Source organism: Pelophylax lessonae (assembly GCF_965119305.1).
Source record: "Pelophylax lessonae genome assembly, chromosome: 2".
In the NCBI taxonomy this organism is placed as follows: Eukaryota; Metazoa; Chordata; class Amphibia; order Anura; family Ranidae; genus Pelophylax; species Pelophylax lessonae.
In genome coordinates, this window is record NC_138769.1 from 1,778,187 (window position 1) to 1,922,365 (window position 144,179).

At 48.7% G+C, this 144,179-nt stretch overlaps 1 protein-coding gene across 1 annotated transcript; it reads left to right on the forward strand.

Moving 5' to 3' along the window:
- Positions 1-12,970: 12,970 nt before the first annotated feature.
- Positions 12,971-106,786, forward strand: LOC309545803 (sodium/potassium-transporting ATPase subunit alpha-1-like). The gene is made up of 23 exons (XM_082245162.1): positions 12,971-13,086; positions 71,742-71,855; positions 90,457-90,516; positions 90,601-90,804; positions 90,890-91,003; positions 91,244-91,378; positions 91,460-91,577; positions 91,663-91,931; positions 92,025-92,223; positions 92,334-92,443; positions 96,586-96,720; positions 100,068-100,260; positions 100,356-100,531; positions 100,744-100,880; positions 102,576-102,726; positions 102,804-102,972; positions 103,051-103,205; positions 103,399-103,522; positions 104,673-104,818; positions 104,926-105,056; positions 105,148-105,249; positions 105,630-105,721; positions 106,453-106,786. Exons 1-23 carry the CDS (start codon positions 13,075-13,077, stop codon positions 106,479-106,481), a joined length of 3,075 nt encoding a protein of 1,024 aa, XP_082101288.1. The 5' UTR covers positions 12,971-13,074; the 3' UTR covers positions 106,482-106,786.
- Positions 106,787-144,179: the final 37,393 nt, after the last annotated feature.

Consider the following 144,179-nt stretch of genomic DNA (forward strand, 5'->3'; position numbering starts at 1 on the left):
GGTCTCTGTATACTGGGGGGTCTCTGTATACTGGGGGGGTCTCTGTATACTGGGGGATATGCGGTGTATACACAGTATAGGGGGTCTCTGTATACTGGGGGGATATGTGGTGTATACACAGTATAGGGGGTCTCTGTATACTGGGGGGATATGCGGTGTATACACAGTATAGGGGGTCTCTGTATACTGGGGGGATATGCGGTGTATACACAGTATAGGGGGTCTCTGTATACTGGGGGGATATGTGGTGTATACACAGTATAGGGGGTCTCTGTATACTGGGGGGATATGCGGTGTATACACAGTATAGGGGGGTCTCTGTATACTGGGGGGATATGTGGTGTATACACAGTATAGGGGGGTCTCTGTATACTGGGGGGATATGTGGTGTATATACAGTATAGGGGGGTCTCTGTATACTGGGGGATATGCGGTGTATACACAGTATATGGGGGTCTCTGTGTACTGGGGGAATATGCGGTGTATACACAGTAAAGGAGGGTCTCTGTATACTGGGGGGATATGCGGTGTATACACAGTATAGGGGGTCTCTGTATACTGGGGGGATATGTGGTGTATACACAGTATAGGGGGGGGTCTCTGTATACTGGGGGATATGCGGTGTATACACAGTATAGGGGGGTCTCTGTATACTGGGGGATATGCGGTGTATACACAGTATAGGGGGGTCTCTGTATACTGGGGGGATATGTGGTGTATACACAGTATAGGGGGGTCTCTGTATACTGGGGGATATGCGGTGTATACACAGTATAGGGGGGTCTCTGTATACTGGGGGATATGTGGTGTATACACAGTATAGAGGGGTCTCTGTATACTGGGGGGATATGTGGTGTATACACAGTATAGGGGGGTCTCTGTATACTGGGGGGATATGTGGTGTATACACAGTATAGGGGGGTCTCTGTATACTGGGGGATATGTGGTGTATACACAGTATAGGGGGGTCTCTGTATACTGGGGGGATATGCGGTGTATACACAGTATAGGGGGGTCTCTGTATACTGGGGGGATATGCGGTGTATACACAGTATAGGGGGGTCTCTGTATACTGGGGGGATATGTGGTGTATACACAGTATAGGGGGGTCTCTGTATACTGGGGGGATATGTGGTGTATACACAGTATAGGGGGGTCTCTGTATACTGGGGGATATGTGGTGTATACACAGTATAGGGGGGTCTCTGTATACTGGGGGGATATGAGGTGTATACACAGTATAGGGGGGTCTCTGTATACTGGGGGGATATGCGGTGTATACACAGTATAGGGGGTCTCTGTATACTGGGGGGATATGTGGTGTATACACAGTATAGGGGGGGGTCTCTGTATACTGGGGGATATGCGGTGTATACACAGTATAGGGGGGTCTCTGTATACTGGGGGGATATGCGGTGTATACACAGTATAGGGGGGTCTCTGTATACTGGGGGATATGCGGTGTATACACAGTATAGGGGGGTCTCTGTATACTGGGGGGATATGCGGTGTATACACAGTATAGGGGGGTCTCTGTATACTGGGGGGATATGTGGTGTATACACAGTATAGGGGGTCTCTGTATACTGGGGGGATATGTGGTGTATACACAGTATAGGGGGGTCTCTGTATACTGGGGGGATATTCGGTGTATACACAGTATAGGGGGTCTCTGTATAGTGGGGGATATGTGGTGTATACACAGTATAGGGGGTTCTCTGTATACTGGGGGGATATGTAGTGTATACACAGTATAGGGGGTTCTCTGTATACTGGGGGGATATGTAGTGTATACACAGTATAGGGGGGTCTCTGTATACTGGGGGGATATGTGGTGTATACACAGTATAGGGGGGTCTCTGTATACTGGGGGGATATGTGGTGTATACACAGTATAGAGGGTCTCTGTATACTGGGGGGATATGTGGTGTGTATACACAGTATAGGGGGGTCTCTGTATACTGGGGGGATATGCGGTGTATACACAGTATAGGGGGGTCTCTGTATACTGGGGGGATATGCGGTGTATACACAGTATAGGGGGGTCTCTGTATACTGGGGGGATATGTGGTGTATACACAGTATAGGGGGTCTCTGTATACTGGGGGGATATGTGGTGTATACACAGTATAGGGGGTCTCTGTATACTGGGGGGATATGTGGTGTGTATACACAGTATAGGGGGGTCTCTGTATACTGGGGGGATATGCGGTGTATACACAGTATAGGGGGGTCTCTGTATACTGGGGGGATATGCGGTGTATACACAGTATAGGGGGGTCTCTGTATACTGGGGGGATATGTGGTGTATACACAGTATAGGGGGTCTCTGTATACTGGGGGGATATGTGGTGTATACACAGTATAGGGGGTCTCTGTATACTGGGGGGATATGCGGTGTATACACAGTATAGGGGGTCTCTGTATACTGGGGGGATATGCGGTGTATACACAGTATAGGGGGGTCTCTGTATACTGGGGGGATATGCGGTGTATACACAGTATAGGGGGGTCTCTGTATACTGGGGGGATATGCGGTGTATACACAGTATAGGGGGGTCTCTGTATACTGGGGGGATGTGCGGTGTATACACAGTATAGGGGGGTCTCTGTATACTGGGGGGATATGTGGTGTATACACAGTATAGGGGGGTCTCTGTATACTGGGGGGATATGTGGTGTATACACAGTATAGGGGGTCTCTGTATACTGGGGGGTCTCTGTATACTGGGGGGGTCTCTGTATACTGGGGGGATATGCGGTGTATACACAGTATAGGGGGTCTCTGTATACTGGGGGGATATGTGGTGTATACACAGTATAGGGGGTCTCTGTATACTGGGGGGATATGCGGTGTATACACAGTATAGGGGGTCTCTGTATACTGGGGGGATATGCGGTGTATACACAGTATAGGGGGTCTCTGTATACTGGGGGGATATGTGGTGTATACACAGTATAGGGGGTCTCTGTATACTGGGGGGATATGCGGTGTATACACAGTATAGGGGGGTCTCTGTATACTGGGGGGATATGTGGTGTATACACAGTATAGGGGGGTCTCTGTATACTGGGGGGATATGTGGTGTATATACAGTATAGGGGGGTCTCTGTATACTGGGGGATATGCGGTGTATACACAGTATAGGGGGGTCTCTGTGTACTGGGGGGATATGCGGTGTATACACAGTATAGGAGGGTCTCTGTATACTGGGGGGATATGCGGTGTATACACAGTATAGGGGGTCTCTGTATACTGGGGGGATATGTGGTGTATACACAGTATAGGGGGGGGTCTCTGTATACTGGGGGATATGCGGTGTATACACAGTATAGGGGGGTCTCTGTATACTGGGGGATATGCGGTGTATACACAGTATCGGGGGGTCTCTGTATACTGGGGGGATATGTGGTGTATACACAGTATAGGGGGGTCTCTGTATACTGGGGGATATGCGGTGTATACACAGTATAGGGGGGTCTCTGTATACTGGGGGATATGTGGTGTATACACAGTATAGAGGGGTCTCTGTATACTGGGGGGATATGTGGTGTATACACAGTATAGGGGGGTCTCTGTATACTGGGGGGATATGTGGTGTATACACAGTATAGGGGGGTCTCTGTATACTGGGGGATATGTGGTGTATACACAGTATAGGGGGGTCTCTGTATACTGGGGGGATATGCGGTGTATACACAGTATAGGGGGGTCTCTGTATACTGGGGGGATATGCGGTGTATACACAGTATAGGGGGGTCTCTGTATACTGGGGGGATATGTGGTGTATACACAGTATAGGGGGGTCTCTGTATACTGGGGGGATATGCGGTGTATACACAGTATTGGGGGGTCTCTGTATACTGGGGGGATATGCGGTGTATACACAGTATAGGGGGGTCTCTGTATACTGGGGGGATATGTGGTGTATACACAGTATAGGGGGTCTCTGTATACTGGGGGGATATGTGGTGTATACACAGTATAGGGGGGTCTCTGTATACTGGGGGGATATGTGGTGTATACACAGTATAGGGGGGTCTCTGTATACTGGGGGGATATGCGGTGTATACACAGTATAGGGGGGTCTCTGTATACTGGGGTGATATGTGGTGTATACACAGTATAGGGGGGTCTCTGTATACTGGGGGGATATGTGGTGTATACACAGTATAGGGGGGTCTCTGTATACTGGGGGGATATGCGGTGTATACACAGTATAGGGGGGTCTCTGTATACTGGGGTGATATGTGGTGTATACACAGTATAGGGGGGTCTCTGTATACTGGGGGGATATGTGGTGTATACACAGTATAGGGGGGTCTCTGTATACTGGGGGGATATGTGGTGTATACACAGTATAGGGGGGTCTCTGTATACTGGGGGGATATGCGGTGTATACACAGTATAGGGGGGTCTCTGTATACTGGGGGGATATGCGGTGTATACACAGTATAGGGGGGTCTCTGTATACTGGGGGGATATGCGGTGTATACACAGTATAGGGGGGTCTCTGTATACTGGGGGGATATGTGGTGTATACACAGTATAGGGGGTCTCTGTATACTGGGGGGTCTCTGTATACTGGGGGGGTCTCTGTATACTGGGGGATATGCGGTGTATACACAGTATAGGGGGTCTCTGTATACTGGGGGGATATGTGGTGTATACACAGTATAGGGGGTCTCTGTATACTGGGGGGATATGCGGTGTATACACAGTATAGGGGGTCTCTGTATACTGGGGGGATATGCGGTGTATACACAGTATAGGGGGTCTCTGTATACTGGGGGGATATGTGGTGTATACACAGTATAGGGGGTCTCTGTATACTGGGGGGATATGCGGTGTATACACAGTATAGGGGGGTCTCTGTATACTGGGGGGATATGTGGTGTATACACAGTATAGGGGGGTCTCTGTATACTGGGGGGATATGTGGTGTATATACAGTATAGGGGGGTCTCTGTATACTGGGGGATATGCGGTGTATACACAGTATAGGGGGGTCTCTGTGTACTGGGGGGATATGCGGTGTATACACAGTATAGGAGGGTCTCTGTATACTGGGGGGATATGCGGTGTATACACAGTATAGGGGGTCTCTGTATACTGGGGGGATATGTGGTGTATACACAGTATAGGGGGGGGTCTCTGTATACTGGGGGATATGCGGTGTATACACAGTATAGGGGGGTCTCTGTATACTGGGGGATATGCGGTGTATACACAGTATAGGGGGGTCTCTGTATACTGGGGGGATATGTGGTGTATACACAGTATAGGGGGGTCTCTGTATACTGGGGGATATGCGGTGTATACACAGTATAGGGGGGTCTCTGTATACTGGGGGATATGTGGTGTATACACAGTATAGAGGGGTCTCTGTATACTGGGGGGATATGTGGTGTATACACAGTATAGGGGGGTCTCTGTATACTGGGGGGATATGTGGTGTATACACAGTATAGGGGGGTCTCTGTATACTGGGGGATATGTGGTGTATACACAGTATAGGGGGGTCTCTGTATACTGGGGGGATATGCGGTGTATACACAGTATAGGGGGGTCTCTGTATACTGGGGGGATATGCGGTGTATACACAGTATAGGGGGGTCTCTGTATACTGGGGGGATATGTGGTGTATACACAGTATAGGGGGGTCTCTGTATACTGGGGGGATATGTGGTGTATACACAGTATAGGGGGGTCTCTGTATACTGGGGGATATGTGGTGTATACACAGTATAGGGGGGTCTCTGTATACTGGGGGGATATGAGGTGTATACACAGTATAGGGGGGTCTCTGTATACTGGGGGGATATGCGGTGTATACACAGTATAGGGGGTCTCTGTATACTGGGGGGATATGTGGTGTATACACAGTATAGGGGGGGGTCTCTGTATACTGGGGGATATGCGGTGTATACACAGTATAGGGGGGTCTCTGTATACTGGGGGGATATGCGGTGTATACACAGTATAGGGGGGTCTCTGTATACTGGGGGATATGCGGTGTATACACAGTATAGGGGGGTCTCTGTATACTGGGGGGATATGCGGTGTATACACAGTATAGGGGGGTCTCTGTATACTGGGGGGATATGTGGTGTATACACAGTATAGGGGGTCTCTGTATACTGGGGGGATATGTGGTGTATACACAGTATAGGGGGGTCTCTGTATACTGGGGGGATATTCGGTGTATACACAGTATAGGGGGTCTCTGTATAGTGGGGGATATGTGGTGTATACACAGTATAGGGGGTTCTCTGTATACTGGGGGGATATGTAGTGTATACACAGTATAGGGGGTTCTCTGTATACTGGGGGGATATGTAGTGTATACACAGTATAGGGGGGTCTCTTTATACTGGGGGGATATGTGGTGTATACACAGTATAGGGGGGTCTCTGTATACTGGGGGGATATGTGGTGTATACACAGTATAGAGGGTCTCTGTATACTGGGGGGATATGTGGTGTATACACAGTATAGGGGGGTCTCTGTATACTGGGGGATATGTGGTGTATACACAGTATAGGGGGGTCTCTGTATACTGGGGGGATATGCGGTGTATACACAGTATAGGGGGGTCTCTGTATACTGGGGGGATATGCGGTGTATACACAGTATAGGGGGGTCTCTGTATACTGGGGGGATATGTGGTGTATACACAGTATAGGGGGTCTCTGTATACTGGGGGGATATGTGGTGTATACACAGTATAGGGGGTCTCTGTATACTGGGGGGATATGTGGTGTGTATACACAGTATAGGGGGGTCTCTGTATACTGGGGGGATATGCGGTGTATACACAGTATAGGGGGGTCTCTGTATACTGGGGGGATATGCGGTGTATACACAGTATAGGGGGGTCTCTGTATACTGGGGGGATATGTGGTGTATACACAGTATAGGGGGGTCTCTGTATACTGGGGGGATATGCGGTGTATACACAGTATAGGGGGTCTCTGTATACTGGGGGGATATGCGGTGTATACACAGTATAGGGGGGTCTCTGTATACTGGGGGGATATGCGGTGTATACACAGTATAGGGGGGTCTCTGTATACTGGGGGGATATGCGGTGTATACACAGTATAGGGGGGTCTCTGTATACTGGGGGGATATGCGGTGTATACACAGTATAGGGGGGTCTCTGTATACTGGGGGGATATGTGGTGTATACACAGTATAGGGGGGTCTCTGTATACTGGGGGGATATGTGGTGTATACACAGTATAGGGGGTCTCTGTATACTGGGGGGTCTCTGTATACTGGGGGGGTCTCTGTATACTGGGGGGATATGCGGTGTATACACAGTATAGGGGGTCTCTGTATACTGGGGGGATATGTGGTGTATACACAGTATAGGGGGTCTCTGTATACTGGGGGGATATGCGGTGTATACACAGTATAGGGGGTCTCTGTATACTGGGGGGATATGTGGTGTATACACAGTATAGGGGGGGTCTCTGTATACTGGGGGATATGCGGTGTATACACAGTATAGGGGGGTCTCTGTATACTGGGGGGATATGCGGTGTATACACAGTATAGGGGGGTCTCTGTATACTGGGGGATATGCGGTGTATACACAGTATAGGGGGGTCTCTGTATACTGGGGGGATATGCGGTGTATACACAGTATAGGGGGGTCTCTGTATACTGGGGGGATATGTGGTGTATACACAGTATAGGGGGTCTCTGTATACTGGGGGGATATGTGGTGTATACACAGTATAGGGGGGTCTCTGTATACTGGGGGGATATTCGGTGTATACACAGTATAGGGGGTCTCTGTATAGTGGGGGATATGTGGTGTATACACAGTATAGGGGGTTCTCTGTATACTGGGGGGATATGTAGTGTATACACAGTATAGGGGGTTCTCTGTATACTGGGGGGATATGTAGTGTATACACAGTATAGGGGGGTCTCTGTATACTGGGGGGATATGTGGTGTATACACAGTATAGGGGGGTCTCTGTATACTGGGGGGATATGTGGTGTATACACAGTATAGAGGGTCTCTGTATACTGGGGGGATATGTGGTGTGTATACACAGTATAGGGGGGTCTCTGTATACTGGGGGGATATGCGGTGTATACACAGTATAGGGGGGTCTCTGTATACTGGGGGGATATGCGGTGTATACACAGTATAGGGGGGTCTCTGTATACTGGGGGGATATGTGGTGTATACACAGTATAGGGGGTCTCTGTATACTGGGGGGATATGTGGTGTATACACAGTATAGGGGGTCTCTGTATACTGGGGGGATATGTGGTGTGTATACACAGTATAGGGGGGTCTCTGTATACTGGGGGGATATGCGGTGTATACACAGTATAGGGGGGTCTCTGTATACTGGGGGGATATGCGGTGTATACACAGTATAGGGGGGTCTCTGTATACTGGGGGGATATGTGGTGTATACACAGTATAGGGGGTCTCTGTATACTGGGGGGATATGTGGTGTATACACAGTATAGGGGGTCTCTGTATACTGGGGGGATATGCGGTGTATACACAGTATAGGGGGTCTCTGTATACTGGGGGGATATGCGGTGTATACACAGTATAGGGGGGTCTCTGTATACTGGGGGGATATGCGGTGTATACACAGTATAGGGGGGTCTCTGTATACTGGGGGGATATGCGGTGTATACACAGTATAGGGGGGTCTCTGTATACTGGGGGGATATGCGGTGTATACACAGTATAGGGGGGTCTCTGTATACTGGGGGGATATGTGGTGTATACACAGTATAGGGGGGTCTCTGTATACTGGGGGGATATGTGGTGTATACACAGTATAGGGGGTCTCTGTATACTGGGGGGTCTCTGTATACTGGGGGGGTCTCTGTATACTGGGGGGATATGCGGTGTATACACAGTATAGGGGGTCTCTGTATACTGGGGGGATATGTGGTGTATACACAGTATAGGGGGTCTCTGTATACTGGGGGGATATGCGGTGTATACACAGTATAGGGGGTCTCTGTATACTGGGGGGATATGCGGTGTATACACAGTATAGGGGGTCTCTGTATACTGGGGGGATATGTGGTGTATACACAGTATAGGGGGTCTCTGTATACTGGGGGGATATGCGGTGTATACACAGTATAGGGGGGTCTCTGTATACTGGGGGGATATGTGGTGTATACACAGTATAGGGGGGTCTCTGTATACTGGGGGGATATGTGGTGTATATACAGTATAGGGGGGTCTCTGTATACTGGGGGATATGCGGTGTATACACAGTATAGGGGGGTCTCTGTGTACTGGGGGGATATGCGGTGTATACACAGTATAGGAGGGTCTCTGTATACTGGGGGGATATGCGGTGTATACACAGTATAGGGGGTCTCTGTATACTGGGGGGATATGTGGTGTATACACAGTATAGGGGGGGGTCTCTGTATACTGGGGGATATGCGGTGTATACACAGTATAGGGGGGTCTCTGTATACTGGGGGATATGCGGTGTATACACAGTATAGGGGGGTCTCTGTATACTGGGGGGATATGCGGTGTATACACAGTATAGGGGGGTCTCTGTATACTGGGGGATATGTGGTGTATACACAGTATAGGGGGGTCTCTGTATACTGGGGGATATGTGGTGTATACACAGTATAGGGGGGTCTCTGTATACTGGGGGATATGCGGTGTATACACAGTATAGGGGGGTCTCTGTATACTGGGGGATATGTGGTGTATACACAGTATAGAGGGGTCTCTGTATACTGGGGGGATATGTGGTGTATACACAGTATAGGGGGGTCTCTGTATACTGGGGGGATATGTGGTGTATACACAGTATAGGGGGGTCTCTGTATACTGGGGGATATGTGGTGTATACACAGTATAGGGGGGTCTCTGTATACTGGGGGGATATGCGGTGTATACACAGTATAGGGGGGTCTCTGTATACTGGGGGGATATGCGGTGTATACACAGTATAGGGGGGTCTCTGTATACTGGGGGGATATGTGGTGTATACACAGTATAGGGGGGTCTCTGTATACTGGGGGGATATGCGGTGTATACACAGTATTGGGGGGTCTCTGTATACTGGGGGGATATGTGGTGTATACATAGTATAGGGGGTCTCTGTATACTGGGGGGATATGAGGTGTATACACAGTATAGGGGGGTCTCTGTATACTGGGGGGATATGTGGTGTATACACAGTATAGGGGGGTCTCTGTATACTGGGGGGATATGTGGTGTATACACAGTATAGGGGGTCTCTGTATACTGGGGGGATATGTGGTGTATACACAGTATAGGGGGGTCTCTGTATACTGGGGGGATATGTGGTGTATACACAGTATAGGGAGGTCTCTGTATACTGGGGGGATATGCGGTGTATACACAGTATAGGGGGGTCTCTGTATACTGGGGTGATATGTGGTGTATACACAGTATAGGGGGGTCTCTGTATACTGGGGGGATATGTGGTGTATACACAGTATAGGGGGTCTCTGTATACTGGGGGGATATGCGGTGTATACACAGTATAGGGGGGTCTCTGTATACTGGGGGGATATGTGGTGTATACACAGTATAGGGGGGTCTCTGTATACTGGGGGGATATGTGGTGTATACATAGTATAGGGGGGTCTCTGTATACTGGGGGGATATGTGGTGTATACACAGTATAGGGGGGTCTCTGTATACTGGGGGGATATGAGGTGTATACATAGTATAGGGGGTCTCTGTATACTGGGGGGATATGCGGTGTATACACAGTATAGGGGGGTCTCTGTATACTGGGGGGATATGTGGTGTATACACAGTATAGGGGGGTCTCTGTATACTGGGGGGATATGTGGTGTATACACAGTATAGGGGGGTCTCTGTATACTGGGGGGATATGCGGTGTATACACAGTATAGGGGGTCTCTGTATACTGGGGGGATATGTGGTGTATACATAGTATAGGGGGTCTCTGTATACTGGGGTGATATGTGGTGTATACACAGTATAGGGGGTCTCTGTATACTGGGGTGATATGTGGTGTATACACAGTATAGGGGGTCTCTGTATACTGGGGTGATATGTGGTGTATACACAGTATAGGGGGGTCTCTGTATACTGGGGGGATATGTGGTGTATACACAGTATAGGGGGGTCTCTGTATACTGGGGGATATGTGGTGTATACACAGTATAGGGGGGTCTCTGTATACTGGGGGGATATGCGGTGTATACACAGTATAGGGGGGTCTCTGTATACTGGGGGGATATGCGGTGTATACACAGTATAGGGGGGTCTCTGTATACTGGGGGGATATGTGGTGTATACACAGTATAGGGGGGTCTCTGTATACTGGGGGGATATGCGGTGTATACACAGTATTGGGGGGTCTCTGTATACTGGGGGGATATGTGGTGTATACATAGTATAGGGGGTCTCTGTATACTGGGGGGATATGAGGTGTATACACAGTATAGGGGGGTCTCTGTATACTGGGGGGATATGTGGTGTATACACAGTATAGGGGGGTCTCTGTATACTGGGGGGATATGTGGTGTATACACAGTATAGGGGGTCTCTGTATACTGGGGGGATATGTGGTGTATACACAGTATAGGGGGGTCTCTGTATACTGGGGGGATATGTGGTGTATACACAGTATAGGGGGGTCTCTGTATACTGGGGGGATATGTGGTGTATACACAGTATAGGGGGGTCTCTGTATACTGGGGGGATATGCGGTGTATACACAGTATAGGGGGGTCTCTGTATACTGGGGGGATATGTGGTGTATACACAGTATAGGGAGGTCTCTGTATACTGGGGGGATATGCGGTGTATACACAGTATAGGGGGGTCTCTGTATACTGGGGGGATATGCGGTGTATACACAGTATAGGGGGTCTCTGTATACTGGGGGGATATGTGGTGTATACACAGTATAGGGGGGTCTCTGTATACTGGGGGGATATGTGGTGTATACACAGTATAGGGGGTCTCTGTATACTGGGGGGATATGCGGTGTATACACAGTATAGGGGGGTCTCTGTATACTGGGGGGATATGTGGTGTATACACAGTATAGGGGGGTCTCTGTATACTGGGGGGATATGTGGTGTATACATAGTATAGGGGGGTCTCTGTATACTGGGGGGATATGTGGTGTATACACAGTATAGGGGGGTCTCTGTATACTGGGGGGATATGAGGTGTATACATAGTATAGGGGGTCTCTGTATACTGGGGTGATATGTGGTGTATACATAGTATAGGGGGGTCTCTGTATACTGGGGGGATATGTGGTGTATACACAGTATAGGGGGGTCTCTGTATACTGGGGGGATATGTGGTGTATACACAGTATAGGGGGGTCTCTGTATACTGGGTGGATATGCGGTGTATACACAGTATAGGGGGTCTCTGTATACTGGGGGGATATGTGGTGTATACACAGTATAGGGGGTCTCTGTATACTGGGGGGATATGTGGTGTATACACAGTATAGGGGGGTCTCTGTATACTGGGGGGATATGTGGTGTATACACAGTATAGGGGGTCTCTGTGTACTGGGGGGATATGTGGTGTATACATAGTATAGGGGGTCTCTGTATACTGGGGTGATATGTGGTGTATACACAGTATAGGGGGTCTCTGTATACTGGGGGGTCTCTGTATACTGGGGGGGTCTCTGTATACTGGGGGGGTCTCTGTATACTGGGGGGTCTCTGTATACTGGGGGGGTCTCTGTATACTGGGGGGGTCTCTGTATACTGGGGGGTCTCTGTATACTGGGGGGGTCTCCCCACACACAGACATTCCTCTTAGGTATGATCTGTGAGGTAAACGTGCACCCGCACACAGTTGTGAGGTGTAGCGGCCCGGGGACGCGCACGGCAGCGCACACTGAGGGAGGGGAGGGGTGAAAGGAAGGCGGAGGGAAGGGGCGGAGCCGGTATCCAGGAGACGGTGACGTCAGGCATAAGGCGGTCAGTATATAAGTGTGAGGGGGAAGCGGCTCGGTCAGTAGACGGAGGCGCAGTGCGGTCCCGGTACAGGAGAAGGCGGAACATTCAGCATCATGGGATACGGGGTGAGACTCCTACCGGGGCTTTCTTGTGTATGACAGCTGTTACAGAGGGGTAATAATGAGGTCAGGTGGACTGGTAAAGGGGTGTCATTGGGGGGAGGGGTAATAATGGGGTCAGGTGGAATGGGGGGGGGGTATTAGTAAAGGAAGGTGGAATGGGGGGGTATTAGTAAAGGAAGGTGGAATGGGGGGGGGGTATTAGTAAGGGAAGGTGGAATGGGGGGGGGGGGTATTAGTAAGGGAAGGTGGAATGGGGGGGGGGGTATTAGTAAGGGAAGGTGGAATGGCGGGGGGGTATTAGTAAGGGAAGGTGGAATGGGGGGGGGGGTATTAGTAAGGGAAGGTGGAATGGGGGGGGGGGTATTAGTAAGGGAAGGTGGAATGGGGGGGGGGTATTAGTAAGGGAAGGTGGAATGGGGGGGGGGGGTATTAGTAAAGGAAGGTGGAATGGGGGGGGTATTAGTAAGGGAAGGTGGAATGGGGGGGGTATTAGTAAGGGAAGGTGGAATGGGGGAGGGGTATTAGTAAGGGAAGGTGGAATGGGGGGGGGTATTGGTAAGGGAAGGTGGAATGGGGGGGGGTATTGGTAAGGGAAGGTGGAATGGGGGAGGGGTATTAGTAAGGGAAGGTGGAATGGGGGGGGTATTAGTAAGGGAAGGTGGAATGGGGGGGGGGTATTAGTAAGGGAAGGTGGAATGGGGGGGGGGTATTAGTAAGGGAAGGTGGAATGGCGGGGGGGTATTAGTAAGGGAAGGTGGAATGGGGGGGGGGGTATTAGTAAGGGAAGGTGGAATGGGGGGGGGGGTATTAGTAAGGGAAGGTGGAATGGGGGGGGGTATTAGTAAGGGAAGGTGGAATGGGGGGGGGGGGTATTAGTAAAGGAAGGTGGAATGGGGGGGGTATTAGTAAGGGAAGGTGGAATGGGGGGGGTATTAGTAAGGGAAGGTGGAATGGGGGAGGGGTATTAGTAAGGGAAGGTGGAATGGGGGGGGGTATTGGTAAGGGAAGGTGGAATGGGGGGGGGTATTGGTAAGGGAAGGTGGAATGGGGGAGGGGTATTAGTAAGGGAAGGTGGAATGGGGGGGGTATTAGTAAGGGAAGGTGGAATGGGGGGGGGTATTAGTAAGGGAAGGTGGAATGGGGGGGGGTATTAGTAAGGGAAGGTGGAGTGGGGGGGGGGTATTAGTAAGGGAAGGTGGAATGGGGGAGGGGTATTAGTAAGGGAAGGTGGAATGGGGGAGGGGTATTAGTAAGGGAAGGTGGAATGGGGGAGGGGTATTAGTAAGGGAAGGTGGAATGGGGGAGGGGTATTAGTAAGGGAAGGTGGAATGGGGGGGGTATTAGTAAGGGAAGGTGGAATGGGGGGGGTATTAGTAAGGGAAGGTGGAGTGGGGGGGGGGTATTAGTAAGGGAAGGTGGAATGGGGGGGGGGGTATTAGTAAGGGAAGGTGGAATGGGGGGGGGGGTATTAGTAAGTGATGGTGTAGCTCTTGTTATGAGGGGGGGGGGGGGTAGGTGATTAAGCAGCGAGAATAGTTCATTATTGGGGGGGGGGTGTCAGTGTGGAGCAGACCATTTGGTGGTGAAGGGGGGGCTCTGGTATTGAGGATAGGAGGTCCAGACAGTGGAAGAAGCAAATCCTAGGGGGGGGCATTGATTGGGGAAGGTACGGGGGTATTGGAAGGTACCGTAGATAGGCAGGTGTGCGGTGGAGGGGGGGGGGGTTATTATGATGTTGCCCTATAGTGTCTGGGTATCTGTTGATCCTGGGATGTGATGGGTGGAGGGGGTATTGAGGACCAGATATTGTCTTAGTGGAGGGGGTCGTAGTGTAGTACGGGGGGGGGGGTATAATTTAGAAAGGACAGTGAGCTGGGTGCAGTGCAGTTCCTGTATGGGGGTTTCCTTGTATTGCAGTAAATGAGGTGTCCGGTTTTGGCAGTGCGGTAGGGAAGGTGGGGGGGGGGGGGTCTTTAGTGTAGTATGGAGGGATTGATGGATTTGAGATGGGTCCATTCTAGAGGGTTGGGGAATCTAGGTCGTGCCATATTGGGGGCAGGAGAGCCTGGGTACAGTATTTGGGGGGGGGGGGGGTCTCTCGCAGTATAACATTTGGACTCCTGGCCTTAGTGAAGTATTGGGGTTCTCAGGGGTGCAGTATTGGGGACGAAGGTTCTCAGGGGTGCAGTATTGGGGACTGATAGGACTGCTGGCTTTAGGTAATGTGCCATTGGGGGCTTGGAGGACGGTGGCTCTCAGGGGGGCAGTATTGGTGGGGCACTGGGTAAAATGTGTGGAGGACATAGAAGTGTTCTGCTGGATGCCTCTGTTGGGGAAGATTCCTCATGGAAGTCTCTCCAGGTTTATACTGGTCTATTATTGGGGTTCAGTGAAGGTGGGGGCGCTCTCGGTGATTTGGTGAGGAATGCTCATGATGTCTCCAGAAAGTTCTTCTGCTGTTTTCTCGATCTCATGAAAGTTTGTCCACCTTAGTGGGTTGGCTCCAGTGTGATGGATATAATGAGGTGTACTGGGGAGGGGATGGATATGATATTGAGGTGTATGGGGGGGGCATGGATAGAACATTGGGGTGTGTGGAGGATGGCTATGATATTGGGATGTTATGGATATATTGGGGTTGCTAATAAGGTTTATGGGTGGGTATGGCTATAATGTTGAGGTGTATGGGGGGGGGGGCGGGGATAGATATGGTATTGGGGTGTATGGCTATATAGCAGGCTTGGGGATGGCTTTAATGTGTATGGGGGGGGGGGATGGCTATGATGTTGAGGAGTATGGGGGGGGATGACTATGATGTTGAGGAGTATGGGGGGGATGACTATGATATTGGGGGTGTATGGATGTGATATTGGGGTGCTATGACGTTGAGGTTTGATGAGGAGTAGATGCGGCATGGAGCTTTGCCGGGCCGGTAGCTGATAGGTGAAGCCTTGTCTCCTCCGGTGACGGTCTTGGCTCTCCTCCATTTTGCTGCGTTGATTGGTGTCTGTTCTCTGGCATCCTGCGATTAATCTTCCTCCTCCATGTGTCTGCTGCATTCTGGGTAACTGTTGGACAGACTCCATCACTGCAGTGGAGCTTCCTGGCAGGGATGGGTTAAGCGTCAGCTTTGCCGGCAGCAGAGACCCTGCAATGCAGCGTGCCGGTCCCGGCGGCTCTGGCAGAGTCTCAGGAGGGTGCGTGGCAGCCTCCTTCCCTGCCAGCTGTCGTGCCAGGGGTCTGCAACTTGTGCCCCTGAAGCCTGCCGGATACGCCGCCCTTTCACTTGTAAATTGGTGTCTGCCGCCCAGCTTCTTCTTGCCAGCTGTCTGCTGCACGAGCCCCTTCCGGAAATTCTTGGCTGTCCTCGTTCTTCTCCATTCATTGCTCTTGGCTCTATTGTGCCTCTGAATATGGGTCTTGTTCCCCCGGCTGCAGTGCTGGTCATTAGTCTGGGGGGGGGGGGGGGTTGTCATCTCTGCAGGTGCTGTGCCAGGTTCCTGTGGAGCTGACCTGTCGAGGGGGAGGGGGGGCAGAGGGATTGTCTTCTCATGGGATGTTCCTCAGGTTGTGGAAAGATTATCTGGGTAATGTGAGCCGGGGACAGGCATGCCAAGTGATTGTTATTTGTACAGCTGACATATCCGGTTGTTACCAGCCTTTGTGTGGCCCCTGGTCTGCACACAGTGGTTACCATCGGGTCTTGCATGGAAGAGTTAACGTGATGAGGGCTCATAGTCTTCCGTCTTCTACCTCAGGGCCAGTTTAACCCTTTGAGTGGGTCTGTACAGATAGGGGAGGTGGTGGGGCTAATCCTGTTCCTGAACGGGTTAATGAGGCTGCCATGTGCTGTTCTTCTGGTAGGGGAGCTCTATTTTTAGTCCTCAGGGAGGCTTCACACTTCTGCAAAATATTGGCAAGGGCAGAGAGCCGTCTTAGACGGGATCCTGCGGGAATGCCGTTTTCCAGGCCTCTCTGACCTTGTAGTTCCACAGAAAGGTCATTCATGGCTGCCGGAGACGCAGCTGCAGAGAGACGCAGCTGCGGATGCTGAGCTCTGGTCTGCGGTGGGACGCCGTGCTATTCCTACAGCTGAATTATTATTCCACCTGGCTGCAGTCTGCAGTGACACCACCCTGGATATTGCAGGGAACAGAAGTGGGACAGCGGCCCGGATCAACCAATCAGAAAATGAATCTGGTTGTGCCGGGCAGGTGGCCCACTTTTCGTGCTCGATTTCTTCCTGTCGGAAACAGGACCCGTTGTCTAAATGGTGACCATCATCCTGGGCCCCTTGCAGCTAATGGTGTCCTATCATTTATTATCTGAATTCCCAACAGTGGCAGCAGAGGAGTCGGTATTCAGTCATCCTCCATAGCCTCTCTATTCGTATCATTGCTGCAAATACCCCTCACACTGGGGATCTCCGACCACAACAAGAACTTCTACTTCATTTGGCCATCTTTGTTCTGCATAATGTGGCCCTATAGGGAATTTGCATTTTCCGGGTCCACTCTCTGGTGTCTACTTCTGTTTTGGCCTGTCAGTACCTTGTTTGTGCCCAGTCCACTGCTTCTTATTGGGGTCTCCACCTCTACTAAGACCCAACTGTAGCCTCTTGTTTTGTCACCTCGTCTAAGGCCCAGCAGTAGCTTCATAATGTTTGTGCCATCTCCATTACTTCTCATTGGCATCTCCACCTCTACTAAGGCCCATCCATAGCTTCTTGTTTGTGCCCTCTCCACTGCTTGTCATTGGTGTCTCCACCTCTACTAAGACCCAACTGTAACTTCTTTTGTGTCACCTCCTACTAAAGCCTGGCAGTAGCTTCATGTTTGTACCATCTCCATTACCTCTCATTGGTGTCTCCACCTCTACTAATGGCATCTCCACCTCTACGAAGACCCAACTGGAACTTCTTTTGTGTCACCTCCCACTAAAGCCTGGCAGTAGCTTCATGTTTGTACCATCTCCATTACCTCTCATTGGTGTCTCCACCTCTACTAAGGCTCATCCATAGCTTCTTGTTTGTGCCCTCTCCACTGCTTGTCATTGGTGTCTCCACCTCTACTAAGGCCCATCCATAGCTTCTTGTTTGTGCCCTCTACACTGCTTGTCATTGGTGTCTCCACCTCTACTAATGGCATCTCCACCTCTACGAAGACCCAACTGTAACTTCTTTTGTGTCACCTCTACTAAAGCCCGGCAGTAGCTTCATGTTTGTACCATCTCCATTACTTCTCATTGGTGTCTCCACCTCTACTAAGGTCCAGCAGTAGCTTCATAATGTTTGTGCCATCTCCCATTACCCATTATCTAAGGCCCATCCATAGCTTTGTTTGCCATCTTCACTGCTTGTCATTGTCTCCACCTCTACTAAGGCCCACCTGTGCCATCACCACTGCTTCTCCTTGGCATCTCCTCCACCATCTACTAAGACCCAACTGTAGCCTCTTGTTTTGTCACCTCGTCTAAGGCCCAGTAGTAGCTTCATATGGTTTGTGCCATCTCCATTTCTTCTCATTGGTGTCTACTCTTCACCATCTTCTAAGACCCAGCTGTAGCATGTTGTTTTGTCACCTCTAAGGCCTGCCAGTAGTTTCATATTTTTGTGCATCTCTGCTTCTCGTTTTTTTGTTTCCACCTCTGAGGTCCAGCAGTGTTCTCATTGTATGTGGCATCTCCGTACTTATTGGCGTCTATACCTCTACTAATGCCCATCCATAGCTTCTTGTTTGTGCAATCTCCAGTGCTTCTCATTGGTGTCTCCACCTATATGAAGGCCCAGCAGTAGGTTCATATTTGTGCCATCTCTAGTACTTTACCTCTCTGCTGTACTGCCCCTTTGTATGATCTTCCATTACCTTACCTTCTTTTCTATCAGAGATAGGGATGCACCAAAATGAAAATTCTGTGCCGAAACCGAAAATGCAGGATGCCCTTGACCGAAAACGACTTTTTTCCCCCAAATAATTCTAAAATGTATAGAACAGGGGCATACACCAAAAACAAGCAGGCGTACGCTTGTATCTGCCACCCTGTCACAGTATAGTGGTTAATTTAATTACCAATGGTATTTGTATTATGCAGCATGAGGGGGTTAATGTATTGCCACTGCTGGTCACTGATGAATTAGTGACCGACCAGTGGAAGTTAATTAACCCCTTTGTGCTGCATTAGTGCAACCAGTATCAGTGTTAATTAACACTGGTTGCACTGCTACTGGTTGCACTAATGCAGCACAAAGGGGTTAACTGCCACTGGTTGGTCACTAATTCATCAGTGACCAGCAGTGGCAATTAACCCCCTCATGCTGCATAATACTAATACCATTGGTAAGCTTGCCTCAGCGCTCCCCCCCCCCGCCTCAGCGTCCCTCCCCCCCCCCCCCCCTGCCTCAGCGTCCCTCACAATCCCAATGCAATCTCCTTACTCTCAGCTCCTGTGTCCTGTCCTTCCTTTCAAAAGACCCACCTCTGGCCGGCGGCCCGCCTCCCGGCGATGTCACTACTACTACGATCTGTGCATTAATGAACGAACACACTGGGCGGGCGAGCGGCCGCTAATAGCTATAACTATGTGAGCGCTTCACTTCCCTGTCAGCGGGAGATACATGCCTGACAGGGAAGTGAAGCGCTCACATAGTTACAGCTATTAGCGGCCGCTCGCCCGCCCGGTGTTAATTCATTCATGCACAGATTACAGTAGTAGTGACATCACCGGGAGGCGGGCCGCCGGCCAGAGGCGGGGTTTTTTAAACCTGCGCTGCGGCCATCTTTAGTATCGGCATATTTAACCCATTTTCGGCCGAAAATTTCAGTGTATCACTAATCAGAGATACCACCACCACCATTGATAAACCTTCTGTTCCCTCGCCCATACCTGTTGTACATTGGCATATTGTATTCTTATGATCTTGGATGTCTTTTGATCCTTGGGACGTGGTCCATCCCTCTCCTTAGTGGCCTACTTTGTCTCAGATGTAGGCCTACTTGTTCAACAGGGCTGAACGAATGCCTCAAGCTAGTTGGCCAAGATTCCTATATTACTTATGAGGTGGCAAAGATGGCTAATTAAGACAAGATGGTTGCAAAGCATTAATCTCTTGTCTGTCTTGATTTCTTTCATGTTTTATGCAACTTTTAAAAGCAAAGAATATATCATATGGCTGAAAATGTTCTGCAACAATGGAAATCCCCAATCTCTCAGAATTCAAACCCTGTCTGGATATCTTGACCACAGGATGCCTTATCTCGTAGTAGCCTTATCTCGTAGTAGCCTTATCTCGTAGTAGCCTTATCTCGTAGTAGCCTTATCTCGTAGTAGCCTTATCTCGTAGTAGCCTTATCTCGTAGTAGCCTTATCTCGTAGTAGCCTTATCTCGTAGTAGCCTTATCTCGTAGTAGCCTTATCTCGTAGTAGCCTTATCTCGTAGTAGCCTTATCTCGTAGTAGCCTTATCTCGTAGTAGCCTTATCTCGTAGTAGCCTTATCTCGTAGTAGCCTTATCTCGTAGTAGCCTTATCTCTATCTATATCTCTTACAAAGGTCCCTTGGAAATTCCCAGATGAAAATCAGACCTCGCAATAGACTTTTAACCCTATGCTTACTATAACAAATTACTAATCCTGATTGGACAATAATATCTTAATACAACCTACTTTTCATATGTCATATGGTATATTTATTCTCAGACATGGAAGAATAAAAATTTGATCACTTTGATGCAGCCATTTTGAGTCTTCTCTGATCTCTATGTAGCTACATATTTCTGATTTGGTATCCCTGACTAACAGGTATTTGTACCTGAGAGGAAAAGATTCCACGACATCTTGGCGAGCCAGCCAGGAGAGGTAGACGTCATCTGAAACGGAGTGAGACACCTGGACTGCGTTGAGAACGCTGGAAAGAAACTGGCCAGGTAAGCCCATTGTCTGCATACAATGTTTTCTCAAGTCGTCTTCCAGGACAGCCCATGAGACCTAGGGCTCCTCCTACCAGGACAGGAAACGCATTAAATCAGGACAGGAAACACATTAAATCTAATCAGATAAAAGGCAGCCCTCTGGTCCTCACCTTCAGTATTGGTGTTTCTTCCGGACAGGGGGGTAACATGTTCCTGGAACTGATCTCCTGGTCTCATGGACTGTCCTTTGAAGACTTGGAAAATGAAGTGTTTGCATCTCTCCTGCCCAAGTGCGGTACCCATACTTACTGGCATAGGGGTGACCGCTTTGTCTCCTGTCTCTCGAGGTCCAGGGAGGACAGGACCATGGGTGTCCGTCTTGGAAAGGCAGGGGAGTCCTTTCTGTTCCTGGCGGCGTCCGTGGAGCAGCGGGGAGCTATGTACCCGTGACGCCGCCGATTCAAAGCAGGGAGAGCGGCCTGCATATTTGAATCTGGTGCCACGAACGGAGAGGGCGGAACTCCTGCATTCCACCCTGGCCTTAGGAGGTGACGGGCTGACGACATCCACGGGCGCTGGATACAGCGGTTCCAATTTCCATGGCGCGAACAGGAGACTCTGGGTGTGAGGTGAAGACCCAGCACAGGCTGCGGACCACCAGACGGAGCAAGATGGATTCCACGGCAGCATCCGCTCAAGCGGCAGAAGCAGGCTCTGGCAACGGCACCTCCCAGGTAAGCGATGGGAGTCTTCCCAATCTGCAGTTACCTGTTTGGGGGTCTTTTTTCTTTCTTTTCCCTTTTAGCTACTAAAGGGTTGGTGAAGGGGGCACTATACTTCTACCCTATACACTGTTGGTTTGGGGAGGTATTATTTTGGGAGTCATAACTCAATGGTTAATCTTTTTTTTTTTTTTTTTTTTTTTTTTGTTATAGACCAAGGCTCAGGACAAGGTCCAAGGGCAGCCCCCCAAAAAGAAATGTGCCGTTTTTGGGACTAAGCGAAGTTCCACATCGAGCAAAACAGTGTGCCGCACATGTATTGATAATTTAGTTAGAGGACCCTACTGTGTCCACCCAAAGGATGCTGACTTCGGTCAGAGATGAGCTAACTTAAATTTTTAGCTCTTTTTAGGATCCTCATTGAAAAATTGCAGGTCCCTGTACAATCCCAGACCCCTATACCTGTTTCTAATCTAACATAAAAAGGGTATGATGATGAGACAAGGGAGGATTTAGAGTCCCCTCATTCCTCACTTGAGGAATCTGGATCAGGTAAGGAACCCAGGGGTAGGGAATCCACTGGGAGTTCCAGATACAAATGGTCACTTGAAGATGTGGATGAATTGCTTAAAGCAGTGTATGTTACATTGGAAATTGAGGAGAAGGTGCAATTATCTAAGCATGATCTATGTATGCAACACATAAGAAAAAGGCTAGAGTTTTCTCTGTACACGGCTCTTTGCTAGATACAATCAAGCTGGAATGGGAAAATCCTGAAAGGAAACCATTTTTTTCCCCCAAAAATCAAAGGAGATTTCCCTTTGATAGCAAAGAACAACCATGGAATAAATTCCCAAAACTAGATGCCCCTCTTTCAAAGATTTCAAAAAGTAGGGATCTGGCTTTTGAAGACATGGGTTCACCCAAGGACCCAATGGACAAAAGGGCCGACATTTTGTTACGCAGGGCTTGGGAAGGCCTCAGTTATGAGTCTGAAACCAGCTTTAGCTTCCACCTGTGTAGCCAGACATCTTGAGTTATATGGCTTTCACAGATTCAATCCCATCTATCAGCTGGGAAGCCTAGGGATCAGCTTATTAAATCTTCCCCCTTCTATTTCAGGCAGTAGGTTTTTTTGGCTGATGCATCTGCTGAGTCCGTTAGAATGACAGCTAGAACCTCCGCTTTGATCCAGAGACTTCTGGCCAAATTTGCCAAATAATGGATGGGTGACTGTGCTTCCAAACTGCGCCTCTGTGGTCTCCCATTTTCAGGTGACCATCTCTTTGGCCCTGGGCTAACTGAAGCTCTGGAACGTACTGCTGATAAAGTCGTTCCCGGAAAAGAAAAAAGCCCCATATAGGTTTTTAGGGGCAGGGGTAGACAGAAAGGCCCTCATGAGGTTTAGGCCGGGCTCAAGAAACGCTGGACCGGCCATAAAGGTAGGGGTAGAGGGGGCATCTTGTTTAACCCTCCCAACACCCCACCAAACCGCAATGACTCCTTTCACAGAGTGGGCGGAAGATTAAGGGCCTTCCTCCCACAGTGGAAGGGCATTATGTCAAGCCCTTTATTCTGGACCTAGTATCCACAGGGTACAGACTGGAATTCAATTCCCAACCCTCAGAGGCTATTAATTACAAGTCTACCCAGAGATCAAGTCCAAGCATCTGATTAAGTCTCCAGATCAGAGACTTAGTAGATCAGGAAGTATTGATACCTGTTCCCGAGGAGGAACAGGGCAGAGGGTTTTACTCCCATATCTTTGTGATAAGAAAACCCTCGGAATTATGGTTTGATTTTAAATCTACGAAATTTAAATTTCTCAATAAGGTACAAACATTTGCGCGTGGAATCGGTGCATTCCATAGGAAATTTGCTGTATCCAAAATGTTTCATGGCAACACTGGAGATAAAGGATGCTTATTTTCACATCCCCAGTCACCTGGCTTACCAGAAGTTTTTGCGACTAGCAGTGAAGCTAGGCTCGGAAATCAGACACTATCAATTTCAGGCGCTGCCTTTCGGATTATCCTCCGCTCCACGTATCTTCACCAAAGTCTTGGGGGAAGCCTTAGCCCCGCTGAGACAGAAATCCATTCTGATCATACCCTACCTGGACGACCTCCTGGTAGTGGCGGATTCACCTCAGAAACTAGAAAAGGATCTCCAGACAGTTCTGGAGATCCTGGGGTCATTAGGATGGATGATCAACAAACAGAAGTCTTGCCTGACACCCTCCCAGAGAGTAACATATATCGGATACGAGATCTCCTCTCTTGGCCAGAAGATTTTTCTCTCGTTTTTTAAAGATGTCTCAAATGGTGGCATCTTTACAAACAAACCAGTGGGTCTCATTCCGGGAAATCACAAGAGTCATAGGCCTAATGACCTCCTGTTTTCCAGCTGTCCCGTGGGCACGTTAACGGCGTTCCCTACAATGGTTCCTGTTACAGACCACCTCAGCTGCCACCAGGTGTGTCGGGACAATTGGTCCTTCAACCCAAAGGACTTTGCAGAAATTGCGGCCAGGTGGGGTCTGCCAGGAGTGGACCTTTTTGCAGCTCAAACAATCAGCGAAACCAAAAGGTTCTTTTCCCTGAACCAATGGGATCAATCCCTAGGGATCGACGCCTTTGCGAACCCCTGGCCTTTCAAATTGGCTGAAAATTATAGACCTTCTCCCGGGTGTTCCGTCTATTCTGGAATTTTTTTAAGAGGGCTTTCGATAAGGGTCTCTCCCTTAGTACTTTGAAGGTGCATGCTGCTGCCATTAGCATTTTTCTCCCAGTTATCCCTTCGGGAAAATCCCATTATAGCGAAGTTCTTCAAGGCAATCGCTTGGGCTAAGCCTGTGGCTGTCAGAGCTTGTCCGACGTTGAACCTATCACTCGTCCTTCAAGCCTTAGTGAAGGATTTAACAGTAAAACTACTCAACTCTGAAAGCTGCATTCCTTATTGCAGTGACGTCAGCTCGAAGAGTCAGTGAATTGCAGGCCCTCTCAGTTAGGGAACCTTTTCTTATGATTTTTGAGGATAGAATAGAGTTAAAAACCGATCCGGGGTTTTCACCTAAGGTAGCTACTTCCTTCCATAGAGCACAGGATATTGTACTACCTACCTTTTGTAGATCTCCAAAAGATGACAGAGAAAAATTTAGTTTTTTGGATGTCAGAAGAGCTTTTCTGGCTTACCTAGAGGTAACTAAAACCTTTAGGAAATATACCTTTTTTATTATTTTTTCAGGCACACATAGGGGTGATGGAGCTTCTAAAGCCACCACAGCTAGGTGGATAAAGCAAGCTATTACAGAAGCATATAAAGCAAAAAATGTTGCTCCACCATTTATCAACACACATTCAACAAGGGCCTTGTCCGCGTCTTGTTCTGGTGAGGCACCAGCCCTTTCAGCCCAAATCTGTAAGGCCGCTACCTAGTCTAACTTTTCGACCTTTGTTAGACATTATCGCCTGGACCTCCTCTCTTCTCAGGAACAGGCATTTAGTCGAAAGGTGCTCCAGGCAGCAGTCCCTCCCTAGACTGAAGCTTCTGGCTCATCGTCTCATGGGCTTTCCTGGAAGACGACTTGAGAAAAGCTGAGTTAGACTTACCAGTAACTCCTTTTCTGAGAGTCTTCCAGGACAGCCGGATTCCCACCCGGTGATGTCTTGTATGTGTGTTTTTTACAGGATTGTCCTACGGTTCTCGAATACTGAAGGTGAGGGCCGCCTTTTATCTGATTAGATTTAATGTGTTTCCTGTCCTGGTAGGAGGATGTGCTGTCCTGGAAGACTCTCAGAAAAGGAGTTACCGGTAAGTCTAACTCAACTTTTTCCAGTCTTCTCAAAGACATCTAGGTAACTCTGTTTGTTTTTGAGGTAATACCCTCTTAAAAGAACCTAAACTCTTAGAGCCGGTTTACATTACAGCGATCTGACTTGCCGGGGCGACCTCACAGGTCGCGGCGCGCTGCTCGCACCGTGACCTCTGAACGGCCGGCACGGACTTCATAACATTGAAGTCTATGCAGGTCGCTCCGGGTCGCCCCAAAGAAGCTTCGGACCCTTTTTCTAAGTCGGAGCGACTTGTGTCGCTCCTATTAGAACGGGTCCACAGCTTCTCTATGGCAGGCGACCAGGTCACCTGACAGGTCGCCCCAGTGTGAACCGGCTCTTAGTCGGTGTGTATATATTGTTGCTACTAACACTTGTTGCGAAAGGTGGGGTTTGGGTCAACCCTCACCACTGTGGGTGTCTTGGACATGCAGAAATGTGACCCACGGTTGTGTTTTGGGGTAAGCGGTCTCATTTCGGAGTGTCCATTTGAGACTCGGTGAGCATTACAACCATGTAACTAACCTGTCGTTCTATATACTCCTGATGTTTTCTGCCTCTATGCTCTAGTATAGGGATGCACCGATCCGAGAAAAAAAAAAGCTGGATCACAGATCGGTAAAATTTAGCCGTCCCACGGGCCGATCCGGGGCATCGCAGCGCCTACGTCATTAATCAGCCTCACGTGTGTGTCGGGTATGGAGAGTCAGCAGTGGAGATATTACACACTCGCCACGCCAACGGGTTCCGCAGCTGTTTGCAATGTCTGCAAAGTGAATGTTTCGAGGGGAGGTAGTATAACTGCAAAGTTCAATACTACCAATTTAATCAGGCACATCCAAAAACGCCATGCTAAGGAGCACGCTGAATTCCTGCAGCTCAACAAAACCAAAGCAGCGGACAATACAGCCCAGCACCAAACTTTGCAGGATGCATTTCAACGACGCAAAAAGTTTTTAATGGAATGTATGAAAGCATCAGCAATAACACAAAGTTTTTTGGAGTTCATTTTTTTTTTTTTAGATGGTCAACCAATGTCAGTTGTTGAAAATGAGGGCTTCTGTCGCCTACTGGAACACTTGGAGCCGAGGTTCTCTCTTCCATCACGCAAGTATTTTTCTGAGACCGCAGTGCCAGAACTGTACAAAGAATTTTGCCAACTCGTCTCAAAAGAGATTAAAGATTTAAAGGCTGCAGATATATGGAGCTCTGGTGTGTGTCCAATGACGCTTTTACGTTTAACAGTCCACTAGTTGGACACAAGCTATACACCGCACGGTGCAATGCTTCAAGCTAAAAACTTTCATGGTTCACACACCAGCGATACTATTTCAGCTACAATTGAGGCTATACTTGACCAGTGGCACATTTCCTTTGAATAAAGTGCATGTCATACTCCAAGACAATGCAAGCAACATGAAAAAGGCCATAGACAAAGTGGGGGTACGGAGCTTAGGCTGCTTTGCTCACTGCTTGCAGCTTGTAGTCGGGGGGGCTACTGTCACAACGGAGTGTGAGCGATGCCATTGCAATCGGTAGACAAATTGTGGGGCATTTTAAACATTCTCAACTTGCGTATTCAAGGCTGCAAGATATCCAGCTCCAGATGCAAATGCAACCTAAACGCCTGCAATAAGACGTCAAAACAAGGTGGAATTCTACGTACTTGATACAGAGTGTTCTGGAACAGAAGCGAGTCCTCTGTGCTTGCATTGCTGATCATGATGACCTGCCCAGTACACTGACCACTAACCAGTGGGCTTTGCTAGAACAAATGAGCATTGTTTTAGCACCAGAGCTAACAAGGAAAGTAAACTCATCAACTGCCTCCGCCGCTGACGTCATTCCAGCTGTCACCGTCCTCAAATGCATCCTTGCTAAAGAAGGCAATACTGGCATCAAAACAATGAAAACAACCCTGCTTCAAGCTGTCAACAAACGCTTCGACACTGTGGAAGATGAACCCCTATATGCACTTGCCACCCTGCTGGACCTGAGATATAAAGACAGGTAAGTGAAGATTGTGTAACCTAACTAATTTATTACTTTAGCCCATCAAGTGTTAGAATTTCTAGGTTTAAATTTACAGTCAGCACTGCAGCATGGCATCTCATCAAATACAGTAGAAGACAGTGTTATAGGAGAATAAAATCTATCATATAAGAAATTTGAATGACATAAAAAATTTATTTGGGTCTCTATATTATATAGACCACCTAATGAATTAATGTCATTCATCATTATCTGACTATTATAGATTTTTTTTACTCTCCACGACCACAACACGTCTGCGAGTGCTACTGTATTTGAGATGCCATGCTGCTGTAAATTTAAAGATTTTGAAATTCTAACACTTGACACCGAAAAACCTGAGGCTGATGGTTGATTAAAGTGTGTGTGTGTGTGTGTGTGTATATGTATATATGTATATATGTATGTATGTATATATATATTGTGTGTGTGTGTGTATCTCTCTTTTACTTTAATCAGCCTCAGGTTAGTGTCGTCATGAAGTGTTTCATAATTTGCCTAACCTATGTTTTTATTTCGGTTTCAGATACTTTAAAAGTGCACAATCTGCAAAGCGTGCAAAAGATGCACTGACAGCGGAACTAGAGGAAGACTTGAGGAACAGCAGAGCTGGAGCATCACAGGCCACAGAACCACAAGACGAGGTCCCTCAGGGTGGAAGCAGCAGCACCGAGCAGCTTTATGCAAGAGTTTGACCACATTGTGGAGGAGTTTGAACTAGATCCCAATCAATGCAGCTCAAGCTCTTCAGTGCAACTGCATGGCTATTTTGCAGAGAAAACCATTGCTGCCTCAGACAACCCATACCAGTTCTGTGGAGTCAACAAATACAGATTGCCTTGTCTTGCTGCCACTGCCACAAAATACCTCTGTGCCCCCTGCACTAGTGTAGAAAGTGAGGGAGTGTTCAGCACCGTTTCCAGCATTGTGGATGAGAAGAGAAATAGACTTGCAGCAGAGAGAGCAGAAATGCTTGTCTTTATGAGAGAATTTGCCATTGCTGTTTAAGTGACCATTCACTGGTCATGTTTTGTCATGTGTGATCACACAAACAAATGGCATTTGTATGTAAACAGGTAGTCCAGTGTCACTGTCACATGCCACCATCAAATTACTGTGTGATACTGGACTACATGTTTACAATATGCTGTTTGTATGTGTGATCCAAGTTGTTCGAAAAAAACTTTTAGTCAGGACTCAGGCTGCTATGTTGTATTGCCCCCCTGCACTAAGTGAGAGAGTGATCTGTTCAGCACAGTTTGTGGATGAGAAGAGAAATAGCCTTACACAGCAGAGAGAAGAGAAGAAATGCTTGTCTAGTGTCTACTACAAACCTTCTGAAGCTGAAAGAGAATGAAGTGACCATTCAGGTCATGTTTGTGTCATCACGTGTGACTGTGAATCAAGTCAACTTCTTGAGCACACAAACAAAAGGCATTTTAATGTGAATAGATAGTCCAGTGTCACACGCTGACGCCACCATCAAATTACTGTGTGGTGGTGGTGTGACACTGGACTACATGTTTGCAATATGCTATTTTGTATGTGTAATCAAGTTGTTCTTGTTTGTCTAACTTTTGGTCAGGACAGGAATCGGGCTGCTGGTGTTGTTGTTGCCGCTGGTGTTGTATTGCCCCATGCACTAATGCAGAAAGTTTGTGTTCTGTTCAGCACAGTTTGTGCATGAGAAGAGAAATAGCCTTACACAGAGAGAAGAGAAGAAATGCAATATTCTTGAGAGAGGCTGCTACGATGTTGCACTTTTAATTTAAATTCCTGTTTGCACTTGACTGCCCGTTCACACTGTTCCGACTTGTCAGGCGACCAAGTTGCCTGACAAGTAGCGGACCGTGCTGTGCAATGGGAACCGTTCTAATAGGAGCGACTCAAGTTGCTCCGACTTAGAAAAAGGTTCCTGCACTTTTTTTTTTTGCAAAGTCGGAGCAGCTTGCATTGACTTCTATTATGTGAAGTCGCGGTGCACGGGCGACTGCATTAGTCGCCCGAAGTCATGTTGGATCAGCGTGACTAAACTCTTAGTTTACAATGTTTACTGTTTGCTTGCTATTGTATGTTCAAGCAATAAACAGTTTTTTTTTTTTTGTTTGTTTTCTTGTGACTACATTTTATTCTTTGTGTTTGATTTGATTAAATGAAATGATATTTTAGATTTTGAATGCACATTTGTTATAAGGTATCTGCCGATCCTGATCCGGAAGTATTATATTGTTATAACCTCACAAAACAGTACCTCGGGATCGGCGAATTCACAAAGCAAAAGATTGGCACCGGGACCAAAAAAGTCGGATCGGTGCATCTCTACTGTGTGTGTTTCTAAGTTAGAATGATCTGCCATAGTAATTGTTTGATCATTGTGGAAGAACAGTAGGGGATTGTTTTTTTTTTTTTTTTTTCTACTGTCCAAGTATACAGACCCAGGTCGGGGACTTGGGAGATCGAAGGCAGTTTTTATTACAGGGTAAGAGTGAGATAATTGATAACGGGGTTATCGCCCATTTCAGCTGACCAGGGGTCAGTGCCAAGGGTCATTAGGACCACTGCCTTTAGATTATATGCTCCGGGAGCATGGTTTTTGTGTTGCAGCCTATTGTGGTTTTTGTAAATGAAACAAGTAAACAATTCCAGTTATAAGAGAAGGCACTTTTGATATATGACAGATTCCTTGCAGAGTGTATGAATAGGGCTGAACGATAGTCGATGTGATATCGACTATCGTTCTGCGGGCGTGGGTGATATTCATATCGCCGAAGACACGATATTGTGCAGGCAGCCGATACAAACGAGTTCCCCCTTGCTTTTGGCTGTGATCGGAACTCCGCCCCTCCAGCCCTCCCAGCTCTGCCTCTAGTCTCCAGCCGACCATTACTCCGCCCATTGTCTCTCCTGGCTGCATCGGGGGCAGGATCAGGCTGTAATGTGTTGTAAATAGAGTGACAATGGGCGGAGCAGGGTGGAGTAATGGTCGGCTGGAGACTAAAGGCAGAGCTGGGATCACAGCCGAAAGCAAGGGGAAACTCGTCTCCGGTGAGGGAGGGGGAGCGCTGTGTCAGGTGTAGTACCAGTGATGAGAGGACGGTGACAGGGATCCTCCGGTGTCCGCTATGGAGTTCGCAGAGCTGATCAAAACCCCCCGGGTGGACAAGGTGGTCCTGTACCAACCCTTCCACCTGCCAGTGGGCGGGACCCTGTGACTGATGGGTCACCATCTGATCCTGAGCTCCAGACAGGACAACCGTGAGGAGCTGTGGCTGCTCCACTCATGTCGGGCTGTGTTCTTCTACCTCCTACACCACTGTGAGTCCCGACTCTGCCTAATCCACACTGTCAGTGTCTTCTGCATTCCACCCAGAGAAATATTGCGATATATATCGTTGAAAACCAAATATCGCAATGTACTTTTTTCCCTAATATCGTGCAGATTTAGTGGAAGCTGGTTTGTTGGCAGCAGTTTTATGTGAAAGGGAAAATTCACAAGTCCCTATACGGGTACTGATATTTGCAGGGAAGCAACCAACTCCGGTAAGTATGGCAATCTTGATATCATTGCAGAAAAAGCTCCCTCACTGGAGCGTGAGAAGTGGTGGAAGAAAGGTGTATCACAGGATGTAACTGGTTCCTGGAGGAGCATTTCTGTCTGATCTCAGGCCCTATACCCGAGGGTGGCAGCTGCAGCTCACGGACTGTGTCCTAACTCAAAGACTCTAATGACCACCTTGGTAATGCAACACTGGTTAGCACCAGGTTTTCTTGGAGTAGCTGCAAAATATACAGCTTCTTGTCTTACCTGTGCTAGGTACAATGCTGCTAGAACTGGAAGCACCCCACAAAAGCACCACCTAAACCAGACTGTCCTTTTCAGGGAATTCAAATAGATTACATTGATTTCCCACAGTCTGGTCCCTATGCACATGCTTTGGTTTGTATAGACATTTTTTTTTTCAGGATGGCCTGAGGCCTGGCCAGTTTCTAGGGGTACAGTAGAAATCACAGTAAGAAATTTTTGTCTGAGGTAGTGTGCAGGTATGGAATTCCAGAAACTATGGAAAGTGACAGGGGTACTCACTTTACAGGAAGGGTTCTACAAGAGGTCCTATCCGCACTAAATATTGAGAAAGCCTTTCACACTCCAGATCACTCAGAGTAGCGGAAAGGTTGAATGGTAAAAAAAAAAAAAAAAGTTGAGTAAACTAATAGCAGAAACAGGTAGAGTGCCTATCTATTTTAGGTTTTTTTCCTTTGTCAGGAACACTCCCAAGAGAGATGTAGGTACTCTTTGGGTGCCCTCCTGAAGCAGGTCTCTATTTACCACAGCAATAACAAGCCACACACTCAGATCTCACTAGATGTGTTGCAGCGCTTCAAAAGCAATTGACAAAAATGCATAATAGTGTGTTTTCATCCCTACCAGATCCAAATGAGGATACTAAAAGTCATTAAGTAAGGCCCCTTTCACACATGCTGTCCGTTTTTCATCCATCTGTTGATGGATATAAAATGGATATCAATGTATCTCTATGTAAAAACGGATGATCATCCTCTTCCGTCGTTGTCTGGTCCTTTTTTTTTTTTTTTTTTTTTTTTTTTTTTTTGAATGGATAAATGCCCTATTTTCATCTGACAAAAAAGGATGGACAACTGATTACATTTGACGTGACTGAACTGAACGGACCGTATGTGTGAAAGGGGCCTAAGGCTTGGTGATTGGGTAGTAATCAGGAGACACGTCAGAAGTCTCGACTCTGGGTTTGACAGGCTACTAAGAGTGCAATTGGTTACACCAACGCCCCTCAAGGTAGAAGAGATACATGGATTCACACCAGTCATTGCAAAAAGGTGGTACAATGATTGTCTTCCAGTTTTTGATATGTATAGAAATGTTGGGTGCAATAAGGGGGCATGATGATAAAGGGACAGACAACCTAAGGCCCAATGTACTGTTAAGTTTAAATACCAGGTAGCAAGGAAGTCAGGATACTCAGGGTATTAGATAGGTTCACAATTACACCCAGAGTCCAAAACTATACCTGTGCTAGTAAACCCAATCACATTAGAGGATCTAAATCAGATCGTTTTTAAAATGCTATAGAAACATTAACATGTCCTTTCGTGCACTAGTAGTTCCCCTGAAAGTTGCAGGTCTAATCAACAATCCTACAGTGTGTATAGCGTTCTATGGAAATAAAATTGATGAAGGGAGGGTGGACTGTTCACAAGCACTGATAAACATATTCTGCACACATGGGCATCCCCTCTTTTGTGACGGGTTACTGTCCCATATACAGTGGCTATATAAGTACTACACAGGGAAGGTTCACTTGTTCCCTCTCTGGTTACCCTGTTACCTCCCCTTTCCCCTAAGTGTGGACCTATCAGTTATTCTTACATGTTTTAGTTTAGATCCATGATGCATTCGCCCCTGAGGAAGTGATGATGATCATGAAACGCTTAGGGCCTTATGATGCATCTGAATTTTACTATACTAGTTGCTATCACGATGGCACACTGCTGTGCTCTACGTTATGCATGTATAAACAGCATTAGATGTCAACTCTGGAATATGTTATGTCTGTTATTACCTAATGGGCTCCAATTATGTATCCCTTATGATTATATAATGTACTATTTTACCTTGATTGTCTACTGTACTGCTGTGTGTTATACATGTGGTAGTGCATATGGATGCTGCCATCGATATGTTTTCTATTTGGTATTATTTAATAAACATATGGTTCTTAACCATGATTAATCTTCCAACGCCATCTTGCCTCAATTAAAGTCTCAAATTTTTCCCCTTGTTTTCATATATTCTGCACACAGCTGACTGTGAACAGCCCGCATGCATTACAGAAGTGAGACTCTTAAATATAAAATATAAGCCATATTAAATGACAATATGGACATTTCTCACCTAGGAGAAGCCGTCAGGTTTCTGTTCAGACAGCAACTGGGGTATTATGCAGAAAAGGTATTAATTTCACATTTGGGGTTGGGAATCTATAATGTCTGTGGCAAATAAGGCCCATAGTTGACTTTCTCAGTGTGCCACAGGAACATGTACTATAGCCTCTTTTGCCTCGTTTCCACTGAGTGGTACGGTATGGTTCAGAACAGTACACCTTGTGTTTCCACTGCCAATAGTACCCTTTCATGATAGGCGTGGTGTAGCAGGAAAGCTGTGATAGATGATTCTCTGTCAACCAATCAAAGTTCTGCAGAGTGTAGCTCCACCCTGTTGGTACGGTACTAATGTGCTTGGTACCCCAACGAAAGGGTCCCAAAAAAGTGGTACGGTTCAGAATTAGGATATCATTCACAATAGAAACGGCAAAAATAGCGTACCGTACCGCTCAGTGGAAACGAGCCATTGGATTCCAAGGGTGTCAGCCTATCCTAATGAACACAGTCCTTTGGAGGATTTGCCTTATCCTAGATCTCCTAAAATGAAGAATGTGGGGGTTATTCATATTGATGTTTATGATAATTATGATCTCTAGTTACCTGTTGAATTAAAATTAATTATGCGTTTGGTTGATAGGTTGTCTCCTTGGCCTTGGTAACCTTATTTCAACTCTATGGAAATAATAAGTGATGATGCTAAGTATGCTGTAATGTGACGTCTGTCCCCTCAACCCCCCCCCCCCCCCCATGTATGAAGAAACCACTTCTACCTCCGAACCTTACCAAGACTCGGACACCCCCACTGAGGTTTGCCTTCTCCTTCTAGGCCAGTGTCCCAAGCGTAAGGGGCTGTGCCCTAGGAGGGATATTATGAGTGGATAGGTAGTTAGGGTAATCAGTAAATTCTCAAGAGGAGGGAAAAATTAGGTGGCAAAAATGGCTACTTAAAGCTGGATACACGCTATCCAACTTTTGTGGTTAGATTTCCTTCAGATTTCCCTTTTCTATGTAGTGGAAGGGCGTAGTGGAAGGGCCTGCCAGATTGCATACAAATTGAGTTTAGGTTTGACCTCCATATTATATGGTTTTGGTAAGTCTAAAGGAAAAAGTCTTCAGAAAATCTTAGAGTGTATGGCCCATAAGACAACAAGATGGCTGTAAAGTATTATTCTCTTGTCTCTGTCTTAATCTCTTTTGTGTTTTTTATGCAACTTTTAAAAGCTAAAAATATATCAGATAGCTGCAAATGTTCTGCAACAATGGAAATTCCCAATCTCTCAGAATATGAACCCTGTCTGGATATCTTGACCACAGGAAATATCTTCTACAAAAGTCCCTTGGAAATTCCCTGATGAAGACCACAGACATTGCGATATAGACTTTTAACCCTATGCTTGTATAACAAATTACTAATCCTGATTGGACAATAATAGCTTAATACAACCTACTTTTCATAGATCATATGGTATATTTAATCTCAGACATGGACGAATAAAAATTAGATCACTTTGATTCAGCCATTTTGAGTCGTCTTTGATCTCTATGTAGCTACATATTTCTCATTTTAGTATCACTGACTAACATGTATTTGTACCTGAGAGGAAAAGATTCCACGACACTTGCCACCTTTTTAATGTATGCCCATATAGTTTTTAGCTGTGTTTCTTGTATACCACCAATGGGAGCTTCCAGGAAAAAAGTTTTGTTATGCCGTCCTCGTAAACTCTGCTTTTCCCAAGTCCTCCAGGCCGGTGGATTTTGTGACTGTCCTGGAGGATTCCTGGAAAATAAGGCAGTTGCTCGTACTTTCCCAAGTAATCTTCTAGGAAGGTCATATAAGCCATCATCCTAGAGGACTCCTCATAAAGGAGTTATCTGGTAATCACTCGTACTTTCCCAATTCATCCTTCAGAGGCCGGTAGGTTATGTGATCGTTCTGGAGGATTCCTTAAAAGAGTTAATCCGGTAATCACTCAAGTTTTCCTAAGTTATCCTCCAGGAAGGTTGCAAAACCCTCCTGCCTGGAGAATTCCTTTTAAAATGATCAGGTAATGCATACTTTATTGGACCTCTAATTGTGGTTTTCTGGTTTGCTTTGTACTTGGGCTTGAGCTGCAACTCTACTGTGGCACCGCTTGGCTACATTAGGCCTGCAGGTTGCATAGGGTAATGAACTTTGAACAGTTTGCAGTCCATGTTTTCTAAATTTCTTCCTCAGTTTATCAAGCCCAGACTCCTCGTAAAATGAGTTATTGTCAGACTTTTTATCATTGGATTACTGATTGAGTCAGTAATGAAGTAATCATTCTTGTGTGTCATGTATGACTGCGGCTCCTCTGCTGTTCCTCTATACATTTCTTTAACTTCATCATTTTCTGGAGAATTGTGTAGGCTGCGTTTAGCAAAAGATGAAATTAGGAGCTGGTTAAGCGGGCTTCAAGTTCTGCAAACTCGTCCTAACTTTGAAAACGTGCTCCTCTAGCTGAGCTGTGGCCTCTGTTCTCAGATCCTATCTAGGTCAAAGTCCAACAACTGCAAGAGCAATTAATCTGCTGTAATTTTCCCTGTTGGCTTGGCGTTTAGAAGCTCCAAATGGTTAATCCGCCAAGGTTCTGCTGCCTGAATGTAGGACATTGTGAAATGTTCCTGTAGGTGTGTGTTGTTCTGCAGTCCGTTCCCAGGGTGTGTATTCCTGGCACTCTTCCCCATTGGCCTTGGGCTTCGAATTGTCCTGGCACCAATGTTCCCCCCCCCCCCCCACTTTCAATACAATCCACCTTTTTCCTATCTAGCCTCGGGCAAAGTCTGACCCAAGCGGCTGAGTTCTTTTGTTTTTGTCACTTTCACACTTTCTCCCTGCTGATTTAGTTGTGTTCCCATCATCGTCACCATTGTTACTCGGAGCTCTTGTCCTTTTCTGAACCTCGAAGTTGGAACTTTTTGTGCGGCCGGAGTTAGTCATAACTTTGTATAGGAGATGTCAAAAAGTATTGAGACGGGGGAGGGATTTCGAATGAGTACCGTTCATATCTGTGTGACTTCAAAGTAGCCCTTGCACTACTTTGCTCCAACTTTGATGTGTTTTGCAGTCCATAGACTTCCCAGATTACAGCATTGCTTCAAGTCCAGTCAAAATTGTGGCAAAATTGAATGACTTTTAGGTTGCATAAGTGTGAAAGGGGCCAAAGTTGGTCTCCAAAGTTGGTGCAACTTAGAGTCGTACAAGTGTGAATGGACTGAGCCTTAAAGTTTTTTTTTTTATTTTTTTTTCACGGGCTGCACGCAAATAATGTAGCCTCTAAGTGGGAGGGTCTTGGCGTTGAGCAGTCACATATTTGCGTGCATTAGTGCAAACACAGCTATGCTGAGAGTGTTTTCCCAAAACAGTTGCCGGGGGGTGTTAACAGAAAGCTCCCGATCACTACTTGCGATTGGGAGATTTTCCAATCGTGTGATTGCCATGACAGCCAATCACATGATCATAAACCCCACCTCCTGGCACCCTAAACTTGAAGGGCTGGGAGATGCCAGCTCAGAGGGAAAAAAAAAACACCTGCCTGGCGCTGCAACTGCTTGTCACGGGTGCCGGGCGATAGGAATTGCACATCGCTGCAACCGTGAATGTTTTGGACGATAGGAATTGCATGTCCTGGATGTCAGGCGATAGGAATTGCACGTCCCTGCCACTGTGAATGTCCCGGGTGTCAGGCGATAGGAATTGCACATCCCTGCAACTGAATGTCCTGGCTGTCAGGCGATAAGAATTGCACGTCCCGGCTGTCGGGCGATAGGAATTGCACATCCCTGCCACTGTGAATGTCCCGGGTGTCGGGCGATAGGAATTGCACATCCCTGCCACTGTGAATGTCCCGGGTGTCGGGCGATAGGAATTGCACATCCCTGCAACTGTGAATGTCCCGGCTGTCGGGTGAAAGGAAGTTGCAAGTTGTACCTATAGGTAAGCCTATGATAAGGCTTACCTATAGGTACTGTAAATATCTCCTAAACATGTACCGTTTAGGAGATATTTACCTTAAATGCAGCCAGTGACATCACTGGCGCATGCGCTATGAAGGAACGGCCGCTGGTGCCGTTCCTTCAGAGCCCCATGCCGTGACCGTCGGCTCTGTGACGTAATCGCGGCTCCAGCCAATCAGATGGCTGGATGCCGTAAACTTGGAAGAAGGGGCGACCGGACATGTCACCCATGAGAGAGGTGAGCGATCAGGGCTTCATTTTAAGGTAAGTATTTCATAATGAGCAAGTATGCAATGCATACTAGCTCATTGGGTGTTTTTAAAAAAATAAAATTCAAGAGGTTTACAACCTCTTTAAGGATAGTCTACAGACTGGTATGGTGCCAGCTGATTGGAAAAAGCCAATGTGGTACCAATATTTAAAGCGGAGTTCAACCCTGGGAAAGCTTTTTTTTAATAAAAATACCCCCGGGACAGTCAGGGCTAGTGCATTCCACAATGGCTAGCCTCTGATCTGTCCCGGTTTGCACTTACCTTTTAGAAGAAATACTTACCTTGAAAAAGTATTGTCCAGCGCTGCCATCTCAGGTGTGGGCAGCTGAAGCCAGCGCGATCCTCTTCTGTGTCCTCTTCGGTCCCACGATGCACTGCACCGGCCCCGCCGTCACTTCCGGTGCCGCAGCGTCATCCCTGCACAGCTTCTGGGCATGCCCAGAAGCTGTTTAGCAAGGTATGACGGCATCTGCACCGGAACTGACGTCTGGGCCGGTGCATTGATTCCTGGGAGCGATAACGTTCAGCTCCCAGGAATCATTGCAAGCCAGGAAGTGACAAATCGCCGTGGCCGCCGAGGGGAGGAAGAAGGAAGTAAGGTAAGTATATTTTCTTCTAAACCAGGTAAGTAAAAAAAAAAAAAAAAAAAATTGCGATTATCCATTTGTTTTTCAGGTGACCCGGAGCAAGAAGAGGGAGGTAAGTATAATTTTAGGGTGGAACTCCACTTTAAAAAAAGGGCCAAGATAAAGAGCCAAGATATATCCCGGGTAACTATAGGCCGGTCAGCCTAAGATCTGTAGTCTGCAAGATTTTGGAGGGGATGTTAAGGGGCCACATACAAGACTTTAGTAAGGAAAATGGTATTATAAGTAGTAATCAGCATGGATTCATGAAAAATCGTTCTTGCCAAACCAATCTATTAACCTTCTACGATGAAGTGAGCTGCCACCTAGATAAAGGTAAGCCTGTGGATGTGGTGTATCTGGACTTTGCAAAGGCCTTTGACACCGTTCCCCACAAACGCTTACTGTACAAACTAAGGAAGGTAGGTATGGACCATAAGGTGAGTACCTGGATAGAGAACTGGCTCCAGGGGGAGAGTCCAGAGGGTGGTGATTAATGGGGAGTACTCGGATTGGGCGGGTGTGGAAAGTGGGGTCCTCCAAGGTTCTGTCCTGGGGCCAATCCTGTTTAATTTATTCATAAATGATCTAGAGGAGGGGATATCTAGTACAATCTCAGTATTTGCGGATGATACTAAACTAAGCATGCCAATATCTTCTATGCAGGATGTGGAAACCTTACAAGCGGACCTGAACAAAATAACGGGGTGGGCAACTACATGGCAGATGAGGTTTAATGTTGATAAATTGCCAGAAACCAGAAAGCAAGCTACTCACTAGGGGGGAACCTCTGGGTGAGTCTAGGATGGAAAAGGACCTGGGGGTACTGGTAGACAACAGGCTTGGCAGTGGCATGCAATGCCAAGCCGCTGCAAGCAAACCCAACAGAATATTGGGATGTATAAAAAAAGGGGATTCACTCCAGAAATAAAGAGATTATTCTCCCACTCTACAAGACTCTGGTCCGGCTACATCTGGAGTATGCTGTCCAGTTCTGGGCACCGGTCCTCAGGTTGTGCTGGAACTGGAGAGAGTCCAGAGAAGGGCAACAAAAATAATTAGGGGAATGGAGGACATCAGCTATGAGGAAAGACTCCGGGCACTGGGCTTATTCTCTCTGGAGAAGAGACGATGGAGGGGGGATATGATATCAATGTACAAATACTGTACTGGTGACCCTAGCATAAGGAACAAACTTTTCAGAGAAAGGAAATACAATAAGACACGTGGCCACTCACAAACTGAGGGAAAAACAGTTTCACCTAAAAATATGTAAGGGGTTCTTTACTGTCAGAGCAGTAAGGATGTGGAATTCTCTTCCACAAGCAGTCGCATCAGCAGGGAGCATCGATAGTTTCAAAAAAACTATTAGATGGGCACCTTAAAGACCACAACATACAGGGGTATACAATGTACAACATACAGGGGGTATACAATGTACAACATACAGGGGTATACAATGTACGGTTAACATCAAATCACACACACACACACATCATAGGCTGAACTGGATGGACTGATGTATTTTTTCAGCTTCCCAAACTGTAACTATATCTATGATAGTAGTTGGAATAAAGTAGATTCTATTATACTTGCCTTACCCCCCCATCCTGATGGCCGCCATCTTTTGGATGAGGTTCTTGGGAAGGTTGAGTTTCCCAAACATGGCTTCTGTTATAAATCATGGGGGACCCCCTGTACAGCCTCACGGGGGACCCTCTGTACAGCCTAACAGGTGGTTCCAGCTGCATGAACAAACCACTTACCCGTGCAACAAGAATATCAGCCGTTATTGTGTGTTTCTTTCTTTTTTCCCTATTTCTTTAAACAGCTCTGTGGGGGTTGGGTGTAATATCAGGGGTGGAATCAGGCACCCAAAATCTTGCTTTAGAGACAGAGAGAGATTTAGGGGACAGATTCCTCAATCCTTTCCTGCAGTGAATGAACAGAAGGGACTCTGTACATAGGCTCCCTGCTGTTCATGAAGCATTGTAAACACAGGGAGGGCCACAGGAATTGGTTCCAGTAATTGCGCCAGCTTGTGCTGCTTTGGGGACCCCCATTGCACTTATGGAGCCTGGGTTCTATACAGGAGGGCAGGACTGACCCAAAATCTTGTTAGGAGACACTCCAGTCCTGTACAATTATTATATTTTATTTTTTTACAAACCCCGTGGGATTGGGGTCTAAACACATACCCAACAGCTCACTTTTGAGACCGAATGAGATTGAGGACACAGGTTCCGCTATTTCTTAGTGAATGAACAGGAAGCACTCTGTACAGAGGCTCCCTGTTCATTCACAAACTGAAGCATAGTAAATACAGGTAGGCCAACAGGAGGATTGGGTGCAGTAATTGTGCCCACACCTGCTGCTCTAGGCCTCCCCTGTTTAACTTATGGGGTCTGAGGCCTGTGCAAGGAGGGCAGGTGCTACCCCCCCCCCCCTTATCAGCAGCCCTGACCCCCAAATCTTGTAAGAAGACAGTCCTCCAGTCCAGTACAAGATATTTGGGCTCCTCATTGCACTCTAGATCTCACAGTGAGGAAGAATGATTTACCCTTGCTTAGGCACTGAGTGGAAGACTGGTACGTCTTTATACTATATTGAAGAGCGAGGAGGACCTTGCAAAAAAATTTTTTATTAATAATAATATTACTATTATAATTGTAACTATAATATTTTGAAATAAATGACCCAAAGCAAGTGTGCCAATTACGCAGGCATTTTCAGGTTCTCCAAGTCAACCAACGTAATTCTGTCATTGCTGTTCTCAATGACTCCAGAAGGGTCTGGAAAGCGGTGGCCGTCCCTACGAGGCGCTCGGTGTCACCGGTAAGGATGATCGAACTTTTGAAAAGTTCGGTTCGACCAGAACACCCGAATTTCCCAAAAGTTTGGTTCGGATTTCAGAACCCCATTGAAATCAATGGGACCCGAACTTCGGTAATCAAAAAACACAATTTTCAAGCCCTAAAACCCAACAAATGCCCCTAAAAAGTGCCTAGGGTTCTGGGTCATGCCCCATTAACTATTAATCACACAAAAAAAAGTTTTTAAAAATTGTCATTTTTGATAAAAAGCCAATTATTGAAAAAAAAAGAGATTTTTTTGATTTTGACTTTGGATTTAGTATCTGGGGGGTCTAAAAAGTGTACCTGTGAAGTTTCAGCTCTGTAGCATGTCCAGAACCATGGAAAAAAAAAATATAATTTTTCAGTAGAACAGGGATGTGGGACCCTCCTTTAACACTTATATGATCTTTTTTTCTGGTTCTGGACATGCTACAGAGCTGAAACTTCACAGGTACACCTTTTAGACCCCCCAGACACAAAATCACACAAAAAAAGTTCTTAAAAATTGTCATTTTTGATAAAAAAAGCCAATTATTAAAAAAAAATAAAAATTTTTTTATTTTTTAGTGTGAGGAAAGGGATATCTAGTGTAGTTAGAGTGCTCCTTTACACTTAAGTTAGCTTCAAAAATGTAGTTTCTGTAGGGAAAGTGTTAAGTGTAAGGGGACCGTAGTCTAGTGTAGGGTTAACTGGCAGTGACTGCTATGGCAGGGTGACAAAACCCTTCCATAGCAGGGTGACCGCTATAGAGAAATGATCATTTCTCTGAGTTGCTTCGGCACACCCATATGGCTTCTCACCAGCCAAGCATTTTTTATGCTGCAGGGGCTGCCACTGCTTTTTTGAGGACATGTTGATGTCAGACATGACATCTGAACATGTGTATAGGGGGTATATATAGACATATATGTCTGAATATATACCCCTAGACATATATATAGGTGTGATAGTAGCTGAAATATATACATGCGCTAATGAAATCATTTACAGTAATATATTTCTGCTACTATCACACCTATATATGTCTAGGTGTGTATATAAATATATATATGTGTGTATATACACCACTATACACAAGTTCAGATGTTTTGCCTGCCTCAAAAGAACCCCAAAAAATGCCAAAAAAAAAACGCTAGCGTCAAAAAAAAAAATGCCCAGGTGTGTTTTTGCTGGCATTTTTTGGGGGTTTTTGGAGGCAGGCAAAACATCAGAACTTGTGCACAGTACCACTATACACAAGTTCAGATGTTTTTCCTGACTGCAAAGAACCCAAAAAAATGCCTGCTATTAAACCGGCAAGGTGTTACAGCAGAGAAGCCAACCCCCTGAGCTGAAAGTTTTCTAATACAAACAATCTTTTTTTTTATGGTTCTGGACATGCTACAGAGCTGAAACTTCACATGTACACTTTTTAGACCCCCCCAGATACTAAATCCAAATGTTTTTAATTTTTTTCAATAATTGGCTTTTTTATCAAAAATTAAAATTTTTAAGAACTTTTTTTGTGTGATTTTGTGTCTGGGGGGGGGGGTGTCTAAAAGATGTACCTGTGAAGTTTCAGCTCTGTAGCATGTCCAGAACCATACATATATATATATATAAATATATGGATGTGTGTATATACACCACTATACACAAGTTCAGATGTTTTGCCTGCCTCCAAAACCCCCCAAAAAATGCCAGCAAAAACACACCTGGGCATTTTTTTTTTTTTTTTTTTGACGCTAGCGTTTTTTTGGCATTTTTTCAGGTTCTTTTGAGGCAGGCAAAACATCTGAACATGTGTATAGGGGGTATATATACACATATATGTCTGAATATATACCCCTAGACATATATAGGTGTGATAGTAGCAGAAATATATTACTGTAAATGATTTTATTAGCGCAAGCAAATATTTCTGCTACTATCACACCTATATATGTCTAGGGGTATATATTCAGACATATATGTCTATATATACCCCCTATACACATGTTCAGATGTCATGTCTGACATCAAACATGTCCTCAAAAAAGCACTGGCAGTGGCAGCCCCTGCAGCATAAAAAATGCTTGGCTGGTGAGAAGCCATATTCCTGTGCCGAAGCAATTCAGAGAAATTATCATTTCTCTATAGCGGTCACCCTGCTATGGAAGGGTTTTGTCACCCTGCCATAGCAGTCACTGCCAGTTAACCCTACACTACACTACGGTCCCCTTACACTTAACACTTTCCCTACAGAAACTACATTTTTGAAGCTAACTTAAGTGTAAAGGAGCACTCTAACTACACTAGATATCCCTTTCCTCACACTAAAAATAGCTCAATGACACTTTTAAAGTAAAATTAACAGAACTGCTTCCACTCTCTTCCATGTCCAGTATAACAATGCTGGGAATATGGCAGGGGCAATCTTATATACTGGGGGGCGTATTCACTAATGATTGGTCTAGGGACCCCCTAGTCACTCCAATCACATTCCTAGCATTCTCCTGCCCCCTCAATTGGCTTTTGCTAATGGCTCTGGTCCAATCACGGGCTTTTAAAGCCCATTTCCTGAAGCATTGCATTTTGGGCGGTTCTGGTTGCCGAATTCCGAACTTTTTGGGCAAAAAGTTCTAAATTCGGCCGAACCTCGAACACCCAATGTTCGGGCCGAACCGATGGTCGACCCGAACCGTTCGATCATCCCTAGTCACCGATGAGGCACACAGGCTGCACATGTACAAGTGACATGGCTCCTGCGAGCTGTAAGACTTGGATCTCCTTGTTAGCTGCTGACCATGGAGTGACCTGTCTTGCCCTGTAGTCATTGTGGGGGGGATTAGATGCTGCTAGTCCCCTTACATAACGTTTGAGGAGCACGTGTGTCGTACAGGCCCGGAGATATCCCTTTCTATAGATAGCCTGCTCAGGCCTTTTATCTGCCTTAGCGAGGACGAGTGTGGGGATTCAGGTCTAGTTTAACCCTGGGGCCGTGTGTGAGGCCATGAAATGGTTAACTGGTAGGATGTGATCTGTGTCGACGGGTAAATCTCTCAAGTGGCAGCAGCATGGGAAGCCCACTTATGTCATGGAAACCGTCCCTCTGGTTTATGGAAACTGCTCCCCCCCCCGTCCCCCGTCCCCCGTATTCTGTGACTGCAGCATTGTGCAAGTGTCGGGGGAGGAGATGGCTCCATGTTAACCCTTTCCATGCTGCTCTGGTAGTCACATGAGTGCCTTAGTCATGACCCTGGTGATGCTTTATGTAGGCCTTCTTCAGCTCCATGTACAGCAAGACGACGCTGCAGGAATTCGCTGTGTGAATGTTGGATGTGGGCGTCTATGCTAAGCTCTGTCATCGTCCCTTATTGTACAGCATAGAGACCAGTCTGTGTGTAAGGTGTCCGGGGTCCTCCTCACAGGTGTCCGGGGTGCAGGGCTTCCTCAAGGAAAGACGTCCCATTCTACATTTTTGCCAAAAACTATAGAAGTGCAGCCTGAGCTTTGTACGTTTATCGTTGTGGAGGTGACGTCACAAAGAGAATGGAGGAAGTGTGAAGCATTCTGTCCACCATAGACTTATCCATCCTGCAGTGTCTCTGCCCCCCCCCCCCTCCTGCTGTGTGGCAGTGTATCTGTGTCCCCCTGCCCCCCTCTCTCCTGTGTGGTGGTGTCTGTTCCCTCCCCCCTCTCTCTCTTCTCCTGTTTGGTGGTGTCTGTCCCCCTTCTCTCTCCCCTCCTCCTGTGCATCGGTCTCTCTGCCCCCCCTCTTTCTCTCCCCCCCTCTCCTGTGTGGTGGTCTCTGTCCCCCATCTCTATCTCTCCTCCTCCTGTCTGGCGGTGTCTGTCCCCCCTCTCTCTCCTCCTGTGCGGTGGTCTCTCTGCCCCCCCTCTCTCTCCCCTCCTTTTTGGCGGTCTCTCTGCCTCCCCCTCTCTCTCTCTCTGTCCCCTCCTCCTGTGTGGCTGTGTCTGTCCCTCCTCTCTCCCCCCTCCTCCTGTGTGGCGGTCTCTGTCCCCCCCGGTTTCTGCTCCCCCTCTCTCTCTCCCCCCTCCTTCTGTGCGGCGGTCTCTCTGTCCCCATTCTCTCTCTCTCTCTCTCTCTCTCTCATCTGTGTGGCTTTGTCTCTGCCCCCCTTCTCTCCCCTCCTGTGTGGCGGTCTCTCTGCCCCCCCTCCTCCTGTGCGGCGGTCTCTGTCCCCCCTCTCTCTCCCCTCCTCCTGTGTGGCGGTCTCTCTCCCCTCCTCCTGTGTGGCGGTCTCTCTGTCCCCACTCTCTCCCCTCCTCCTGTGTGGCGGTCTCTCTCCCCACCTCCTGTGTGGCAGTCTCTCTGTCCCCTCTCTCTCCCCTCCTCCTGTGTGGAGATCTCTCTGTCCCCATTCTCTCTCTCTCTCTCTCTCTCATCTGTGTGGCGGTGTCTCTGCCCCCCTTCTCTCCCCTCCTCCTGTGCGGTGGTCTCTCTGTCCCCATTCTCTCTCATGTGTGTGGCGGTGTCTCTGCCCCCCTCCTCCTGTGCGGCGGTCTCTGTCCCCCCTCTCTCCCCTTCTGAGTGGCAGTCTCTCTGCCCCCCCTCTCTCTCTCCCCTCCTCCTGTGTGGCGGTCTCTCTGTCCCCACTCTCTCTCCCCTCCTCCTGTGTGGCGGTCTCTCCCTCTCTCATCTGTGTGGCGGTGTCTCTGCCCCTCTCGCCTCCTGTGGGGCGGCATCTCTGCCCCCCTTCTCTCCCCTTCTCCTGAGTGGCGGTCTCTCTGCCCCCCCTCTCTCTCCCCTCCTCCTGTGTGGCGGTCTCTCTGTCCCCACTCTCTCTCCCCTCCTCCTGTGTGGCGGTCTCTCTGTCCCCACTCTCTCTGCCCTCCTGTGCGGTGGTCTCTGTCCCCCCTCTCATTCTCTCTCTCTCTCCCCTCCTCCTGTGCTGCGGTCTCTGTCCCCCCTCTCTCTCTCCTCTCCTCCTGTGTGGCGGTCTCTCTGTCCGCACTCTCTCTCCCCTCCTCCTGTGTGGCGGTCTCTCTGTCCGCACTCTCTCTCCCCTCCTCCTGTGTGGCGGTGTCTCTGCCCCCCCCTTCTCTCCCCTGCTCCTGTGTGGCGGTGTCTCTGCCCCCCCTTCTCTCCCCTACTCCTGTGTGGCGGTTTCTCTGTCTCCCCTCCTCCTGTGCGGTGGTCTTTCTGTCCCCCCCTTTCTCTCTCCCCTCCTCCTATGTGGCGGTCTCTCCCTCTCTCATCTGTGTGGCGGTGTCTTTTCCCCTCCTCCTGTGTGGCGGTGTCTCTGCCCCCCTTCTCTCCCCTCCTCCTGTGTGACGGTCTCTCGTCCCCCCTCTCTCTCCCCTCCTGTGTGGCAGTTTCTCTGCCCCCCCTTCTCTCCCCTCCTCCTGTGTGGCGGTTTCTCTGCCCCCTTCTCTCCCCTCCTCCTGTGTGGCGGTTTCTCTGTCTCCCCTCTCTCTCTCCCCTCCTCCTGTGTGGTGGTCTCTCTGTCCCCCCTCTCTCTCTCTCCCCCTCCTCCTGTGCGGCGGTCCTTCTGTCCCCATTCTCTCTCTCATCTGTGTGGTGGTGTCTCTGCCCCCCTTCTCTCCCCTCCTCCTGTGCGGCGGTCTCTCTGTCCCTCCTGTCTCTCTCTCCCCTACTGGTAGAGAAGACAAAAAAAGAAAAAAGAGGGGCGCACCGACCTAGTGCATTACCATAAAAACTTTTATTAAAATATTAAAAGGTGTACAATATACTCACAAGACTGGTGTGGTACAACACACATCAAGAATAGCATATACAGTCTCCAAGGTAGCCAGGTCCCAATAGTGACAAATGGGCATACAGATAGTCGCATGGGGCTGCTGTGGCTAGGCTGACGCGTTTCAGGGGCGAGCCCCCTTCCTCAGAGCCAGAAAAGATGCTGCTAGATCACAAGCCGAACGGTCAAAGACTAAATGGAAGTAGGCCCCACCTCTTCCTGCTCCACCCCAACCCTAAGGGCGGGACAGAGGGGAGGGGGGAAGTGAGAAAAGGGAAGAAGAGGGGAGAAGAGAAAGGAGAAGAATAAAACGGACACAGCAGCAAGAAGGAGAAGGGGGGGGAAAAGAAAAATGGGGATGCTGGGACAGGGAAAGAACATGGAAGGGGGGAGGGGGAGGGGAAGAGGGGAGGACAGAGAGGACACTTGTCCAGTCCGAGCCAAAACACACCCACCTTCCAAGGCCAGCTCGGACTATGTGATCAGCGGCAAAAGAAATATAATAGATAAAATAAATATACAGCAAATGAAACACTTGTTCGAACAAGAAAGGAGATAACAAATCAAATGTGACGGGTAATGCATTGTGGTCAGAAGTGGTATACATATATACGTATATACATATACACATGTAATAACCACACACGTATATATATACATGCACACATACATACATATACATATACATGCACATATATACACTCACATCAACAGTCAGTACTTTAGGTCTCTATTGGATCAGATGAGAACTCCACTGCTTATCCTGTGCATATCCACTAGCAAGCAGAGCAGTGTCAGCCACCCCTGGCCTACAGCCATGCAGGGGGGACACTACCCGTAGGAGCAGAGCGTATACAGCTAGCCTGGCATGGTGCAAGAGGACCTCGCTGGCCTCCACACACAAATAGTACCTGTGATCATGATGTGAGGGGGGTGCCGCTGGCCGGGACTAAAAGGGGTCTGCTGTATGTTGAAACATCCCTATTTGGATGGCTGCGTCCCTTCTCTGGGACGCACGCCAACCCGTACCCGGAAGTGAGAAACCGGAAGTGCGGGTGGATGCGTTTCACCCGCATCACTTCCGCCATCATTACGGGGCGCCGCTCGGACCATTTCTCTGCAAGTCATTAGCTGTGCCAGCCAGCAGTGGACATGGACAGAGCGGCGCTTACCCGACTCCGCCCTCCTCCTTGCGTCTCTAAGCAAGTGGCTACAAGTGCATATGTATATATATAAAATGTCCGTGGTGAACAGGCAGGCTGTTCAAAAATAAGGGCAATGATGGCACCATCTGCATAAGCTTGCAAGGTACATATAGCATGATCAGGACATATTGACAAAAGAATATATATAATAATAGTAGTGATAATAATAAATAGAGGTAAATGATTGATTGATTGATAACATGATGCAATAATACAACAATACCACTGAAAGATAATACTACATAAAGGAGATTTTTTTGGGGGGGGGGGTGGATGAGAGTGAACCACATCTGAAAAGTATATATAGTATAATACATTATAATGTAATATAACATAATAATGGTGCCAACAAGCACAAACGCATATAGATTTATGCATACGTTTATGTTTAGGCATATACCTTCTATCTATATCTCTATCTATATTTGTTTTTTGTTTTTTGTGTGTGTCCCGCTCAAAATACATATACGGTGCAAGAAAAAAGTGCCAATGTGCCATCACTGTCTATAAGCAGGCCGCAGAAGGAAAACAGTTCCCCATGCGGACATGCATAATGTGGGAAGCATGCACTCAAACCAATACCAGCTGGTCTTTGTGTACATATGTCAATGCTAATACTAATGGCCAAAAATGGGCTGTTACAGCCATCCAACCCAAGAGGCTGTACCACAGAGGAACAAGGGAGCAAAGGAGGGGGGGGGGGGGTTTAGGGGGGTGGATAAAAGGAGGGAAGAGATTTTATCACACCACTGTGTGCAGCTCAATCTCCTCATTTAACCCTTTCGGGGCTAAAGACCCCAGGGTGAATATCCAATAGGCCTCTCTGGTGCAGAGCCTTTGGTACTTGAGGCCACCATCCAAATCTTTGTTGATGGCCTCTATCCCAAAAACCCTCAAGCCCTCAACGCTACTATTGTGTGCATCCAGAAAGTGCCGAGGAACAGAATATTTGTCTTTCTGCAGAGTAATGCCACTTTTATGCTCACTAATTCTTACTCTCAAAGGTCTAGTGGTGCGGCCGACATAGAGGAGGCCACAGGGACAGAGCATCCCATAGACCACATGGGTGGTGCTGCAATTGATGAACTGATTGATTTTGTAGGTATTTCCATCAATAGCTGCAATATCTTTTTTCCTGTGGCACATGTGTACGCACGTGCCACAGTTGTTGACACCACATCTGTAGCACCCCTTTTGGTCAAAAATTCTGCCCCAGGCCCCATTTAGCCCATTGGTCTTCCTATCTCTTCTAACCCTACTAGGGGCCACCATGCTTCTAAGGTCCCTGGGTTTCCTAAATATAAGGTTTGGGTGTGGGGGTAAATGGTCTTTTAGCACAGGGTCCTGTTGGAGGATTTTCCAGTTCCTCTTCAGGACTTTCTGTATAACAGGGGCTTGGTTATTAAACCTAGTGCAGAATCTAACTTGTAACACCCCTTCTGTTCCATGATTTCCCACTTTCGCTGTATCCACCGGGAAAGCGTCATACAAGGACAAGTACTTTCTATAGGCCTCCTTTATGTGTTCGGCTTTGTATCCCTTTTCCTCAAATTTCTTACTTAAAATGGCTCCCTGTTCCTCATAATCAACCTTACGTGTGCATGTCCGCTTAAGTCTGCAGAACTGGCCGAAAGGGACATTTCTGATCCACTTGGGGTGATGATGACTACGGGCATGGAGAAACGAGTTCCCAGCACTAGGCTTGAAGTGTGTTTTTGAATAGATCAAGCCTTCGTTGTCCACCCGAAGCTCAAGATCCAGAAATATCAAACACTCATCATCCAGCACATGAGTGAAAGCAATGCCATAGGGATTATCCGAACAGTAAAGCAAAAATTGCTGCAGCTGTTCATCGGATCCATCCCAGATGACTAGGATGTCATCTATGTAGCGTGCGAACAGGACCAGGTTTGCCCCAAAGGGATTGTTGGCCCAAATGAATTGGCTTTCCCAATATCCCATAAATAAGTTGGCATAGCTTGGGGCAAACCTGGCCCCCATGGCTGTGCCCTTGATTTGTCTGTAGTGGCTCCCAAGGAACGTGAAATAATTATGCGTGAGCATATATTCAATGCCACTATACAGAAACTGAATTTGGGCATGATGGAATGCTTGGTCCTTAGTTAGAAAGTGCTGCACCGCCTGCAGGCCAAAGACATGTCCTATACTCGTATACAAGGACGTGACATCCAGAGACAGCCATCTGTAACCATCCTGCCATTTGTATGATGACAGGATGTCCAGCATATGACCAGAGTCTTTGACATACGAAGGTAGTGTGGTGACTAGATCTTGTAGGAAATGATCCACATAACAACCCAGGTTGCTAGATAGGCTATCAATGCCGGCGATGATGGGCCTGCCTGGGGGATTAAGAGGGTCTTTGTGGATTTTAGGGATATGATAGAAGTGAGGGGTGACTGGATATTTGCGAAACAGGAATAAATACTCATCTTTAGTGATAACTTCACTCTTTAGAGCTTCTTCCAGGAGCACCTGGAGTTCTTGTTTATACCTCGTAGTGGGATCACAGGGGAGTCTTTCATAAGTGGTGGTGTCATTCAAGAGCCTCTCAGCTTCCTTTATGTAGACTTCCCTGTCTTGAATAACCAGACTTCCTCCTTTATCCGCCTGTCTGATGACAACCTCCGTTCTATCTTTAAGTGCTGACAGAGGGCCTTTAAGATCAAGGTTCGATTGTGTCTTACCCATAGATTTTTTCTTGGGGAGATTTCCACACAAAGACCTAAATTCACTAAGGACGAGCTCATAGAAGGTGGAGATGAAATTCCCTTTTGTCCAATGTGGATAGAACTTAGACTGTGGTCTAAAGGTGGTCTGGACAATTCTTGCATTGTCCATAGTATATAATGACTCTAAGTTCTCCAAACCCTCTATGGCGCCCTCGTCGTACAGTGCTTCTAAAGCAGCGAGAGCTGAAACATCATCAGGGCCACAATAGAGGGGGGAGGGGGGAGGCATGATGGAGGGGGGAAGAGGGGGAGGGGTTGATGAAATAACTTCCCTTCCATTCCCATCTTTATCCTTAAGCGCAAAAAAGCGTTTGATGGTTAAATTTCTCACAAATCTGTTCAAATCAATGAATAGTTCGAACAGGTTTGGAGGGTTTTCTGGAGCAAAATTTAGACCTTTCCTAAGTAGATCCAACTCTGCATCAGAAAACACTGATTGTGAAAGATTGAAAATTTTAATTGTGGAATATGCATCTAGTGTCTTCTCCTTCCTTTTGTGTTTCTTCCCACCTCTTCTCCCCCGCCTCGTGTGCTCTGACCATTTCTTGTTGTGCTCCTTGTTGGTATTGTTCTCCTCGCTGCGGGTACTCGGTTCCCCGCAGCTCCTCTCCCTAAAAAAGGACCTGAGACAGTTTTGGTGGATGCCTCATCGCCTTTTGGGGTATCTGGAGCCACTAACCCGGGGCCCCCTCCCAAACTACTGCTAGGCATATCAGGGCTCTCTGACAGATTGTCTCCTGATGGAGTAGTAGACTGGGGATGGGGAACCTTCTGAGGGGCTTGGGTAACTTTAGCCCTACTGGGTTGTCCTCGACTTCCCTGATCCCTGTTATTATTGTTGTTTCTTTGCCCTTTTCGGGGCTGGTTGTCATCAGGCACACTGTTTTGTCTCATGCTGACCTCGTCATTGGCCCAACCATCATGGTTGGGGGTTACAAAGTCATATTTCCCTCGTATATGTTCCTTTTTGGAGAGTTTCTTGGGTCTAGTTCCCTGTGTATCCCCTTGATGGTAATGGCCTTTTCTATTCTGACCTTGGGAGTAGTGTTCACCGGATACAAAGTCCAACGCCCCCCGTCTCCAATTAAGTTCCCGCCCTTGTGCATAGTCACATTTATCCCTTTCAAATTTTGTGGATTTCTTGCCGATAAGGTCAGTCTCGTACTCTATCATCTGCTCATTGACCATGGTATCCCATGTGTCAAATGAGGTCAGATCAGTAAAGGATGCAAGTTCTTCTTGCAAACTGACAATATCTGCTCTAATGTCCACAAGAAATCTCTCCCTCTGTAGAATAATTAATTGTAGCCATGTTTTATTGAACTGGCGCATTTCCTCTATCCATCTATCTCGAAGATCTTTATCAAGGAAGTCACAGACTTTAGTTATTCTCAAACCTCTCGGTATTCTGTTCACTTCCATATATTTTTGTAGGATAGTAATGTCCCACCATTGGGTCATCTCTTTTTCTAACAAGTGTTTCAGACGATAGAAGGCCGAGACCATTCTATCTTCCCTATCCAACACGACTGGATCCAAATTCTGCTCATTCTCATTAGTGTCACATGTCTCATATGAGTCAATACTGCTTAAAAAACCTTTGGCTAAAGACGAACGTCTCAACAGTCTTTCTTCAATAGATAAAACCATTTTCCTTGGAAAAACACAGTACCTCAATCTTCTTTCCAAAGATGCGTACTCAGCTGCTGGAGTCCCCAAGAGAAAAAAGTATGTATTCAAGTAAAAAACAAAACCTCCTGCGCTTAAGTGCTGTCTGATGGAGTAGAAAGAGGTGCACTACAAACTCAGATGTAAAGAGAGCTGTTTGGTCTTGCTGCCCCCTTCAGGATCAAGGGTATCCAGAACCACTGGTAGAGAAGACAAAAAAAGAAAAAAGAGGGGCGCACCGACCTAGTGCATTACCATAAAAACTTTTATTAAAATATTAAAAGGTGTACAATATACTCACAAGACTGGTGTGGTACAACACACATCAAGAATAGCATATACAGTCTCCAAGGTAGCCAGGTCCCAATAGTGACAAATGGGCATACAGATAGTCGCATGGGGCTGCTGTGGCTAGGCTGACGCGTTTCAGGGGCGAGCCCCCTTCCTCAGAGCCAGAAAAGATGCTGCTAGATCACAAGCCGAACGGTCAAAGACTAAATGGAAGTAGGCCCCACCTCTTCCTGCTCCACCCCAACCCTAAGGGCGGGACAGAGGGGAGGGGGGAAGTGAGAAAAGGGAAGAAGAGGGGAGAAGAGAAAGGAGAAGAATAAAACGGACACAGCAGCAAGAAGGAGAAGGGGGGGGAAAAGAAAAATGGGGATGCTGGGACAGGGAAAGAACATGGAAGGGGGGAGGGGGAGGGGAAGAGGGGAGGACAGAGAGGACACTTGTCCAGTCCGAGCCAAAACACACCCACCTTCCAAGGCCAGCTCGGACTATGTGATCAGCGGCAAAAGAAATATAATAGATAAAATAAATATACAGCAAATGAAACACTTGTTCGAACAAGAAAGGAGATAACAAATCAAATGTGACGGGTAATGCATTGTGGTCAGAAGTGGTATACATATATACGTATATACATATACACATGTAATAACCACACACGTATATATATACATGCACACATACATACATATACATATACATGCACATATATACACTCACATCAACAGTCAGTACTTTAGGTCTCTATTGGATCAGATGAGAACTCCACTGCTTATCCTAATCCCTTCCATGTTCTTTCCCTGTCCCAGCATCCCCATTTTTCTTTTCCCCCCCCTTCTCCTTCTTGCTGCTGTGTCCGTTTTATTCTTCTCCTTTCTCTTCTCCCCTCTTCTTCCCTTTTCTCACTTCCCCCCTCCCCTCTGTCCCGCCCTTAGGGTTGGGGTGGAGCAGGAAGAGGTGGGGCCTACTTCCATTTAGTCTTTGACCGTTCGGCTTGTGATCTAGCAGCATCTTTTCTGGCTCTGAGGAAGGGGGCTCGCCCCTGAAACGCGTCAGCCTAGCCACAGCAGCCCCATGCGACTATCTGTATGCCCATTTGTCACTATTGGGACCTGGCTACCTTGGAGACTGTATATGCTATTCTTGATGTGTGTTGTACCACACCAGTCTTGTGAGTATATTGTACACCTTTTAATATTTTAATAAAAGTTTTTATGGTAATGCACTAGGTCGGTGCGCCCCTCTTTTTTCTTTTTTTGTCTTCTCTACCAGTGGTTCTGGATACCCTTGATCCTGAAGGGGGCAGCAAGACCAAACAGCTCTCTTTACATCTGAGTTTGTAGTGCACCTCTTTCTACTCCATCAGACAGCACTTAAGCGCAGGAGGTTTTGTTTTTTTCTCTCTCCCCTACTCCTGTGTGACGGTGTCTCTGCCCCCCTTCTCTCCCCTACTCCTGTGTGGCGGTTTCTGTCTCCCCTCCTCCTGTGCGGCGGTCTCTCTGTCCCCCTCTCTCTCCCCCTCCTGTGCGGCGGTCTCTCTGTCCCCACTCTCTCTCTCCCCTCCTCCTGTGTGGCGGTCTCTCTGCCCCCCCCCTCCCCTCCTGTGTGGCAGTCTCTCTGTCCCCACTCTCCCCCCTCCTCCTGTGCGGCGGTCTCTCTGTCCCCATTCTCTCTCTCTCTCTCTCTCTCTCATCTGTGTGGTGGTGTCTCCTCCCCCCTCCTCCTGTGCGGTGGTCTTTCTGTCCCCCCCTCTCTCTCTCCCCCCTCCTCCTGTGTGGCGGTGTCTTTTCCCCTCCTCCTGTGTGGCGGTCTCTTGGTCCCCCCTCTCTCTCCCCTCCTGTGTGGCAGTTTCTCTGCCCCCCCTTCTCTCCCCTCCTCCTGTGTGGCGGTTTCTCTGCCCCCCTTCTCTCCCCTCCTCCTGTGTGGCTGTTTCTCTATCTCCCCTCTCTCTCTCTCTCCCCTCCTCCTGTGTGGTGGTGTCTCCTCCCCCCTCCTCCTGTGCGGTGGTCGTTCTGTCCCCCCCTCTCTCTCTCCCCTCCTCCTGTGTGGCGGTCTCTCCCTCTCTCATCTGTGTGGCGGTGTCTTTTCCCCTCCTCCTGTGTGGCGGTGTCTCTGCCCCCCTTCTCTCCCCTCCTCCTGTGTGGCGGTCTCTTGGTTCCCCCCTCTCTCTCCCCTCCTGTGTGGCAGTTTCTCTGCCCCCCCCTTCTCTCCCCTCCTCCTGGTGGTGGTGGCCTCTCTGGAGAGTGGTGGCCTCTCTGTCCCTCCTCTCTCTCTCTCTCTTCACTCCTCCTGTGCGGCGGTCTCTCTGTCCCCCCCTCTCTCTCTCTCTCCCCTACTCCTGTGTGGCGGTCTCTCTGTCCCCCCTCTCTCCCCTCCTGTGCGGCGGTCTCTCTGCCCCCCCTTCTCTCCTCCTCCTGTGTGGCGGTCTTTCTGCCCCCCCCTTTCTCCCCTCCTGTGCGGCGGTCTCTCTGTCCCCATTCTCTCTCTCTCTCATCTGTGTGGTGGTGTCTCTGCCCCCCATCCTCCTGTGCGGTGGTCTTTCTGTCCCCCCTCTCTCTCTCCCCTCCTCCTGTGTGGCGGTCTCTCCCTCTCTCATCTGTGTGGCGGTGTCTTTTCCCCTCCCCCTGTGTGGCGGTGTCTCTGCCCCCCTTCTCTCCCCTCCTCCTGTGTGGCGGTCTCTTGGTCCCCCCTCTCTCTCCCCTCCTGTGTGGCAGTTTCTCTGCACCCCCTTCTCTCCCCTCCTCCTGTGTGGCGGTTTCTCTGCCCCCCTTCTCTCCCCTCCTCCTGTGTGGCGGTTTCTCTATCTCCCCTCTCTCTCTCTCCTCCTCCTGTGTGGTGGTCTCTGTCCCCCCTGTCTCTCTCTTTCTCCCCCCTCCTCCTGTGCGGCGGTCTTTCTGTCCCCATTCTCTCTCTCATCTGTGTGGTGGTGTCTCTGCCCCCCTTCTCTCCCCTCCTCCTGTGCGGCGGTCTCTGTCCCCCCTCTCTCACTCCCCTCCTCCTGAGTGGTGGTCTCTCTGTCCCTCCTCTCTCTCTTCACTCCTCCTGTGCGGCGGTCTCTCTGTCCCCCCTCCTCCTGTGTGGCGGTGTCTGCCCCCCTTCTCTCCCCTCCTCCTGTGTGGCGGTCTCCCTGTCCCCCCCCCCTCTCTCTCTCCCCTCCTGTGCGGCGTTCTCTCTGTCCCCACTCTCTCTCTCCCCTCCTCCTGTGTGGCGGTCTCTCTGTCCCCCCCTCTCTCTCCCCTCCTCCTGTGTGGTGGTCTCTGTCCCCCCTCTCTTTCTCTCTCCCCCCTCTTCCTGTGCGGCGGTCTTTCTGTCCTCATTCTCTCTCTCTCATCTGTGTGGTGGTATCTCTGCCCCCCTTCTCTCCCCTCCTCCTGTGTGGCGGTCTCTCTGTCCCCCCTCTCTCTCTCCCCTCCTCCTGAGTGGCGGTCTCTCTGTCCCTCCTCTCTCTCTCTCTCTCTCTCTTCACTCCTCCTGTGCGGCGGTCTCTCTGTCCCCCCCCTCTCTCTCCCCTCCTCCAGTGTGGCGGTGTCTCTGCCCCCCCTTCTCTCCCCTTCTCCTGTGTGGCAGTTTCTCTGTCTCCCCCTCCTCCTGTGCGGCGGTCTCTCTGTCCCCCTCTCTCCCCTCCGGTGCGGCGCTCTCTCTGTCCCCACTCTCTCTTTCTCTCCTCCTCCTGTGTGGCGGTCTCTCTGTCCCCCCCTCTCTCCCCTCCTCCTGTGTGACGGTCTCTCTCTCTCTCTCATCTGTGTGGTGGTGTCTCTGCCTCCCCTTCTCTCCCCTCCTCCTGTGTGGCAGTGTCTCTGCCCCCCCTTCTCTCTGTCCCCCTCTCTCTCTCTCTCTTCCCTCCTCCTGTGCGGTGGTGTCTCTGTCCCACCCCCTTCTCTCCCCTACTCCTGTGTGGTGGTTTCTCTGTCTCTCTCTCCCCTCCTGTGCGGCGGTCTCTCTGTCCCCGTCTCTCTCTCCCCTCCTGTGCGGCGGTCTCTCTGTCCCCACTCTCTCTCCCCCTTCCTCCTGTGTGGTGGTCTCTCTGTCCCCCCCCCCCCTCTCTCCCCTCCTCCTGTGCGGCGGTCTCTCTGTCCCCATTCTCTCTCCCATCTGTGTGGCGGTGTCTCTGCCCCCCCTTCTCTCCCCTCCTCCTGTGTGGCGGTGTCTCTGCCCCCCCTTCTCTCCCTTCCTCCTGAGTGGCGGTCTCTCTGTCCCTCCTCTCTCTCTTCCCTCCTTCTGTGCGGCGGTCTCTCTGTCCCCCCCTATTTCTCTCTCCCCTCCTCCTGTGTGGCGGTGTCTCTGCCCCCCCTTCTCTCCCCTTCTCCTGTGTGGCGGTTTCTCTGTCTTCCCTCCTCCTGTGTGGCGGTCTCTCGGTCCCCCCTCTCTCCCCTCCTGTGTGGGGGTGTCTCTCTGTCCTCTCTCTCTCCTGTGTGGCGGTGTCTCTATCCCCCCCTCCCCTCCTGTGTGGCGGTTTCTGTCCCACCCTCTCTCCCCTCCTGTTTGGCGGTCTCTCTGCCCCCCCTTCTCTCCCCTCCTCCTGTATGGCAGTTTTTCTGTCTCACCCCTCCTCCTGTGCGGCGGTTTCTCGGTCCCACTCTCTCTCTCTCCCCTCCTTTTGTTCGGTGGTGTCTCTGTCCCCCCTCCTGTGTGGCAGTGTCTCTGCCCCTCTCTCCCCTCCTGTGTGGGGGTGTCTCTGCCCCCCCTCTCCCCTCCTGTGTGGCGGTGTCTCAACCCCCCCCATCCCCTCCTGTGTGGCGGTGTCTCTGCCCCCCCCCATCCCCTCCTGCGTGGTGGTGTCTCTCCCCCCCCCCCCCTAAAGTTTTGTGGTCAGCTTTTGGGGTGCTCCTTGGGAGGGTGTGGCCCTCGGGCGCTACTGCGGAGTGGGGATTGGTGAGTACTGCAGGAATCTCTGGACTCTTAGCTATTTAACAATATTTGCAGAGCGGGGCTCCGCAGTTCCTGTGTCCTGCGGTGATTGGGCTAATTCCTCCCCCATGCAGGTCCCCATGAAAATTTAAGCATTGGCCCCAAAAATGTTGTGGCCCCTGGGGGTCCTCTAGTAACCCTGTACCAAGTTTGGTGTCCCTGGGCAACATCGTTCCGCTACTGCGGGGCCCTACATTTAGGCTAGTTTGGCCTAGCCTATGTTAACCACTTAACGTCCGCCCACCGCCGTTTTACTGCGGCAGGCAGCCGCTCCTGGGCAAAGTGATGTAATACTACGTTGTTCGCTCAGGAGGCTGTGGGGGGTGAGCGCTCGTCAGCCGGGGAGCCAGCGCGTGTGACCAGCGGCTCCGATAGCCGCCAACCACTCCCGATCTCCCACAGCTGAGGGAGAAAGACGGACGGCTGATGTAAACACAACCGTCTGTCATTCTCCCTTAGATCATCCCCTTAGATCATCACAGAGGCTATGTGATCCTGCTATGTAGGATTGTAGGTCTCTGTGATTACATTACAAGCCACGCCCCCTGACAGTTAGAATCATGCCCCTAGGGACACACTTAACCCCTTGATCACCAGTAAAGTTAACCCCTTCCCTGCCAGTGTCATTTTTACAGTGACAGTGCATACAGTGCCTTGCGAAAGTATTTGGCCCCCTTGAACTTTGTGACCTTTTGCCACATTTCAGGCTTCAAACATAAAGTTATAAAACTGTAATTTTTTTGTGAAGAATCAACAACAAGTGGGACACAATCATGAAGTGGAACAAAATTTATTGGATATTTCAAACTTTGTTAACAAATAAAAAACTGAAAAATTGGGCGTGCAAAATTATTCAGCCCCCTTAAGTTAATACTTTGTAGCGCCACCTTTTGCTGCGATTACAGCTGTAAGTCGCTTGGGGTATGTCTCTATCAGTTTTGCACATCGAGAGACTGAAATTTTTGCCCATTCCTCCTTGCAAAACAGCTGGAGCTCAGTGAGGTTGGATGGAGAGCGTTTGTGAACAGCAGTTTTCAGTTCTTTCCACAGATTCTCGATTGGATTCAGGTCTGGACTTTGACTTGGCCATTCTAACACCTGGATATGTTTATTTGTGAACCATTCCATTGTAGATTTTGCTTTATGTTTTGGATCATTGTCTTGTTGGAAGACAAATCTCCGTCCCAGTCTCAGGTCTTTTGCAGAGTCCATCAGGTTTTCTTCCAGAATGGTCCTGTATTTGGCTCCATCCATCTTTCCATCAATTTTAACCATCTTCCCTGTCCCTGCTGAAGAAAAGCAGGCCCAAACCATGATGCTGCCGCCACCATGTTTGACAGTGGGGGATGGTGTGTTCAGGGTGATGAGCTGTGTTGCTTTTACACCAAACATAACGTTTTGCATTGTTGCCAAAAAGTTTGATTTTGGTTTCATCTGAGCAGAGCCCCTTCTTCCACATGTTTGGTGTCTCCCAGGTGGCTTGTGACAAACTTTAAACGACACTTTTTATGGATATCTTTAAGAAATGGCTTTCTTCTTGCCACTCTTCCATAAAGGGCAGATTTGTGCAGTATACGACTGATTGTTGTCCTATGGACAGAGTCTCCCACCTCAGCTGTAGATCTCTGCAGTTCATCCAGAGTGATCATGGGCCTCTTGGCTGCATCTCTGATCAGTCTTCTCCTTGTATGAGCTGAAAGTTTAGAGGGACGGCCAGGTCTTCCTAGATTTGCAGTGGTCTGATACTCCTTCCATTTCAATATTATCGCTTGCACAGTGCTCCTTGGGATGTTTAAAGCTTGGGAAATCTTTTTGTGTCCAAATCCGGCTTTAAACTTCTCCACAACAGTATCTCGGACCTGCCTGGTGTGTTCCTTGTTCTTCATGATGCTCTCTGCGCTTTAAGCAGACCTCTGAGACTATCACAGTGCAGGTGCATTTATACGGAGCCTTGATTACACACAGGTGGATTCTATTTATCATCATTAGTCGTTTAGGTCAACATTGGATCATTCAGAGATCCTCACTGAACTTCTGGAGAGAGTTTGCTGCACTGAAAGTAAAGGGGTTGAATAATTTTGCACGCCCAATTTTTCAGTTTTTTATTTGTTAACAAAGTTTGAAATATCCCAATAAATTTCATTCCACTTCATGATTGTGTCCCACTTGTTGATTCTTCACAAAAAATTACAGTTTTAGATCTTTATGTTTGAAGCCTGAAATGTGGCAAAAGGTCGCAAAGTTCAAGGGGCCGAATACTTTCGCAAGGCACTGCATTTATAGCACTGATTACTGTAGTAATGTCACTGGTACCCCCAAAAGTGTCAAAAATGTCAGTTAGGGGTCTGTCTGCCGCAATGTTGCAGTCCCGCAAAAAAAAAAATCGCAAGTCGCCGCCATTCCTAGTTAAAAAAAAAAAAATATATAAAAATGACATAAATCTTTCCCGTAGTTAGTAAACGCAATAACTTTTGCGCAAACCAATCAAAATAGGTTTACTGCAATTTTTTTTTTTTTTACCAAAAATATGTAGCAGAAAACAAATTGGCCTAAAATGTTAAAAATTTTGATTGTTATATTTTTTTTTTGAGAATTTCATATAAGAAAATGTGAAAAATATTGTTATTTTTTCAAAATTGTTGCTCTATTTTTTTTTGTTTATAGCACAAAAAATAAAGATCGCACAGGTGATCAAATACCACCAAATGAAAGCTCTGTTTGTGGGGGAAAAAAGAACGTCAATTACGTTTGGGTACAGCGCTGCATGACCGCGCAATTGTCCGTTAAAGTCACGCAGTGCCGATTCGCAAAATAGGCCCTGGTCTTTGTGCAGCCAAATCCTCTGGTCTGAAAGTGGTTAATATATGGCACAGTAGGGAATTTTGAGGGGCCGCACCTTGGGCCCCAAACATGTCCAGGGGCTCAAGCTGTGGGAGCCTGGACTCCTTCGGGGCCCGAGCTGTGGCCCCTCAAATTCCCACTCGCGACCGAGCCATGGATTAACATAGCTGGCCAATCTACCATAAATTTAGGGCCCTGTGGTACCCGAAATCATGGGGGTCAAATTTGCACAAATACTGTGCAGCATAGGTACCAGTGAGCCCTGCTCTGCAGGTAACATTGAATAGCTAAGAATATGGAGATTAATATGGTACCCACCAGTCCATGCTCCACAGTACTGCCCGAGGGCCACACACTCCCAAGAGGCTCCTGAAAAAGGTGACCAGAAAATTTCAGACTAGCTACTCCAATATTTTAAGAGTGGTAAAGGAAGATCTCCCCTACCACTGTGCCAAATATGGTCCCCTGGACTTGTTTGGTGCCCGAGCTGGGGCCCTTCAACTGTGCCTACTCAAAGATTGGCATACAGCACCAAGCTAATTTAAATGATGGGCCTCGTGGTACCTGAACCCTGGTGGCTAAAGGCCTCAAACTTGGCTCAGAGATATAGAATACCCAGGGGCCACATTTTTTTTCGGGGGCCAATGCTTAATTGTTACAGGGACCTGCATAGGGCTTGATTTGGCTAATCACTATGGAAAACAGGAACTGCAGAGTCCTGCTCTATAGATACTGTTGAATAGCTGAGAGTCCAGGGATTCCTGCGATACCCAGCACTCCCCACTCCATGTTACGGGCTGAGGGCCACAAACTCTCAAGTGGCTCTGGAAATAGTTGACCAGGAAATTTTGGGCTAGCGACTCTAAAATGTTTGGTAAAGGGAGACCTCCTCTACCTCCGTGCCAAATATGGCCCCCCCAGACTCATTCGGGGCCAGAGCTGCAGTCCCTCAAATGTCCAGACTACGACCGTGCCAAAGTTTAACATAGCGGGTCAAGCTACTATAAATTTAGGGCGCTTAACCACGAGGGTTAAGGGGACCATACAGGTAGGTGCTAGGAAAATGTATATTGGGTCTTGTCTGCCTAACAGCAGGGCTGTGATTTGTTTAGATAGGGTGTCAGGGCGTCCAGATGTACCTGCTGAGAGGGTAGTATCCCCATTGGCTCCTGTGAGAAGGCTTCTCATAGGGCAGTGGAGGGCGCCCGATCAGGGGACACATCCAAGCTTGTAACTACCCCGGAAGGCAGATTAGGCTGCAAAGGATTCTGGGAGTGGGTATAGGTTTGGGGGGAAGTGCATGGCACGGTGTCTTTGGCGGGAGCAGAGTCCCAGGAGGGAGAGTACGGCTGTCTCTCCTCCTGTCTAAGGAAAGAGGATGTCTCGGGGTGTCGCCTGAGAATCCAGAGAGTGCTGAGTTGAGCTGAGGGGATCCGGTGTGCCGATAGCATGCGGAGAGTGAGAGGGGTCCAGTCCCAGGAAAGCCTACACAGGTTGTGAGTACTGAGGATTGCCCCTGGTGGTCTGCCTGAAGTTAGAGGGGACCACTCCGGAATAGGTTCTGGGATCCAGTGTCAGCTAGCTGTCAAGGGGGTACCTGGGTTGAGGACCCTGAAGTTACAGAGGGGGTACATAGTCAGTGGACCCTGAAGAGTTCAAGGTTAAAGGGGGCACCTGCAGTTGGGCCATGAATTGTACAGAGTGTGTCAGTTGAAAGTTACAGCCATACAGAATTCTACAACATACTACCTCAAGCCAGTGCAAGGCGGGAGGGAAGCATTTAGTGACTTTTGCAGTACAATAGTGTCAGAAGTTCTATAGTTCTCAGTCCTGGATCTTCTGGACTTTAAGTCAAGGATTCAGCACTTCTATCAAGTTGCAGAGTGTTCTCAGTGTTAGTGAGCGTTGGCTGGCGTCAAGGATGCACCAACGGGCATTTTTCACTAACAAAGTCCCAAGTGTATTTAGTTGGAGCCTAAAGGAGTATCCCACTCATTCCCTTCTCCCATCCCCCTTAAAATACAATAAAAACCAAAAACAAAGATGCCGGAGTTATCAATGCTTCAGTTCTCACACCCAGGGTTGCAGCTCACATGGGCTGGAGAGGTTAATGGTAACAATGGTAGACCCACCTCAGGCACAATGCCTGGAAAACCTGCTACACTAATACTAGAGGAAATCTAGGAGCCACATAAATGTTTTGTGGCCAATGCTTCATTTTTACATGGGCTGCAATGGGTATCAGCTTTGGTCAAATACTGCAGAACATACAGTGCCTTGCGAAAGTATTCGGCCCCCTTGCACTTTGCGACCTTTTGCCACATTTCAGGCTTCAAAAATAAAGATATAAAACTGTAATTTTTTGTGAAGAATCAACAACAAATGGGACACAATCATGAAGTGGAACGAAATTTATTGGATATTTCAAACTTTGTTAAAAAATAAAAAACTGAAAAATTGGGCGTGCAAAATTATTCAGCCCCTTTACTTTCAGTGCAGCAAACTCTCTCCAGAAGTTCAGTGAGGATCTCTGAATGATCCAATGTTGACCTAAATGATTAATGATGATAAATAGAATCCACCTGTGTGTGATCAAGTCTCCGTATAAATGCACCTGCACTGTGATAGTCTCAGAGGTCCGTTTAAAGTGCAGAGAGCATCATGAAGAACAAGGAACACACCAGGCAGGTCTGAGATACAGTTGTGGAGAAGTTTAAAGCCGGATTTGGATACAAAAAGATTTCCCAAGCTTTAAACATCCTAAGGAGCCACTTGGGATCTTTAAATCTACAAAGGCCTGGCCGTCCCTCTAAACTTTCAGCTCATACAAGGAGAAGACTGATCAGAGATGCAGCCAAGAGGCCCATGATCACTCTGGATGAACTGCAGAGATCTACAGCTGAGGTGGGAGACTCTGTCCATAGGACAACAATCAGTCGTATACTGCACAAATCTGGCCTTTATGGAAGAGTGGCAAGAAGACACCAAACATGTGGAAGAAGGTGCTCTGGTCGGATGAAACCAAAATTGAACTTTTTGGCGTAAAAGCAACACAGCTTATCACCCTGAACACACGATCCCCACTGTCAAACATGGTGGTGGCAGCATCATGGTTTGGACCTGCTTTTCTTCAGCAGGGACAGGGAAGATGGTTAAAATTGATGGGAAAATGGATGGAGCCAAATAAAGGACCATTCTGGAAGAAAACCTGATGGAGTCTGCAAAAGACCTGAGACTGGGACGGAGATTTGTCTTCCAACAAGACAATGATCCAAAACATAAAGCAAAATCTACAATGGAATGGTTCACAAATAAACATATCCAGGTTTTAAAATGGCCAAGTCAAAGTCCAGACCTGAATCCAATCGAGAATCTGTGGAAAGAACTGAAAACTGCTGTTCACGAACGCTCTCCATCCAACCTCACTGAGCTTGAGCTGTTTTGCAAGGTGGAATGGGCAAAAATTTCAGTCTCTCGATGTGCAAAACTGATAGAGACATACCCCAAGCGACTTACAGCTGTAATCACAGCAAAAGGTGGCACTACAAAGTATTAACTTAAGGGGGCTGAATAATTTTGCACGCCCAATTTTTCAGTTTTTTATTTGTTAAAGTTTGAAATATCCAATAAATTTCGTTCCACTTCATGATTGTGTCCCACTTGTTGATTCTTCACAAAAAAATACAGTTTTATATCTTTGTTTGAAGCCTGAAATGTGGCAAAAGGTTGCAAAGTTCAAGGGGGCTGAATACTTTCGCAAGGCACTGTAGGTAATGCAAAGCCCACTTCATGGATAACTAAGACTATGGGGAATTTTATGGTACCCAGCGCTCCCTGCTTTGTTGTATTGACTGGCAGCCATATGCTCCTAAGTGACCCCATAAAAATTTGACAAAGATATTTTGGGCTAATGACTCCAACATTTTTGGGATGGTAATTGTAAACCTCCCCTACCTCCCTGCCAAATTTGGAACCCCCGGACATGTTCAGGGACGGGACTTTGGCCTTGCAAATGTGCCAATGCCAAGCTTGCCATACTGCACCAAGCTGACCTAACCCCAGGGCTAGGGGTACCAAATTTTGGCACAGGAATACTAGGGGCCCTCAGAGATAGATCTCCCCCATCTCTGTGCCAAATTTGGGACCCTGGCCCCTCATAGTTTGCCTACTGTGACTTCACCTATAGTAATGTAGCACCCTCCTATGTAGGTGCTAGGAAAAGTATATGTGTGGCCCTGTCTGCTTATCAGGGGGGGCTGATTAGTTAGTTAGGCTGTCATATGTTTCTAGGTGTAGTCTGTTAAGTCTGGGGAGTCTCCCCAATGTATCCAATGAGGGCTTTTGTTGGACGGTGGAGAAAACCTGGCCAATAGCGCACCAGGGTTTATAGCTGTCCCAGTAGGCAGAGCGTCTTTGGCGGGAAGCAGAGTCCCAGGAGGAGGCTGACAGCTGTCACTCCTCCTGTCAGAGTGTGAAGGTATCCTGGGCGGTTGGCCTAGGGACCGGAGGTTGAGCTGGGCTGCAGAGAAGGGATCCAGAGTGTTGCTGACCGAGTGGAGCTGCTGGGCAGAAGTTTTCAGGAAAAACAGTGTTGGGAGTACTCGAAATCTTCCCAGGGGTCTGCCTAGGATAAGGGGGCCACTCGGGAAGGTCAAAGGGATCCAGGAGCCAGCTAACCGGTAGTTGTGGCATAGAAAGGCAGCTAAGAGAGGACTTCTTTAGTTGAAGCTCAGTTACAAGAATAGCGCAGCGGTAACCGGCATCCGGCCAGCGTTAACCAGCCTGAAGTCAGCGTTGGCGGGCATTCAGCCAGCGAAGCCAGCATCAAACAGTACTATTTAAGTGTCTCTGCCAAATTGTGCATAGTTGAATTAAAGGTATCCCACTCATCCCTTCTCCCATCCAAGTTACCAAATAAATATAAAAAGCCCAAAGATACTGGACTGGTCATTGTCTCAGTGCTCACACTTGGAGAACATGCTTAAGTGTGCTGTTGTTGCTAGCGGTAACCCAGGGGGACCCACATCCAGCAAAATGGCTGGGAATTGTGCTAAGGTAACATGATGGACCTATCATGCTACAGCCACTGTGAAATCCCCAGGAATAAGCACTAACTGTGTCCCCCCCTCATCCAGCCTGTATCCCCCCCTCATCCAACCTGTATCCCCCCCTCATCCAACCTGTATCCCCCCCCTCATCCAACCTGTATCCCCCCCTCATCCAGTCTGTATCCCCCCGTCATTCAGCCTGTGTCCATGTCCCCATCAGAGTCCTCCTTTACCTCCATGTCCCTATCAGAGTGCTCCTTTACCTCTAGTGTGTCCCTGTCAGAGTCCTCCTTTACATCAGTGTCCCCGTCTGAGTTCCCCTTTATTATTTAGGTCAGAGTTCCCCTTTAATATTCCAGTCAGAGTTCCCCTTTAATATTCCAGTCAGTGCCGTTCCGGGCACAAATGGGGACAGGTTTTAGGGTGTTCAGATAGGGTGTTCAGATTTCCTAAATCCAAGGTGGGTATGGGGAAAAATCACAAGAGCAGCCTAAAAACAACATCAAAACGAGGATATATGCAACCGGTCAAAATTACGAGGTTTGTATACCAATGCTAGAAGCCTGGCCAGCAAGATGGGAGAGCTGGAGCTGCTGATGTATGAGGAGGACTTAGATTTTGTGGGGATAACAGAGACTTGGTTTGACAGCTCTCATGATTGGATGGCGACCATTCAGGGGTACTCCCATTATCACAGAGATACTAAACAAAGGGATTGGCCAGTGCATTCCAAAGGAGAATAAATTTAAAAGAGCAAAACTAAACCCTGGATGGCTAAACTCCAACATAAAAATCCATATTAATGCTAAAGGAAAGGCCTTCAAAAAATACAAGACTGAGGGGTCATTGGCAGCATTCAAGCATTACAAAGAGTGTAATAAGAAATGTAAAAACAAAATCAGGGCGGCTAAAATAGAACACGAGAGACATATAGCGGAAGAGAGTAAAAAGAACCCCAAGAAATTCTTTAAGTATATAAATAGGAAGAAAGGGAGGCCAGAACACATTGGCCCCATAAAAGACGATAAGAAGGCGAAAGTGTTAAATAATTTCTTCTCTTCAGTCTTCACAAAAGAATTGGGGGGGGGGGGGGGCTACACTAACCCAGCTTGTAAGGCCAAACTAAATAATACACCTCAGGAAGTACCGCCATGGCTAACAGAAGATAGACTTAAGAACTAAACTGAGAAACTTAACATAAATAAATCACCGGGACCGGATGGCTTGCACCCGAGGGTTCTTAAAGAGCTCAGCCAGGTGATTGCCAGACCATTATTCCTGATCTTTAATGATAGTCTACAGACGGGTATGGTGCCAGCTGATTGGAAAAAAGCCAATGTGGTACCAATATTTAAAAAAGGGCCAAGATATATCCCGGGTAACTATAGGCCGGTCAGCCTAACATCTGTAGTCTGCAAAATTTTGGAGGGGATGTTAAGGGACCACATACAAGACTTCAGTACTGAAAACGGTATTATTAATAGTAATCAGCATGGATTCATGAAAAATCGTTCTTGCCAAACCAATCTATTAACCTTCTACGATGAAGTGAGCTGCCACCCGGATAAAGGTATCCCCCTCCCCTCAATATAAGCTTTACACTGTATGGTTTTCAGTATTGGTACATGCAGCATCTAGGAAGTACTTTTATATATACCACTTAATCCCCCAGACAGCGCGAGACTCATACCAAAAATATATAATTCTTGCCAGACCATTCTATTAACTTTCTATGATGAAGTGAGCTGCCACCTAGATAAAGGAAAGCCTGTGGATGTGGTGTATCTGGATAAAGGAAGGCCTGTGGATGTGGTGTATCTGGATAAAGGAAGGCCTGTGGATGTGGTGTATCTGGATAAAGTAAGGTCTGTGGATGTGGTGTATCTGGATAAAGGAAGGCCTGTGGATGTGGTGTATCTGGACTTTGCAAAGGCCTTTGACACCGTTCCCCACAAACGCTTATTGTACAAACTAAGGAAGGTAGGTATGGACCATAAGGTGAGTACCTGGATAGAGAACTGGCTCCAGGGGAGAGTCCAGAGGGTGATGATTAATGGGGAGTACTCGGATTGGGCGGGTGTGGAAAGTAGGGTCCCCCAGGGTTCTGTCCTGGGACCAATCCTGTTTAATTTATTCATAAATGATCTAGAGGAGGGGATATCTAGTACAATCTCAGTATTTGCGGATGATACTAAACTAAGCATGCCAATATCTTCTATGCAGGATGGGGAAACCTTACAAGCGGACCTGAACAAAATAACGGGGTGGGCAACTACATGGCAGATGAGGTTTTATGTGGAAAAATGTAAAGTAATGCACCTGGGTGCCAGAAACCAGAAAGCAAGCTACTCACTAGGGGGGGAACCTCTGGGTGAGTCTAGGATGGAAAAGGACCTGGGGGTACTGGTAGACAACAGGCTTGGCATTGGCATGCAATGCCAAGCCGCTGCAAGCAAAGCCATCAGAATACTGGAATGCATAAAAAAGGGGATTCACTCCAGAAATAAAGAGATTATTCTCCCACTCTACAAGACTCTGGTCCGGCCACATCTGGAGTATGCTGTCCAGTTCTGGGCACCGGTCCTCAGGAAGGATGTGCTGGAACTGGAGAGAGTCCAGAGAAGGGCAACAAAAATAATTAGGGGAATGGAGGACATCAGCTATGAGGAAAGACTACAAGCACTGAACCTATTCTCTCTGGAGAAGAGACGATTGAGGGAGGATATGATATCAATGTACAAATACTGTACTGGTGACCCTAGCATAAGGAACAAACTACTCAGAGAAAGGGAATACAATAAGACACGTGGCCACTTACTAAAACTAGAGGAAAGGCGCTTTAACCTTAAAATACGTAAGGTGTTCTTCACTGTAAGAGCAGTAAGGATGTGGAATTCTCTTCCACAAGCAGTCGTATCAGCAGGAAGCATCGATAGTTTTAAAAAACTATTAGATGGGCACCTTAAAGACCACAAAATACAGGGGTATACAATGTACAACATACAGGGGTATACAATGTACAACATACAGGGGTATACAATGTACAACATACAGGGGTATACAATGTACAACATACAGGGGGTATACAATGTACAACATACGGGGGTATACAATGTACAACATACAGGGGAATACAATGTACAACATACAGGGGTATACAATGTACAACATACAGGGGTATACAATGTATAACATACAGGGGTATACAATGTATGACATACAGGGGTATACAATGTACAACATACAGGGGGTATACAATGTACAACATACAGGGGAATACAATGTACAACATACAGGGGTATACAATGTACAACATACAGGGGGTATACAATGTACAACATACAGGGGTATACAATGTACAACATACAGGGGTATACAATGTACAACATACAGGGGGTATACAATGTACAACATACAGGGGTATACAATGTACGGTTAACAGCAAACACACACACACATCATAGGTTGAACTGGATGGACTGATGTCTTTTTTCAACCTCACAAACTATGTAACAGAGTTCCCCTTTATTATTTATATATTATTATTATATTATATAGTATTTATATAGCGCCGACAGTTTACGCAGCGCTTTACAACTTGAGGGTAGACAGTACAAATACAATACACTTTAATACAGTAGGAATCAGAGGGCCCTGCTCGTTAGAACTTACAATCTAAGAATATTACATCAGTGTCCCCATGTGGTGAGAGTGCCCCTTTAATGTGCCCCGATGAGAGCTGTGTGAGTGTTCTGTAATCAGATAATATTCCCGCCATTTGTCAATATGAATCTCACATAAGAATAAGCCATTCCGTCCCGCGCATGCGCAGATAGTACAGAGAGCGAGGCAGAATCTGACATTAGATCATGTCCCCTCTGCTCTCTGTCTATCGTCGGGTAATGCATCCGACAAACTGCACAGTTCGTGGGATGCATTATTCGACGGGACACCAACTGTACATTCTTCCCGCTGATTTTTTACCTTGTTAATAACGCAATGTGATCCGGGGTGACCCATTCCTCCTCCTAGAGGCCATTCACAGTGACGTGCCGCGCTCAGCTGCCCGGGCGCCCCGACCTCCGCCCTCCTCTCATTAAATGCCGTCCGCTCCTGGCAGCGCTCATACTGGCTACTGACGGGCCCCCGGGTGCGCTCAAACCACCCCCCCCAACCTCCTCTCATTACACACCGCCTGATCCTGGCAGTGCTCATACGGGCTACTAACGGGCCCCCGGGTGCGCCCAGACCACCCCCCCAACCTCCTCTCATTACACACCGCCTGATCCTGGCAGTGCTCATACGGGCTACTAACGGGCCCCCGGGTGCGCTCAAACCACCCCCCAACCTCCTCTCATTACACGCCGTCCGCTCCTGGCAGCGTTCATACTGGCTACTGACGGGCCCTCAGGTGCGCTCAAACCACCCCCCCACCTCCTCTCATTACACACCGTCCGCTTCTGGCAGTGCTCATACTGGCTACTGACGGGCCCCCGGGTGCGTGCGCAAACCACCCCCCCAACTTCCTCTCATTACACACCGCCTGCTCCTGGCAGTGTTCATACTGGCTATTGACGGGCCCCTGGGTGCACTCAAACCACTCCCCCCAACCTCCTCTCATTACACACCGCCTGCCCCTGGCAGTTCTCATACTGGCTACTGACGGGCCCCCGGGTGCGTGCAAACCACCCCCCCCCCCCGACCTCCTCTCATTACACGGCACCCGCTCCTGGCAGCGCTCATACTGACTACTGACGGGCCCCGGGTGCGCTCAAACCACCCTCCGACCTCCTCATTACACACCGCCTGCTCCTGGCAGTGATCATACTGGCTATTGACGGGCCACCGGGTACTCTCAAATCCGCGCCCCCCTCCCCCAGTGAGGTCTACTGGAAGTAGGGATGGTTACCTGTCCAAATCATATACCTGCCCCCTTTTGGGCGGAGCCCTAAGGGGCACAAAAATGCAACAAATTACCCCAACTGTTTGGTAAAATATAAAAGCTGAGGTCACACCGAGTAAGTAGATACCCAACATGTCACACCTTAAACATATCAGTACCCTTTATATTCTATACAGTAGGTGATGTATTAACCCCCCCCCCCCCCTATAGGTATCAGTTTAGTATTAGAGGAGGTGCTAGGAATATCGCTCACTCCGGCGTGCGCAGAGATATGTAACTTATCGCAATCAACGTTTTCTGGCGTAGACACCCCACCTCGTGCGTTTGTTTGTACTGGTGTATATGTGGGGGTAGAGGGGCCTCAATCCTCCTTTCCCTTTTTTTTTCTGTTTATTCTTCTTTTCCCATCACCTAGGGGACAGGTTCTCTTTAATGACACCTGTAGGGTCTAAAAGACCCCCAATATCTCCCGTGCTCCACTGTATGTAATGCATTGCACATCGCACCGCATTACATGCTTTCCCAGCCTTGCTGGGCGGGGAAACTCAACGGGGGACCCAGAAGTGACATCACAAACGGGGTCAGCAACAAGGAGGGAGGAGACATGTGTCCAATCCCCTCCCTCCCCCACCCCTCCCGCACCCGCAATGCCAAACCTGGGCCTGTAGATGGGCAGGCAGAGCCCAGGATACATAGGGGGGGGGGGGCATTTGGGCGCCAGATCAAAACTTCTGGTCACAATTGTGACCTGGCGCTCGGGGGTTTGTCCAGCCCTGGCATGAGGCATTGCAAGACTGACTGTTATATGCCTGACTCCCAGAGGCATGATGGGATTTGTAGTTCTGCCACAGTTGTCCACCCCCAATTCTAGCTTTTCCACCCCCAGCCTGGCTCTCCCCTTCTGTTTGGTGGATTTCAGTTTTTCATTGTGTAGGATAGGCATCCTATGTGGGCGTTGCCTAATACTACCTACCCACTCCTCCCCACCCACGTATACATTTGCATGAGCCAGCCCGCGTTTTGCTCCAGGACTGGGAGGAGTACTGAGGCGGGGTGCCTCCAACTGCATTTTCAGGGGTTTGATTTGATTGGCCAATCAAGTCTGAGTGGAGGTTGGGCTTCTGAAAAGGGACTGGGAGGGGGGGGGCACTCATTGGTGGAGAAGTTGTGAGTTTTTTGTCCTCTTCCTGTCCTGTAACATGCTGCTGTCTGTCTCCCACAGGCCGGACGTGACAAGTATGAGCCCGCAGCCACATCCGAACATGAGAGCAAGAAGAAGAAGAAGGCCAGGGGGAAGGAGAGGAACATGGATGAGCTCAAGAAGGAAGTCTCCATGGTGAGTAACACTCCAGGTGGAGTAGATTGTTTGTTGTGAAGATGGGGACACCCAGCACCAGATACCACTCTAGGCCTGGAGGGGTCCCCCGGAGCATTGCATATAGGGGTCCCCTGGGACATTGTTTGCTGTAGGCTTGAAGGGGCTCGCTTGCTATAGGCTTGGGAGGAGGTCCCCCTCCGGGGCATTGGTTGAAGGGTGTCCTGGGGCGGGTTGATTTTTTTTTTTTTTAATTTATATCTTTATTAGTGATTTTTTATACATACATTAACAAACATACATCGACATGTTCTGCCCAAAACCCCCGCCCCCCCTTCCTCCCCCCTCCCTCCTCCCCCCAATTATACCAAGGAACACAAAAAAAATAAATAAATAAAAACAAAGGAAAAAAAACACAATCACAGCATTCCTCTATATATATATATATATATATATATATATATATATATATATATATATATATATAGTATATCTCATTCTATATTACCGTCAGCCTAGAGGGGTGTGGGGACCGTCTCCTCGCAGTCTGGATCAGGCACTGCCAAGGGTGACCCCCTCTCATACTCCCATTAAGAAGAATTGGCTTCCAAGTATTGCACCCAGGGTCTCCATCTCAACTTAACCTGATCCTCTGTGTTTCCCAGTGTGGCAGACAGTTCTTCCATTTTAAAAATCTCGTTAACCTTTGCGCGCCACAACTCAAAAGTGGGAATCACTGTCTGTTTCCAAAAGATAGGTATGCATGCCTTTGCTGCATTTAAGAAACGCAAAGTCAGGGATTTCCTATAACTCTTTTTTGAACTTCTTGTTAAATGCAGTAGGCACATTGCGGGATCCTCTAGTATATCAACATTAGTCATAAGTTTTATAGCTACTGCTATTTTATTCCAAAAAGGACGCACTCTTTTGCATCCCCAAAATATATGCAACATATTTCCATCCTCCAATCCACAACGCCAACATTTTCCTGAGACCATCTCTTTTATTCTATGTAGTATTGATGGGACTCTATACCATCTGGTTAGAATTTTGTATCCTGTTTCTTGAATCTTACAATCTAGTGACGATTGGTGTACTAATCTCAAGATCTTATTTATCTGCTCTTTTGACCACACGGTATTTAACTCCTGCTCCCATTTTTGGATAAACGGCAATTGTTGGTCCCCTTCATCCTCTGACAATTGTGTATAAAACCTTGAAATCTAATGGCCCGTCGCATTACCCGTTCTACACATATTTTCCAAGTCCGTCAGCTCTCGTGCTACGTACCCTTTCTGCTGAATCGATCTAATATAATTATATAGCTGGTAGACACTAAGATAATCCAGCGATTCTCCTGAACCCGCCCTAAGCTCTTCTAGGGAGGGCATAGGACCATTTTGCCATATATCACCTAGGCGCCTTCTACCTTTCTGTGCCCACCTATGGATTCTGGCATTTATACACCCCGGGGGAAAATCCAGGTTCCCCAAGATCGGTGTCATCGGAGACAGACCAGGGGCTACCCTCCAATGAGACTGAATTCTCTTAGTTTCTTTTATAGTCGCTCCTACTGTAGGGTGTTTAAGAATAGCGTCTTTAGGTTCAAACACCGACCACGGGGCTGGGGGGGTTAACTGTCCTGTTTCCCCATTCTCTAGCTCCACCTAACGTTTGGTAAGTTTATTGCAGTGCCAGTCTACCACCCTTACTATATGGACTGCCCTATAATATCTCAGGATATCTGGCAATCCAATCCCACCTCTTGCTTTAGGTAAGGCCAACATCTGCATCTTAATTCTAGGGGACTTATTTGCCCAAATATAGGCGCGGAGTATGCCCTTAATTGATTGAAAAAATTCTTTTGGAACTGCTATTGGAATTGTCTGCATTAAATACAAAATACGGGGTAGCACATTCATCTTGATTACGCTACAGCGCCCGAACCAAGTCACTGCTAAAAGCTGCCATACTCTAAGATCTGCTTTAATCTTTCCTAGTAACGGAAGGTAGTTCTTTCTATAGAGTTCCGCAGGGTCTGCCGTTAGCTGTATCCCTAAGTATTTCAACGTATCTGAGGCCCATTGAAACGGAAACGCTGTTCGGAGTATTCTTTCTTCTTGATCAGATAACGATACGTTGAGTACCGCTGATTTAGTTACATTAATTTTATAATTAGAGAACCCACTATAAGTTTGCAGGGCTTCCAGTATATTTGGCAATGAAAGAGAAGGGTTAGTAGCGAAAAACAACAGGTCATCCGCAAAAGCGGCCACCTTATCTTGTTCCCCCCCACTTTGGATTCCCATTATATCCGGGGAACTCCGAATTCTACACAATAGGGGTTCCAAACACAAAACAAATATAAGCGGGGATAATGGGCACCCCTGCCGGGTGCCATTGGAGATTGGAGGTCAAGTTATTTTCCAATCATTTACCCTGACCGCTGCCGTAGGAGCCGTATAGAGTGCCAGGATAAGTTGCAGCATTTGCGGTCCCAAGCCTATATATGACAGGGTGGCCCGGATAAAATCCCACGTCACCCTGTCAAAGGCTTTCTCCGCATCTGCTGCTAAGAGTACCAACTTCTTCTGTGATGTACGTGCCAGATGTATTAAGTCTATGGCTCGGATTGTATTATCCCGGGCCTCCCGGGTAGGAATAAAGCCCACTTGATCAAAATGGACCAGGTCTGCCATATGTGGTAGAAGTCGGTTTGCTAGTATTCTTGAGTACAGTTTCGTATCTACATTTATCAAAGATATCGGACGGTAGCTGCCACAACACAAGGGATCTTTCTCTTCTTTAAGTATTAGAGTAATATGCGCCCGTAGGGAATACAACGGGAACGTTGCTCCTCTTCCTACTTCGTTAAAATGTAACAGTAGGGGGTTCTTTAGATGCTCCCCAAATTTCTGATAATAACTAAGAGTAAAGCCATCTGGGCCAGGGGCCTTATGTGCCTTGGTCTGTGAGATTGCAGCAGATAGTTCTTCCCCCGATATCTCACCTTCCAGTGTCAGTGCTTGATCTTCTGTGAGTGTGCGCATGCCCGAATCCCGTAAATACTTCTCTAACTGCTTCCCCTTATCTGGAATTTTCTTACCCCCTATTTCCGGTAGGTTATAGAGTGACCGATAGAAAGAGCAAAACTCTTCTGCTATGTCGGCTGATGTGTGGACCTCCCCTCCTTTTATATTTCTGATACGTAAAATTTGAGTTCGTCTTTTTGGGCCCCTCAATGCTCGTGCCAACATCACACCTGGTTTATTTGCATACTCATAAAAATGCCTTTTCAACCACATCATATTTCGTAGTGTCTTTTGAAAAAGCATCTGATTCAATTCCTCTCTTGCCTGCATGAGTGGGATCAAGTGAGCTTCTGCAAGTGTTCTCTTATGCTGCCTACTCAGCTGCTCGATCTTAGCTAGATATTCTTTAATTTTCACCTCCCGCTCTCTTTTACGCTGTGCGTCCAACTGTATCAATACCCCTCTTATGACACACTTATGCGCTTCCCAGATCGTTGAGGGTGAAAGCGACTCCGATGTATTTTCTATGAAGTAGTTATTTAACGCCTCATCTATCGCCCCCTCCGCTTCCGGAGATTGTAACATAGCCTCATTTATACGCCATGACCTTGGGCTACAATTTTTTGATTCCCATTCTATGCTCACGTACGCCGGGAAATGGTCAGAGATTGAAAAATCTCCAATATCTGAGTCTGTCACCAACGGCAAGTCTGCCTGGGCAACCAGGATTCTGTCTATCCTACTAAATGCATTATGGATTGGAGAATAGAAAGTATAATTTCTCTCTCCTGGGTGCATCGACCTCCATGGATCGATAAGACCCAGGAGGGAAATCTCTCTTTCCATCTTTCGTAGTTTAGCAAATGACATGCATGAGCTTCTCTTGGAGGTATCTATCAGTGGTTCTGGGGCATAATTAAAGTCGCCTCCCATTACTAAATGCCCTTCCCGGAATTCCAACACAACTGGAAGCAGTTTCTGCAAAAACATTACATGCTCATAGTTGGGAAAATAGACATTCAAGAGGGTTACCTCGACACGTCCTATCCAACCCTTTACCAACACAAACCTACCCATTGGATCAGCCAATTCTTCTTTTAAAGTCCAATTCAAAGCACTTGATATTAAAATACTCACCCCCTTTGATTTAGCAATAGGGGATGTAGCGTGGTAAACCCATGGAAAGTCCTTATTATACAGTTTTGGTACTGCATCTTTACGGAAATAGGTCTCCTGGATAAAAGCTATTTGCGTAGCATCTCATTTGAGGTCCCCCATAAGTCGCCTACGTTTCTGTGGAGTAGAGAGTCCCCTCAGGTTATAGGTCGTAATCTTACAACCTGATGTCCCCCCTCCAGCTGCCATAGTTTACGGTCCCCCTCCTCCCCACGGCCTCACAGCCTCTATCAATCAAATCCCACAGAACAAAACACCTAAAAAAAAAAAAAAAAAAAGAAACCCCCTCTCCCACACACGTATGTATATCCTATTTAATACCCAATGCCCCTACCCTCCTCTAGTGGTTAACTAAACCAGCGCGCCCAGGCGCTATCTACTGAGGGGGCCGTGGTTCCCAAGACACCGCGAGCAAGCCACTGTCCCCGGGCACTCTCCTTCAATCACAAAAAAAAAAAACGAACCAAAAAAATGACGTGAGATAAAGGACTCTACCTCCTCTTCACCCCTTTCGTGGGAAAAGGATGTAGTCCTGATCTCGTTCACAAACCTAAAATAGAACTATTCATTTTTAAGTACCCAGGTAGAGGAGCCCTGACCCGATGGGTGATCGCCTCCATTCACGTAATGCCCACGTCCTAATCCCCCCCGTCCGTCCCAGAGACCCCCCTCCTAAACCTCCTAATCTAAAGAACCCTTACTTATATTATTTGAACACACTCTGGGTTTTACTTTCCCAGCCCTCCCCCTACAAAAGGTGGCGCGGCCCTATACGACCGAGACGTCACCCCTCTCCCCTGGGGGAACGGTTCTCTCGAGGCCCAAATGCACCCCTAGGTCGGAGTCAGAACACCCCCGAACCAGGTCGCAAATAAAGGGAGATTAATTGCTACATATTCAGGCCTCCTACTTAAGCCTTCTACTCTTATCATTTTATTAATTCCCCTCCCCATCCCCCCATCTCCCTCCAGGGGGGCCCCGTAACCCCCTCACCCCGCCTTCTGCATATCTCAAACACTTCCCCTTCCCCTAACTCCATCTTAACTCCTCAAACTTTAAATTGGGTCCAGGGAAGATCTCTCTTACTAACTTCTAGTTACTGTTAACCGTACCTATTCCCTGAGTCACTATGCCCTCAACAATCACCCACCTAGTGAGTTAGTTCGGTATTACCAATTCTCACATACCTACTTTTTTGTGTCTTAAACGTGTCCCGCACAAAGTGAGAGAACACTCCTAAATTGCCTCCACCTCAGTGCCCCCTTCCCTCGTGACCCTTAAGATCGTGCTCCGACCCCCCATGGCTGGCAGGAGCACGAACAGTAGCAGAAAACCTTGTGAAGTTATAAGTGAATTCTACAAATACAAAAACTCCAACATTCCTGTGAAACATAAAACCAAAAACCCAAACCACACTTCACCCATAAAAAAAAATAAAAATACCCCCCCCCCCCCCCACTTCCCTTGAGAGGGTGACTCAGAAAAAAGAGGACTAGTCATAAAAAAAACACAACTAGAAAAACCAAATGTTCAAGGCGGGTAGGAGGATACTGGGGACCTCCGCGTACCATGGATCCCCCCCCCCCCAAAAAAAAAAAAAAAGGAGGAAAAAAATGGAATGGGCCGGGAATCTGTGTGCACAACTTAATACCCCGCTTATTTTGAATAACACTTTTAGATTCGCTGTTTTAATGCCTCCTGTCCTGAGCATCTGTTTTTCTCCCACACCTATCTTCTCCAAATTTCGCCCATGTTATGTGGCTTAGTTCAGGTGGTAGTTCACCGAGTTTCCCAGGACATCCAGCCAGTCACTCACGTGAATCGGAGCACACCCCAAAAATGTAAAGACCCCGGGGAGCTGGTCTGGCCATTTCAATAAGAACGTATCTCTGTCCTTCACCACCTTCAGATGGAAGGGGTGCCCCCAAAAGTAAGTTGCCCCCACTTTTCTTATAACCTCTAGGAGGGGTTTAATTGCGGCTCTCATCTTTAGGGTCTCCCGTGAAAGATCTGGCAATAATTTCAGCTGAAAACCTTCATAATCGATCTTCCCTTTTGCCCATGCTTGTCTCATTATGTCTTCTTTAAGTGAGAACAGGTGAATCCTAATCAAGACATCTGGGATTAATTCTATTTCCGTCCTTCTGGGGGGCACTTTAACCCTGTGCACTCTGTCAGTTTCCATTTTTTTTCCATTTGGGGTCTCTCCAACAGACCATTCAAAATGCCCACTACCGTGGTTCTGAGCTCTGGGCCCTTTACGGATTCCGGTAAGCCCCGCAGCCGAATATTGTTCCTCCGGCTGCTGTTCTCACCATCATCCTGCTGCAGCCGCAACCAGGTGACTTGTTTTTGCAGCAGCGCTCGTGAACTTTCTAATTCAGAGATTCTGACTTCAAAATCACATTGTATTGTCTCTGTATTCACCATCCTGCCTTCTATTTGACCAACTTTTTGTTTTAAACCACATATTTCCATTTTAATGTCACTCACAATTGCTGCAGCCATATCTTGGATATCCGGTTTCGTCGGGATCAGCTTTACAAACTCACCCCACTCCACTGTCGTTGGTATTTGCGGCTGTTGTGGCATAATCTGGGACTCTTTGGGCACTTCATTCCTTTGTTCCTGCGATGTGTCCATTGCTGGGGTCTTCTTCCCACCTGTAGTGTCCCCAATAGATTGGAGATTTGTACCTGCTGAGCTGCCATTCCTGCGTTTGTCTGACGTTTCTGTGACGCCTTAGCCCCTGCAGTACTTCGTGGTACAGCGGTGTGCCTCAGGAAGTAAGAGGTAATATCTGTCCTTTTCTCTAGGGCTTGCTTCTGCTCTGGGCTGGCTGTTAGGCTCATATATGCGGGGGAGACCAGCGACCTCCACGTCTGCTGTCCCAGCTAGCACTCGCTCCCGGCTCTCCTCCTCCTCAGCCCCACATAGACACGCCAGCCCTGCCGCCCTGTACTGTACCTCTACTCACTCTGAGGCAGGGTCCCGTACATCCACAGCGTGCCCGCCAACCTCCTTGCCGCAGCCGCCGCTTTATGATACACCGAGCCTGAGCTTCACTATTGCCGGCCTCCGTGAGTCTCGGGGCCCCGCTCTGCACCTAGCGGGGGAGGAAGGGGGGAGAGCCGACTCACTCACTGCATGGCTCTCTCATCCACCACGCAGAGCTCCTCGCTGCCCGGCCTCTCACGGCGCCATTGACGAACCACGCCCCCTCAGGAGCATGGGGTTTGACTCAGTAGAGGGTATGTTAAACCTCCGGGGGGCCGGTTGATTTACTGGGGACCCCTCAAGCCTACAGCATTGCTAGACAAGGGGGTTCATTGGGCATTGCTGAAGGCTAGATGAATTCAGGCTTGGCCGATACAGGCTACTGCATTTACATAGTTAGTCAGGTTAAAAAAAAGACACAAGTTCCTCCGGTTCAACCATAAAAAAAAAAAAAAACACAGTACTGAAAACCCAACCATACAATCCCACATACACAATCCTATACCCGCTGTTGATCCAGAGGAAGGCGGAAATAAACCCCAGCAAAGCATGATCCAATTTGCTACAGCAGGGGAAAAGAAATCCTTCCTGATCCCCCGAGAGGCAATCAGATATTCCCTGCATCAACTTTACCTATAAATATTATTGCCCATTTATATTATGTACACCCAGGAAAGAATCCAGGACTTTTTTAAAGCAATCTAATGAGCTGGCCAGAACCACCTCTGGAGGGAGTCTATTCCACATTTTCACAGCTCTTACTGTGAAGAAACCTTTCCATATTTGGAGACGAAATCTGATTTCCTCTAGACAAAAAAGAGTGCCCCCCTTGTCCTCTGTGATGACCTTAAAGTGAACAACTCAACACCAAGTTCACTATATGGACCCCTTATGTATTTATACATGGAGATCATATCTCCCCTTATGTATTTATACATGGAGATCATATCCCCCCTTATGTATTTATACATGGAGATCATATCCCCCCCTTATGTATTTATACATGGAGATCATATCCCCCCTTATGTATTTATACATGGAGATCATATCCCCCCTTATGTATTTATACATGGAGATCATATCCCCCCCTTATGTATTTATACATGGAGATCATATCCCCCCCTTATGTATTTATACATGGTGATCATATCCCCCCCTTATGTATTTATACATGGAGATCATATCCCCCCTTATGTATTTATACATGGAGATCATATCCCCCCTTATGTATTTATACATGGAGATCATATCCCCCCTTATGTATTTATACATGGAGATCATACCCCCCTTATGTATTTATACATGGTGATCATATCCCCCCCTTATGTATTTATACATGGAGATCATATCCCCCCTTATGTATTTATACATGGAGATCATATCCCCCCTTATGTATTTATACATGGAGATCATATCCCCCCTTATGTATTTATACATGGTGATCATATCCCCCCTTATGTATTTATACATGGTGATCATATCCCCCTTATGTATTTATACATGGAGATCATATCCCCCCTTATGTATTTATACATGGAGATCATATCCCCCCCTTATGTATTTATACATGGAGATCATATCCCCCCCTTATGTATTTATACATGGTGATCATATCCCCCCCTTATGTATTTATACATGGTGATCATATCCCCCCCTTATGTATTTATACATGGTGATCATATCCCCCCCTTATGTATTTATACATGGAGATCATATCCCCTCCTTATGTATTTATACATGGAGATCATATCCCCCCCCTTATGTATTTATACATAGTGATCATATCCCCCCTTATGTATTTATACATGGTGATCATATCCCCCCTTATGTATTTATACATGGTGATCATATCCCCCCCTTATGTATTTATACATGGAGATCATATCCCCCTTATGTATTTATACATGGAGATCATATCCCCCCTTATGTATTTATACATGGAGATCATATCCCCCCCTTATGTATTTATACATGGAGATCATATCCCCCCTTATGTATTTATACATGGAGATCATATCCCCCCTTATGTATTTATACATGGAGATCATATCCCCCCCTTATGTATTTATACATGGAGATTATATCCCCCTTATGTATTTATACATGGAGATCATATCCCCCCCCCCTTATGTATTTATACATGGAGATCATATCTCCCCTTATGTATTTATACATGGAGATCATACCCCCCCTTATGTATTATACATGGAGATCATATCCCCCCCTTATGTATTTATACATGGAGATCATATCCCCCCCTTATGCATTATACATGGAGATCATACCCCCCCTTATGTATTATACATGGAGATCATATCCCCCCTTATGTATTTATACATGGTGATCATATCCCCCCTTATGTATTTATGCATGGAGATCATATCCCCCCTTATGTATTTGTACATGGTGATCATATCCCCCCTTATGTATTTATACATGGAGATCGTATCCCCCCCTTATGTATTTATACATGGAGATCATATCCCCCCTTATGTATTTATACATGGAGATCATATCCCCCCCTTATGTATTTATACATGGTGATCATACCCCCCCTTATGTATTTATACATGGTGATCATATCCCCCCCTTATGTATTTATACATGGGGATCATATCCCCCCCTTATGTATTTATACATGGTGATCATACCCCCCCTTATGTATTTATACATGGTGATCATATCCCCCCCTTATGTATTATACATGGAGATCATATCCCCCCCTTATGTATTATACATGGAGATCATATCCCCCCCTTATGTATTATACATGGAGATCATATCCCCCCCTTATGTATTTATACATGGAGATCATATCCCCCCCTTATGTATTATACATGGTGATCATATTCCCCCTTATGTATTTATACATGGTGATCATATCCCCCCCTTATGTATTATACATGGAGATCATATCCCCCCCTTATGTATTATACATGGAGATCATATCCCCCCTTATGTATTTATACATGGAGATCATATCCCCCCTTAATCTCCTCTTCTCAAGAGAATAAATTCAGTTCCTCTAATCTCTCCTCATAGCTGAGCTCCTCCATGCCTCTTATCAGTTTGGTTGCCCTTCTCTGCACTTTTTTAAAAACTGGAGCCCAAAACTGAACTGCATATTCCAGATGAGGTCTTACTAATGATTATTACAGGGGAATAGTGATGTCTCTCTCTCTGGATTCCATGCCTCTCTTATACAAGAAAGGACTTTGCTTGCTTTGGAAACCACAGCTTGGCATTGCATGCTATTATTAACCCCTTTACCACTGTAGCAGCACAGTGGCTCGTTATCGTCTGGCGACGTAGGTCTACGTCACCAGACAATCCCCTCTCTCGGCGCCGCGCGCGCGCCGCCGGAGGCTCGCTCCCGCTGTTTTCAGTCACAGCGGGAGTCGGGCCAGGGGAGGAGCGGCGGCGATCGCCGCTGCTCTTCCCCGATCGTCGGGGAATCTAGTTTGGAGATCCGCTCGCCTGTGTAAACACAGCGGGCGGATCTCCTAAGTGACAGGCGGGGTCAGATTTCAGGGTTCAACATAGCTCAACCTGCGATCTGTCCTTCTGTCACTCAGTCACCTCCCCCCCCCACATGTCAGTAAGCACCAGGCATACATTAACCCCTCCCTCTCCAATAAAATTAACCCCTTCCCTGCCAGTGTCATTTTTACAGTAACAGTGCATATACAGTATATAGCACTGATTACTGCAGTAATGTCCCAAAAGTGTCAAAAATGTCAGTCAAGGGTCCGATCTGTCCGCCGCAATGTCGCAGTCCCACAAAAAAAAATCGCAGATCGCCGCCATTACCCGTTAAAAAAAAAAACACCAAAAATAACCGAAATCTTTCCCTTAGTTAGTAAACGCAATAACTTTTGCGCAAACCAATCAAAATACGCTTATTGTGATTTTTTTTTACCAAACATAGGTAGCAGAAAACAAATTGGCCAAAAATGTAAAAAAAATTGTTTTTACATCTTTTTTGGGGGGAATTTCATATAAAAAAATGTTAAAAATATTGTTATTTTTTCAAAATAAACGCTCTTTTTTTGTTTATAGCGCAAAAAGGAAAAATCGCACAGGTGATCAAATACCACCAAAAGAAAGCTCTGTTTGTTGGAAAAAAAGGACGTAAATTTCGTTTGGGTACAGCGTCGCACGACCGCGCAATTGTCAGTTAAAGTCGCACAGCCCCGAATCGCAAAAAGTGGCCCAGACGTAAGACAGCAAAATGCTCTAGTGGTAAAGTGGTTAAGCTTATGATCTACCAGAACACCCAGATCCTTCTCCGCTATGGATTCCCCCAGATCATTCTCCGCTATGGATTCCCCCAGATCATTCTCCGCTATGGATTCCCCCAGATCCTTCTCCGCTATGGATTCCCCCAGATCCTTCTCCGCTATGGATTCCCCCAGATCCTTCTCCGCTATGGATTCCCCCAGATCATTCTCCGCTATGGATTCCCCCAGATCCTTCTCCGCTATGGATTCCCCCAGATCCTTCTCCGCTATGGATTCCCCCAGATCCTTCTCCGCTATGGATTCCCCCAGATCATTCTCCGATATGGATTCCCCCAGATCCTTCTCCGCTATGGATTCCCCCAGATCCTTCTCCGTTATGGATTCCCCCAGATCCTTCTCCGCTATGGATTCCCCCAGATCCTTCTCCGCTATGGATTCCCCCAGATCATTCTCCGCTATGGATTCCCCCAGATCCTTCTCCGCTATGGATTCCCCCAGTTCTACTCTGCCTAGTATGTATGATGGATGCATATTCTTAGCTCCCAAGTGCATAACTTTACATCTATCAACATTAAACCTCATTTCCACATAGTTGCCCAATGAAACAGTGCATTGAGGTCAGCTTGTAAGTTGGAGACATCCTGTAAGGAAGTTATTCCACTGCAAAGCTTTGTGTCATCTGCAAAGACTGAAATCCCATCCCCCCATCATTTATAAGGATATTAAAAAGTAAGGGTCCCAACACTGAACCTTGGGGTACACCACTGATATACACTGAACCTTGGGGTACACCACTGATATACACTGAACCTTGGGGTACACCACTGATATACACTGAACCTTGGGGTACACCACTGATATACACTGAACCTTGGGGTACACCACTGATATACACTGAACCTTGGGGTACACCACTGATATACACTGAACCTTGGGGTACACCACTGATATACACTGAACCTTGGGGTACACCACTGATAACCTTACACCATTCAGAGTAAGAATCATTAACTGCTACTCTCTGAATTCTATCTTTTACCCAATTTTCTATCCAATTACAAACCGATCTTTCCAAGCCTGTAGACTTTACCTTACACATTAGCCGTGTGTGGGGAACTGTGTCACACGCTTTTGCAAAATCCAAGTATACCACATCCACAGCCACCCCTCTGTCCAAGTATACCACGTCCACAGCCACCCCTCTGTCCAAGTATACCACGTCCACAGCCACCCCTCTGTCCAAGTATACCACGTCCACAGCCACCCCTCTGTCCAAGTATACCACGTCCACTGCCACCCCTCTGTCCAAGTATACCACGTCCACAGCCACCCCTCTGTCCAAGTATACCACGTCCACAGCCACCCCTCTGTCCAAGTATACCACGTCCACAGCCACCCCTCTGTCCAAGTATACCATGTCCACAGCCACCCCTCTGTCCAAGGTTTAACTTACCTCCTCATAAAAAGAAATCAGGTTTGTTTGACAACTTCTGTCTTTCATGAATCCATGCTGTCTGTTGCTTAAAATATTTTTTTCCAGCAAGAACTCATCTATGTGGTCTTTTATTAAACTCTCCAGTATCTTCCAGACTATAGAAGTTACACTAACAGGTCTATAGTTACTTGGCAAAGACTTTGATCCCTTTTTAAATATAGGCACCACATTGGCCCTACGCCAATCCAGTGGTACTATTCCAGTCCTTAACGAGTCCCTAAAAATTAGAAACAAAGGCTTAGAAATGACAGCGCTCAATTCTTTTAGGATGCGTGGGTGGATGCCATCTGGTCCAGGCGCTTTATCCACCCTTTTGAGCCATTGTGGATCATTTGGTGCTATGTCAATACCGTCATTATGGTCATGAGCTCCCCATGCTCATTTGTATATAGTATATAGAGCCGAAGAAAGTATTTAATAAATGTGCCTTCTCTTTGTCCCCAGTCACCCACTCCTGATTATTGTGTAAAGGGCCGACATGCTCAGTCCTGACCTTTTTACTGTTAATATATTTGAAGAATTTTTTGGGGTTTGTCCTACTATCTTTTCCAATCTGTCGTTTATTTTGAATTTTTGCGTCCCTGATTTCCTTTTTACATATTCTGTTATATTCTTTGTAACAATTAAACGATGATAGTGTTCCCTCATTTTTATATTTTTTAAAAGCTCTTTTCTTTTTATCTATAGCTTTTTTAACTTTTGCTGTGAGCCACATAGGTTTTATTTTTAGCCTTTTAAACGTATTACCCATGGGAATATACTTTGCAGTGAGTTTGCATAAAGTATTTTTGAAAAATTCCCATTTCTGTTCTGTGCTCATCGATGCCAATATTCCCTCCCAGTCTAAATCCTGGAGAGCAGCCCTCATTCTTGGACAATTTGCTCTCTTAAAGTTAAGTGTTTTTGTATTTCCTGTATGCGTTTTTTGCTTACAGCTGACATTAAATGAAATCATATTATGGTCACTGCTACCCAGATGTTTTATATGAACATTATTAATAAGCTCTGCATTGTTTGAGATTACCAGGCCCAACAGAGCATCATTTCTAGTGGGGGCCTCAATAAACTGCACCATAAAATTGTCTTGTAATAGGTTTATACATCTGTGCCCTTTAACTGTTCCAGCAGTGCCATTACTCCAGTCAATGTCTGGGTAGTTACCATCCCCCATTATTATCACTGTCCCAGCCCTTGCAGCCCTTTCTATCTGTGCCAGGAGCTGAGCCTCCACCTCCTCATTAATACTGGGAGGTCTATAACAAACTCCAATGATAATCTTTGTATTACGCACACCCATGTACATTTCCACCCATACTGCTTCAGATTCAGCACACTCCCCATCAACTAGGTCATCTTTCACACTCACTTTGAGATCACTTCTCACATAGAGACAAACACCACCACCCCACCGTTTTACCCTGTCTTTCCGAAAGAGAGCATAGCCAGGAATATTAATAGCCCAGTCATGTGAAGAATGAAGCCAAGATTCAGCAATACCAATTAAGTCATAGTTCTCCTTGTGCACCAGAGCTTCCAACTCACCGATTTTGCTTGGCAGACTTCTGGCATTGGTGAACAAACACCATTTTGCACACTTATTTTGCATGTTTTTAATTTTGGTACAAATAGTACCATTTCCAATGGTTGTTTGTAACATGGGAACCTTCTTATCCTCTGCCATAACTCTCCCCCCATCTTTCTCCGTTCCACCCACCAATAGGGGCTGACCCCTGTCTGACCTGTCTGCCCCATTATAATCTAATTCACCCTCCCCCCTCAATCCTAGTTTAAAAAATCCTCCAGCCTTCCCATAAACCTCTCCCCCAGCACAACAGACCCCCTTCCATTTAGATGCAAACCATCTTTAGCATATAGGTTACACACCAATGAAAAGTGAGCCCAGTGCTCTAAAAACCCAAATCCCTCCTTCTTACACCTGGTCTTTATCCATGCATTCAGCTCTCTAATCTCCCCCTGTCTCTCCTGTGTTGCACATGGCACAGGCAATATTTCAGAGAATATCACCTTGGAGGTCCTTCCCTTCAACTTGCAGCCTAGTTCATTAAATTGGTTCTTAAGGAGCCTCCACCTTCCATATATTCTGTCATTGGTTCCAATGTGGACCAAGACAGCTGGGTCATGCCCAGCCCCTCCCAGTAATTTATCAACCCGGTCCACCACATGCCGAACCCTGGCACCAGGGAACAGGGCCGGAGTGGGACTCCTTTTCAGCCCTGGAGTTTCATGCCTTAGACCGGCCCACTTTAGTTCACGACTGACTATATTAAAATAATGTAATTAAAACCTCAGAATATAAGTTTGCAATGGCTGCGGACATGGTACAGGAGAATGCAGTGCTGCGGACATGGTACAGGAGAATGCGGGGCTGCGGACAGGGTACATGAGAATGCGGGGCTGCGGACATGGTACAGGTGAATGCAGTGCTATGGACATGGTACAGGAGAATGCAGGGCTGCGGACATGGTACAGGAGAATGCAGTGCTGCGGACATGGTACAGGAGAATGCAGTGCTGCGGACATGGTACAGGAGAATGCGGGGCTGCGGACATTGTACAGGAGAATGCGGGGCTGCGGACATTGTACAGGAGAATGCGGGGCTGCAGACATGGTACAGGAGAATGCAGGGCTGTGGTAATGGTACAGGAGAATGCAGTGCTGCGGACATGGTACAGGAGAATGCAGGGCTGCGGACATGGTACAGGAGAATGCGGGGCTGCGGACATGGTACAGGAGAATGCGGGGCTGCGGACATGGTACAGGAGAATGCGGGGCTGTGGACATGGTACAGGAGAATGCGGGGCTGCGGACATGGTACAGGAGAATGCGGGGCTGCGGACATGGTACAGGAGAATGCGGGGATGTGCGGACATGGTACAGGAGAATGCGGGGCTGTGCGGACATGGTACAGGAGAATGCGGGGCTGTGCGGACATGGTACAGGAGAATGCGGGGCTGTGCGGACATGGTACAGGAGAATGCAGGGCTGTGAGGACATGGTACAGGAGAATGCGGGGCTGTGCGGACATGGTACAGGAGAATGCGGGGCTGCAGACATGGTACAGGAAAATGCAGGGCTGTGGTAATGGTACAGGAGAATGCGGGGCTGCGGACATGGTACAGGAGAATGCAGTTCTATGGACATGGTACAGGAGAATGCGGGGCTGCGGACATGGTACAGGAGAATGCAGTGCTGCGGACATGGTACAGGAGAATGCAGTGCTGCGGACATGGTACAGGAGAATGCGGGGCTGCGGACATTGTACAGGAGAATGCGGGGCTGCGGACATTGTACAGGAGAATGCGGGGCTGCAGACATGGTACAGGAGAATGCAGGGCTGTGGTAATGGTACAGGAGAATGCAGTGCTGCGGACATGGTACAGGAGAATGCAGGGCTGCGGACATGGTACAGGAGAATGCGGGGCTGCGGACATGGTACAGGAGAATGCGGGGCTGCGGACATGGTACAGGAGAATGCGGGGCTGTGGACATGGTACAGGAGAATGCGGGGCTGCGGACATGGTACAGGAGAATGCGGGGCTGCGGACATGGTACAGGAGAATGCGGGGATGTGCGGACATGGTACAGGAGAATGCGGGGCTGTGCGGACATGGTACAGGAGAATGCGGGCTGTGCGGACATGGTACAGGAGAATGCGGGGCTGTGCGGACATGGTACAGGAGAATGCGGGGCTGTGCGGACATGGTACAGGAGAATGCAGGGCTGTGCGGACATGGTACAGGAGAATGCGGGGCTGTGCGGACATGGTACAGGAGAATGCGGGGCTGCAGACATGGTACAGGAAAATGCAGGGCTGTGGTAATGGTACAGGAGAATGCGGGGCTGCGGACATGGTACAGGAGAATGCAGTTCTATGGACATGGTACAGGAGAATGCGGGGCTGCGGACATGGTACAGGAGAATGCAGGGCTGTGGTAATGGTACAGGAGAATGCGGGGCTGCGGACATGGTACAGGAGAATGCGGGGCTGCGGACATGGTACAGGAGAATGCGGGGATGTGCGGACATGGTACAGGAGAATGCGGGGCTGTGCGGACATGGTACAGGGGAATGCGGGGCTGTGCGGACATGGTACAGGAGAATGCGGGGCTGTGCGGACATGGTACAGGAGAATGCGGGGCTGTGCGGACATGGTACAGGAGAATGCGGGGCTGTGCGGACATGGTACAGGAGAATGCGGGGCTGTGCGGACATGGTACAGGAGAATGCGGGGCTGTGCGGACATGGTGCAGGAGAATGCGGGGCTGTGCGGACATGGTACAGGAGAATGCGGGGCTGTGGACATGGTACAGGAGATGCAGTGCTGCAGGCATGGTACAGGTGTACCATGCCCACAGCATTGTATCTCTTGTAGTATGCCTGCAGCCCCGCATAATGGCAGGCAGTGGAGGAGTCTCACCTGTTCCTGAGGCCACATCGATTTAAAATTGGCGCCGCCCGGCGCCAACACGTCATTGCGAATGCGCCGCCGCCACTCGGGAAAGCTCGCATAGGTTCGACTATTCTCGGGAATAGCCGAACATGTACGGCCTTTTCCGAGCAGCGGCGGCGCATGCGCCGTGACATGTTGGCGCCGTGCGGCGCCATTTTTAAATCAGGCAACCCAGTGGAACGGCCCCCGGACCGACACGGCCCACCGGGAGAAGTCCTGGTTCTCCCGATTGGCCAATCCGTGCCTGCCAGGGAGACAGCAAACCATTCGTTTGAGGTGATCCTGGTGACAAATTATTCTATCAGTCCTTCTGATTATAGAATCCCCAATTACCACCAACTGTCTAGGCCTACCTACAGTCCCCTCACCCCCTCTACTAGACGGACTGCTCTCCCGGCTGTTAGGGATAGCAGTGACATCTAGGGCTGCCACCTCTGAGTTTGCCACCCCCCACATCTTCACCCAACATGGCAAATCTGTTAGGGTGCTCAAACCCAGGTCTGGCCTTCCTTTTCAATGAGCCCCTACCACTCCCTCTGACTGTATTAACCCATCTTCCTACCTGATAAACCTGACTTACCCCTCCACCCTCCCCATTAACCCCACTAGCCTTCTGCTCAGCGAGCAGAAGACCCCTTTCAAGGTTGTCAGTTCTGCCCAGTGTTGCAATTTGCTCCTCCAGATCTCTAATGCGAGCTTCCAGAAGGACAACCTGCTCACATCTGTCACAGCGGTATCCATCCTGGAGTGGTTGCTCCGTTATTTTATACATGCGGGACACTGTGAACTGCACGAAACCTTCAATTTTGCTAGCACACATTTTCCCAGTTACAACAATAATACAACTAACAGAAAATTTCAGATGTTACTTACAGGTCTGAAGACTCCTGTTCAAATCTCCTGTTTTCAACTCTGGTTTTTAACTCACCACTTAGTCAATTTCCACTAGGGTTGGACGTGATTGAGGGGGGTTGTGTGGGTTTGCTGGCAGCACCTACACCAATCCATTATGTGATATGGGCGTCGCTTAGCTTGTGAGAACACAGCAAGCCAAGTAGCACCTTTCTCTTTCCTCCCATCATATGGCCCTCTTATTGGCAGTGAGCACCCTGGTTATTATGGGGTTTTGTAATCCTCCTCCCCTTTCTTTATGACATAAGAGATTTGTGTTTGTACCCGATGGTGAATTTTCTGACTCCTCCCCCTACAGGAAGACCACAAGCTGACCTTGGATGAATTGCACCAAAAGTATGGCACAGACTTGACAGGGGTAAGTTCCCTGTCTCACGCTTTGCAGATTGTTGCCACCCCTGGGCTTGCTTATCATGTACTCATGTATTTTATTCCTTTTTAGGGGCTCACCACTGCCCGGGCAGCTGAGATCCTGGCAAGAGATGGTCCAAATGCCCTCACCCCTCCACCGACCACTCCGGAATGGGTAAAGTTTTGCCGTCAGCTCTTTGGAGGCTTCTCTATGCTGCTTTGGATCGGGGCCATCCTCTGTTTCCTTTTGTACGGTATCCAGGCAGCCAGTGGTGAGGAACCACAGAACGATAATGTAAGTGCTGACATTGCTGTGGCCCTAATGGTGGGATTCAAAAAAGGTGACCTGTAGGCTAACATGCTGTGTTTTTATGCTGCAGCTCTACCTCGGTGTTGTCTTGTCAGCTGTCGTCATCATCACCGGCTGCTTCTCCTACTACCAAGAAGCAAAGAGCTCCAGAATCATGGAGTCCTTCAAGAACATGGTGCCCCAGGTAAGTAGCAGCTGGATCCATCATAGTGCAAAGATACTGGGTTGGCTTTTGGTCAATTGGGGGTTACTGGTTGGCTTTGGTCAATTTGGGGGTTACTGGTTGGCTTTGGTCAATTGGGGGGTTACTGGTTGGCTGGCTTTGGTCAGTTGGGGGTTACTGGTTGGCCAGCCTGGGTCAGTTGGGGGTTACTGGTTGGTCGGCCTGTGTCAGTTGGGGGTAACTGGCTTTCCTTTATTACAGCAAGCCTTGGTGATCCGAAGCGGTGAGAAGTTGAGCATTAACGCAGAGGAAGTGGTTCTGGGAGATCTGGTAGAGGTAAAAGGTGGAGACCGGATCCCAGCGGATCTCAGGGTCATCTCTTCCCATGGTTGTAAGGTTAGTAGAAAAAGGGCAAGTCTTGTGATGTCGCCATGTCCTTTATTACCGGATTCTTCAACAGTCTGCCCTTCACCATAGGTGGACAACTCCTCTCTCACCGGAGAGTCCGAGCCCCAAACCCGATCTCCTGACTTTACCAATGAAAACCCTCTTGAGACCCGTAACATCGCCTTCTTCTCCACCAACTGTGTGGAAGGTCAGTAGAAGCTGCTGGACATGGCTTGACCATTTTTTCTTTTGAGTGTCCTGCTGGCCCTGCCTCACTTCTCTTCTCTATCCAGGTACTGCCCGTGGTATCGTTGTCAACACCGGTGACCGCACTGTCATGGGACGTATCGCCACACTCGCCTCCGGTCTAGAAGGTGGCCGCACCCCTATCGCTGTTGAAATCGAGCATTTCATCCATATCATCACCGGTGTGGCTGTCTTCCTGGGTGTCAGCTTCTTCATCCTCTCACTCATCCTGCAGTACACCTGGCTGGAGGCCGTCATCTTCCTCATTGGTATCATTGTAGCCAACGTGCCTGAAGGGCTGCTGGCCACGGTCACGGTGAGTAGAAGACAAATGTAGAGATGGGATGCAGTGATTGGTCTGTAGATTTCTGGAACCCAGTCTGACGGTATAACTTACTGCCCCCCCTAGGTGTGCCTTACACTCACCGCTAAGCGCATGGCCCGCAAAAACTGCCTGGTGAAGAACTTGGAGGCTGTGGAAACTCTGGGATCTACCTCCACCATCTGCTCCGACAAGACCGGGACCCTCACTCAGAACAGGATGACCGTGGCACACATGTGGTTCGATAACCAGATTCATGAGGCCGACACCACAGAGAATCAGAGCGGTGAGCTTCTAGGGAGTCCTTGGGATGGGGCAGGAATAAAGAGAACTGGTCTAGTTGTAGGCAGTACTGTTCAGTCTGTCATTCATACTGAAATCCTTTTTTTGCTACAGGTGCCTCCTTCGACAAGAGCTCTCCAACCTGGACCGCACTGTCACGTATCGCTGGGCTGTGTAACAGAGCTGTGTTCCAGGCTGGTCAGGAGAACACTCCTATTCTGAAGGTGAGGAGCTCTGACCGGGAAAGTCTGGACTTTTTTTCAATTGGCTAATAGGTGCTGGTACCCACCCCGTCATTGAATGCTGGTGGGGGTGTCTTCAGGGTGAACGGCTAGTGGTGTGGCACCCTTTGCTATATTAGATAAAATAGGACTTGGGTACACTGAAGACAAGGTAAGTGTTATAGAAGCCCCAAGGCTGGTGTCAGAGACCACCCTAAAAATCCCCCCACAAATTTTGGTCAGTTGCATTACTTAACACCTCCATTGGGGGGGTCATTGGCTGTAATGTTTGACCCCCCCCCCCCCCTCCATCGTGGGTTGATGGCAGTGAAGTTTAACCCCCGCTGTTCATGGCGGGGACTTGTTACACCCCTTCCCAGTCTTTCTCCAGCATGACCTCAGGCTGGGACTATAGCTGTACTGTCGGGTGAGATCACTTTGCCTGACTATGCCAGCATCTCAATGTGGGAGCACTTTGCCGCCACTCTACAAGTCTAGGTGGTTTTGGTTCTGCAGGACAGGGTCTAAAATCCCAGGATTGTTCCCCGGAATTCCTAAAAAATGGCAAATTGGGAGATGCTGGCACATTGGGCAGAGAAAGACCTGAGAAGATATATTAAATGTAAAAGGTTAGTTCACCTTTACCAAAAAATGACTTATAAGGGGGGTGAGTGGTCTGTAGGTAAAACACAGCTCTGACTAAAGATGGATAATGCCCCTGCTATAGGTGTAGACCAGCGGTCTCCAAACTGTGGCCCAGGGGCCAGATGTGGCCACCCTGCTTGTCTTATCTGGCCCTTGGGGCGCAGTATTCCTCCCACTGGCCCCCGGTGACAGGGCACAGTATTCCTCCCACTGGCACTGGTGACGGGGGCACAGTATTCCTTCCCCGCTGGCACGGGGGGCGCAGTGTTCCTTCCCCGCTGGCACTGGGGACGGGGGGCGCAGTGTTCCCTTCCGGTGGCGGGGGTGCAGTATTCCCTCCCGCTGGCACCGGTGACGGGGGGTTGTTACCAATGCCAGGACATTTTCTACTCCTTCTGGCTAGTCTGAGGCCCCTTTCACACTTGTGCGACTTTGGGACTGCAAAGTTGCTTGACAAGTCGTACCCCATGATTTCCAATAAGTAACGGTCATATCTGCGTGACTTAGCAGTCCCTGGGCTACTTTTGTCCACCTTTGATGGGACTTGAGGTCCAAAGACCTCCAGATTACACAGGCGTCATTTCAAGTCCGTCCAGTCAGTGGCGCGACTTTCAGGCAGCACAAGTATGAAAAGGGCCTGAAGGATATTAAACTGGTCCTTTTTGTTTAGAAAGTTTGGAGACCCCTGGTGTAACCCATTTACGTACCACCTAAAGCCTGGTTGGGAATACTCTTCGGATGTTGCTAAAAGAGGCTTTGTCTTTACAAAAAAGTGACCAGTAAAGGTGAACGAACCATTTCCTACGGACGTACCGTTGGGTTTCAGTGGTTATACCGGGATGGTGGGCGCACCTACAGGAATCATCCCGGTATCATTGTTTGCAGCCGGCGATCCCCTTTCAGGCAGAAGTGATCTGAGGGACTAATTAGCCACTTGATCACTTCTGTTGGTGGCCGATGGGGGTTCTACCCCCATCCTGCCACGGCTACCGCTTCCTCCGGCCTCTACCGTCCCATCACAGAGGCCGGGAGTGATGTGGCAATGGCTGCCCAGTACAGAGAGAGACACTGATGTTGTTTCCCTCTTTCTGGAACCCCGGAGAGACGAGTAGTCGTTACTTCCGGTTACACATCTTTGTTTAACTGGCCACCTGTGCTGCTTTTTTATTGGTTGAGCCAAATGGACTTGTGTCTTTTTTTTTTTTTTTTAACCTTAGTAACTATGTAACCAGCGGCCAGAGAAACAGCCGATCCGAGCGATCGAATAGACCTCAAATCTCTCCATAAAGAGGACCTGTCAGGGCCCATGTTATTGCAAGGAATGTTCATCCCTTGTGATAGCAAAGTACGTACAAAAAATAATAAATTTAAAGCGCCCCCGTGCTTATACTCCCGCTCACATAGGCAAACAGTGATCGCACCACACATGAGGTTATTGTCGCAAACGTCTGAGCGAGCAATAATTCTATTACAGACCTCCTGTGCATCTGTAAACTGGTCACCTGTAAAGGCGTTTAAATCATCACCTATGGAGAATTTTAAGCGCCATAGTTTGCCGCCATTCCACGGGCAGACGCAATTTTAAAGCATGACATGTTGGGTATCTATTTACTTGATGTAACATCATCTTTCGCTTTATACAAAAAGTTGGGCTAACTTTACTGTTTTGTGTGTTTTTTTTTTTTTTTCCCCCAAAATTGCGTATTAAAAAATCACTGCCCGAATACCGTGTGACATAAAAAAATTGCAACACCCATAATTTTATTCTCTAGGGTCTTTGCTTTTTTTTTTTTTTAATATGCATGTATGTGTTTTGGGGGTTCTAAGTTTTTTTCCAGCAAAAAAGTAGATTTTTACATGTAGGAGTGAGGTGTCAGAATAGGCCGGGGAAGGAGGTGGTTAAGGAGCCAACAGCCGGCTTAACTGATGTCCTGAAATTGGGTATGTCGTGAACCTAACATCCATGCGTTTTTGGGGTGTACTCACTTGCACTTTAACTGGTACCAGTCCTGGGCAGGGTTAACCTCCTAGGGCCAGACTGGTACATTTGTGTGGTGTGGGATTTAAGCTGGGGAATTGGTTAAGCATACCATGGCTGGGGCTACTTTGGAAGAGGCGGGGGATCCCATCCATGGTGAGGGATCCCATCCATGGTGGGGGAGGCGGGGGATCCCATCCATGGTGGGGGCATAAAGGGGAAGGGTTTGGGACTTTAAATGAGGTTCATATATAGATGTGCCTCCATCCCTAATCTGGAAAGAAAAAAGGAAGGTTTGGGACTTTTTGCTATAGATATATGTATATGTATTATTACTCTTATACTTATATGTTTTGTAGATACACGAATTGCACCTTCTCCTGAAGAAGTGAATATGTCACGAAACGCGTAGAGCAAGTGTGATGCAATTCTTGTGGTTTTTATTCTGCAACAACCATATGTTCTGTATATATGATTCTGTATATTATGTTTATTTATTAATTTTTCAAACATTTATGGTTTACTATATGTCATGGCTATACTACATCTCCCATCTACCAAATCATCATATGCATTTTGACTTTTCATGTCATCATTCATAGAATTTAATACATTTTGTTTTCTTTATGGCTGTATATGTTTACTACGTTACTCATCACACCCATGTTGTAGGCACACTTCATTTAAAGTCCCAAACCTTCCTTTTTTCCATCCATGGTGGGGGAGGCGGGATCCCATCCATGGTGGGGGAGGCGGGGGATCCCATCTATGGTGGGGGATCCCATCCATGGTGGGGAGGCGGGGGATCTCATCCATGGTGGGGGATCCCATCCATGGTGGGGGAGGCGGGGGATCCCATCCATGGTGGGGGAGGCGGGGGATCCCATCCATGGTGGGGGAGGCGGGATCCCATCCATGGTGGGGGAGGCGGGGGATCCCATCCATGGTGGGGGATCCCATCAATGGTGGGGGATCCCAGCCTTGGTTCACAGTTTGCTTCGGTGTGAGCGCAAACTGTGTCTGAGCACACCACTCTCCATAGTGACTATGTAGAGAAAAGGGGTTACTGGGGGTTGTTTAGCATAAGTGTTCCTGGGACAACTTCTTTTATAGCCCAATATGGATGCAGACCAGCAGGGGAGGAGGGAGAATTAAACTCGGGCACAGTCCAGTGTGAATGCCCCCCTAAAGGCTCTACGACTGGCTGTTGGCCATCTGTATGGGGCAGCCATAGCCGGCACCACAATTTTTTGTAGTGAAAAGTCGAGTTTCTAGACAGGAAACAAAATTCCAGCCATGCAGTGCCACGACACGTTTACCCTCCATCAGTGAATGTTAGATTTTTTTTCTTGTACCCTATGTGTGTAGCCTGCTGTCAGACTGTGACGTTTCTGTAGCTGACTTATGTGTGTAGCCTGCTGTCAGACTATGACGTTTCTGTAACTGACTTGTACCGTATGTGTGTAGCCTGCTGTCAGACTGTGACGTTTCTGTAGCTGACTTATGACGGTTGGTCTTGCAGAGAGATGTGGCTGGTGATGCCTCTGAATCGGCCCTGCTGAAGTGCATCGAGCTGTGCTGCGGCTCCGTGAGGCAAATGAGAGAGAAGAACACCAAAGTGGCTGAAATCCCCTTCAACTCCACCAATAAGTACCAGGTGAGTGGAGCCGTACGGCCCTTCCCGGAGGGAGATACTTGTGTATATGGCAGTGTGCTGGGTGGCCTCTGTGAGTTGCTGTGAGGCCGCCATGTGCTGGCAGGGAGGGGGAAGGGCAAGAGGTGTCTGACTGTGTCTGTCAAGTCGGCTTAAAATAAACCTGTTATCTTAAGTGGAGAGCCGGATCTGTGTCAGTACCTCACGCAGGCTCCTCCGCCTCTCTCAGTGCCAATTGCAGACTCTTCTTCTTCCCCTTCTCCTCCTCCTGTACTTGTGCTGAGGGTGCAGCATCTAGTACTGGGCCGGTGTGGGAGCGATGGACCTCTAACATAAATCGGTGCCGTTCTCTGGCCTGGCGGATTAGGTGACACATGGCGCTGCTCCTTGATATGATGAAATTGGGTGACTCCCGGTGGTCTGGCCCCTGGTCTGTTGGCAGGATGAGGGTGGACTGGCGGTGCGGTGAAGCTTTAAACTTCTCTGTGGGGTGGCCTAATCTCGTTAGTCAGCTTTCCCTTCACTTTCCACACTAAGCTCCTTAGTGATTGACGGAGTGAACGTGATTGACGGAGGAGTTAGCCGAGCGTCAGTCACGTCACACCCGGAAGTCTGAGCGCGGCCATCTTGTTGGTTGGGCGGAAGGAACACTGCGAGACAGTCTCCGGCTTGCTGCAATTATAGATGTTACATGCCTATTTTAAACACCGAATGGGTGAGTGCACATTTGTGTTTTATACCAATAAAGTGGTCTTGAGATAATGCACTATGGGCTTGTCCCTTTTTCTTTAATATCCCCCATATATGTGAGATACGGCACCACCAGGATTCTGAGAGGATTTTTGTTTCAACTACCTTGCATCCACGCTTTGGCTTTGGGAGTATTGTGAGCTGCACGGTTCTGGAAAGAGGTTGCAGTGGTCCTTAACCACTCACTGCTCCAAACCCACTATCGTCTGATAAGAGGCAGTATGTGGTGGCTGGGAACTCACCTTTGTCTATATTGATCAAACACCTTTAAGTGTGCTATTTTACATCTCTAAGCATTGCGATTTTGAACTATTGCTAGAACTTACCATCATCCTGTACGCCTACGTCTTCAAGCGATTGAATGCATGCGGACTGTTGGGATCTTTTCTCAATTGTTTTAGCGCAACTCTTTTTTATATGCATACAGTTTTAACATACCATTGTTTGGAGTCTGCTGCTTATGTAAAGGCGCGGGGTATTTATTGTGATTTTAAAACGATAAATGCAATGTGATATTTAGCTCAATAATGAAATTAAAAATAAAAGCAAGATTACCTTTCTCCCCAGGTATAGCATAAACCATAGGTAAGTATTCTATATAATCAGACCACAATTGTCTGTGAATTGCGCAGCCAACAGTCACTCCGCTGCAGATGGAGTGAGAACAGGCTATGCAAAATGGGAGACAAATTTCAAATAATGCACTAAATCTGATATTAAAGAGGAAGTAAAGTAATTTAAAAAAAACAAGAAAAAAAATCCCTGTAAAGAGAAAGGCATAATGAGCTAGTATGCATCGCATACTAGCTCATTATGATGTACCTACCTTAAAACGAAGCCCCCGCCGTGCCGCCCCCTCAGCGACAGGACGGCCGACATGTCCGGCCGTCCTGCTTCCTGGTTCGTGTCCTCCGGCCATTAATATAGGCTTACCTATAGGTAAACGTTTGTGAAGTGGGTTTACAACCTCTTTAATAAAAATGTATAAAAACAAAAATCAGCTTTTAGAGAAAAATCTACTATGGTTCATACAACTGGGGTTGTAATCTCATTACCTTTTTATATTGTATTGAACAAAAGACCAGTAAAATTACCATAAACCCAACCCAGAAGGAGGAACTTTATCCCCATTGGTTGGGATATTTTATCCATTAACTGGTGAGGTAATTGGCCACGCCTCTCTACTATTCACCCGGTATTTTGGATATTAGAATTATGTAATAATTCCTTCAATTAAGAATAATCATAAAAACAACATAAAAACCTGTCCATACTCTCATAATACACACGTGTCCATCGAATATCTCCATCATGTATCTTGGCAGGGATTGGATCTGGTAATACCATTTTAAAAAGGATATATTTTTAATACAATATATATTTTTATTGGAAATAACTAATTTTACCCTGAGACTGCATTTAGTAGTATTCTCCAAAGGGGGCAGTATTGTATTGCTTATTAGATTCAGTATAAACAATACAATAGTATATAATTACACTACTATTAACTGATAACCTTTGGCTAGTGAAAATCCATAAATTATCAAAATCCTGTCAAATACGTCAGACATTGTGTCTAGGATATAGTATTTATGTGGCCATAAAAAGTTAAACACAAACGTTTCTAAAATGAGGTAATTAGTTTCAAGACACATAAGTTCTTACACATAATAGAAAAGTATACTTATGTGTATATGTATATATATCTAACATTATATAAATTCCAATTTCACACTTCTATCAATAATAAAAATACAATGTATTATCGTTAATATACATCTTGCACATGATGATGCTTTCTAAAACATATTTTTAAATGAACCTGATAAATACACTGAACTTATTGTTCATTATAAAATACAGATAAGATTACAAGCAAGACTGGCCATCAGTGACTGTTGGTGTCTGGCTAAAATGACTCTTATCTGATAAGATGTGAAAAGGCCTCATTTATTTATGACCAAAGACATACAGAGATCTTCTATTGAACTTCTCTGTAAAGGCATCTTGCAACAGAACATGACTTGTCAGTGACCTCATGCAAGATGGAAGCTGTGCTGTTCAAAATCTCTATATAGAACTGAATATACATAGCTTTTTATAATACCCTTTTTCTTTTATTTAATCTCCCCAATAATCCTGACAAAGTTATTGGCCTAATGCGCTAGCATGCACCACATACTAGCACATCATGACACTTGCCTGTAAATGGATTCATCCAGTGGCATGTAGTCACCGCTGACGGGGCTTCCTTAGATGTTCGCGGGCTCCGGCTGTTTGAATGGCAGAAATTGTTAATATTTCCTGAACAGTGCAAGTACCTACGGGGGTACCACATTTAAAGCAGGCACGGCACCCCTTGCACCATCGAATGACAGTGCACTGAAGGTGCAAACAAGCAGCCCCTGCTGACCCAATAGGACCCAGTGTTTGAGTAGCACCTGTACTACCCCCCCCCAATTTGACAGCCCTGGGTATATCCACAGATTGTGCTGCAGTTGTCATGTAATGCTACCTCAGTTCCAGATAATAAAAAGTCACGGTCTTCTAGCACCTTCAGGAACTTTCTCAATAACTCCGCCTTCTTGTCTCTCCCTTAGTTGTCCATACACAAGAATGCCAATCCTGGGGAGTCTTGTTACTTGCTGGTGATGAAGGGGGCCCCTGAGAGGATCCTGGACCGATGTTCCACCATCTTGCTGCAGGGCAAAGAGCAGCCTCTGGATGAGGAACTAAAGGACTCCTTCCAAAACGCGTACATGGAGCTGGGTGGTCTGGGTGAAAGGGTGCTCGGTGAGGGGGGACTCCGGAGGATGGGATGCCATTGGGAGGGGGGGTGTAAACGCTGGGGTAATGGTCTGACAGTCTGTCAATGTTCTCTGTTGCAGGCTTCTGTCACTTGGCTATGTCTGATGAACAGTTCCCCGACGGCTTCCAGTTCGATACGGAGGAGGAGAACTTCCCCACAGAGAACCTGTGCTTTGTTGGTCTGATCTCGATGATTGATCCCCCTCGTGCCGCTGTGCCAGACGCTGTGGGCAAATGCCGAAGTGCCGGCATCAAGGTGAGGAGCCAAACCTTGGAGTCTTCTAACCAGAAGTGAAATATTGGCTGTTTTTTTAAGTACTTTTATTGTAACTATGAGGTCAACTATGAATGTTTAATACCGAAGTGAGGAGTGCAGGTTCCATCAGCTAGAAGTCTCTCAAGAAAGCTCTAGGACAGAATATAGATATTGGCCAACGTCCCACAAATCTTATCACTTCTCTTCTGCAGGTTATCATGGTCACCGGAGACCACCCTATCACAGCAAAGGCCATTGCCAAGGGTGTGGGAATCATCTCTGAGGGTAACGAGACTGTGGAGGACATTGCTGCCAGGCTTAACATTCCAGTTAACCAAGTGAACCCCAGGTATGTTGTAGGCAATGTTCCCTTTAAGCTGCGCGCATGCGCGGCCGCACAGTCTAATTAACGGTCGGGCGCAGCACAAATTCAGACCGCGCAGCCGCGTGAAGACGGTGAAGGTAGTGAGCAGTGCGCCCCGAGAGCCCACCCATTGTGTGACAATAGCGAATGAAAATTCGCTATTGTCACACAGATCCTCCTCCTGGCCAATCAGAGAGCGGGTCCTCCCGCTTCCTGATTGGCCGAAAGGCAAACCACCCCATGCCATTGGCCGAGGTCCGAGGAGGAGGCGGGAGGACTGAGGAGACGCGGGAGCTGAAGAGAAGCTGCCGTGAGGTAAGTGCACGGGGGGAACGCTGGCATCTCTGCAATTGATTGGGGGCAATGCTGTGGCACTCTGCAATTGATTGGGGGCAATGCTGTGGCACTCTGCAATTGATTGGGGGCAATGCTGTTGGCAATCTGCAATTGATTGGGGGCAATGCTGTGGCACTCTGCAATTGATTGGGGGCAATGCTGTGGGCACTCTGCAATTGATTGGGGGCAATGCTGTGGCACTCTGCAATTGATTGGGGGCAATGCTGTGGCACTCTGCAATTGATTGAGGGCAATGCTGTGGGCACTCTGCAATTGATTGAGGGCAATGCTGTGGCACTCTGCAATTGATTGGGGGCAATGCCGTGGGCACTCTGCAATTGATTGGGGGCAATGCTGTGGCACTCTGCAATTGATTGGGGCCAATGCTGTGGCACTCTGCAATTGATTGGGGCCAATGCAGTGGCACTCTGCAATTGATTGGGGGCAATGAGGTGCGCACTCTACAATTGATTGGGGGCAATGCTGTGGGCACTCTGCAATTGATTTAGGGCAATGCTGTGGCACTCTGCAATTGATTGGGGGCAATGATGTGGCACTCTGCAATTGATTGGGGTCAATGCTGTGGCACTCTGCAATTGATTGGGGCCAATGCTGTGGGCACTCTGCAATTGATTGGGGGCAATGCTGTGGGCACTCTGCAATTGATTGGGGGCAATGCTGTAGCACTCTGCAATTGATTGCGGGCAATGCTGTGGGCAATCTGCAATTGATTGTGGGCACTCTGCAATTAATTGGGGGCAATGCTGTGGGCACTCTGCAATTGATTGGGGGCACGCTGGTCACTCTGCATTGACGTCCCCCCCCCCCCCCCCCCCATTGCTCAGTCAAAAGGTTTGCGCTCAGAAATGTTTTTATTTGCTCAGCACAGTAAAAAATTAGAGGGAACATTGGTTGTAGGCCATGGCCATTCTGAATGTTTGGCCCTCCAACTATTGCAGAACTAGAAGTCCCCCTTTGGGGAGTCGTGCTTGTAACTGTCAGCCATGCAATGCTTCATGGGACTTGTAGTTCAACTACAGCTAGAGGGCCACAGGGTAAGCACCCATGTTATAGGCAACCCACCCCCTTCTTTCCTCCCCAGTTATGGTATCACAGGAAGTGAGGCCAAGTGACCCAAACCAGAGGACTGATAAAACACAACTCTGGCCAGAATTGTGTAGCAGCAGATAGAGCGGGAGGGGTTAGAAACTGTTGGGTTGTTTTTGGTACCCCTACTGTTGTTGTGACCCCCCCCCCCCCCCCCCGACTCTATACCAGTTGGGTTGTGCTCCTTTCTGGTTTCCTGAAGTTCTTAATTTTTTGTTTTTCCTTTCCTCTCCCCAGAGATGCCAAGGCCTGTGTGATCCACGGCTCAGACCTGAAGGACATGGCTCCTGAACAGATCGATGATATTCTGCGACACCACACTGAGATTGTCTTCGCCAGGACCTCTCCCCAGCAGAAGCTGATCATTGTGGAAGGATGCCAGAGACAGGTGAGCCCGAGTTCCTGTCCTCGCCATGAAATGTATATGGCTCTGCTGGACAGCTCCTGACCGGTCTCGTTTTGCAGGGCGCCATTGTGGCTGTGACTGGTGATGGTGTCAATGACTCCCCCGCCTTGAAGAAAGCCGACATTGGTATTGCTATGGGTATCGCCGGCTCTGATGTGTCTAAGCAGGCAGCTGACATGATTCTGCTGGATGACAACTTTGCCTCCATTGTGACCGGTGTGGAAGAAGGTGAGTCTCTATTCTGCGGTGTGGTCACATAGAATGGTTCGTGCTTAGACTTTGCATGACGGCGGTTCTCTCTTCCAGGACGTCTGATCTTTGATAACCTGAAGAAATCCATTGCCTACACTCTGACCAGTAACATCCCAGAGATCACACCTTTCCTTATCTTCATCATTGCCAACATCCCTCTGCCCCTGGGTACCGTCACCATCCTGTGTATTGATCTGGGTACAGACATGGTGAGTGTGATGTGAGCCAGGAACTGGGGGGCTCTCTTGAGACAGGAGACCCAAGGATTGGTGGGAGGGCTGAGTGTTCTTGGAGTCAAGGACTGGCAGGAGGTTGATCTTTTAAGACACTTTGAATGACTCTCCTGGGGGGGGGGGGGGGCGATATCTGACACTGTGAATCTGCTAACTTGTCTTCTTTCAGGTCCCCGCTATCTCCCTGGCTTATGAACAAGCAGAAAGTGACATCATGAAGAGACAGCCCAGAAACCCCAAAACAGACAAGCTGGTGAACGAGCGGCTCATCAGTATGGCATATGGGCAGATTGGTGAGTGTCTGATGTCAGTATGGTATATGGGGGGGGGGGGGGTCAGTATGGTATATGGGGGGGGGGAGGTCAGTATGGTATGGCGGGGGTATAATTTGCAATAAGGATATAGTAGTATTATGGGGATGGAGTTACACTAGGGATATGAGAGGGTGGGGGAATTTAGGGGGGAGCTCACAAAGAGGATGTAGGGGGTGTTCTAGGAAGAACCTACTATAAGGTTATGGGGGTGGGGGGGGAAGTAACAATAAGGATATAGAGGAGAGTAGGGAAAAGTTACAAATGGCTAAAGTGGGGTTTGCTGAGCTTGTGTAGGACATTGCGTTAGTGATGAACGCACAGGGTGGGTAACTGATACTTCCTTCTGTATGCTATAGCACTGTCTATATAGAAAAATGCCTTTCATTTGGACATGGGGGGGACGTCCTGGAGAAGCCCCCAGGCTGGCGCTCGTGGGGAGGGGGGGCGCCCTGGAGAAGCCTCCAGGCTGGCGCTCGTTGGGGGGACGCCCCTGGAGAAGCATCCAGGCTGGCGCTCGTGGGGGGACGCCCCTGGAGAAGCCTCCAGGCTGGCGCTCGTTGGGGGGACGCCCCTGGAGAAGCATCCAGGCTGGTGCTCGTGGGGGGACGCCCCTGGAGAAGCATCCAGGCTGGTGCTCGTGGGGGGACGCCCCTGGAGAAGCCTCCAGGCTGTTGCTCGTTGAGGGGACGCCCCTGGAGAAGCATCCATGCTGGCGCTCGTGGGGGGACGCCCCTGGAGAAGCCTCCAGCCTGGCGCTTGTGGGGGGACGCCCTTGGAGAAGCCTCCAGGCTGGTGCTCGTGGGGGGGGGCGCCCTGGAGAAGCCTCCAGGCTGGCGCTTGTGGGGGGGGGGATGCCCTGGAAAAGCCTCCAGGCTGGCGCTTGTGGGGGGACGCCCTTGGAGAAGCCTTCAGGCTGGTGCTCGTGGGGGGGGGCGCCCTGGAGAAGCCTCCAGGCTGGCGCTTGTGGGGGGGGTGCCCTGGAGAAGCCTCCAGACTGGCGCTTGTTGGGGGGATGCCCCTGGAGAAGCCCCCAGGCTGGCGCTCGTGGGGGGACGCCCCTGGAGAAGCCTCCACGCTGGCACTCATTTCTCTGTACATGTCCCTGACCACCTGCTCACCTATTTTTTAGGTATGATCCAAGCCCTGGGTGGGTTCTTCAGCTACTTTGTCATCTTGGCGGAGAATGGCTTCCTGCCCTTGACGCTGCTGGGCATCCGTGTGTCCTGGGACGACCGATGGCTCAACGATGTAGAGGACAGCTATGGACAGCAGTGGGTGAGTCTTCGATGGTTATGGTGCTGCAGATAGAGCTGCATTGGTAATGTGTGTTGGGTGGTGGTGAAAATTTAGCAGTAGATTTACCAGTGTTCTCATTCCCGCAGACCTACGAGCAGAGGAAGATTGTGGAGTTCACCTGTCACACATCGTTCTTTGTCAGTATTGTGGTTGTCCAGTGGGCTGATTTGATCATCTGTAAGACCAGAAGGAACTCCGTCTTCCAGCAGGGCATGAAGTGAGTAAAGAATCCTGGAGATTGGGTGGGGGGAAGACCTATTCCTTGCCTTGTTGACTGACTGGTGTAATATGCTCACTCCTCCTCACAGGAACAAGATCCTGATCTTTGGCCTCTTTGAGGAGACCGCACTGGCCGCCTTCCTGTCATATTGTCCCGGTATGGACGTGGCTCTTCGCATGTACCCACTAAAGTAAGTCTTTAACTGTCTGGTGGTGGAAAGTTCTCGATTTTGGTCTAAGGTCTCATGTCTAAAGGACTGTTCGGTGGGAGGGGGGGACTGGATCTGTAGCCTCCACTGGTGATAGGGGATGCAAGGGGGACGGAGACACAACCTTCCCCAGGACCTCTGCTATCTTACAGGGTCTGTAGCCGTCCTGGGGGGGGGGGGGGGTTTCTGTTGCATTCCTCAGGCATAGTGGGTGGTTTGTAGTCTTCCTCAGGGTCAGGGAGGCTCTGTCACCTTCCTCAGGGGTGGCAAGGGTATGCCGCCTTCCCACACAGGTTAGACAGTATATTGCAGTCTATATAAACCTCTGCATTTATGTAAATCTTTTTTTTTTTTCTTTTTAGACCAACGTGGTGGTTCTGTGCCTTCCCGTACTCCCTGATCATCTTTATATATGATGAGGTCCGTAAATTGATCATCAGGCGCAGCCCTGGTGGTGAGTATCTTTCCCGTGTGTGCAAGTTGGTTTGTGACCCATGGTCTCCCGTGTGTGTGTGTGCTGGTCTGTGCCCTGTGTCTCCCCCTGTGTGTGCGTGTTGGTCGGTGGCCCCTATGTGTGCGCTGGTCTGTGTCCCGCGTCTCCCCTGTGTGTGCGCTGGTCTGTGCCCCGCGTCTCCCCTGTGTGTGCGCTGGTCTGTGCCCCGCGTCTCCCCTGTGTGTGTGCACTGGTCTGTGCCCCGTGTCTCCCCTGTGTGTGCGCTGGTCTGTGCCCCGCGTCTCCCCTGTGTGTGCACTGGTCTGTGCCCCGCGTCTCCCCTGTGTGTGCGCTGGTCTGTGCCCCGCGTCTCCCCTGTGTGTGTGCACTGGTCTGTGCCCCGCGTCTCCCCTGTGTGTGTGCGCTGGTCTGTGCCCCGCATCTCCCCTGTGTGTGCGCTGGTCTGTGCCCCGCGTCTCCCCTGTGTGTGTGTGCTGGTCTGTGCCCCGCATCTCCCCTGTGTGTGCGCTGGTCTGTGCCCCGCGTCTCCCCTGTGTGTGTGTGCTGGTCTGTGCCCCGCTTCTCCCCTGTGTGTGCGCTGGTCTGTGCCCCACGTGTCCCCTGTGTGTGCGCTGGCCTATGTGTGCGCTGGTCTGTGCCCCGCGTCTCCCCTGTGTGTGTGCGCTGGTCTGTGCCCCCCTGTGTACTGGCTCTGCATCCTCTGACCGCACTCCTTTTTTCTCTTCTTGCAGGCTGGGTGGAAAATGAAAGCTATTATTAAACCTGCAGTTTGTCCCATCATTTCACAACGTCATCCTCATCCTCACTCCCAGCCCCTCCCCCTGCCCCCCTCTGTCTGCCTGCACCCCACTCGTTCCTGCGTGCACCTGTCTGGCTTGGCCTGTTCCCGTTAGGAAGACATGAATCGAGGGGCGCAGCTTTGTCTGTGTGCGTCCGTACAGAGTTCTCATTGTGCCTTCTCTGGTTTGGTTTTTGCAAGGGAGCACGACGTCTGAGAGATGTTTTATAAATATATTATAAATATATATCTGCATTTTTACAAATAAAGTTCGGGTTTGAAGAGGTCTCTGCCGTCTGCTGTCTGATTATTCACTGAACAATGTCTTACTGGCTGCGCTCTTGGGGGTGTCAGGTCATCCCTCTTGGCACAATGTAGCCGGGCACAGACAGACCTGTTAATACATGTGGGGATGTATCTAGAGCGGGGGTTGGCAACTCCAGAGAAGGGGAGGTTTACTTCTAAAACACAGAAGTAACTAAAGGTCCTGGAAGAGGGCGGGGGGAACATGTTAAGTGGGTGTGGTCAATAACGGGGCAATAAAATGAATCTTGCATTTGTGTCTGTTCCTCTCCCCCCACAAAGTAATGCTCCCCTGACATTGGTGGCCACTGAGGATCCCAGCAAGGTCCCCTCCTACAATGGTGGCCACAGGACAGCCCTAGCAAGGTCCCCTCTTACAATTGTGGTCCTTGGGGAGCCTTAGCAAGGTCCCCTCTTACAATGGTGGTCCTTGGGGAGCCCTAGCAAGGTTTCCCCTTACAATGTTGGTCCTTGGGGAGCCCTAGCAAGGTCCCTTCTTACAATGGTGGTCCTTGGGCAGCCCTAGCAAGGTCCCCTCTTACAATGGTGGTCCTTGGGCAGCCCTTGCAAGGTCCCCTCTTACAATGGTGGTCCTTGGGGAGCCCTAGCAAGGTCCACTCTTACAATGGTGGTCCTTGGGGAGCCCTAGCAAGGTCCCCTCTTACAATGGTGGTCCTTGGGGAACCCTAGCAAGGTTCCCTCTTACAATGGTGGTCCTTGGGGAGGGAGCCCTAGCAAGGTCCCCGCTTACAGTGGTGGTTACTGGGGAGCCCCAGTAAGGTCTCCTTTTACAGTGGTGGTTACTGGGGAGCCCTAGTAAGGTCCCCTTTTACAGTGGTGGTCACTTGGCAGCCCAGCCCTAGCAAGGTCCCCCTCTTACAATGGTGCTCACTGTTTATAATTGGTGGTGTTTGGGGAGCCCCAGCTCTACAGTAATGGGGGCCCACCTACCCCCCCCCCCATGTTACAGTGACTTCATTATATTGCTCCCTATTATAGTGCTGTTCATCATAGTAAGTGCCCCCATTCTGGCCCCCACCCCCATATTAGAAGTGCAGTCCCTGTCGATCCAACGCCCACATTTGTCCTCAGCGCTGTCATCACATACAAGCTCCTGGGATGGATGTGAGAGGTGGATCAATGGGGACCAGTGAGACAGAACTGGTGGCTATATTGTGCTGTTCGGCTTGTGTGGGGGAAGGGGTCACCCCTTTTGAAGGGTTGTCTCTTCCGGGATACGATCTACCAGGCTCATGGCCATAATTGACCTGTTGCTGAACCCAGCCTAGAGGATTGCCAGGTGTTCTGCCCATACTGCATACTTTCATACCTTCATATGTCGTGTGACCAGCATTAACCGTGAATGTCACGCTACATGCTACATGATGCTGGCATGTCTCGGTGTCACCTGAATGATGGATCTGCAGTCTGTATGACCATCATAATGAATCCCATAACAGATGGTGGCTTCTTGAAACTGCTGAATGTTGTCTCTTCCTGTCACATGACCTCAGACCAATCTCGTCAACCTGCAGACATCTGAGGAGGGGTAAAAAGGTTGGACTTTTATGCAAATTATGGCTGGGAAAGGCCACACCCTAGCCTCTTCATCCTCCTCTCGGTCACTGAGACACCCATCATAATTAGCAGCCAATTGCAAAATAAAGGGGAATGGCCAGTTTTTGACTTTTCCTTCCGAAGTCAGAGTGCCCTGGTGGAATACTAATGCCTGGTGCTGGCACCTCCTTTCCTTCTGAAGTCAGAGTGCCCTGGTGGAATAATAATGCCTGGTGCTGGCACCTCCTTATACATACTTTGTGGCAAATACAGCCACTGTATATTGTCCTTCGTGTAGGCATTATGTTTATTGCATGTTAATACATTTAAGAACCAAGTGTTTGTAATGTAATGCTACAGCCCTTCTTCCCCCATCCTCCCCCCCCCTCCTGTTTCTGTCTTAATTGTGTGGATTCATGACACAGACAATGGTCTGGACTGGAGACATCTCTCCGCAGGGGGTGTGTATTGAAAGACTGCCTGTTTCAAGGTACAAATATTCAGTCCCCCATGTGGTCCGCTGCTGTACAGCCCCTGGAATGTCTGTGGGGAAGCCCCTTGCATGGGGAATCCCATAAATACTGAAAGCCTGTGAATAAAAGTTGTTGTTGACTCCCAGCCTATGTGTCGTCTAGTTCTTGGGAGGGAAGGATGGTATAACGCTACCTGGATTGTTGCATGCTGTACCTGCCTATTTGGAATATTACCTGTTTTCCTGTCTACCAGCGGAGACCCTGTAGATTGAACTACTCCTCCGCTACATACTTCTTATCAACGCTGAGGGATGTACGGGTCTGCTCTCCATATCTTCAGCAGAAATCTCTCAGTGAAGGGAATGGTGGTCCATACTAATGCTGGTTGGTGTCTAGAACATCTTAGAAGCACTTTACCAAGTCAGCACCTAAAGCAGACCTTCATCTCATGGGCAAGGTTGGCTCATTCAAATTGTCCTCCCCCCCCCCTTCTGGAAAACTCTTCATAGGAGTACCTGTGTGGGGGGGGGGAAAATAGACTTCCCTTCCCCAAACTTCTGCAGCACTGACGATGACCTCCTCAATCTTCTGACCAGACCTCCAAGAATGTTGGAAAGACCATCCTGCACTGTGCTGCAGTATCTAGTGATCCCATACTCATAGACCTCCCATAATCGGAGTGTGAAAACTCAAACAATAACCTTTTAGTTTTCCTGTTTTTAAGGTTTTGTTAAATGTACCATCAAAACCAAAAATAAATACCCGCCTATCTAGCTAAAAATTCAGAGTGGTCCTCTGAGCCCTGCCTAATCCTTCCTCTGGCCTAAAGAACACCTCCCCCTGTTATGGAGAGGATGAGCTCTTCCATAATCTTATACTTCCTGTCCTAAGGTGACTACTACTTTTCCATACCTACAGTGCAGCGAGTGAGTGTTGTCACCCTAGGACAGGAAGTGTGTTTTACTTACCGGATCACCAGGTGCAAATAAAGGGGGAGAGGAGGCCGAAATGTCCCTTACATTGGTGGTTAGTGGGAAGAATTTCCCTTACGTTGGTGGTCAGTGTGAAGAATGTCCCTTACATTGGTTGTCAGTGGGAAGAATGTCCCTTACATTGGTTGTCAGTGGGAAGAATGTCCCTTACATTGGTTGTCAGTGGGAAGAATGTCCCTTACATTGGTTGTCAGTGGGAAGAATGTCCCTTAAATTGGTGGTCAGTGGGAAGAATGTTCCTTACATTGGTGGTCAGTGGGAAGAATGTTCCTTACATTGATGGTCAGTGGGAAGAATGTTCCTTACATTGGTGGTCAGTGAGAAGAATGCTCCTTACATTGGTGGTCAGTGGGAAGAATGCACCTTACATTGGTGGTCAGTGGGAAGAATGTCCCTTACATTGGTTGTCAGTGGGAAGAATGTCCCTTACATTGGTTGTCAGTGGGAAGAATGTCCCTTACATTGGTTGTCAGTGGGAAGAATGTCCCTTAAATTGGTGGTCAGTGGGAAGAATGTTCCTTACATTGGTGGTCAGTGGGAAGAATGTTCCTTACATTGGTGGTCAGTGGGAAGAATGTTCCTTCCATTGATGGTCAGTGGGAAGAATGTTCCTTACATTGGTGGTCAGTGAGAAGAATGCTCCTTACATTGGTGGTCAGTGAGAAGAATGCTCCTTACATTGGTGGTCAGTGGGAAGAATGCTCATTAATGTAATGAGCATTCTTCCCACTGACCACCAATGTAAGGAGCATTCTTCTCACTGACCACCAACGTAAGGAGCATTCTTTCCATAGACCACCAATGTAAGGAGCATTAGGTGGTCAGTGGGAAGGAGGAGGAAACACTGAAGGAGCTCTCTCTGAGAACCAGCCTTTTTCAAGCCTGGGCCTTGCCTGCTAGCTTGGCCCAGGAACAATGCCTGATACTGGGGGAGGCCCTGGGAGGGATCCCCCTGATGACACGGGGCCTAGTGAGGAGGAGGAGGTGGGGGACCTGACTGTGGGTCCAGGACCTGGTGAGGATGTGGATGTCTATAGACAGAAGATCATTGATCGTTTTCGGGCGATTGGAAGAGCTGAAGAGAAACTGAAATGTTTGAAAGCTGAACATAAAAACTTCAGAGCCAAGTACTGCCAGGCCTGGAGTAAGAATCGTTTGGCCATGAAGCCGGAATTGCAGCAAATGGAAGAGAAAGTAAAGAAACAATCTTTATTATTGGAAAAGCTGAAAGACAGGAGTGGAGCTTTTTCAGAAAAGTTTAATAATGAGAGGAGATTTGCCAGCCAGACACCAGCAAGCTCTGTGGATCAGCAGCCTCAGGTAAGGGATGACCCGGCTCCATCTGCCTCTGCACCTCTCCCCCCCATGTCAGAGCTGGGAATCGCCAGCGGCAACCCGCCAGGGGGTTGAGAGTGAACATGGCACCCTGACTTTCATCCAGCAGATGGAGTCACCCCTAACAGTAAACAAGCTTACCTTTACTGATGACCCTTCAGAAGTCCCTGAAGATGAGCAGAGGAGGTACAGACCAGCTAAGCCAGTACTGGTGGAGAAATTGCAGTACACCATGCTGCCTTCCAGCATGTCTGCCCCACCTGCAGTGATGGATGGTGTTAGGGTGCTGGTGGTAACCTGACAACAGAGATAGGCCCCGATGTCCGCTAGAGGGCGGAGCTTGGACGGAACCCCCAAGGTAAGTGACACAGGCTAGCCTGAAGTGCGGAGTCTAAGTATCCACCGGTTTTCGCCAGAGCCTCTGGTGGTGAGGATGGACTTCGCTGCGTGTGGATACCAGGTTGCGGTCCTCAGGGTCGCCCCAACAAGGGAGAACCGATCAAGGTCCGAAGGCAGGTAAACAGACAAGGGAGATCTGAGAGAATGGTCAAACAAGCCGGGGTCAGGACGGGCAGCAGACGAGCGGAGTCAGGAACAAGCCAAAAGGTCAACAGGAAATCAGCAGTAAACAGGTCACAGGTTCAGGAACAACGGCAGGAGCTGAAGACTAGACAGCACTGAACCTGTGTGCTGATCCAGCTTAAATAGTGCTCTTTCTTAATGAGAAGGGTGGAGCCGGAATAGCCTGTGAGTTTTAACTCATCCTCTGCCAGAGCCTTCCTGACAGGTTCCTAACATCCCCCCCCTTAAGGGCAACCTCCGGGTGCCCAACAAGCTCCTTTTTTGTGGATGAGCACGAAAAAATGCTTGGATTAGGTCCGCAGCATGGACGTTCCGTTCAGGCTCCCAGGAGTTCTCTTCCGGACCATAACCCTTCCATTTAAATGGGAAACTGTTGCTGGTTGCCTCTCTTTCCACAGTCCACCACAGCCTCAACCTCATACTCCACATCTCCATCCACGATCACAGGTTCTGGGGTACCGGAACTTCTACCGGGAAAGTTATCGGGGATCACAGGCTTCAGTAAGGAAACATGAAATATGGGATGGATCCGAAGGATATCGGGTAGGGATAGTTCATAGGACACATCATTGAGTTAACTTTTCTCTATCGCTCATTGACAGACGTAGTCCTCGGTGATTCAACACCCTCGGGTTATGCTGCCCTCTACAGGAGTAGGACTAGACAGGAAAGAAAACGTTCTGGCCACACCCTAGGGGCAGTCCCAGAGGGTATATCCTCTCACTTCCTGCTCTAGCAAATCAGTTTTTTTTCTGTCTAGTCAGGAGTAAGGACCTAGATACCTTGCTGGGATCTTCGGTCCTGGCAAGATTTTTTTCTTAGAAAAGATTTTTTAGACAGCTTTTTTTCTCCAGTGTTCCTGTGAGATCTTCAAGCAAGAAAGCTGAACTGGGCGACGGGCTGGATGTTGAGATCCAGTGGTCACCCCAGTTCAGCCTACGAGCGCGTGCAGGCCATAGCTCCGCGCTGGGTCGGCCGCGACATAGTCCCACTGGACGGGGACTGACCCTGCGAGTTAAACGTCTCGCTGAAACGCCAAAGACCATGAGTCACGGCGTCCGTATTGGTCGACAGCCCTCCTACCTCGGTGGAGAGGGGTTCTGGCAGGAGTTGGCGCCCGCCTGGTTCCGGTATGGTGAGTAGTATGTTCCCCCTGACGGGTCTTGTGGTGAACGCGGGCCTCTCTCTGTAATGGTAAGGATGGGTTCCTCTCTATCCTATAACATGTCACAGATCCCCCTAATTGAGTGTGATTTTTGTATACAAGAAGCCAGGAGGCTTGGTTTGGGAGCTGACAATCTAATTGTAAAAATGTGAAAATGATTGTAGTCAGTGGCAGTACTAGAACTTTACTGTGATAGTATAAGGTATCCTACCTGTCAGAAGCCACAGGGCGATGTCTATACATGTATACTGCATTCCAGATCATTCCTCCAGCTAAGCAGATGCCTCCCGACAGCCACGGACCGCATACGGCCCGCCAGGGTCCGGTACCGCCGACCACGCTGACCACCATGAGGGTGAAGGGTTGTGAGGCCGAGATTCTTCTGCAGACATGCCGCTATTCTGTGCAGGCCGCCGCCATTGTCTGGTAGATCGCACGAGGCCGCCATTTTGGTGTAGCCTCGTGTCTCCAGCATGGGGGCAGCCATGTTTGAGGTGACTCAAACACCTCATGGAGCCAGGCGTGTTAAGGGGCGGAGCCCCCTCCTTTACCCAGGAAATAGGGCCAAAGACTTCCTGTCTGTAACAAGACAAGCACTGAGCAAGCTGATGAAAACTTCTGTGCATCAGGGATGAGCCTTGGGGTCTCTCTCTCTCTCTCGGGTCCAAAAAGGCAGGTAACACTGAGGGGCGCTGTTGCGACTGGGGGACACAAAAAAAAAAAAAAAGTTTTTTACTTTGTCATTTTTTGTCGCTGGCAAGTGTCTTTGTATAATCATTGACCCTGCCGCATAGGTATCCCCACCTGATCCCCTCAAGGTGGCCGTAGGACCCTCCAGTACCCCACTTGTTTTTAATGCATTATCAGCAGTTTTGGAGTCTTTGGTATCCCGGGTGGAGGTGGCCTGTCAGGGACGGGGGTCAAGAAGCGACCCCCGCCTACCCCTATTGTTTATCAGATACTTCAGGGGCTGTTGTCTCAGGTAATATCTCCTCAGCAGTGAGGAGCACGTTTCTGCCTCCGCCATAGCACAAGAGTGGTGGATGCACTAGTTGTGTCCATCCGGGAAACCTTTAGTCTTGAGGTTACACCGGCAGAGGTAGCTGAGACTGAGATTTCTTTTTGGTTAGCCTACCAAAAGGGCGAAGGATTTTCCTTTACCCAAATGGGGTCGTTTTGAAACGAACCCCTGTTATTTCCAAACGCATGGCTAGGTGCTATCCGTTTGAGGAATTCCTCTTTATAGGATAGACGGTACCACCTGCTGTCTTGCCACAGACTGTTAGGATAAAAGGACCTCGTAACTAACGAGGACCTTCCTTTTCTGCTCAGAGCAAGTCGCTGAGCACTGACCGGAGGCGGCGCTGAGAGAAACCGGAAGTGTGTGTACGTGCGGCAAGGGAGCGAGGAGGAAGAGGAGCTGCGGGGACACGTGCGGGGAGAGCCGCACAAGGGGTGCGGGTGCACCGCGCAGGGGGCCGGTAACCATCAACTGAGCGGCGGTGGAGGACGGGAGCCGCTAGAAGAGCAGAGGGAGCGGCAGCAGGGACGTGAACAACCGCACCAGGATACCGGGTGCAGGGACCGAGGAAGAGCGCGGCGGTGGAGGTCGGAAACTGCCTCCCTCCCTTAGTGCCTGGATGAAGAGAAGGAGGAGCGTCCGTGCCCAGTGAGGAGGAGGAGACATCCGTCCCAGTGTGTGTGTGGCAGCAGCTGTGAGTAAGGCAGCAGCTGCAAACAGGGAGAAAGCTGTGTGACTGAGCTCTGTGAGAAATCAATAGTTGTTTGACAGTGCTGCGACTGACTGCTGTGTGACTGTCTCTGCAACTGAGTACCTGGGAACTCTGGTGAGTATCCTTGCGACTGGTAAGTATCTTGTGACTGGTGTGTACCCTTGCGACTGGTAAGTATCTTGTGACTGGTGAGTATCCTTGCGACTGGTAAGTATCTTGTGACTGGTGAGTATCCTTGCGACTGGTGAGTATCCTTGCGACTGGTGAGTATCCTTGCGACTGGTGAGTATCTTTGCGACTGGTGAGTATCTTTGCGACTGGTGAGTATCCTTGCGACTGGTGTGTATCCTTGCGACTGGTGAGTATCTTTGCGACTGGTGAGTATCTTTGCGACTGGTGAGTATCCTTGCGACTGGTGAGTTTCTTTGCCACTGGTGAGTATCCTGCGACTGGTGAGTATCCTGCGACTGGTGAGTATCCTTGCGACTGGTGAGTATCCTTGCGACTGGTGAGTATCCTTGCGACTGGTGAGTATCTTGCGACTGGTGAGTATCTTTGCGTCTGTTGGATCTTAGCGACTGGTGAGTATCTTAGCGACTGGTTAGTATATTAGCGACTGGTGAGGACCCCAGGTTTAGTACCAGGGGAGACAGAGGTAGTGTAGGTAAGGAAGAGCAGGTCGTTAATATTATCCCCATAGAGTAGAGGGTAATAATGTCCAACAGGATTGCGGATGCCACTCAGTGCACTTCTTGCTGCATGTATGCGTTCCTTGATGAACCAATCGAGGACGAATACTGCTGTGCAAGATGTGAGCGACTTGTTGCTCTGTTAGACCAGATCCTGGACCTACAGAACACAGTGGCAACACTGCGTGGCATCAACAACCTGGAAAGGAGCTTGGACATTACCTATCAGGCGCTGGTAGGGGCCAGCATAGAGGAGGGAGGAACAGAGGAGACGCAAGCAGCAGAGGTACGCAGCTGGGTGACTGTTAGGAAGGGTAGAGGGAGGAGAGCCAGGGAGGCCAATCCTGAGTTGGTACACCCTAACAAATTTGCCGAGTTGCAGGTTGAGGGGGATATCAACTCAGGGGTGGCAGAGCTGGAGAACGCGCCCTCCCCCAGCTGCCAGGGGAGGGGCGGCTCCAGGAAGAAGGGGGGCTGTAACTCAGGAAAGGTTAGAAAGGTTGTGGTAGTTGGGGACTCAATTATCAAGAGGACAGAGAGGGCAATCTGTAAAAAAGATCTCGTGAACAGAACAGTTTGTTATTTACCGGGCGCCCGAGTTCGGCACATCGCAGATCTGGCAGACAGATTGATGTGGGGGGCTGGGGATGACCCAGCGGTCATGATGCATGTGGGCACTAATGACAAAGTTAAAGGTAGGTGGAGGATCCTTAAGAAAGATTTCAGGGACTTAGGTAATAGATTGAGGAAAAGGACCTCCAAGGTGGTTTTCTCTGAAATACTGCCTGTACCTCGAGCCACACAGGAGAGGCAGAAGGAGATTAGGGAACTTAACAAGTGGCTGAGGAATTGGTGTAGGAAGGAGGGGTTTGGGTTCCTGGAGAACTGGGCTGACTTCTCAGTCGGCTACCGGCTCTTTAGTAAGGATGGGCTGCACCTTAATGGGGATGGTACAGCTCTTTTGGGGAGAAAGATGGCCACCAAGTTGGAGGGGCTTTTAAACTAGGAGACGGGGGGGAGGGCTCAGAAGTAGAGTCAGTCAGGAGGGAGCAGAGGACTGAAGGCAGCTGTAGGGTCAGCAGCGACAGTAGGTCCACAATGTCAATTGGCAGGTCTGTGCGGGAAAATCTCAGACCAAACAGGAATAAACATAACCGCCAATTGCGCTTAACTTCCGTAAAACTAAGAGGGGTATATGCTAATGCCAGGAGCCTAGCTAATAAAATGGATGAGTTGGAAATATTAGTACATGAGGAGGACATAGACCTTGTGGGAATAACAGAGACTTGGTTCGACCCCTCACATGACTGGCTGGCCAATAGCCAAGGGTATTCGGTGTACCGGAAGGACAGGGTAGGAAAAAGAGGGGGAGGGGTATGTCTCTATGTCAAGAACAATATAAAGGTGATAGAAAGGAGTGACATTACGGATGGGATGAGCATGGATTTAGAATCTGTGTGGGTTGAACTCCATAGGGAAGGAGAAAAGGGGAAAGTAATTGTGGGGGTTTGCTATAGGCCACCTAACCAAGGGGAGGAGGTAGAGCTGGAATTCTTAGCACTAATGAGTAAAGTGGCAAAGCTGGGATCAGTCATCATATTGGGGGACTTCAATTATCCCGACATTGACTGGGACGAGGGGACTACACACTCACAGAAGGCCCGCCTATTCACGGAAACCTTACTGGATAATTACATGTCACAGTTGGTGGATTCTCCGACTAGAGAAAATGCAGTCCTGGATCTATTGATCACTAATGACCCAGACCTAATCTCGCAGGTAGGAGTCCAGGACAACCTGGGCTCTAGCGATCACAGGATGATCACATTTAGTATAAATAACAATATAACAAGGCAAGTGGGGAACATAAGAACCCTAAACTTCAGAAGGGCAAACTTTCCAAAATTGTACTCATTGATGGAAAGGGTAAACTGGGACCAAACCCTGGGATCCCTGACCACAGAGGAAAAATGGGAATGCTTTAGGAACATATTAAGCAAAGGCATCTTGCAGTGCATTCCTATGGGAAATAAATTTAGAAGAGACAAAGCCAAACCTGGCTGGCTAAACCGTAGCGTCAAAAAACTTATTAGGGAAAAAAAATTGGCCTTCAAGAAGTATAAATCAGAGGGCACAGTATCGACTTTCCAGCAATACAAGGAGGCAAATAAGAAAAGTAAACAAGAAATCAAGATGGCTAAAATCAACTTTGAGAGACAAATAGCGGAGGATAGTAAAAAAAACCCAAAGAAATTCTTTAAATATATCAACAGCAAAAAAACTAGGGCAGAGCATATTGCACACATAATTAGCGATGATGGGGGGATGGTTACAGAGGACACTGAAAAAGCAACCGTGCTGAATGCTTTTTTCTCGTCAGTCTTTACACAGGAAACGGAGGGGTACACTGACCATGACTGTTTGGTTAGTAGTAATACACAGGACTTGCCACTATGTCTAACAGAGGGTGAAATCAGGGAAAGGCTGGATAAACTCAACACAAACAAATCACCAGGCCCGGATGGCGTACATCCGAGAGTACTCAAGGAACTCAGTAAGGTTATATCCAGACCACTGTTCCTGATCTTTGCTGACAGTATTAGGACAGGAGATGTACCAGGGGATTGGAAGAAAGCTAACGTGATTCCGATATTCAAAAAGGGCCAGAGGCATATCCCGGGAAATTATAGGCCTGTCAGTTTGACATCAATAGTATGTAAACTTCTGGAGGGGATGATAAGGGACTATATCGTAGAGTTTGCTAAAGACAACAACATCATCAGCAGTAATCAGCACGGGTTTACAAATGGGCGTTCTTGTCAAACCAATCTATTAACATTCTACGAGGAGGTGAGCTGTGAGCTAGATAGGGGGAGACCAGTGGATGTGGTGTACTTGGATTTCGCTAAGGCGTTTGATACAGTTCCCCACAAGCGCTTAATTTATAAAATAAGGTCTGCAGGTATTGACAGCAGGGTTTGCTCTTGGATACGGAATTGGCTTAAAGGGCGTGTCCAAAGAGTGGTAATAAACAGCGCATACTCAGACTGGTCTGAGGTAGTAAGCGGGGTGCCCCAGGGCTCAGTCCTGGGACCAACCTTGTTCAATTTATTCATAAACAACATTGAGGTCGGGATCAGTAGTTCGATATCAGTTTTTGCAGATGACACAAAATTGGGCAGAGCAATAACTGCACAGCATGAAGCAGATATCCTACAGAATGACCTGGACAAAATTACAGAGTGGGCAACGACATGGCAAATGAGGTTTAACGTGGAGAAGTGTAAGGTTTTGCACTTGGGGACTAAAAACATAAAAACACAATACACGTTAGGAGGGGAACCCTTGGGGGAATCAAAAATGGAGAAGGATCTGGGAGTCTTGGTTGATGATAGATTAGGCAACAGCATGCAATGTCAAGCGGCAGCTGCCAAAGCCAGCAGAATATTAGCATGCATAAAGAAAGGGATGTATTCCAGAGATAAGACTATAATCCTTCCACTTTATAAAACTCTGGTCCGACCGCATCTGGAGTATTCTGTCCAGTTCTGGTCGCCAGTCCTCAGGAGGGATGTGTTGGAGCTGGAGAGAGTCCAGAGAAAGGCAACTAAACTAATTAGGGGATTGGAGGACCTTGACTATGAAGAGCGTCTACAATCGCTCGATTTATTCTCCCTGGAGAAGAGACGTCTGAGGGGGGACATGATAGCAATTTATAAATATCTTAATGGGGATCCCAGCTTAGAAAAAAAGCTGTTCATTCGAAGGGATTGCATGAGGACTCGAGGGCATACAATGCGATTAGAGGAGAAGCGTTTTAACCTCAGGCAACGTGGGGGGTTCTTTACTGTTAGGGCTACAAGATTGTGGAATTCTCTACCACAAGAGGTGGTTTCTGCGGGAAGTATGGTGGCTTTCAAAAGACTCTTAGACTTACATCTCAAGGATCAGAACATTCAGGGGTATGTGAGATGATTACAGCCACACACACCTACACAGGTTGAACTGGATGGACTATTGTCTTTATTCAACCTCACCTACTATGTAACTATGTAACTATAAAGAGTTGTTCGTTCCGCGAGGGCGGGCGATAAGGCGAAACCCTCCAAAGCCCCTTTAGAGGGGTTTCAAAGGGCGCTGGTCGGCTAAACAAAAAGTCCGGCTCAGACAAGCCTGAAGATACAGCCTGATGCGCCCCTACCCATCTCTGGGGTGGGGGGGATGTCTTCACCGGTTTCTGGAGGAGACAGGATCGAGTTTCGATCACTTCCACCGGTGCGATTCTTCCCTTCTAACATTGAACGGTTTCAGGGGTTCTATTCGAACCTATTTACAATGCCCAGGAAAGAGGGCAAGGTGCGTCCAAATCTGGACTTGGGAAGAAATAGAGTCCATCCGTACAGTGGTGGCCTCCCTGCATCAGGGGGATTTCCTGGCGTCCATAGACATTTAGGAGGCCTATCTTTATATCCCCATCATCGCAGGACACCAGCGTTTTTTCCCTTTCCAAAGATCATCCCTGGTTCCCACCAGGAGACTGAACTATCTGGGCCTAAGGTTGGATACATCCTGGGCAAGAGAGTTTCTCCTTGCGGAGAAACTCCAGAAGGTTCAGTCAACGATTCGGATGTTGCTGTCCGTCAATTGGCTGGGACTGATGGTGGCCTTCTTAGAGGCAGTACCGTATACCCAGTCTCATACCCGAATTCTCCTGAAGGAGATTCTTTTTTAATGGAATCAGAATTCCGATTCCCTGGACAATCGGATCCGGTTGAGCGAGCGGACCAGGAAGTCTCCGATGCTCAACCAGGGGAAGTCATTTCTTCCGATAGTATCCAGATTACCAATAGGGTATCGGAACTGAGAGCGATCAGATTTTGTCTGATTTACTGGATCGAGCAGCTCTAGAGCAGCCCGATTTGGATCCAATCGCATATGGCCTCTTCATCCAGAGGTTTTTCACTAGCTGTCCCTTCATTGGGACATCCCGGATGTGGATCTGTTGGCACCTTGGCTTAACAGGAAGGTGCGGAGGTTTGTAGCTCGCGCCGCGATCCTCTAGCGGACGCAGCAGAAACGCTGATCGCCCCGTGGGGGCAGTATCAGCTACGGCATGCCTTCCATCCTCTCAAGTTGCTGCGGGAACTTCTTCGCAGGATAGAGGTGGAGGGAATTCCAGTTATTCTGGAAATTCCGGACTGACCTCGTCGAGCCTGGTACGCCGACTTGGTGAGGCTAGTCGCGGACGCTCCTTGGAGACTTCCTCTCAGGGAGGATTTGCGGTCTCAGGGACCGATCTTCCATCTTGCTTTACAGTCGCTGGCTTAATGGCCTGGCCATTGAGACCCAGGTACTGAAGGACAAGGGAGTGTCAGCTTCAGTTATTCCTACCTTCAGTTAAAGCAAGGAAAGCGACTTCCAGCACATGGAAGTCTTATATTGCATGGTGTGAATCTATTGGATTTCCCCCACATACCTATTCGGTGACCCGAATTTTGGTCTGTCTGCAACAAGGGGTTGAGCAGAAACTATCCTTGAGCACGATCAAGGGTCAGGTTTTCGGCGTTAGCAATCTTCTTTCAAGAAACCTTTGGCTACTCATTCCTTGGTGCGGAATTTCATCCAGGGGGTGCGACATCTGGCTCCGCCAGTGCGCGCACCCTTACCGCCTGGGATCTTAATTTAGTGTGGTCGGTTCTTCAGAAACTTCTCTTTGAAGATATTAGGGAGATTCCCTTGCTTACATTATCCCAGAAGGTGGCCTTCTTGGTGGCCATTACTTCTGCACGCAGGGTGTCAGAACTGGCCGCATTATCTTGTCGTTCCCCTATGTGGTGGTTCATAGGGATAAGGTGGTTCTTCTTCCGAATCCATCCTTCCTTCCTAAAGTGGTTTTCAGAGTTTTTCATCTGAATAAAAGTATTGTGTTACCTTCCCCGTGTCCTAAGACTAGCCATCCTTGGGAGTTTGCATTACACTCCTTGGATGGGGTTCAGAAGGATACACTTGACTACTACGAACTTGTTTTCGTAAGACGGACTCACTTTTTGTTATCACGGATAGCCCTTGAAGGGGGTTGCCTGTGTCTGCCGCGACCATATCTACATGGATCAGTCAGACGGTGGTACAGGCTTATTCTATTAAGGGTCGGAATCCTCCGTTCCCTGTTAGGGCGCACTTCACTCGAGCGCTCAGTACTTCCTGGGCCATATCGCCATCAGGCGTCAGTGGTCCAGGTATGTAAGGCGGCCACCTGGTCGTCGGTACATACCTTTACAAAATTTTATAAGATTGATGTGATGGCATCGGCGGATGCCTCATTTGGCCGCAAGGTTTTGCAGGCCGCAATTTGAGGAGACCGGTGGTCTACCTCGGGGGTTTTTTTCTGTTGAAAAATTTCTGTTGAGTCTCATCATTGAGGATGAGCATTGTAAACTTCTAGTTGGCACCGGTTGGGCCTTCTAGATTGGATTTGATTTCCATTTTCCCACCCCTCATTTGTGGTACTGCTTTGGGACGTCCCGAGGGTGTTGAATCACCGAGGACTACGTCTGTCAATGAGCGATAGAGAAAAATGGATTTTTGTAAAATCTTACCGTAAATCCTTTTCTCTTAGCTCATTGACAGACGTAGTACCCGCCCTCTGTTTTTGAGTTGGGTTGGGTTAAATTCTCTAAACACTGCTTTGTGACATAACTGATTTGCTAGAGCAGGAAGTGAGAGGATATACCCTCTGGGACTGCCCCTAGGGTGTGGCCAGAACATTTTCTTTCCTGTCTAGTCCTACTCCTGTAGAGGGCAGCATAACCCGAGGGTGTTGAATCACCGAGGACTACGTCTGTCAATGAGCTAAGAGAAAAGGATTTTACGGTAAGATTTTACAAAAATCCATTTTTAACTGAAAATGGACCAATAAATCTGGGAGCCAGTTTCTTGGACGGGCAGGGCAGGCTGAGATTAGCCGTGGAAAGCCAGACCCGATCATCAGGTTGAAGAATCAACTCTCCCTTCTTTCTCTTGACGAAGATCCTTTTGGACACAGTTTGGGCCTTGACTGAGGTCTCCCGCAGAAGGTTATTATTCCGGGAAAAGAAGTTGACGGTGTCTTGGACTGCAGGAACTCCGGATTCACATGGAATATCTGGTAAGAAGGAGGGATGAAATCCGTAATTAGCGAAGAAGGGAGATTGGCCATTAACAGAGTGCTTGGAATTGTTGTAGGAGAATTCTGCAAATGGTAACAGGGCTACCCAGTAGTCCTGGACAAAGGTGGTAAAGCACCGCAGGTACTTCTCCAGGGTTTGGTTTGTCCTCTCAGTTTGTCCGTTGGTCTGTGGGTGGTAGGCTGAGGACATAGACAACTCAATCTTTAACAGTTTACATAAAGCCTTCCAGAAGCGGGACATAAATTGTACCCCTCTGTCAGAGATGATGTTCCTGGGAATCCCATGGAGTCTTATGATCTCCCTAATGAAGATCTCTGCGGTTTCCCTTGCAGAGGGAGTACCCTTGAGGGGCAAAAAATGGACCATTTAGAGAGTCGATCTACCACCACCAAAATGGCAGAGCACCCTGCAGAAGGTGGAAGTTCCACAATGAAATCCATGGCAATTGTTTGCCAGGGCCGATCAGGGATGGGAAGAGGTCTGAGAAGGCCCCACGCCTTACTTCTGGCGGTTTTACACCGGGAACAGGTGGTACAGGAGAGTACATAACTCCTGCAGCTCTCTTTCATGTCAGGCCACCAAAATGAAACGCTGCAGGAGGTCAAGGGTTCTATGGACGCCAAAATGACAGGCCAGAGAGTGATCATGGCAGGCAGCCAGAATTGCTGTTCTGACCTCTTCTGGGACGAAGATCTTGTCTTTAACCCATAACAAGCCATTCTTGTGCACCAGGGGTATTCCGGGTGGACCAGGAATGTGGGCAGAGGCTTGCTCAAGACGGGCTTTCAGATTTGTGAATAAAAGTAGGAAGTTATTTTCGGATAGGATGGTGTCAGGTACTGAAGTTTCCTTCGGCTATCAAACATCCGGGACAGGGCACCCGGTTTAACATTTTTAGATCCAGGCCGATAGGTGATATGAAATGAAAACCTTGAAAAAAAAGTGCCCACCGTGCCTGACGGGGTCTCAAACGTTTTGCAGATCTCAGATACTCAAGGTTTTTGTGATACGTAAAAATAAGAATAGGGTGTACAGCCCCCTCAAGCAAATACCGCCACTCTTCAAGTGTGGCTTTGATCGCCAGAAGTTCCCAGTCCCCAACATCATAATTCCTCTCTGCAGAGGAGAGTTACCGGGAAAAGAAGGCTATTGGGTGTATCAAGTCCTTGGTTCCCTGTCTTTGGGAGATGACTGCCCCGACAGCAACTTAAGAAGCGTCAACCTCGAGGAGGTAGGGTAAGGTGGGATCCGGGTGACTCAACACAGGGGCTGACGTAAAGAGCTTCTTAAGGACCAAGAAGGCGGACTGGGCTTCGGGGGTCCATTGAAAGCGAACACTCTTCTTGGTGAGCTGAGTAATGGGAGTGATGATATGACAGAGACCCTTAATGAACTTTCTCTAGAAGTTGGCAAAGCCAACGAATCGCTGCACTCCCTTTTTGTCAGATGAGGTGGCCAATCCAGGATGGCAGAGACCTTCTGGGGATCCATCTCTATACCCTCTGTAGAAATTATTAATCCCAGAAACGGGATGCTGCTCCGCTCGAATTCACACTTCTCGGCCTTAACATAGAGACCATGCTGACGAAGGCGGCCGAGGACATTTCGAACATGCTCGCGATGTTGCTCCAGGGATGTAGAGAAGATTAGGATGTCATCTAGGTAAACGTTGACAAAGATATCCAGCCAATCCTGGAAAATATCGTTCACAAAGTGTTGGAACGTAGCTGGGGCGTTGCAGAGGCAAAAAGGCATCACAAGATATTTGAAATGCCCGAACCTGGTACGAAAAGCTGTCTTCCACTCATCGCCTTCTTGAATACGGACTAAGGTGTAGGCCCCGCGGAGATCCAACTTAGTGAACAGGACAGCAGATCTGAGCCGCTGAAAGAGCTCGGGAACCAGAGAGAGAGGGTAGCGGTTCTTAATGGTAACTTTATTCAAGTCTCTGTAATCGATACAAGGTCGAAGGGAGTGATCCTTCTTTTCTACAAAAAAGATACCTGCCCCTGCTGGAGAGGTGGAAGGATGGATAAACCCCTTCTTTAGACTTTCGTCCACATAGTCCTTTAAAACGTCCAGCTCACGTTCAGATAGTGGGTAAATTCGGCCAAATGGAATCTCGGCTCCCGGGAGCAAGTCGATGGGGCAATCATATGAATGGTGAGGGGGTAAGGTCTCAGCTCCCCGCTTACTGAAAACATCCAGGAAGTCGTGATAGGCCTTGGGTACAACAGAACGTAAATCGGGCTCAGATTCGAGACAGAACAGAGTTTGGGGGGACTTGGATGGAGCGGGTAGACAGGAGTTCCTGCAGTAAGGAGATGGGAACTGGACGGCTCCTGTGATTCAGTTGATTTGCGGGTTGTGTGTCTGCAACCATGGCAATCCCAGGATAATGGGAAATAAGGGAGATGCGATGAAATCCAAACTTATCAATTCCTTATGGCCAGATGGAGAGACCATTGGAAGAGGAATGGTTTCTTGGGTCACGGGTCCAGACTTGATGTGGGAGCCATCGGCCAGGAAGATAGTGAGGTCCTGGGTCTTGGTCTGGAGAGGTGTGCCTTGCTGCCCCGCAAAGGAACGTTCAATGAAACAACTGCAGGCTCCCGAGTCAATGATTGCTGTAACCTGGACGGGTCCTTCTGGGAGCTGCAAAGACACAGGAAAGGCTAAGTGGGAGGTAGAGGTAACTGATGCCACACAACTGGAGGGCGAGACTGGCAAAGACTTATGGTGTTTCACTGGGCAGGAGCGCACATAATGGCCAGCTTCTCCGCAATACAGGCAAAGATTACCCAGCTGGCGGCGACATCTCTCCTCCGGAGACAAGACAGGCGCATGACCCCAAGTTGCGTGGGTTCAGGAGCATCAGGCATGGCTCTGGTGGGAGCAGGGCTGGGAGAGACTGCCCCAGCGGAAGGGAAGTGTACAGGAGGTGTTAATCGTGGCAACATCCAGGCTGGCCAAAACTGCTGCGTTGATCGTTCCGCCCGGCGTTCTCTGAGCCGATGGTCAATTTGAATGGCCTGGGAGATCAAATTCTCTAGTGCGTCGGGGATGCCCACCCGGGCCTATTAGTCCTTCAGTGCTTCGGACAAGCCAAGACAGAACTGGTACCGGAGTGCAGCCTCGTTCCAGGAAGTGTCGGAACTCAGGCGACGGAAGTCCGTGACATAGTCTTCTACGGGTCTGCGCCCCTGGCGGAGAATGTGTAGCGCAGCTTCTGCGGTTGAAGATCGCTGTGGATCATCATAGAGTTGGGCCATAGCCTCAAAAAATGACAATAGAGAGTTCAAATGGGGGCTACCCTGTTCAAGGAGCCCATGGGCCCAGGACTGGGGTCCGCATAGTAGCAATGAAATAAACCCCACCTTGGTGGCCTCCAGGGAGAAGGTCCGGGGTTGCAAGGAGAAGTATAGCTGGCAGGCATTGCGAAACGCTCGGAATTTACCCCGATCTCCAGAATATTTTTCAGGGGTAGGGACCTGAGGGTCCGGTGGCAGCATCACTACTGTGGGGCTGGAGGCTGGTCCTGCGGCTGCTGCAGCGGAGGAGGGAGCAGATGGTGCAGTGGAATCTGCCGGGAGGGTTACAGAGCACAATCGTCCCTCTAACTGTGTATAGCCATCCTGAAGCGTCCTCACGGCTTGAGACAGGGCTGCTAGGTGTTGGCAGATCTCCTTTAATGGTGAAGCCTCTCTTGCAGGTTCCGACATGGCTGTCTCATACTGTTAGGGTGCTGGTGGTAACCTGACGACAGAGATACGCCCCGATGTCCGCTAGAGGGCGGAGCTTGGACGGAACCCCCAAGGTAAGTGACACAGGCTAGCCTAAGGTGCGGAGTCTAAGTATCCACCGGTTTTCGCCAGAGCCTCTGGTGGTGAGGATGGACTTCGCTGCGTGTGGATACCAGGTCGCGGTCCTCAGGGTTGCCCCACCAAGGGAGAACCGATCAAGGTCCGAAGGCAGGTAAACAGACAAGGGAGATCCGAGAGAATGGTCAAACAAGCCGGCGTCAGGACGGGCAGCAGACGAGCGGAGTCAGCAGTAAACAGGTCACAGGTTCAGGAACAACGGCAGGAGCTGAAGACGAGACAGCACTGAACCTGTGTGCTGATCCAGCTTAAATAGTGCTCTTTCTTGATGAGAAGGGTGGAGCCGGAATAGCCTGTGAGTTTTAACTCATCCTCTGCCAGAGCCTTCCTGACAGGTTCCTAACAAATGGTGTCCCAGGTGAGGAGCTCTGCAAACAGCTGCCTGTTGAATTTTCTGCAGTGAAAAATCCCTCTACAGACATGGAAGGAAAACCCCTGACAGAGATGCCTTTTGGACCATCAGGGGAAGGCGGATAGGCCAGCAGCAAACACTGCAGATATGTTTTTTTCTGTTAATGTGTCTGCTGAGGCCAGTAGTGCCTCTAAACTTGCATGTGGAAAGTTGGCTGCCAGCTCCAAAGAATCTGCATTACTTTCAGCTGAGCCTCCCTGTGTTCCAGGGCTGATTACTGGTGGGGGAGGGGCTCAGCACAGTGCACCATGTGCAGTGGAGGCAGCCATGGAAGTCTCTGTCAGTAATGTTTCTCCAGTTGCTGTTTTGGAGCAGCCGTCACTATCATCAGCTGAAAGCCCTGTCCTGGTGGAGGAGAAGATACCTGTTGGAGGTGAAATCATTATGAGTACAGCAGTGAGTATGGACGCTGTTGTGAAGATAGCAGGAACTATGAATGTGCCAGAAAATGGCTGCAGTAATATTGCTAAAGCATTGGATGTGGTGGGTGGGTGGTGAAGGGGTTAATAATGCTGTGAAAAATAAAAAATGACATTTCTCCTCCTGCTCAGCAGAGGAAAGATTCATCGATTGTACAGACCAATCCCGGATCTGTACAATCTTTATCTGCTAGGTGTGTGTCAGATGTTAAAAAACAAACAGATGGATCTTCTGCTGGGAGGAATGTTGGCAGCTATGCTTCAGTTTTGGGGAATCGCACAACGGTCAATGGTGGGAATTTTGTTAATAGTCACAATTCAGGGAGGTTTGGTGGGGGGCTGGTTAGTGGGTATAGGAGGAGGAATGTGGTTCAGTTGAGGTGGGAGTGGGAGTGAACCCCACCAGTAAGGGGGAGGGTGGCTGAGTTGGTTTTGGAAATGGGGTTTAAAGCCTGTGATATTTTTGCTTTGATTTGCCCGGTGGGAAGTTATGAATTTGATTTGTCTTTTGTAAAACCTGAAAGTTTGGATCTCTTCTGGGAGAGATTTAGGAGGTACAAGGGCCTTCAGCAGTGGAGTGGTTTGGTGCCAAAGGTGATTTCAAGGCAGCCTTTGATAAAGTCGGTGACAGTCTTGGTGCGTAACGAATCCATACCAGAGGCTGATTTAAAAGTATGGCTACGCCGATATGGCGAGGTCCTCACTCCACTGCAGAAGGTCCTTGATGAGCATGGGATATGGACAGGGGCCTGGACAGTGTCACTAAAATTGGGGGTGCTGGGCAATGTAGTTCAGCACCTTCCCTGCTCAGCCTTTCTGGGAAGGGATAGGCTTACCATTTACTACCAAGGTCAGCCTAAGTTGTGTAATAAATGTGGTGATAAAGGCCACTTTGCATCGTCCTGCACCCTCAAGAAGTGCTCACTGTGCCAGGATTTAAGCCATTTGGCCAGAGAATGCACCCAGATTCGGTGCAATTTGTGCCAGCAGCTGGGTCATCCATATAGCCAGTGCCCAGAGGCACTGCATAACTTGCCATGATTGGAGACTGAGCTGCAGAGGCTTGATAAAGAAGATGAAGCAGCTGAAGTTAGAGAGGAAACTGTTATTACCCCTCCTGTGTCTGTTGTGTCAGATTCGGTTTCCCCTGGTGATGTGGTCCCTGAGTCTGTCTCTCCTGTTGTTCCTACATCTACTGTGCGTAGATCCTCCAGACTAGCGGAAGCTGCTGGGGGGGCGGGTATAGTGGATCTTCCCCCTCGACCTACTCCACCTCTAGTCCCTGTTCCTCGACACCGCAAACATGGGCAGGAGAGTGCAGGGGTGCTGGATGGTGGTGGGGTCGATGGGGTTGAGGGAGGGGTGTCCATGTCCCATGTCTCACCCTCTGTTGAGGAGGATTCGGATGAGGAGGGGTGGGAGAGGACTAGGAGGAAGAAAAAGAAGACCAGTAAAGCGGTCATTTCCTCCTTACAGTTAGAGCCAGGAGGGGTTCCTCTTGGCAACACATTTTCTGTTTTATCAGGGGAGGAGTTGGTGTCGGAGTTATCTATTTCTTTATCATCTATGGATGAGGGGGAGTCCCATAGTGTAAAGAGAGCTGTTTCGGGTGATGAGAGTGTGGTAGAGGTTAAGAAACTACTACCCCAATCATCCTGATGGCAGTTCCCGCTCTGATAAAGGTGGCGACCATTAATGTCGCCAGCGTGAACTCTGCAAGAGCTCATGATATTGCCTTATTTTTGCTCAGTGAGTTTGATGCTGAGATTTTATTTTTGCAAGAGACCTGGCTCAATACTTTGGCCGATGTCCATCTAGCAAAAAGGGAGTGGAGATGCGGTCCCTCCTTTTGGTCTCTTGCGGATGAGCCTTGCAGCGGAGTTGCGGTTCTTTTTAAAACCGATATGGTAACGTGCCGACGGGTAATTGAGGTAGAAATGGGGAGATGCATGGTCTTAGATGTCTCTGTTAGGGGGCAGGACCTGCGCCTGATCAATATCTATGGACCGCAGTCAAAATGGGGCAGGAAATGCCTCCTTACAAAGATTAAGCCCTTCCTTTTTACATCCCAGCAGGTTGTCTTTGGAGGTGACTTTAACACTATAATTAGGCCTGAAGACAGGAGGGTCTCCATAGACAGGCTGGGTTATGATAGCGTTTTTCTTAGAGATATGGTTAGACAAGCAGACCTGGTAGATGTGCACATTAAGCACTGTCCTGGCAGCACGGGATTCACGTTTCAGAGAGGGAATAGTCAGAGTAGAATAGATAGTTTTTTTTAAAGGAGAACTCTGCTTTCTCGGCTCCTGAGTTGAGGGCGGTGGAGTTCTCTGACCACTGTATGCTGTCTGTGACTCTGAATGCCTCGGACACTCCACCCAGAGGAAGGGGTACCTGGAAATTGAATTCGGCTCTCCTGGAAGATGTAGAGGTAAGACAATCTTGTGAGGATTTTTTTCAGGCACAGGTTTCTATTCTGGACTTTTGCAGCAGTAAGTCAGAGTGGTGGGAGCTTGTGAATAGTGATTACAGAAAAAAATGTATTTTTTTTTCATAAATCAGCCAGAACTGACAGCAGCCAGTAAATACATGTCAAATACATATAGGATCCATTCACACATCTGTAAAATGTGTCCGCATCCATTCCACAATTTGCGGAACCTTTACAGACCCATTGATTTTCAATTCCAGTCTGAAAAATTAGGCATTCACAGGATACAGAAGTAAGTGTCGGCCATTTCAGGCCCCAAAAATTTGCCCACATGTGTTTACCTGACAGCTAAGAACATTGTATTCTGTGGCTGAAGGTATATTAGGCATTCACAGGATACAGAATTAAGTGTCGGCCATGAAAGGCCCCAAAAATTAGCCCACATGGTTTTACCTGACAGCTAAGAATGTAGTATTTGGTGGCTGGAGGTACATTAGGCATTGACAGGATACAGAAGTAAGTGTCGGCCACTATAGGCCCCAAAAATTAGCCCACATGGGTTTACCTGACAGCTAAGAACGTTGTATTCTGTGGCTGAAGGTTCATTAGGCATTGACAGGATACAGAAGTAAGTGTCGGCCACTATAGGCCCCAAAAAGCCCACATGGGTTTACCTGACAATTAGGAACGTAGTATTTGCTGGCTGGAGGTACATTAGGCATTGACAAGATACAGAAGTAAGTGTCGGCCAATATAGGCCCCAAAAATTAGCGGATACTTGTGGCCTGTCATGAGGAATTTCAATGAAACACGGTCTACTTGTCACATGTGTTGAATTCCTCAGAGATCCATGCCTCATTCATTTTTATAAATGTGAGGTAGTCTACACTGTCATGAGCTAGGCGAGTGTGCTTATCGGTCACGATCCCCCCTGCTGCGCTGAACGTCCTTTCGGACAAGACACTGGGCGGGGGCAAGCCAACAGTTCCATTGCAAATTTTGCAAGCTCTGGCCAGAGGTCAAGCCTGCCCACCCAGTAGTCCAGGGGTTCATCACTCCTCTGTCATGGACTTGCAATAGTGTTTGGCAGCTTACCTGTTCCTTCATGTCTGTATTAGAGGCCGAACTTCACTTCTGGTTCCTTTTTATCATCTCTCCTTTCTGTTCAGCCCCACCCAGGTCATCACAGGAAGTCTATATTAACCAGTGCACTGCAGGTCTGTTTTGCGTTTTTTTCAACAGTGTTTGTTTCCTGTTTCCTGTTTGCCGTGTGCTTGATCTACCTTTCTGTGTACCGACTTTGGCTTGTCTAAGACTATTCCTGTTTGCCTGTTACCCTGACCTTTGGCCTGTCCCTTGGTTACCCTCGTCTGGTTACCTACAGGGCGTGATCCGGGTAACCCCAGGGGACGCGACCTGGGCCCAGCTGCAGCCAAGTCCATCCTCACCACTAGAGGCTCTGGTGAACACCTGCTGGGTCTTAGACTCCACGCCCTGGGGAATCTTGGGCTCAGGTTCCGGTCCATCCGCAGCAGTCTACTATCGGGTTCACTACCTTGCGCTGCACTCCTGCCTCCAACAGGGTGCAGTTGTCACCTGGCCACAGGTGACCTGACAGTTTGAACAGCCATTAACCAGGCCGACGTGCCGCACCCTCCAGACGATCCATTATAGGGCTTAGTTTGCAGACTCGAGACGCAAGAAGCTAACCAGACTCAGGTGATGCGATTCCTGTAGGAGCTGTCTTCCCGCTTTGAACAGCTTCAGACCTCTTTGGGAACCCCGAATCCGCAACCCCAAGAGCAACCAGTGGCTGGGCCTGTCGCGCCAGTCACAGATTCGCATTCGCTGAAACTACCTCCTCCAATACGTTTTTCTGAAGACTCCAAGGCCTGGAGGGGGTTTCTTAGCCAATGCACCATCCATTTTGAGCTTCAGCCGCAAAACTTCCGGTCAGATCGGGCAAAGGTAGCCTATATTATTTCCCTCCTTTCCGGTGAAGCTCTAGCCTGGGCTGCGCCCCTATGGGAGAAGAATGATCCGGTAGTTTCCAACCTGTCCGACTTCTTGAACCTCTTTCACAACATCTTCGAGGAGCCGACTCGGGTTTCTTCAGCGGCAAGTGCTCTTTTATGTCTCCGCCAAGAATCCCGTTCAGTGGGACAATATGCTCTCCAGTTCCGTATCCTCTCAGCTGAATTGAGCTGGAACAATGAGGCCCTGGTCGCTACCTTTTTGCATGGTCTCTTTGACCGAGTGAAGGACGAATTAGCGGGAAGAACCATTCCCGTCGGTCTGGACGAAGTCATCTCCTTATGCAAACAGATCGATATTCGTTTTCAGGAGAGGTCCATAGAAAAAAAACGCCAACACTCCCTAGGTCCTAGCCAGTCTGAGCTCCCCTCACTTCGTCCCGTGGAGTATCCTCTGCCTGTTGGGGAACCTATGCAGCCCATAGAAAAAAGATGCCAGCACTCCCTAGGTCCTAGCCAGTCTGAGCTCCCCTCAAATTGTTCCGCAGAGCATCCTCTACCTGTTGAGGAACCTATGCAGCTGGGCCGGACCAGACTAACCCCCGAAGAACATGCTAGGCGCAGAACTTTGGGCTTATGCCTCTATTGTTGTCACGGAACCATGAACCAGACGTACAACAACAGATAAGTGAAAATAAGAAGGCTTTATTGAAAATCAAGCTGTAAAGCAAAAGTCCAAACGGAAGGCGAAACCGAGGCAGAGTCCTTGCGAAGCCAGAGGTCAGGAACCAGGAGGGTAGTCAGACGAAGCCGGGATCAGGAACCAGCAGGGTAGTCAGACGAAGCCAGGATCAGGAACCAGCAGGGTAGTCAGACGAAGCCAGGATCAGGAACCAGCAGGGTAGTCAGACGAAGCCAGGATCAGGAACCAGCAGGGTAGTCAGACAAAGCCAGGATCAGGGACCAGAAGCAGCAGCAGTCTTAGAAGCATGTGAACACAGGAGGACCAAGCAAGGAACTGAAGCCACAGACCTCCTATATATATGAGCTAGGCATCCAGCTCCTCCCAGTGGGAAGGAGAAGCCGCAGGGTGGGAGTCTACAAGAAACCCAGAAACCAAGATGGCCGCCAGCACATGTCAAACGAAGGAGAACAGCAAGAAGGTAAGACCATGACAGTACCTCCCCCTCAAGGGCCCCTCCTCCGCGGAGTAAAGAACGGTTTCTGAGGGAAGCGTGCGTGGAAGGCTCGGAGCAAGGCAGGAGCATGGACATCTGCGGAGGGAACCCAGGAACGCTCCTCTGGACCATAACCACGCCAATGAACCAAAAACTGCACCCGACCGCGGACCAGGCGTGAGTCCAGGATATTGCTCACCTCATACTCCTCACGATTGCCCACTTGGACCGGACGAGGCCGAGGAACCGAGGAAGTGAAACGATTACACACCAGTGGCTTCAACAGGGAGACATGAAACACGTTGGAGATCCGCATGCCAGGAGGAAGCGCAAGGGCATAGGCTACCGGGTTTACCCTGCGAAGCACTCGGAAGGGACCAACAAAGCGAGGCGCCAGCTTGGGAGTGGGCACTCGAAGGTTGAGGTTGCGGGTGGACAACCATACACGGTCTCCGGCCTGGTAGGAAGGAGCAGGCGCTCGTCTGCGATCAGCCTGGAGTCTCTGGCGCTGCGCAGAGACCTCAAGGGACTTCTGGATCTGTACCCAAGAAGCACGTAGGACGGAAAGGTGATCCTCCACAGCCGGAATATCCTGGGGAGAGAATACCTCCGGTAACACGGCAGGTTGGAACCCATAATTGGCCATGAAGGGAGACGTCCCAGAGGAAGAGTTCACCGCCGTGTTCCTGGCAAACTCAGCCCAAGGCAGGAGGTCAACCCAATTGTCTTGGTGATCGGAGACATAGCAACGAAGGAATTGCTCCAAGGCCTGATTGGATCGTTCTGCGGCCCCATTGGACTGAGGGTGGTAGGCCGAGGAGAAGGAGAGATGAATCCCCAACTGGGAGCAAAAGGCGCGCCAGAACCTGGACACAAACTGACTCCCCCGATCCGACACAATCTCCTTGGGCAAACCGTGCAACCGGAAGACCTCCCTGGCAAAAATCGTGGCCAACTCCTGTGCAGAGGGTAACTTCTTGAGAGGAACACAGTGGCACATTTTGGAAAATCGATCCACAATCATGAGAATGACCGTATGGCCTCGGGATGCAGGGAGGTCCACAATGAAATCCATCCCCAGGTGTGACCATGGGCGCTCCCCGGTGGCTATGGGTTGCAGAAGGCCCAACGGAAGGTGCCGAGGGGACTTACTCTGGGCACAAACGGAGCATGCCGCTACATATGCGGCGATGTCGGAACGTAGGGAAGGCCACCAGAACAGACATGAAACAGCCCAGGACAGCTGATTCTTTCCAGGATGCCCCGCGGTCTTGGAGTTATGGTAGGTTCGCAACAACCGAGTGCGCAACTCCTCAGGCACAAAACATCTGCCGTTGGGTCTCCCAGAGGGAGCACCAGATTGAGCCGCCAAAATCTGCTCACCCAGGGGAGAGGTCAGGCTGGTGCGAATGGCGGCCAGGATCTGATTCGGAGGTATGACCGAAGTCGGAATCGACTCCTCCCTGGACAGGTCGGAGTACTGCCGTGATAAGGCATCCGCCCTGATGTTCTTGGAACCGGGTAGGTAGGAGACCACGTAATTAAAACGTGACAAGAACAGAGCCCATCTGGCCTGACGTGGTGTCAATCTCTTGGCCTCAGAAAGGTAGGTCAGATTCTTGTGGTCCGTCAGGATGAGGACCGGAACCACCGAACCCTCAAGCAAGTGCCTCCATTCTTTAAGGGCCTGCACGATGGCCAATAACTCCCTGTCACCAATCTGATAGTTGCACTCCGCGGAAGACAGTTTCCGGGAGTAAAACCCACAAGGAAGCAGAGGACCCTCTGGTGTTCTACGCTGAGACAGAAGGGCGCCTACTCCCGACTCAGACACGTCCACCTCGAGGACAAAGGGCAACCCAGGGTTGGGATGCGACAGAATCGGAGCCGACACAAAGGCGGACTTTAGAGCCTCAAAAGCTCGGATGGCCTCGAGCGGCCAGACCTGGGAATTACTGCCCTTCCTGGTCAGATCCGTGAGAGGCTTGGCTAGCATGGAAAAGTCCCTGATGAACTTCCGATAATAATTGGCGAAGCCCAAAAAGCGCTGCAGGGAGCGAAGACCACTGGGCTGGGGCCACTGTAGGACAGCCGAAACCTTCTCAGGATCCATGGAGAACCCCTCAGCGGAAATGATGTAACCTAAGAAGGTTACCTGGGATCGGTGAAATTCGCATTTCTCAAGCTTACCGAACAGCTTGTTCTCTCGTAACCGTTGCAACACTCGTCTGACATCCAGAATGTGGGTCTCCATGGATTCAGAATATACCAAGATGTCATCCAAATAGACCACCACACACTGCTGCAACAGGTCACGGAAAACATCGTTAATGAATTCCTGAAAGACTGCGGGCGCATTGCACAACCCAAAGGGCATAACCAAGGATTCATAATGACCGGTCCTGGTGTTAAACGCGGTCTTCCACTCATCGCCCGCCTTGATCCTTACGAGGTTATATGCCGCCCTCAGGTCGAGTTTGGTAAAGACCGTGGCCCCTTTAAGGCAATCGAACAGCTCGGAAATCAAGGGTATCGGGTAAGCGTTCTTGATCGTGATGCGATTGAGACCCCTGTAATCGATGCAAGGCCTCAACTCACCGCCCTTCTTTTTCACAAAGAAAAATCCAGCCCCTGCCGGGGACGAGGATTTGCGAATGTGTCCGCGTGAAAGCGCCTCCTTCACGTACTCCTCCATGGCCTCATTCTCCGCTACCGACAGTGGATAGACCTTGCCACGAGGAGGAACGGCACCAGGTTGTAACTCGATGGCACAATCGTATGGGCGGTGCGGAGGTAGGGCAACCGCGCGCACCTTATCGAATACATCCCGGTACTCCTCGTATTCAGGAGGCAACAGAGAGTCCGAGGAAGTACACAGCAATTTGACAGGCCCATGGATGCAACTAGCCCCACACTGCGGTGACCACGAGAGGATCTCGGCCGATCTCCAATCGAAAGTCGGATTATGCTTCTGGAGCCAGGGGTACCCCAAGACCACCGAGTAGTGTGGAGACGAAATAACCTGGAAGCAGACCGACTCTCTGTGAACGGCACCAATGGCTATCCCCACTGGAAGGGTCTCATGAGTCACGTGTGGCGGCAGAAGGGGTCTGCCGTCTATCGCCTCAAGAGCCAGTGGAGAACCTCGGGCCTGCAGAGGAATGGAATTGGCGGCAGCGAACACACTATCAATGAACAAACCACCAGCACCAGAGTCCACCAACGCCTGGGTCGTCACTGAGCCCCTGACCCAGGAGAGGACAACAGTGATCAGTGGTTTGTCAACACGGGAAACCGGGGACGAGGAGACTCCACCCAAGATCTGCCCCCGACAGGATCTCAGGTGCGAGCGTTTCCCGGACGGTTCGGACATGCCAACCGAAAATGCCCACCGAGACCACAGTACATGCATCGACCCTCGCGTCTTCGGAGTACCCTCTCCCCCTCAGACAGGCGAGCAAAGCCCAGCTGCATGGGTTCACCCCCAGCCAAGTCATCCCCAGGAGGCGTGGGAGGAGAGGGAGGCACGGGTGGGACAGCAAAGGTAGGCGCCAATCTGTTAGGAGGCCTCCGCAGACTCTCCTTAAAGGAAGGTCTCTCCCCGAGTCTGGTGTCAATCAAAATCAAGAAAGAAATAAGAGACTCGAGCTCCACTGGTAGGTCCTTAGCTGCAACCTCATCCTTCAAGGCATCCGAGAGACCATGAGAGAAAGCAGCGACCAGAGCCTCATTATTCCAGCCCACCTCTGCTGCCAGGGTACGAAACTCAATGGCGTATTCAGCTACGGATCGTGAACCCTGTCTGATGGACATAAGGAGCTTCGCAGCAGAGGCAGCACGAGCCGGCACATCAAATACCCTCCGAAGAGAAGCAACAAAACCGGAAAACTCTGCAACCACCGGATTGTTGTTCTCCCATAAAGGGCTGGCCCAGGCCAAGGCCTTGTCCGAGAGCAGCGAAATTAAGAAGCCCACCTTTGATCTCTCAGTAGGAAAGGCATGTGGCAGCAACTCGAAATAAATGCCCACCTGGTTAAGGAAACCTTGGCACTGAGTTGGCTCTCCCCCAAAGCGCTGTGGAAGGGGGGCAGAACTGGTCATACCCCGAAACACCGCAGGCGCAACAACAGGTGTCGGGGTAGACTCTGGCGCAACAACCGGAGCGGCAGTAGGAGCGGGCCCAGGAGCGACAACCGACCCATCGGCAACGGGAGCGAAATGAGCCGTGCGTTCAAGCAGGGTTTGCAACGCCACGCCGAACCGACCCAACAGGTGATCCTGCTGATCAAGTCTGGCAACCAGCGTGGGTAGCGAGGATGGCCCTGTACCGTCAGAATTCATGGCTTGGTCCTAATGTCACGGAACCATGAACCAGACGTACAACAACAGATAAGTGAAAATAAGAAGGCTTTATTGAAAATCAAGCTGTAAAGCAAAAGTCCAAACGGAAGGCGAAACCGAGGCAGAGTCCTTGCGAAGCCAGAGGTCAGGAACCAGGAGGGTAGTCAAACGAAGCCGGGATCAGGAACCAGCAGGGTAGTCAGACGAAGCCAGGATCAGGAACCAGCAGGGTAGTCAGAAGAAGCCAGGATCAGGAACCAGCAGGGTAGTCAGACGAAGCCAGGATCAGGAACCAGCAGGGTAGTCAGACGAAGCCAGGATCAGGGACCAGAAGCAGCAGCAGTCTTAGAAGCATGTGAACACAGGAGGACCAAGCAAGGAACTGAAGCCACAGACCTCCTATATATATGAGCTAGGCATCCAGCTCCTCCCAGTGGGAAGGAGGAGCCGCAGGGTGGGAGTCTACAAGAAACCCAGAAACCAAGATGGCCGCCAGCACATGTCAAACGAAGGAGAACAGCAAGAAGGTAAGACCATGACAATTGTGGAGGCAAGGGCCACTTTTGTGACTCCTGCTCGCTTCGCCCGGGAAACTCTTGGGTAATACATTTAGAAGTTGGAATATTGAACCCAGAATCTTCGCCTTCCCATCTTCTTCTTCCGGTGTCCCTTCATGTAAGCACTTCTCCCCAATCGACCCTTGCATATCTGGATTCCGGGGCTGCCGGCAACTTTATGGATTGGAGAACTGCTCGCCCTTTCACCCCTTTCTACGCCGTTAGTCTCGGCAATTGATGGCACTGTTCTTCCAGGGGGCCCTATTCGCTTCCAAACACTACCTATTAGGATGTCGGTAGGGATTCTCCACCGGGAGTGGATATCCTTTCTCATCCTACCCAAAGGCTCTACCCCCATTGTATTGGGCCTTCCTTGGCTAAAGCACCACTCTCCCCATGTGGACTGGGTCTCTGGGCAGATCCTGGCTTGGGGCCCCTCATGTCTCTCATCATGCCTTTCCAAGATGACTCTGCTTTCAATACAGTCCTCCCCACTGTACTGATCACTAAGCTCAGGGAACTGGGTATCTGCACCTCCATTTGCAGATGGATTCTGGACTTTCTCACCAACAGACCCCAATCTGTCAGGTTGGGAAACCAGGTATCCTCAACCCTCATTCTGAACACTGGCATACCGCAGGGCTGTGTTCTGAGCCCACTGCTCTACTCCCTGTTCACCCACGATTGTGCTCCTTTGTATAAATCCAACATCTTTATCAAGTATGCGGATGACACCACCGTGGTCGGCCAGATTGAAAACAATGAGGAATCGGCCTACAGGGAAGAGATCTGTAATCTGGCAGTATGGTGTGCCACCAATAATCTGACTCTCAATGCCACAAAGACCAAAGAGCTCATTGTGGACTTCCGGAAATCCAACAGCGGGAGACATCTACCAGTCAACATCAATGGAACCGAGGTAGAGCGAGTCTCCAGTTTTAAGTTCCTGGGAGTTCACATCTCTGAGGATCTGTCCTGGCAGCTGAACACGTCAGCTCTGGTAAAAAAAGCACAACAACTTCTGTATTTCTTGAGAAGTCTCAAGAAATCTCATTTGTCCCCGGGGATTTTAACGAGCTTCTACCGCTGCATCATTGAGAGCATCCTGACCAACTCCATCACTGTATGGTACGGAGGCTCCACTGTGAGTGAACGTAAAGCACTGCAAAGGGTGGTCAAAAACGCTCAACGCATCACTGGCACCCAATTACCTGCCATTGAGCACCTTCACCACAGCAGATGTTTGCGCAGAGCTCACAACATCATCAAGGATTCTTCGCATCCCAGTCATAAACTGTTTAACCTCCTTCCATCAGGAAGGAGATACAGAAACTTGCGCACTAGAACCAGCAGGTTCAGGGACAGTTTTTTTCCATCCACCATCATACTACTGAACTCAACATTACACCGCTAATCATTACAAAACAAACACAAACAAAAGACTGTATGTAACCTCTGTACTATACGTGTACATACTACATAGTATATCTTTTCACTCCTCAGTACATCTGCACTATTTATATCTGTATGTATCTTTATCATTACTGTACATTTTGCCCAATATTTCACATTCATTTGTGTATATATATTTTTTAATTATGCTAGATGGTTATCTGCACTGTAAATATGCTAGATATTTATCTGCACTTTTGCACGATTGCTACATTTTGCACTTCTGGTAGATGCCAAACTGCATCTCGTTGCTGTGTACCTGTACTATGCAATGACAATAAAGTTGTATCTATCTATCAAAGGAGAGACTTCCGGTTGCTACCACATTGGTATCTTCTAACCTTCCTGCTGCATACAGCGTTTACCGGGATGTGTTTTGTAAGAAATCAGCTGAGCTGATTCTTCCCCACAGGTCCTTTGACACTTTGGACAAGGAGTCCACTCCTGAACCTAAGCCGATCATCCCAACTTCATGCATTGTTGCCCATTCTACCACCCTGGACTCAAAAATTCCTCCTGGTAAGACCTTTGTCCCCACTGAGCTAAGAGCTAAGATTCTCCGTTAGGGACATGATTCCAAGGTGGTGGGTCACGCGGGCTTTCTCCGATCCTTCTTGCTCATCAGCCGTCACTACTGGTGGCCTAATCTCCGCTCAGAAGTCAAAGACTATGTCAAGGCTTGCCATGACTGTGCTCAGTCTAAATCCTCCACACAAACTCCTGCTGGTCTCCTCATGCCTTTGCCCATTCCTAAGGAATACGAGGTCAGTCAAGTTCTGGATTCCCGACTCTGTAGAGGCGTTTTTCAGTACCTTGTTCATTGGAAAGGCTTTGGTCCTGAGAAGAGGTCTTGGGTTCCTGCATCGGAGGTCTTTGCACCTCGTCTGTTAAAAAGGTTTCATCTGAAGTTTCCCTCTAATCCCGGGCCCAGACGGGGTAGGGGGAGGTCTCGTATGAGGGGGGGTACTGTTATGGACTTGCAATAGTGTTTGGCAGCTTACCTGTTCCTTCATGTCTGTATTAGAGGCCAGACTTCACTTCTGGTTCCTTTTAATCATCTCTCCTTCCTGTTCAGCCCCACCCAGGTCATCACAGGAAGTCTTTATTAACCAGTGCACTGCAGGTCTGCTTTGCTGTTCAACAGTGTTTGTTTCCTGTTTGCCGTGTGCTTGATCTACCTTTCTGTGTACCGACTTTGGCTTGTCTCAGACTATTCCTGTTTGCCTGTTACCCTGACCTTTGGCCTGTCCCTTGGTTACCCTCGTCTGCCTGTTACCCCGACCTCGGCTTACCCATCACCATTCCGTGTGTCCTGAGTGGCTGCTTCCCTTCTCTCCCTACGGAGCGTGACCCGGGGGACCCCAGGGGCCGCGACCTGGGCCCAGCTGCAGCCAAGTCCATCCTCACCACTAGAGGCTCTGGTGAACACCTGCTGGGTCTTAGACTCCGCACCTTGGGGAATCTTGGGCTCACGTTTCGGTCCATCCGCAGCAGTTTGCTATCGGGTTCACTACCTTGCACTGCACCCCTGCCTCCAACAGGGTGCAGTTGTCACCTGGCCACAGGTGACCTGACATCCTCAGAGCGTCCACATTGGCCATTAACCCAATGTAGTCGGACACCTGTCGGTCTAGGCATTCCCTGATGCTGGATCCGGAGTACAGCTGTCGATGGTTCAGCTGAAAGAAGGATCTCATATCTGAAGTGACCAAAACATCTTCAAACTGCCCTCTTCTTGCAGGCGCTGTTGGATTGCTACCCACAACTGTCTCTCTGTGACTGGAAATTCCTCTGACAGCGCATGCAAAAGCAGAATGCAGCATTTCCCGCAGCAAGGCCTGGAAGTGCTGCATTCTGACCGCCCTGATTGTGGTAACATTTACGCCATTTTTTGTTTGTACCAGGGGTCTAAGTACGTTGCCACCCAGTACTGGTCCTTGGCCTTTATGCTTTTTATACGGGGGTCCCCCTTAAAACACTGGAGCATGAAGGCGCCCATTCGCACTAAACTGAAAGCGGTGTAGTGGCCTGCCTCCCGCTCATCATCCAGGATAAGGTCGTACTCGTTCTCCTCCCCCCATCCATGGATAACACCAGGGATCCCAGAAAGGTTTAAAGCATGCTCTTCTTACTCCTCCTCATCACCCCCAGCACCATCCTCCTCTGATTCCTCTTCAGACTCCTGTTGTTGACTTGTCTCAGATGGAGTAGCACCCACTGGGAATTCATCCGACATTGCGACTTCCTCATCTTCCTGCTCCTGCTCCTCGACGGCTTGATCAATGACATGACGCAATGCACACTCTGTCACAACCCACCTGGGGTCTTGCAGTGGAGAGGGAACCCAGTTGCAGTGGAACAGCACTCCCTTACAATCACGACCCTCAGGAGTCCCTGAAAGTGGGAACAGGGCCCCGTAGGGTCTGTGGTGGCACGGAGGCCTTTAATGAAGAGGAGGAGGTAAGGTCGACAACTCTGGAGTCAGGTCTGGCAGGCAATCAAGGAGTATCCACCTGAGGGAGAAAGGATCAGGAACCAGGATCACATGACCCGCCACCTCCCACCAGTAGGTGGGGCTGCCAGGGGCTATAAAGGGAGGTCAGAGACCCAGCGCCATCTTGGTTTGCTTCATAGAACCTGATCTTACCAGATCTTCAACTCTCCTCTCTCCCTCTGTGTAAAACACTGTAACCGCATGGCGGCCACCATCTTGCCATGACAGTGTGCTGCTGCAGTCCTCAGAGGTGAGGGGAGGAGAAGGAGCCACCGCAGACCCGGAGGGGGTGTCTCTGTGACAAGCACCGAGACTCTGTTGCGAGAACGCCGCAGGCGCCCAGACGCCGTGACAGAGCCCCCTTCCTAAACGCGACCTCAGGGCGCGAAATAGGGTTGGTCGGCCAGGATGTCTTCTGTGGAAAGCTCTAATCTTGGCAGGTGCATGAACATTCTTAGCTGGCTCCCAGGATCTCTCCTCTGGGCCATACCCTTTCCAGTGGATGAGATACTCCAGATTTCCCCTACAACGTCTGAAATCAAGAATCTCTTGGACTTCAAACTCTTCAGAGCCATCCACAACCACTGGAGAGGGTGGAGCCACAATACGGGAAGGAAATCTGTTGGGTTTCCAAGGTTTTAGGAGGGATACATGAAAAACCGGATGTAACCTGTAGGTGGAAGGGAGATCCAGGCGGATGTCCACAGGAGATAGGATCTCGGTTATAGTGAAAGGCCCTATGTAACGTGGTCCCAACTTCCGTGAGGGGCAAGACAAACGCATATGTTGTGTGGACAGCCAGACTTTGTCTCCTGGCACATAGGTGGGTGCTGGGGACCTTTTCTTGTCTGCATATCCTTTGTAGCGTTGTTGTGCTATTTTCAGGGTCTGGTACAACATAGGCTTAAGATGTCTAAGTTTGTTCAGTTGTGAGGCTACATCAGGCACTGTGTTTGTACAAGGTAGCTCTGGAAGGGCACATGGATGGAAACCATAGTTGGCATAAAAAGGTGTCATCTTGCTGGAGTGGTGCATGTGGTTGTTGTAGGAGAACTCTGCTGTGGGAAGCAGAGATAACCAGTCGTCTTGCAGATGTGTAGTGAAATAACGAAGATATTGTTCCAGAATCTGGTTGGTACGTTCTGTTTGGCCGTTGGTCTGAGGATGGTAAGCCGAGGATAAACATCGTTGGATCCTTAGATGACGACAAAAATGGGACCAGAAACGGGAGGTGAACTGGGACCCACGGTCAGTGATGATGGTTTGGGGTAATCCATGTATACGAAAGATGTTTTGCAGGAACAAGGAGGCAGTCTTTGAAGCAGATGGAAGTCCTACAGAAGGAATGAAATGTGCCATTTTTGTGAATCTATCCAATACCACCATGATAGTGTTGTGTTTGTGTGATAAGGGTAGATCCACAATAAAGTCCATGGCTATGTCGGTCCATGGTCCTCGAGGAACTGCAGGAGGTTGGAGAAGACCCACAGGTTTTATCTTTGGGGTCTTTGATCGAGCACATATATCACAAGAAAGGACATAATCCCTGACGTCCGATTTAATAGAAGGCCACCAATAATAACGGCTAATGTTTTCAAATGTCTGGGTAATTCCTCCGTGACCTGCTGAAAGGGTATCATGGAACTGGCCAATTACCTCAGACTGGAGTGAAGGTGGTATATACAGTTGTTCACCATGGTACCATAAGCCTTGTTTCTGGATCAGAGGAGGTATCACCGGTGGTTGGACCGATGAATTGCGTAAACGGTCTAGGAGTGATACCTGTATTGCTAGGAATTGGTTTGGAGGTAGGATCAGGGCCGTCTCTACCGCAGGGCAAAAGGGGCAGCTGCCCAGGGCCCTGTCAATCCTTAGGGGCCCAAAGCAGAGCTGCCCCTTAAGCCACAAATCGGCGCTGACCGCTGTAATATAAATTTACTGTTCATCTACTGTTCGGAACTTCCGGTCCGCGGACCGCTGCGCTGCGTCTAGACAGTCTCAGACTGTCAGTGACTTACTTTCCGTGCGAAGAAGCCGGCATCTGGCCGGACCTAGCATCGGCGCCGCGGCCGCGCACATTGCTATCATGACCGAGCGAGCAGAGAGGAGTGGGCGGGCCTTAAGCTCAACTGACGCCGTAGCCCCGCCCCTTGGTGTGTCATGTGATGGAGGGCCTCGGGTAGTAGACGGCAGGACTGCACAGTGGAGCCGACAGCAGAGTGCTCCTGTCCTGGCTGTCACGCAGGCCGCAGCTACAACAACTTACAGGCAGGCAGCCACTGACCAATGACCACAGCGGGGCTGGCCAGGCCCAGACCAGGTAGGTCTTTCTCCTCTGTAGGCTCCCCATAGATAGTAGTAGTAATATCCCAATATCAACTGTGGTCAGGGCATCAGTTGCAGTTGCACAGATACAAAGTGGAGGAGGGGGGGGGGGGGTTAAACATGACAGCATTTAATACAGACTGTATTAAATGCTGTCATGTTTAACCCCCCCACCCCACCCACTTTGTATCTGTGCAACTGCAACTGATGCCCTGACCACAG

Excerpts from the sequence above, each read along its gene's own strand:
- LOC309545803 (XM_082245162.1), top strand. Across the intron at positions 90,805-90,889 it reads AGGAACCACAGAACGATAAT|CTCTACCTCGGTGTTGTCTT; the intron begins GTAAGTGCTGAC and ends TTTATGCTGCAG. Across the intron at positions 103,206-103,398 it reads TTGATCTGGGTACAGACATG|GTCCCCGCTATCTCCCTGGC; the intron begins GTGAGTGTGATG and ends GTCTTCTTTCAG.